The sequence below is a fragment of the Mytilus galloprovincialis genome, chromosome 8 (genome assembly GCF_965363235.1).
Source record: "Mytilus galloprovincialis chromosome 8, xbMytGall1.hap1.1, whole genome shotgun sequence".
NCBI lineage: Eukaryota > Metazoa > Mollusca > Bivalvia > Mytilida > Mytilidae > Mytilus > Mytilus galloprovincialis.
The window spans coordinates 45,022,318-45,126,167 of record NC_134845.1 but is presented as its reverse complement, the minus strand read 5'-3'; the positions used below and the strand labels follow the sequence as shown (position 1 = coordinate 45,126,167).

The 103,850-nt window shown below is 32.6% G+C and overlaps 4 protein-coding genes and 2 long non-coding RNA genes across 8 annotated transcripts; 2 read left to right on the top strand and 4 right to left on the bottom strand.

The window, feature by feature from the left end:
* Window positions 1-19,191: 19,191 nt before the first annotated feature.
* LOC143042031 (uncharacterized) lies at window positions 19,192-47,775 on the top strand. Its single transcript, XM_076214253.1, has 3 exons — window positions 19,192-19,852; window positions 43,683-43,887; window positions 44,983-47,775. Exons 1-3 carry the CDS (start codon window positions 19,260-19,262, stop codon window positions 45,757-45,759), a joined length of 1,575 nt encoding a protein of 524 aa, XP_076070368.1. The 5' UTR covers window positions 19,192-19,259; the 3' UTR covers window positions 45,760-47,775.
* Window positions 47,776-49,688: 1,913 nt separating this feature from the next.
* LOC143043318 (uncharacterized) lies at window positions 49,689-52,407 on the top strand. Its single transcript, XR_012968307.1, has 2 exons — window positions 49,689-50,015; window positions 50,368-52,407. It is a non-coding gene; the product is annotated as an uncharacterized LOC143043318 (long non-coding RNA).
* Window positions 52,408-53,574: 1,167 nt separating this feature from the next.
* On the bottom strand, window positions 53,575-59,930 carry LOC143043317 (uncharacterized). 2 transcript variants are annotated; one of them, XM_076215689.1, is made up of 5 exons: window positions 59,655-59,918; window positions 56,745-56,864; window positions 55,515-55,559; window positions 54,837-54,927; window positions 53,575-53,917 (listed from the first exon to the last, which is right to left on the bottom strand). In XM_076215689.1, the coding sequence occupies exons 1-5, from the start codon at window positions 59,740-59,742 to the stop codon at window positions 53,857-53,859; spliced, it is 405 nt and encodes a 134-aa protein (XP_076071804.1). In that variant the 5' UTR covers window positions 59,743-59,918; the 3' UTR covers window positions 53,575-53,856. The 2 variants fall into 2 exon arrangements, with proteins under 2 accessions (XP_076071804.1, XP_076071805.1); XM_076215690.1 differs by lacking the exon at window positions 55,515-55,559 and having other exon boundaries at window positions 59,655-59,930.
* A 2,653-nt stretch (window positions 59,931-62,583) lies between these two features.
* Window positions 62,584-69,125, bottom strand: LOC143043316 (uncharacterized). The gene is made up of 4 exons (XM_076215688.1): window positions 68,965-69,125; window positions 65,412-65,597; window positions 63,612-63,650; window positions 62,584-62,697 (listed from the first exon to the last, which is right to left on the bottom strand). Exons 1-4 carry the CDS (start codon window positions 69,050-69,052, stop codon window positions 62,603-62,605), a joined length of 408 nt encoding a protein of 135 aa, XP_076071803.1. The 5' UTR covers window positions 69,053-69,125; the 3' UTR covers window positions 62,584-62,602.
* Window positions 69,126-71,617: 2,492 nt separating this feature from the next.
* On the bottom strand, window positions 71,618-92,177 carry LOC143042029 (uncharacterized). Of its 2 annotated transcripts, none has more exons than XM_076214251.1 (4): window positions 91,986-92,161; window positions 91,178-91,225; window positions 82,923-83,013; window positions 71,618-71,950 (listed from the first exon to the last, which is right to left on the bottom strand). In XM_076214251.1, exons 1-4 carry the CDS (start codon window positions 92,038-92,040, stop codon window positions 71,680-71,682), a joined length of 465 nt encoding a protein of 154 aa, XP_076070366.1. In that variant the 5' UTR covers window positions 92,041-92,161; the 3' UTR covers window positions 71,618-71,679. The 2 variants fall into 2 exon arrangements, with proteins under 2 accessions (XP_076070366.1, XP_076070367.1); XM_076214252.1 differs by lacking the exon at window positions 71,618-71,950 and adding an exon at window positions 81,984-82,574 and having other exon boundaries at window positions 91,986-92,177.
* LOC143042030 (uncharacterized) lies at window positions 74,442-79,993 on the bottom strand. Its single transcript, XR_012967864.1, has 5 exons — window positions 79,879-79,993; window positions 77,710-77,763; window positions 76,420-76,507; window positions 75,125-75,429; window positions 74,442-74,648 (listed from the first exon to the last, which is right to left on the bottom strand). It is a non-coding gene; the product is annotated as an uncharacterized LOC143042030 (long non-coding RNA).
* Window positions 92,178-103,850: the final 11,673 nt, after the last annotated feature.

Genomic DNA, 103,850 nt, shown 5'->3' with positions numbered 1-103,850 from the left:
TGAATCTGTGGTCAAGCAGGGAGCCAATCTTTTTCAGTGGAACACAAATGATATTCAGGAGGAATTTTCATCCGGGCGCATATATTGTCAAAGTTGAAACATGATACATTTTATAATAAAATTGAGAATGGAAATGGGGAATGTGTCAAAGAGACAACAACCCGACCAAATAAAAAACAAAAAACAACAGCAGAGGGTCACCAACAGGTCTTCAATGTAGCGAGAAATTCCCGCACCCGGAGGCGTCCTTCAGCTGGCCCCTAAACAAATATATACTAGTCCAGTGATAATGAACGCCATACTAATTTCCAAATTGTACACAAGAAACTAAAATTAAAATAATACAAGACTAACAAAGGCCAGAGGCTCCTGACTTGGGACAGGCGCAAAAATGCGGCGGGGTTAAACATGTTTGTGAGATCTCAACCCTCCCCCTATACCTCTAACCAATGTAGTAAAGTAAACGCATAACAATACGCACATTAAAATTCAGTTCAAGAGAAATCCGAGTCTGATGTCAGAAGATGTAACCAAAGAAAATAAACAAAATGACAATAATACATAAATAACTACAGACTACTAGCAGTTAACTGACATGCCAGCTCCAGACTTCAATTAAACTGACTGAAAGATTATGATTTCATCATATGAACATCAGGCACAATCCTTCCCGTTAGGGGTTTAGTATCATACCATCATAACATATATGAGAAGAACATAACCCGTGTCATGCCAACAACTGTTTTTAGAATAAATGTGTTTAGTTCCGATGCAAAGACCTTATCAGTGACTCAATATTAACGCCAAAATATGCAATCTTTAATGACTTGACAACAGTATTGTAATTATATCCCTTCTTAATAAGTCTATTCAAAGGTTTTGTAAGTTTCTGAGGTGAATACTGACACCTTTGTGCTTTATAAAGAATATTACCATAAAAAATTGGATGTGAAATACCTGAACGTATTAGAAGTCTGCATGTTGAGCTATATTTACGAATGATGTCTTTATACCGATGATAAAATTTAGTAAATGTTTTGACTAGTTTGTGATATCGAAAACCCTGGTGTAATAATTTTTCAGTAATACATAAATTTCTCTCGTTAAAATCTAAAACATTGTTACATACACGTACAAGTTGAGATATATAAACACCGTAAGAAGGTGACAAGGGAACGTCACCATCTAAAACGGATAATTAACGATAGGAAATGAAAAATCATCCCTTTTATCATAAATTTTTGTATTCAGCTTTCCATTAGTGATATAGATATCAAGATCGAGAAAAGGGCAGTGGTCAGTGTTAGTATTAGCTTTATTTAAAGTAAGTTCAACAGGATAAATTTCATTAATATACATACTGAAGTCGTCATTATTGAGAGCCAAAATATCATCCAAATATCTAAAAGTATTATTAAATTTGTTTATCAGATGTTGTTTCGATGGGTCTTTGCTTATTTTTGTCATAAATTGTAACTCATAACAATACAAAAACAGGTCCGCAATAAGTGGTGCACAGTTAGACCCCATATATAAATATACATTAGTGTGTCTTTCTTTTCTCTTCGTTGTTGTAATCATTGATTTAATTGTATTCAAATAATTTTAATCATTTTGTAATAATTGTACCAAATTTAACTTGTGATTATTCTGCCTGTAATTGGCGTCTTTAATTTAATTGACAAAATATATTTGATTTGATTTGATTTATAAGTCATAAGCACAATGATAAATTAATATGTGATATTTGTGGAGGGGAGTTTTCCTATCAGCATACATTGGTGGAACACAAAGAAAGATGCTGCACACGATCACCTCCAAAATTTATCTGTTGTGTAAATGGAAATTGCTCTGCCTTGTACACAACGAGGAGAGCACTTGCATCACACGTGAACAGTCAACACAGAAATTTTTAGTTATAATATTTGTACGTTTGTGAACAGTATTTTCGATTTAAGAGTTTGACTGTCCCTCTGGTATCGTTCGTCCCTCTTTTGTGGACAATCGTTGACATATAAGTCCTCCTATAGGAGACACCTGATGAGGAAACATGACAGTTAGTTTACTCATATATGTTCCAAGTTTTTTGTTTGTTCAAGAAGTGATTTTGTACATACTCTGGGTTACTTATATATTATATTTTGTTTGTTTTAAGTTGTTCGAGAAAAGTCAAATGAAAAGGCCAAAGACACGCATGAAATAATGAAAGTTGGCAGTTTTTCGATTTAATAAGACGTCTATCAACGTCGGACAGGGAACACGCCGCGAAATATTTCAGACTTTGTCTGGTTTCAGAGGAGTTGCAGCTCAATGAAATCGATCTCTTCCTTTAGTAGTATAGATATTTGTCAATGATCAACTTTTCTATAGCATACAATAAAAATTAAATTAAAAAAAAATTAACAAAACGTAATACATTTGTATAACGAAAATAACAAACTCTGAGGAAAGTTCTATTTAAAACAGAAAGTTCCTCAGCATATGACAAAAACCAGTAGCTTAAACACGACAAACGAATGGATAGCAACTGTCATGTTCCTTTTTTTGTACAGACATTTTCGCATTTAGAAAATGATGAATTAAACCAGACATAATAGCTAGTTAAGCTTCTCCATTGTATGACAAACGCAGAAAAGTACCTTATATTAGCAACGATGTGTGAACAAAACAAACCGACATAGAAGGTAAAATTTCAAGACAAGACAAGAATACAAAAAAATATCATAGCACAACACAATGACGGGATGTATAAGTACCGAGCCACGACAAATAAAGTATAACAAAAAATAGATAATGCACGTCAGTACCTTGAATCACTTCAACTTCAATACCATCGTTTATTATTGGTTCAAGTTGTTACGGAATGTTTATCCACAAGGTTTTGAAATTTTGAGGAGAAATTTTTTTTAGGGGTGTTTGAGGGCCTGAAACGCGTTTTCCTGGATTTAAATGTATGATTTGCGATCACAACCTAATGCCATATCGCCATATCGCAACATATCTATATGAGGAAAGTTAGTCTTGATACAACACTGTCTTTTGGGATGACAAGTACTAAATATTAAATAAATAGTGTATTCGTCTCGAAAGTATACTTTTATGCATTGTATGGGATTCTCTTTTCACATGTAAATAATATGACAGTGTACTATTTTTTGCAATTTTAATAAGTTAACACCTGTGTACAAGTACATGTAGTTATCAAATTATCATTAATGTTAGAAATGTAATGGTCCAAGACGACGTTTTTTGGTTTCATCAAATTTTCTCATAATCTTCTCTCTACAAACGGTGATATCTCTATGTATGAAGAGACTAGCCAGTCCAGAAAGTCGGTCTTCGGTCATCGTAGATCTGCTCCAATGTTTTAATCGTCTCATCGCAGAGAAATCCTCTCACAGGGCACGGATCCTACAGGCATTGTGAGCAGCACTCTAAATACTGCATGAACATTGGGATAATAATTGGGGTCTGCAAGTTGAATTGCCGTTTCCAAAGACTGATTACCGGTATCTTTATCTCTGTTTTGGAGTCCGGAACAGAACATTTTCCACCGCTCAAGTTCTCTAACAAACCCTGGAGAGTCTGGCATATCCTCCTCATATCTGACTTGGATATCGGCAATTTCCTCCTCAGTTATGTTCTGAAGGCCACATGGCAGCAACTGAAACGCCAAGAAAGATGGGCGTGTTTGTTCAGGAAATCGTTCATTCAACTCATTCAAACAGTGATCGACAAACGGAAAGTATGCGTTCACTCTATAATAGCCGTGTACCGAATCGTCGGAAAATGCAGCATTAGCCCGATGACGCATTCGCCCAACTGTTCTTGGTTTACCGAGCTCGATGTCTGTGCTCTCGGCGATCGCAGCTGCTTTCATCCATATACATCTGTTGAACACTTTGTCCGACCTTTGAGCAGCAACTACCTTTTTACATGTCTGAGCATCTGTGTAGGCCTTGAACACATCACATTTTGCATTCTGCAATGCAAGACTTAAGGGCTTTGTATAACTTAAAATATGATGGGCAATTACTATTGCAACAACAAAAGTGCTCTTCTCCATCATATGTACATGTATAAATGCAGTGGCTTTTGTGCGAGCATCGGTTGCCGTACTCTCCTTTCTTACATCTTCAAGAGATGCAAGAACTGCCTTGTATTTAGCCAAAATAACGGACAGTGTGTCAACTCTAGCAGACCATCTTGTTTCACACAATTTCGGAAGCAAACTCTTGGAAAAGGCATTTGCAATATTGATGTTACTCTCAACTTTCTCGTCATCGGTATCCCCTACTAAATAATCAACTTGTTTTGCATCGGGCAAGTGTCGCTTAAGAATTGCTGTTCTTTTTGGACTGCCACCAAGGAACCACGTTAATTGATTAACATCATCAAATACGGTTCTTATCATATCAACACTTCTACATGATGACGAAATAACCAAATTTAACGCATGTGCTCTACAATGATGGTATTCTGCACGGGGTTGTAGTTCTTTAATTCGGGCACTTACACCAGATTTTTACCCAGACATCACGCTTGCTCCGTCATATCCCTGACCCCGTAAATTTCGCAAATCTAATTTACAATCCTCCATTATCTTAAGCAAGGCTGTTGATATGGATGCTGCATCTACCTTATCTAGAGGGACAAATCCAATGAAATCTTCATTCACAATACTTTTCACATGAACAAATCTAATGCAGACTGCCATTTGCTCTAGGTTTGCCACGTCTGTACATTCATCTGCCATAATAGAAAACCACTTGGCACATCTAGCTCTTGACAGAATGACTTCTAACACCTCATCTCCAGCGATTGCAATAATTTCATTCTCAATGTCGGGACTCAAATATTTTGCGTTGTATGCTGCTGTAGCTAAATGTTGTTTTAGGACGGGTTTTTCTTCGGCTTTCCAATGGACGAAAAAATCAAAATTCCCATCTTCACGTTTAGCGTCTTTATCCCAATTATGACCTCGAAGTGGTATGTTACGTTGACCCATGACTACGATAACGTCGATAATATTGAGAATTATCTGTTGATTTTTCTTAATATTATCTTCGTAAGCCTTAGAAATACTACACTTGATGTTTTTTCCCCTCCCTCAATGATTTGTAGAAAGTTCGACGATTTGAGCAAAGCGTCCTTGTGGCCACTAGATTCTTGATGTATCAAAAAAGTTCCTCTTTTAGCCCCGACAGCATTTTTCCAGTCTTTCATTCCAGACGAGGAAAATTTGTCTGAATAGCCATTAGAAGACTTACAATCACCAAACGCTATGCAGGGAGCACAGAAAGCAGAATCTGTAGAAGGAGAATACCTTAGCCAATTGAATTTATCTCCCCAGGCTACATTATATCTTCTACCGTGTGTAAGAGGAAATGAAAATTTTCCTTTTTCTGGTGTCCATTTTGAACCAAGAATTGTACTTTTAAGTGTATCATTTAAAGATTTTCCTACAAAACCAACTGGATCAAGAGACTGTGTTTGTGTTTGTGTTTGTGTTTTTGTATTTGGGTTTGTTTCAGAATCTTGAGAGTCGCTACATGAAGCTTCTTCATGGGTTTTGGATATAACTGCAAAAACTAGAGGCTCTAAAGAGCCTGTGTCGCTCACCTTGGTCTATGTGCATATTAAACAAAGGACACAAATGGATTCATGACAAAATTGTATTTTGGTGATGGTGATGTGTTTGAAGTTCTTACTTTACTGAACGATTTTGCTTCTTACAATTATATCTATCATGAACTTTGCCCATTAGTAACAGAGAACTATATTTGGTAAAAATTTACATAAATTTACCAAATTAATGAAAATTGTTAAAAATTGACTATAAAGGGCAATAACTCCTTAAGGGGTCAATTGACCATTTAGGTCATGTTGACTTATTTGTAGATCTTACTTTGTTGAACATTATTGCTGTTTACAGTTTATCTCTAACTATAATAATATTCAAGATAATAACCAAAAACAGCAAAATTTCTTCAAAATTACCAATTCAGGGGCAGCAACCCAACAACCGATTGACCGATTCATCTGAAAATTTCAGGGCAGATAGTTCTTGACCTGATAAACATTTTTATCCCCTGTCAGATTTCCTCAAAATGCTTTGGTTTTTGAGTTATAAGCCAAAAACTGCATTTTACCCCTATGTTCTATTTTTAGCGGTGGCGGCCATCTTGGTTGGTTGACCAGGTCACGCCACACATTTTTTAAACAAGATACCCCAATGATGATTGTGGCCAAGTTTGGTTTGATTTGGCCCAGTAGTTTCAGAGGAGAAGATTTTTGTAAAAGTTAACGACGACGGACGACGACGACGACGACGACGGATACGACGGACGACGACGGACGACGGACGCCAAGTGATGAGAAAAGCTCAATTGGCCCTTCGGGCCAGGTGAGCTAAAAAGTCAGATTGTAAAATAAGTTCATGCAAGTTAATCGTTGACAGTTTTTTTGTTGATCATCATGAACGTCTGATACGACCGTCTTTCCGTAAGAAAATGAAATATTGCCTATCAAAGTGTTGTAAGGACGGACAGACAGACATACATGTTATTAATTTTTAATATTGTACTGTTTGTATATTTGTCTCATGTTTGTGTGTCGGTTTAAAATAGCCCTACAGAGCTAATGTTATTTGTACATGTAGTTACCGACTTTAAAAACAAAAAGGGGGTGTAAATATTTCTACCGATATGTCTCCGACCGCGGACTTTCTCTTTTTTTTTTATTGCGAACACACATTAGTATGTCACAGGGGTGGATCCAGGTTAAGGGAAGGATTGTGCCTGATGTTCATATGATGAAATCATAATCTTTCAGTCAGTTTAGTTGAAGTCTGGAGCTGGCATGTCAGTTAACTGCTAGTAGTCTGTTGTTATTTATGTATTATTGTCATTTTGTTTATTTTCTTTGGTTACATCTTCTGACATCAGACTCGGATTTCTCTTGAACTGAATTTTAATGTGCGTATTGTTATGCGTTTACTTTACTACATTGGTTAGAGGTATAGGGGGAGGGTTGAGATCTCACAAACATGTTTAACCCCGCCGCATTTTTGCGCCTGTCCCAAGTCAGGAGCCTCTGGCCTTTGTTAGTCTTGTATTATTTTAATTTTAGTTTCTTGTGTACAATTTGGAAATTAGTATGGCGTTCATTATCACTGGACTAGTATATATTTGTTTAGGGGCGAGCTGAAGGACGCCTCCGGGTGCGGGAATTTCTCGCTACATTGAAGACCTGTTGGTGACCCTCTGCTGTTGTTTTTTATTTGGGCGGGTTGTTGTCTCTTTGACACATTCCCCATTTCCATTCTCAATTTTATTAAATACTAGGGGGGGGGGCGAAACAATGACAAGTATATGCTAAAAAAAGAGAAAAGTGCATGTTTAGGGGGCGTATGCCGGGTCCGACCCTCCCCCATTTTTTCTTCCATCTGAATCCGCGCCTGTGTCATACACAATTTAAAGATCTACGATCTATACACAATAAATCGGATATAATGCTGTCATGATACTAAAGAACTATTATATATTAATTTACCCGGATCCATATTATCCGTGGATTCTGCAGTGACTGTCTTTCTTTTTTTAATAAGATATTTGTCCATGATCCAATTTTGGATCGTCAACAACTTTTTACAAATTTATAATACCAATGACGGGCGACAATGTATGTTTCCGTAAAAAAGCTTCACAGAAAAAGACGATGATCTAGTATTTTCTTATTTGAAATAAAACTAAGTGTCAAGTACATGAAAATATTTCATATATTTTTTTTTTGCCAAAAAAAACTAGTGAGGCAGTTGCCTCATTGCCTCAATGGAAGCTACGCCACTGACAGATACAGTTAAGTCGGCCTCATATCTTGATTAACATCTCAAAATTGACAATGCGGGTCGATAGAAAACAAAACTTTACGACAAAAGAGATGATTTCAGCTTTCCAATTGTGAACTTTCATTTGTAACGCGTTTGCTGGCGACAAACCCTTAAACCTTGGACAGTTGTGTAAGAGTGCAACGTAAGAACACACGATAAAAGTAAGTTATTGGTCTGGTTGACACATTCTTCGTTTTCATTCTCATTTGTATAAAGGACATAACCCATCAGATCGCTGCAAATCAATAAAGAAACAGACCACAGATCTGCACTTTCTTGCCGTTACGTTATAGTTCAAAGTAAAAATAAACCCAAACAAATGAAAAATTGCATGTATCTATGACTAAATATCAATACGTTCCTATCCAACATTTAGTGGATAAAGTGTAAAAACGTCATTAAATTTTATAGAGAAACATGATAGATAAATTCTAGGACCAATTAATACATATGTATACAACAAAAATATTTAGTTTGATTCTTTTCAATTGAAGAGCTTTGGTACACAAAAAAAAAACAACCCAAAGAATAAATTTCAACCCGGTTGTATAAATTTTGAATGTAGATGATACTTTTAATCTATGAAAGAAGACGTAATGACGAAAATCTCGAAATATTTTCTTTTCAGTAGCCATCTTTGTTTTTATACGTAAATATGATTTCCATATAATTTCATTATGAACTGACCATAATCAATTTGATTTTGCACGCTTTCAATTAATTCTTTATAAAAGTTAAGTACTCCATCTATATTGGCTGAGATTTGTCGATAGATTTAATTGGATGGTGACTTGTAAAAATACCTAAAACAATTATTTGCTGATAATTTTTAACCCGTCATGTAAAACTCTACTTAAAAATTACGCAAATCAATGCAAAATTGATTAAAATTAATGGAATAAGTTTTATTATTGTTTATTTGGATTTTTGTTCAACGTTTTGATACTGGAGGGTTTTAAATTTCCGATTTATTTGGATAACTGTACTTTAAAAAAACTATCACATCAGGAGAATCTTTGAAAGGTAGGCCACTTTATTAATTATGTTTAAGAAAGTACCTTAAGATTCACAACATTTAACAGTGTTGCACCTCTATTTAATAAATTTTACGGACGCCATCACGAGTTGGTTGACCGTTATGGAATAACCGTTTCACAAATGATATCGGATATGTTCCTTACGTCGTAACTGCAATCCCCTTCCCTTTCATGAATATGACCTACCGAATTAGACTATTTACCGGATTTGTAATCACTTAAGCAACACGACGGGTGCCACATGTGGAGCAGGATCTGCTTACCCTTCCGGAGCACCTGAGATCACCCCTAGTTTTTGGTGGGGTTCGTGTTGTTTATTCTTTAGTTTTCTATGTTGTGTCGTGTGTACTATTGTTTTTCTGTTTGTCTTTTTTTATTTTTAGCCATGGCGTTGTCAGTTTGTTTTAGATTTATGAGTTTGACTGTCCCTTTGGTATCTTTCGTCCCTCTTTTATTGGTTGTCAGATTATATTATTATTAAGCTTGATAATAAAACAAATGTTAAATGTTGTCATACTGCATATTTCTAAAACTTCGATAGATTTCAGCAAATTTGGAGCTTTTATCTCGAAATTAATCTTTTTTTGGATAAATTGATGACAAAAATGACAAACGACATTGACATGATAGGGAATATTGACAGAGCCACTGTAGTGATCAGTTAGCATTAATTAGAAGACAAAACACTACTAACTATGCCACATTTTGGGAAAACAATATGTGTTGTCCATTTTCTGGTCAATCTGAACTAAACGAGGTATACTGTTTACAAATGCTCAAGTTTACCATATGTGAAATGACAATTTTATTTGTTCCCGTAAAATACTCACCTAAATTGAACAAAACTTTTTATATGTAATATTTGATGCACCAATCATGGAAATATCTCATATCGTTTGAATTCGGTGAAAAACATAGACCCCAAAAGTATTTCTTGATTCTGAGTGTTCAATATTAACAATTCTCTCTGGCCACTTTGACTTCTTCCACAAATAAATAACTTTACCGCCAGTGAATTGTCAATAGTGATGACAAGGCGCTAACCACTAACATCTATTTAATCAATCATTTAATCAAGTCAGCTGCAAAATAAGACATTTCCACCTTAGATATTATAAATCACAAATTCTACTCACCTTTCAAATGTACATATATACACAATGGTTAAAATCCTGTAAAATACGAGTTTCATGCGAAAGAGGGGACAAACATTTGATATTCTTAGGGGAGGAGGATTTTGATAATCACAAAAATAAATGGTTTGTTCTGACATGTCTGAGGTAGTTTGAAAATAAATTACCTGACTTACAATGTATTGAAAATAAATATCTCAGCAGGTCTAATCAAAAGTATTAGATGGCACCAGATTCTTCATAAATTCATCTTTAAAAAAAAATAATAATCGGGAAACACTTCCCCAATCTTTAAATAATAAAAGTATAAATATTATTTAAATATACTTGAAATGTCCTAAAATTGGTTTCATTCAACCTCAGGTATTTTTTCTCAGGAACACTTACCTCACTTTTATTTAACAGTGCCATAACTACATTGAGGCAAATGCCTTATTTAGAATATTTTAAAACCAAACGCTTGTCTCCATATCAAATTGTGTTCTTGGCGAGTCCTTGCAAGAAGCAAGTTCTTTTCTCCCTTTGACGTAGCCCCTGATTTTTCGGGATCAATGTTTCTTATTTGATTGTCTTTTGTTCATTGATTGCCCTTCTGAATTTTGTTAGTGTGGCATTCCTTTTGTAATTCAGTAATTTTGTTATTAACTTGATCATGGGTTTAAAATAAAAACAGAAGCCATTGGTCTTTTGATGTTGTCCCTAGAAACTTGTCTTACACTGAATCTATCAATTTTGCTTTGAGACCAAAATATTGTCATTTTTTGTTTAAAAAGAATTTGCATTTTCAAATTAAGAAAGGGTCTAGGGGACACCTAGAAAGCATAATTTTGCATCATTTGTTCTATACCTTCTTTAGGTTCAGTGGCTCCAAACAAAACCCTTCGCTCCGCTTAGCAAAACATGTTTGTCAATACTTTTAAAAAAGGCTAGATACAATCAAACTTTAATACTGTGTATGTATGCAATACATGTATATGCAGTTCGAAATATAGAAGATTCATTTCCTCAGAATATGATGATTAATTCTGATTACATGGTACATAATGACTTGACTATACATGTATAATTTATAATAAACAAATAATTTAAAAATTGTATGTTTTCGAATATTATAAATATACGGTTGTGTAAATAAATAATTAGTCCCTTGCTTTAATGAAAATGGAAAATCTTGCTTCAATAGTGCAGAAAATAGAAACCGTTCCTCTTAGTTTACAAAAATAAATAACCGATCCAAAACAAATCCTCCCCCCACCCCCCAGGAATATCAAATAGTCGTCCCCTGAAGTATACAGAATAGGTCAAATTGATAAGGGAAAGATCCTTTTATAATTTTACATTAGTATTAGTAATCTAGATGAGCCATAATACATGGTCTTTGGATGACTCTAGTCTCTGTGATTATTTCGATGATGTTGACTTCAATCGCGCGTTACACTCACCTCATATCGTGGGTTGATGATACCGATATCTATTTATGTGATCAAACCACCTTTTCTACAACACATATTGGTCCTTTTCCTCAATAAAGAAGCCTTTAACTATTTTGGAAGATAAACATTTCTATACGAATTATATACAGAATCCGAGGCCAATAAAGTAGTATGCTGTATACATGATAGTGTATAAAAATAGTGTAGGAAGGAAAAGACTATTATGTTAAAAAGACAAATGAGATGTCAAGCAGGCAATCATACGTAGAAGTCCAATAAAATAGACAATTTCATGGTTAAAAGACGACTTCACAGAAAACAAAAGATGTAGCAAAATTACCCGATGCTAAACAGCAATGTAGTAAGGTGTTTGGGAAGGGAAGCTGCTCTTACTCCATTAGGGACAATCGCCATGTTACCAAATTAAAGTAATCATGCCGTGATCGCGTTCGAAAAACAGGGAAAATCAAAGAAAAGAGGACTGGATTGATGCTACTACAATTAGAACATATCCATGATCATCCGGTACCACAGATATCCCATAACGGTCACACAAATCATTGTGGTGTTCGTAAAACGTTTGAAACAGTAATATTACATAGTAAACAGTAACTCTATATAAAGAAAATTGTTATATTGAAGAAAAACAATCCCTGGAATACCATACCACTTTAGAGATATAAACTCCACGTGAAGACGTTGCTTGAATGGTCCGCTACACAGAAATAGACATTTCACAATGAGAAAAGAAAATTGATTTAGTATCTTTTTCGTGTAGTGAATTTCTGGACCGACCCTCATTTTTCCATTATTATTTTCTGTATACTTGTCAAGATTGAAACAGACACAAGTGTTTCTAAGTATTTGTTTTGTCCTATTTTCATAAGTTCATAGATACTGAAACATAGCCATAATTGTTAATAAAATAATAAGGTTAAATTATTCAGTGAAATAAATCTTGTATATTGCGGAGCGTCTTTTTTGTTTGATATACAATTTACCACTCAATTAGAAAATGTGTACACCATGCTAAGAATGTGATGTTGTTATCAGTTTGTTGTATATTTTTACCAAATGACTTTAAATTTTCAAATATAAATGGTCTCTTTTATTTTCTGTTTTTTAAATGTTATTCCTCATAGTATCAATTCTTAAATATTCACGTTGCAGGTGATACAATACTGTGCATGGTGAATTTAACCTTATGTAATATATATATAATATATGATATCTCCATTATCCTGTAATCATTTCAAAATAACCTGATTTATTTAAATGTCCATGTACTGACGACACAAAACAAAAATGTAAAATACTTTATTCAGAGTTGATTCTCTAGCTTTTAAGTCATTCATTATTGACTCTGCTATGTATCTGGGTTTTATTTACTAAGGAGTTTTAGGACATTTGTATGAACTTCTTTGATGTATAGTAAGTATGCTGATAAGCATGGATTTAATTTAGTGTTCTCCAAAATATTAAATGGAATCGGCTGTCGAAAAGGTAAGTCAAAATTATATAAATTTGGAGTATATATTGAATTAATTATCGAATAAGTTATAAATTGTATATATTTGTCTTCAAGAAAAGTCTCAAAGAAATGAAGAATATAGCTTCTTAATCGAAAGTAAAAGGAACCCTAAACAAGTCCCCTCTAGACCGGTATTAGTATATTAGAGACATTTTTCAATCAAGACAAAGAGGGTGGCCAAGGGGATTGGAAAAACAATAATGTGTTCTATCGATGTAGACATGAATAAATAGAATTGGAGAAACAAAAATCCTTCTGGCATAAGATTAAAACTAAAGAAAAACACATGAATTCAAAAATCATAAGCAGCATGTTGCTCAATTGCAAGTTCTTTATTTTAGGGTTTTGCTGTGTGAGTTATTGACTCAGTTTTTAATACATATTTAAAAAAAACAACAATACCTACTTGTATTTTATTTTTATGCCCCACCTACGATAGTAGAGGGGCATTATGTTTTCTGATCTGTGCCTCCGTTCGTCTGTGCCTCCGTTCGTCTGTGCGTCCGTCCGTCTGTGCGTCCGTCCGTCCGTTCGCCCCACTTCAGGTTAAAGTTTTTGGTCAAGGTAGTTTTTGATGAAGCTGAAGTCCAATCAACTTGAAACTTAGTACACATGTTTCTTATTAGTTGATCTTTTTACTTTCAAAGCCAAATTAGATTTTTATGCCCACCTACGATAGTAGAGGGGCATTATGTTTTCTGGTCTGTGGCTCCGTTCGTTCGTTCGTTCGTTTGTTCGTTCGTCCGTCCGTCCGTCCGTTCGTTCGTCCCGCTTCAGGTTAAAGTTTTTGGTCGAGGTAGTTTTTGATGAAGTTGAAGTCCAATCAACTTGAAACTTAGTATATATGTTCCTTATTATATGATCTTTCTAATTTTAATGTCAAATTAGAGTTCTGACCCCAATTTCACGGTCCACTGAACATAGAAAATGATAGTGCGAGTGGGGCATCCGTGTACTGGGGACACATTCTTGTTTACCCAATTTCACGGTCCATTGCACATGGAAAATGATAATGCGAGTGGGGCATCCGTGTACTTTGGACACATTCTTGTTCACCTTATGACCTTGTATTGTTCATTCTTTTTTATATTTTCGGTTTCTATTTTAGAACTTTTCTAACACGTTACACGTAACATAATATGGTAGTTACCGTTTAATTTGTCTTTAAATATACTATAAATCTGGGTAATTTTGTAATGATTGAATATAAATAATACAAGTAAGTGATACGATGTGTAATGGTTAAATTTAAAATATATAGAAATAGCTTTGTTAGGAATACATCATCAGATAAAAGATATTACACGAAACACCTCAAACGCGTTAAATTTTATGGTTGAGTAAGTTGAAAGGAACATATAAAATAAAATGCGATAACACGATTACATTTTATTTATTCTGTTGTAAAAACAAATCAGACTTTTGTTATATAAATGTCTATGAAGTAAAAATATTTCAATAGAAGTCAAAATTTTATGTTGGTATTGTTTCCATTTTTTTGGTTATCATAACGGCATATATTTTTTTACCGAAACATGCTGAGTTATGTGTTTTAAAATAAATGTCATTAAACAAGCTTCATTTTGATAAAAAAAAAAAAAAATGCGCAGAGTTTTGATTTCACTCATATAACTTTTTTTTAAAATGCGTTTCGAACTGTCACTAGGGTAAACAGTGAATGATGTATAAACCACATCGACTTTAAAATCCAAGAACAATTTGATAAAAAATGATACTGGGCGTGAAGTAATCAACAATAAATCAAAACAAATATATACCAACAAATAACAAATCAACACAGGAACGACTCTTTTTGCTGTGGAAACAGTTTTAAATCTTAAAAGAAAAACACACAAGATAGCTGGTCTATCTTCGTTATCTTCGTTATCATTGTTTCAATTGTACTCTCACTAAAACGGTAAATCCATGAAATAAAAGAACCCCGCACACAACACACTTTTTGTTTACCTAAATAAATAAACAGCATCTTGAACTACGTTTGTTCCGAATTAAATATTTCGGGTGTTGAAAGAAAAATGTCTCAATGATTTAATTTATCGTCAGATTGTACGGGTAAAGTTAATATCAAATGTTGAGGGATTGTGTCAAGTGGTGCTTGTATGAATCGGTCGTGCCGAATTGAAATAGATCTTCACATCGGTAACACTTCAAATATTTACCTAAATATTAAAGTGGATTTGATATCAATTGTCAATATCGACTTTATTAACATTTCCGAGACCAATTAATATAAAATTGAAAAATAAAATGATTTAAATTAGAAAAACCTTGAATTTTGTAAATGTTGAAATAAATTTATGGCATGTTTTCAAATTCCAAATTATATTTCATCTGATAATTGATTTCAATATATATTGTATATTACATATAATATAGGTGTGAGCCTTAACCCTTTGTTAATGGAAACAAAACCATTGTCGAAATAAAGGTTAGTAGGTATACAGATCTATCTTTTACCATCAAATTGCCTATACAAAGTCAAGCTGTGCAAATTCTGTTATTCTTAAGACTTAGTAACCCTTTAAACTATTCGGCCAATAGATATCGTTATCTCAAAATTATAGGCATTTTGATACCAATTTGTAAATCACCTATTAAAACCACTCAAGAAGAACTACCCATATTCAGCAGAGGGAACACCATTAAATTTGTGAATTACCATTACTACAATCTATTTCACAATTCAACGTAAGTGTTAGTGTTAATCAATTCACAATTATATCAATTTTCTTAATTTTTAGACCATTAAATTGTAGCTGATTTATTTTATTGTGTAACTATAATTACAAAGAGTTTTTTGATCGGTTGTAGAGATTAACTTCCTGATTTCTAGCAATATATTCTATACTTTCCAGGAATTTTCCATATAAATCAAATACACATCACATGATTTGCATTACACGCGCATAAGCTACTATCACAGCCAAAAATGCACAGTTACCGTTGTATAAGACAAAACTCATCGACTTGAATATAAGTTTTACATTCTGGTAAGCATCGATTTACTTCCTTCTAATGTCAAAACAAAGTACAATATTAAAACATTCATTGTATTCAAATTGATTTTGCTCTTGTGTAGTATAAACACACTTTAACTGTCAACCCAAATCGTCAAATATGTGACGTGCGCATAGACTCAAGGCCCAGTTACAACATTGAATGTACAAAATTGTAGTTGTGTTATTTATATTCATATGAATGCACATAAGTTTCTATAATAAACAATTTTCTTACGTACTTACTTCAGTCGTCCTGCATGAATATACGTGAAATAATTGTCACTGAACTTTGGACAAAGAGCAATCTATTAATTTCAAGGAACAGTGAATATGAAGGATGTACAAATACGCTGTCACGTCCAGTAGAAATACAGACCGTTAATTCGATACCTCTTATGATGATTGTAATGTTCACTGCATGTTGATAAACATTTGCAAAATCTCTTTGAGAGTCCGTAGATGGCCTGTTGCAAGACATATCTTCTCTCTTAAAAATACTTGTTATTCAAGTGCCAGTAATAATTCGCCATCCTTACCCCGGCCTTCCTACTTTGCCTACCTATGGAGTGCATGAAACATTTGACAATATTAGCAAACAATATTCATTCAGTAAGTCTTTCAATTTCAAACATGTTTTAAGTGACTCTCAAGGAATTTATTATTAAATTGTGTCTATAGTTATCAAAGGTACCAGGATTATAATTTAGTACGCCAGCCGAGCGTTTCGTCTACATAAGACTCATCAGTGACGCTCATATCAAAATATTTAAAGCCAAACAAGTACACAGTTGAAGAGCATTGAGGATCCAAAATTCCGAAAAGTTGTGCCAAATACGGCTAATATAATTGTTCAAGGATATTTTGTACATTTTGAGGGGGTGTTATTTATGTTGCAATCATTAAAAGGTGTTGTATAATGCACTCTACAAGAAGCAAACAGTGCCAATAAAATAATGTTTATGACTTTACTAATCATGTTTTGATTTTTATCATACGAGGTTTCTTCTTGTAAATCCATTTGCCCTTCATAGCCCATTTTATTCAATTTGACCTATGAATCAACGGAATTTTAATTTTATCAAACACCAATGTATTTAAAATTTATGAACATGTCACCTTGATTAACGGTCGTGAATATCAGTTAAAATTTAAATTGATGATTTTTAGTTCAATGATCTTTAATTAAAATGAAGATTTTATTACTCGATAAACCTTGTGAATTGTACTTATTATTCTTACTACATTTCCCGTTAAATTTTATGTAATTCGAGTAAAAATACGGATCTTTTATAGTAACTAAGAAGACCATATTCCTCAGTACAAACATTTAGAGTTAAAATAAATATTTAACAAGTAATTGAACTTTAAAATCTTTAAAATAAACACAACTTAACATGAAAAGTACGTATTAAGTTTAATGAATATGATGATTTTGTTAGGATTTGTAGGGATTTTAGCGACACAATGTGTAAATAAGGAGATAAAGCTCGCCTAGATGGTAAATCACTTAAAAAACTGACATGTCTTAAGGTTGTTTAGTGACTTGAAAATATAACCATAGCACAACACATTTCAATTCATAAAGGTCTAAATAAATGAAACCGAAGTTAATGACTTTTGAATTGACTATGTTAACCTTATATACAAAGTGTTATTTTTCCTTTGTAAATGATACTTTCACGGTTATATCTCTTTATTTTGTAATATTTATTTGACGTGGCTCGGTACTTATGCATCCCGTTATCGTGCTATGGTAAATATTAGTGTTCTTGTCTTTCGTTTTTGCTAATGTGCTTTGTCTTTATGTCATTTTGTTTTTTCTTTGTTCACATATTGGTTGGTTTTTATAGTGATTAAGATTTAAACACTAAGTTGACATTTGTTCCACTATTTTTCACATTTTTACCTATTTCATGTATCATGTCTGTTTGTTTTATTCACACATCGTTGTCAATGTAATGGAATTTTAAGTGACTGTCATATAAGTGAGAGGTTTAGCTTGCTATAAAACCAGGTTTAATCTACCATTTTCTACATTAGAAAATGCATTTACCAAGTCATGACATCACAGTTGTTATCAATTTGCTTAATGGGGTTGAGCTTTTGATTTTGCCATTTGATTACGGAGTTCGGTATTTTAATTATTGTACTTTTTCCATATATATAAGGTGTTATACATATAGAATTTCCATGTACATTGTGTGTTTACTTCAAACAATTTCAAAACTTTATACGGTATATTGTTTTAATCATATATAGACCCATAATAAGGGATATCGTATGATTATTTGATCAGCGTCACCTGAAGACTAAATCATAAAAGCATTATCCGTAAGAGACCAGAATAACAATAAATCTAATGGTATGGTTTGATCGGGATATTTTGCAAAATATCGATTTGCTTCAAGAAAACGGGTACATGTACTACAAACCACAAACAGACCCCAAAGAGTTCTTTCAAAAGGTTCTTAAACATGCAGAGAAAATATATTACTTTAACTGCACGTGGCATCGGTTATAACGTCCTCCCAAGTATGAACTGACGTGGCTGCGTGTACAAAAAATTCCATGGAGCCAAAGGTGTACCATGAGTTTATGTTGATAGATGGACAAAATTACAAGTGACTATAGTACCTATCTCAAAATCAACCTAGGGGTTATAGTGTAATACACAATTGCAAATTTTACACATTTTTATGTATATGTTCTTTATTCGTACACTAGCTAAAATGCTTTGGACATTGAACCAAAGACTGCGGTTAAAGACAAGGACCATGGTTCATTTATAGAAACCCCTCTTCATACTTTATAAGTAATCAACATAATTATCAAGTATTTTTAAAGTTCCATAATAAAGATTTTCCATGTGCCGCCTAAATCCATGTTTTTTGTCTAACGTCTAAGTAGCAAAAAAGTCTTAAGGATGAGCATTAATGATTGCTTTTTCAATCTTTGAACCATATCCTTTAAACGATAGGTTTGAGCCCCAGGCACCCTGTCTCAGAGTTTTATTTTCATATGTCTTAAGTGTTACATAAAGTGTTGTATAAAGGTTTATATGAAGAAGATGTGGTTTGAGCGTACCACATGTATCGATATACTATATTTTTGTAAAATATTACAATTAGTGTGTTTTGTTTTCACAGATCAACAATTTGGAAATAGCACAGAGAGAAGCTGCCATTAAAAGTTATAGGCATATATAAAAACTAAAATGAAAGTAAACGAGACAATGGATGTCCAACAAGAGGAAAATACCAATAAAACATTGGACAATGTGGACGATAATGCTAAGACTGTAAGTGTTAACCCCAATAATGATAAGTCGGACGAAGCTACCAAACAAATGACAATTGATAGCAGTGGTAAATTAGTGACTAAAATAAATATTCCAATGCTTGAGGAAGATTTAGGAATTTATGACGATCCTGGTGAATGTGATGGACTATCTGATACAGAAATGGTCGAATTAGATCGCGTAAATGAGATGGAAAAAGTTCCAAGAAATAAAACACCTCAGGAAGAAAAGTCAGAACCTACTCCAGCTCCAATATTGCGAAAATCTTCTCAACTAGGGAATTATAATAACATACGTAATATGCCATCCGGATACAGAGCGGTAGCTAATACCCCTGCAGCCCATTCAGAATTAGATATTGACCAAAATAGTGTAACATGGTCTGCACATACTAAACAACCAATTGGAGTTTATATTTCTACAAAGCATAGAAAATCTGGAAATAAATTGAAGTTAAGTGCAACTGGAAGCAGTTTGCTTACCCGATCTGATAATGCGGGAGACACAAGGTAATTATTTTTGTCATTATCATCTTCGCCTTCATTTTCCTTTTCATTATATCATTGATAATCATAGAAATTGAGGTATTAGACGTATGGCCCAGTTGTATTATCAGCTCAGTAGTCAGTGATTTACTATTAAAGTCTTCGTTGTTAATTGAGAAATCTTAAAAGAAACTTTCATGTTTGGTGAAGACAACATACGGTAAAGTTGACAATTCCTTTAAGGTTCTGTTTGGTCATATTGCACTGCATGTATTCACGTTTTGATACATCCTTGACTTTCATGCGCTTCCACTTAAATGTTACAGAAGATTTATCAAGAAGAAGAAAAACGCTACGGACCCGCGATATCTATAAAATGTAATATTCAGTTACTTGTATTTAGTTGATAGCACTACTGGCGTAGTAGTTCCTCGTAATATCATCGGCTCAGTATTCAGTCCTTTAGTATTGAGATGCATGATTTATAACATGAAAAAATCTCCGTTGATAAAATAAGAAGTTATTAAGAAACACCCACAAGCAAAATTTGCTTAGGATGAACCTGGGAACAGTATCTGCAATATATGTCAATACATATGTTCCGTGATTAACATATCTATTATTTTTATGTTCCTTTTGATCATATAGTTCCCCAATTTATGCTGCTATTCATAAAATATATCTTTTTTTTATTATCATCTGTTGCTTAATAAATCAATTTGTTCAAATTCTAAGATCTGCTTCTTTAAAAAGTGCCCTGTCCATTTGGCATTGTTTAATCCGACTTTCACCAAATAAAACAGCCGAAGTCCTACAATGGATCTTCAATGCAGCGAAAGACTCCTGCACTCTTGGAGGAGTCCTTCAGCTGGCCCCTACACAATTATGTATACTAGTTCAGTGATAATGGACGTCATACTGAACTCCGAATTATACACAAGAAACTAAAATTAAAAATCATACAAAAAAAAAAGGCCAGAGGCTCCTGACTTGGGACAGGCGCAAAAATGCGGCGGGGTTAAACATGTTTTTTGAGATATCAACCCTCACCTATACATCTAGCCAATGTAGAAAAAGCAAACACACAACAATACGCACAGTAACACTCAGTGTAAGAGAAGTCCGAATCCGATGTCAGAATAGGTAATAAAAGAAACTAAACAAAATATAACAAAAATGACAATAAAACATAAATTAACAAAGCCTACTAGCAGTTACTGACATACCAGCTCCAGACTTCAATTAAACTGATTGAAAAATTAAGTCTTCATCATATGAATATCAAGCACAATTCCTCCCGTTAGGTGTGTAGTATTATACCATGATAAAATATATGGAAAGAACATAACCCGTGCCTGGTTTTAGAATAAATGTGTTTAATTTCGATGCAAAACCCTATAAGTGAATTAATATTAAAGCCAAAATATGCAATCTTTAATGACCTGACAACAGTATCGTAACTATATCCCTTTTTAATAAGTCTGTTTAAAGGTTTTGCAAGCTTTTTGAGGTGAATACTGACATTTTTGTGCTATGTACAGAATATTACCACCAAAGATTTGATGTGAATGTCTGTTTAGTTGCAACGCTTTTTATGTGCTGTTTTATTCTAAATTTCCAGAAAAATCCGTTCTACTTTATTTAGATGAAATGATACTGAAGTGATTTCTAGTTAGGCATGATAAGTTGTTCAAGTCACAGATAAGTGTTCGATAGAGGAAATATATTAGAAATACACTAGAGTTATCTCTCTTTATTCTTTTAACTGAACCGAATGATTACTGTTTGTTGTGATATGGGTTTGTGTAATCGTCTCGGGACATATATTTGATGCATATACAGGAACAATATTGAACAATAAAGAAGTCATGATGGTTTAGCAAAGTGCAATGACTGGAATGAATGTCGAAAAATTAAATTTTGTCGCAGAAAGCTCGACATAGGGATAGTGATCCGGCGGCGGCGGCGTTAGCTAACTTCTTAAAAGCTTAATAATCTAGGAGTTGAAGACCTGGAGGCTTCATACTTTGTATATATATGCCTCATGTTTCAAAATTTCCGTCAGTCACATGACCAATGTCCTTGACCTCATTTTCATGGTTCAGTGACTACTTGAAAAAAAGTTAAGATTTGTTGTAATGTTAAATTCTTTTATTATAAGTAATAGGATAACTATATTTGGTATATGCGTACCTTGCAAGGTCCTCATGCCCGTCAGACAGTTTTCACTTGATCTCGACTTCATATCATGGATCAGTGAACAAGGTTAAGTTTTTATGGTCAAGTCCATAGCTCAGATACTATAAGCAATATGTCTAGTATATTTGGTGTATGGGAGGACTGTAAGGTGTACATGGCCAACTTGCAGGTGTCATCTGACCATGACCTCATTTTCATGGTTCAGTGGTTATAGTTAGCTTTTTGTGTTTTGGTCTGTTTTTTCTTATACTGTATGCAATAGGTCTACTCTATTTGGTGTATGGAATGATTGTAAGGTGTATATGTCTAGCTGGCAGGTTTCATCTGACCTTGACCTCATTTTCATGGTTCAGTGGTCAAAGTTAAGTTTTTGAGTTTTGGTCTTTTTTTTCTAATGCAATATGCAATAGGTCAACTATATTTGGTGTATGGAAATATTTTATGATGTATATGTCAGTCACGTAGGGTTTATTTGACCTTGACCTTATCTTCACGGTTCATTGATCAGTGTTTAGTTTTTGTGTTTTGGTCTGTTTTTCTTAAACAATAGGTCATCTATATTTGTTGTATGGAAGAATTGTTAGCTGTACATGTCTGCCTGGCACGGTTCATCTGACCCTGACCTCATTTGCATGGTTCGTTGGTCAATATTTAGTTTTCTTGGTTAATGTTAAGTTTATGTGACAGTTGTAATAACGCTTTATATTTAGGACTATCAACGAAATATCAAGGATTAGTAAAGAAGGCGAGACATTTCAGCGTGTTCACTCTTGTTTTCTTTCTTAAAAGTGTTTTGAATTCTTGAATGTTTATATAGTAATGGAATGTCATACAACGTAAGAATAAAATCTATTTAGAAAATATTTTGACAGGATAATTATATCCTAGATTATTGTTTGGTTCTTCAACAGTCATGGTTTAGGTACACTGCTTCTTCTTTATTAAATGAAACGCAGACTGTCAGTTCCTTGTTTTTAGAGTTGTAGTTGGTATACTGATAGGGAGTACAATTATAAGAGAAATGAACAATAATGGGAAAAAAATCCACATTAATTACAAAGAAAAAGTATTTTTAAACAAAATAGCAAAAGGTATATGAAAACAAACTTGGGTTTGACATCGTGAACTTTGCATATGGAACATTCCAGGGAATCATCTTAAAAATTAAAGTAAAGAAGTTATACTGTTTAAGTCCTTGAAAAATCATCAAAATATGAAAAATCAAAATGGGATACAAAAAAAAACAAATAAAGTCTGCAAAAAGAAAAGAAAAGGAAGCTGACAGTTAAGTTATGTTTGTTAATTTTGGTAATTGAAATTAATATAACAAAAGACTTGATGTACGATAAAATTGAAACTGCTTACTAAATACAGTAGCCTTTTTGAGAAATAAATGAAGATAAAAAACATACTTTATTCAAATAATTATATATGGTGAGAGTTATAGATATATAGATCGATATTGATTGCAGGTACATGTACATTTGTACAAGGATAGACAATATTTATAAAGGTTGGTGTTAATAATTTATAGTGGGAGTTTTTTTCTCATTTGCTTTTTTCCCGACAAATGAGACTGTAAAAATTGGGGCACCCATAGTTGCTTCCCTGGGCAACTGAGGGTTGATGTAACAGGTGATTGTTAATAAAATATGTTTAATATTAAAAAAAAAAAAAAAAAAAAAAAAAAGTTATGTTTGTTTTTAGATGGACGAAAAGGAGGGAGGGTCATGTGATTTTATTACTAGACGCGTGTGTTCCTGGAAGAACGTTCAATATAGAGATGAGCTTGAAACAGAAGTGTTGAATAGTAACAACAAAATTTGCGTTTGGGGGGGGGGGGGGTATAACAAAAAGAGCCTATATATAATTGTCGAACAGATAAAGCTTATTCTAAATCATTTTTGTCTAATGTATTGGCAACGTTAGCTTTACCATGATTTGAACTAATGGTCTTGAAAATTAAAAGAAGTTTAAACGCTTATTGTATGGATGTTATTTCTGAATACGAAATTGTATTTAGTAAAAAGTAAAATGAATCTTATTTGAAAAGTTTTCATATTTTTTATTCAAATTACACTGAATGCGATCACGTTATCGTTCTTTGTAATTCAAATAACATGGCATACACGTTTTGTATCTGTGGTTATTTATCTTGATAGACCTTTCAATTTTTGTATAAATCGATGAAATACCGGTAGATCCTTGTATAAATTAAAATTCAATTCATAGCATAAATATTTTCAATAGCACCTAATTTGTACGTACATGTGAAAAACACGTCTTTTTAAGTTTTCTTTTTCATAAATCAATACGACATGTTAAAATCGATTACTTTAAAAGCTTATAGGTGTTAGGGTCATCATAGTGTTTGCTTTCCAATAGAATAAAGTGTATAGCGCTGTTTATGTGTACAGCTTCTTTATCAATACCCTATTCTGTTATCTTAAAAAGCTACAGCAAATAATACCAAATGATAAAGTCAATAAGTGTGAATTTTCATTTCATAATCCATGTTTCGAATGCCAATAAATGTATTAAGTTTTATAATTCCTAGATAGCATATAGTATATATTACTATATTTTGATATAATATTCATAAACGTTGTGAATGTTCAGGAAATATCGATATGGGCAAGAGACGGGCATTGCGTAAAGGATCTAAAATTGACATATTGGAGGCGAATGTTACGAAAAGGTACGTTTGCAATATTTTCACAAATAAGTATGATACTTTTTATCTTTTCAATTTAATGTAATAAAGATTATATATAATTGATCTGACCATTTGAAAACAAAATCTATTGGGAAAGGTTCATGAAAAGTCTGTTTAATTCTAATTTCATAAACAGGTCTTTTTGAAACTATTTGAATTGAGGCAGTAGTGGGTTACCAATGTTTCAAGTATCATAAGTCGATTAAAATATTCAAATCAACATAACAAACAAAAGCTGAAGCAATCGTATATCAGACCAGGTTCGAAGGAAGTGTTCGAAGAAAGATATGATTACATAAAATGCAGAATTCTCAACAAAAAACACCAAGTACAGTTTTTTGAAGTTGCGTGGAAAATATTGAAAATAATGTTGATGAATTTAATATAAAAAAAGATATAAAATAAAAATGTTGTGTAAACCACTTGTACACTGAAATATCAAACTATAACTGTATTAATTGTTCATATAACTATACTGGGTCAGTATAACAGAATACTAATGACCCAAATATTAGTACTTATTAAATACTAGCTTCATTTAAATGATAATTTTAAGTTTTTAAAATACGTGTGTGTATTATTATTATAAAACTGTCGAACAAACTCTGACTTTTAAAGGATATTTTGCATTTCTGATTAGTTTTGTTCTATTTGAAGCATTTTATAGTTTAGTGTACATGGCTTCCCAAACCTTTGATCCCAAACATTAGCAATACTATTCCAAAGACCACTGCTTTGTTTTTAGTGAAACCTGTACCATGTGGTTATTATATATGCGATATGAAATACATATACTTCATTCTTACTGTTAATGCAAACCTGTGTATGTGTATTTACCGTAAAGTGCAATTCGGAAAAATCGGGAGATGCTAGGAACATGTTTACGGAACGTATTTTTATTTTCAATTTTTAAACGTTCTTATTAATTTTATTTTTGTATACTACATTTATGACCTCAAGCTCAGAGAAACTTCTTGCAATATAGATTATATTGACTATTGTATATGTAATTGTAAAAAAATGCCAATAAAACCTTGGGTAAACACTTCTGTGAATAGAAACATAATATATTTATTGTTACTTCAGAAAATGAATTTAATATTGAAGCACATTGATCTATCACTATAAGTATTTCATGTACAGCTTTTAGTGCACATAAAACGTGTTTAAGGTACCAACGAGAACAAAAGTTAAACGAAACCAGTAAAATCCTTTGATAGCAGTATTATTATATTATATTATGTTTTGTTTTATTCTTGAGATAGATATTAAAAGATGTAGTATGACTTCCAATGAGATAAATAAATCTCCAACAAAATTACAGTTTGTAAAAGTAAACCATTACAACACGGAGCCATATATTTACTGCTGAAAAGATCATAGGATGTTTCTCGTACTTAAAAGAAGCTAGTAGTTGATAACCTCGATCGATGTGTATGTTATTCAATCCGGAAGTGTCGTCAGTGATTGTCGCTTTTTTCTTTTATTTTCAATGTATTCAAAAATTGAAGTACCATTGTATAAAATTGTCTAACTTTTCTAACTTGAATTAGCTTATACCAAGAGCATGCGAAGCTGCGTTTTGCTCTGATACTTAATAAATCAGTTGTAATTGTAGTTAACATTGATTTATACAACTCAGTGTAATATTTGGTGAAATCTTTGAAATGATTTGATAAAGGATTCGTGATACCTTTTATAATAAATGTACGAAAAAGGCTAAAGTATATAGTAAATTATTGAATTTATAATGGTGATTTGATGCACATGAATGAAAGTTCTTTGTGACATCTTCTAGCTGTGTAACATATATATAATGCCTAATTAGTTCCGTTTTCATAACGATATAATATGTAAGCAAACTGTGAAAGGTATATTTGTATTCACAAATTTAAATCAACGGTAAATAATTATGGACATAAGAGTAAACGAAAATCTTCCCATTCAATATATAATGTAGAATGTATTGTTCTGTGTTTTAAGAAATGTTGCTAAAACACAAAATATTCTGTCTTCTTCAAGGTATACATGTATTTATTGTATTCTTAGATTTACAAAAAATGTATCAAATCCATCAGAAAGTCATTATCAGTGAAGGCAGTTAAGGAAATATCTGTATAGTAAAGAAAGATAGGTGAAAGATATCTAAGGGAAATTCAACATCTTAGGTCGAAATAAACTGAAAACTTCATGGTTAAATAAGAAAAAGGGAAACAGACACACAACATTTCAGCATAGTCATATTTGTATTCACAGATTTAAATCAACGATAATAAACCTTTGATTTGTCAGTTTCTATCCTAACAGTCTTCGTACGAAAGTACTGTTTGAGATTTAAATGTAACAAATGTTTCTTTTTTGGATTTGAATATCATTGAGTATATAATGGAAACAGGGAATATGTACTGTTTTACCAAATATTTTCTATAACAATTCAAATATTCACCTGGACGGGTTCCACATGTAGAACAAGATATGCTTACCCTTCGGAGCACCAGATATCACCCCCTTAGTGTTTGATGGTGTTCTTGCTGCTCAGTCTTTAGTTTTCTAGGTTGTATTTTTTGTAATTTTTGCCATGCTGTTGTTATTTTAATTTCGACTTGTGAGTTCTTTCGCCTCATCTACGGGTACATTCAAATTACGACTGAAATTATTCAATTTTAGAAATACTACACGGTTTCAGTTTTCCACGGATAACCATATTCTCGTATATTTTAGGCGACTGTCTTGTCTAATGTATTCATAAACTATTTTAGTAGCCACAATATTTCCCCATATTTTGCTGTCTCAATAGTAGGTTCAGTTTGTTTGTAACGTTTTTAATGAATGTAATTAGGGGGTACTCATCGAAAGAACATTGAAAATAAATGTAAAAAGACAAAAAAAAACCCGATAAAAATTAACCATATGTGTACATTTTTACATAAAAGCGAATTTTATTTTCAATCATAACTTTCTAGATCAACTTTTTTTTGTATATACTGGGTCATATTTGAAACTTGATACTGAATCATAACGGTACGATTAACAAACCTAAAACACTTATAAAATTTGACCTATTAAAACGATTGTTTTTGTCAATTGTCAAGTTTCTAACAATCATGCACAGATTTTTTAAACCTATCATTATTCAAAATGAAAAGTTCAAAGAAGAAACAGTTCCGAAATTTTAAAGGAATTTGACAATAATTATGTAAATTGCACAAGGTAAGTATATGGTAAATGTTTTTTCTTTTAAATTTATTGATATTTTCATTGTCATTTTCCTAAATGAGTTTTTCTGTTTATAATTTTCTGACACTCTTTGTCAGACATAACAGTTACAAAGCAATTTTGTAAAATAAATTGTTCCTTTCATATTTTATCTGAGGGCCATAGGGATAGTTTTGTTATATGTAAACATTACGAAAATTATACCATTTCCTATATCTGATTGATGTGTTCTTAAAATTTCTGTTATGTAGTATATGACTAATTTAAATGTATCGATATGATGGTAATTACCGTAACAATGCAACTTATATCCAGCATAATTACTTAGCTCTTCAAATTTGATTTGCAACCAGGATACCCTCACATTCCAATTGTTCCAAAAGCATTTATGTTTGCTTCTGAACAAGTTTTTAATACAAGTGAAATCCTGTGGAAGAGTAATATGTATATTTGCTTTGTAAATTGTAATTAAACCACGTGATCTCTTAAACACAGATTTTAGTGGAAAGAAGTGCTTTAGTTAATGTTGCAAATAAATCTTCTATAGTATTAGGAAAAATCGGATAAAAAAATGGCTGCTAGTTCAATGAGTGTACGATTTAGAATTCAAAGTTCGAAATCTCGTCCGTCCAGTTATAAAGTTCCAGGAAATTCTAGACCCTCAAGCTATAGAAGTACAACATCTTTAGGATCAAGGCCTTCTAGCTACAAACGTTGCAACGAAGATAATGATACGGAGACAGAATCACAACAGAGATCGTTCCTCCGACCTTCAAGTTTTAAAATTATTGAAAGTTTATCTAAAATTCCTTTAGAGGAAAGGACGGTAACTCCATCAACAGATGTTTTCATAGGATCTCGGCCTTCAACTGAATATACACATTCTAGGTAATAAGCTTGTTTTACGGTTATATTTGCCAATTCACAGGTATATACTTTAATATATTTTCAACATTTTTTAAGTCACTGATATTGAATAAGTTTTTATCCGTGCTTTCAATAGATAAACATTCTCCTCTGAGCAGAATTTGTTCACATTAAAGTATACAGCTTCGTTAAGTTAATAACTTATAGTAGGTTAGTAGTCTCCCATTTTTAAAGCTTTTTTGTACCGTAAATGAATAGATCACTAACGTCAGTTTACATGGTGAATTGCTTTCATATTTTACCTAGTTTAGGTGCCTTTGTAGTCGTTGTATACTTATGGTGGACAGAAAGGAAAACGTTTTTAATGCAAACAGAATTTATATCGGCGGGATGTCTTAAAAGTGTTATCCGCTGGACTGTCTAAGTCTTCTCATAAGTTTTATTCATGATTCCATGATAATTATGTAAAAAGTACAGCTTTTTAAAAATATAAAGGATGACTGATAGTGGTCGAAATGAGAAAGCAGGTGTTAAGTACTTTTATTCATTGGTTGAAAGAGTGAATTCTTACCGGCCACTGTACTTCAAAACAATATTGTATCAATTAACATAATGCTCATTGCCGATCTTGTAAAGCACTTAAAATACGGATATTTTAATTGAGAATCTGCCCTTGAAGACCTTGTCTTGCTGATTAATTCCTGCTGTTTGTATTATTTGTTTCTATAATATAGACTTTTCGAGATGATAATATAACTAAAGATAACGATAAATGGGTTATAAACACTTTAGTTGTTTTAGCGCAAATCTCGTTCAAGGAGTAAACTAACAGTCAGTAATGTTGACTGATTTCACGATCTCGTTCTGCTCTTCATCATTGATTGTCAAAGTTTCTTTCTATCTATTATAATTTCTAAGAGAACGATCAAAGTACAAAAATGGGCAATAACTCTCATAAGAAAGCAATTTAGAATACTCTCAAATTGTCAATTGGTAATACAACATGTCATTTAAGACCAATAACGAATCACTATTTTGCAGGCTATCCAAATGAATCATCATGGTCAACTTACTAGGAATGGTTTTGTTTCGATTTAATTGTTTTAAAACTTCTTCAAATATGTCTCCAACTATTTTACATATAGACGTGTTTGGTCAGAACTTTTCGAACAACTGGTAGATTTTAAATAAATTCAATATGAAAACGACTTTTAACTCATTTGGTTTGATAAATATTTTAAATCACGAAACTATAGACATTAAAATGTTATAAAACAGTGTGATAGGGAATTGACACTTGAAAAGAGATTTAGTTAAAAACTCAGTTGAATTTGAAAAAAGGCACGAACAAACGCGAAGAATAAACCTCTTAATTTTTTATCTAATTGCATTTCACATTCTTTTAACACGCGAATTCTGTCCAAATACCTGCTATAATTATTTAAACTGTTGTCGTTTTACACATGTTCATTTGTACTCCTTTTCTAACTACATGGCCAAGTTTACTGAGGTCATGTCATGCATTTCATAAATATTTAAATGAAATATAAAAAAAGAATGAGTATTGATTTAAATCGATGCATTTGTCCATTTATAACGTCAACATTTTGAAAGCAATCTTTTAAAATGAAAAATAACAATAGAAATCCGTTAATCGGTAAATCTACCGTGTTAGGATTATCAATATTGTCCCGTATAATTTCTCGACACAATTACTATTTAATCAGCTTTTTGAAAAGCTCTAATTGCTACTCAATGAAAGTTATCAGCTGTAATCGTTTCTGTATTAGAGATTGCTCAAAGATAATAGCATTGCTATTGAATGTTAAAAAACAGATAAAATCTTTGATCAACCCTTTTAGTTTTTAAATGGACATATCCCTATTGCATCAAATCTGTCATTATTTTTTCATGTCAAGTGTCCTTTTAAGCTGAATTAGATGTTTTGAAAATCAGCCAAGCAAAGAAATATATTTAGATTAAAAAGTTTTGTGTTGTAATTTATTTTTAATTTAGATTGAAAGTATTTAATATACAGGTCGTAAATGGTATATTTTCATTTCTCGCCTTTTGTAGTTCTGTGTAGCATGTGAAATGAACAATTTAAAAGCTGATTTGAATTCAAGAGAATCATTTAGTTCAAATATTGACTTTTATATATTTTGGATGGATCAAGTGTATTTCATGTTTGATTTATAACAAGATCCTTACCAACTGTTGACTATTTCTATGTGACAATTTATTTGCTACTTATATGAAAAAGTTTGGACTTGTCGCGAAAAAGTGAGATATTACATATGTCATTTGGGATATAAAAGTCTGGTTGTAAATGTGTTACAAAATAACATTTAATACATTTAAACGTAATGTTACGGTTATCACCGCTGTGATTTTTCCTTAGGTTAAACTCTTTCTTGACCGTTTAAAAAGAGTATTTATCCATCTGTATACAAACTCAGATTTCATTTGACGGATTTTTGGCAACTTCTTAGGTCATCTCCACAGGGAAAACCTATAGGAGATTTATACATTCATTGGATCTATGTAATAAACAAACGTATTTTTAAGATATGTAAGATAATCTTATTTTATCCTCTTTCGTCATGTGTGGCTGACACTTTAGAATCATATTTACAAACGGACATTTTAAAAACAAGGGATAAAATCTTAGTGCACGAGGGCAGATAGTGTTTCGTTGGATTATTGTTTGTTTTTCGTTTATACCATAAACCATGAGTAAACAAGATAGCTGCGTTTTCTGTCGCGTTCCGGAAGTTGAAATTGAAACTGATGACGGGATCGATGACGATTTAGCTTCGATTACATTGTCACAAGTTCAGAAAGCCAACGAAGAGTGGCAAATTAACGATGTTCCCTGGTATGTTGCTAGCCAAGATGAACAAATTCGGTAAGCCAATGTTTCTTCAAAACCTTCATATAAGTATTTTGGTTAATATACATAGACCCTTAATTCCTATTCTTTATTGATAGAAAGAACAAACGCGAGTAATTATTAATTATTATTAATAATTATTAATTAATGATTTTTACCAAGGTCCTTTTATCGCAATATTGGTGTGTAGCGTCGATTTTAAAGTGTTTTTTTCTTCTTTTTATAACATATCTTAAGAAAGAGGTCACCAATCTTCAAACTACTTCTATATTTGTCATTCGGTTAAAATTAACTTGTCTGACAGTCTGATAATGCATAAATTGAAAATCCAGTTCGAATCATAAAGTAAGCCATAATGTGAACTTTCTACTTTTTACTTAGCTAAATGCTGTTTAATTTATTCGAATCGTATACACATGAATTATTTATAGCCGTAAGTAATTAAATCTTGTATTTTCTCTTTTTGGACGTGGTAAAAAAACCAACCCCATATTACCATGATTACAGCAAGAGCTATATGACATCCGCTATTTAATATACCATACCAATCTCACTCATTTCATAATGATTGTTGCGTATCCACAGTACCACAGTTGTTCTTCATACAAACACTGGTAACTATCTGTTTTGTAACCAAAGATTTTAAAAGATATATAGCCATGTATACTGTTGAAACAATTCATTATTGATATGGCTTCTATTTTCAATCTAACAATATTGAACCGTCAGTAAACATTTCCCTGTAAAACGGTTTATGTTTTCTATTAGTTTTAGATAACAAAATATGGTTTCTATTTTCAATCTAAAAATATTGAAGCTTTAGTAAAACTTTCACTGTTAAACAGTTTATCTTTTCTATAAGTTTCAAATAATAAAGTACATAGTTTTGTTGATTTTCTGTTTCACATTTCACATTCGGCTCAACTGAACTTTCCTTACCCTAATTCCTCACTACTATTCCACAACCTTTTTATCTTTTGCCGCTGTTCTGGTTACGTTCCAACTTGTCCATCCTTGTTTGGGCCTTTCTTTCTCTGTTGTTCTTCTCCATGTAGTGTTTGGTCCTCCTCTAGTTCTTTTCCTTTCCGGAGCTGAACTGAACTTTTGTCAATACCAAATGGTGAAACGGTCAAACATAAATACCGACACTATTTTCGTTCAAACTCAGACTGATTCTTTACAAACGGAATCAAAATTTCACATTTGCTTTAATGAGATGTTTTTAAGCCACGTTCTCTGAATGTTGCCGAGTTTTTTTTTTTGCTGAAAAAAGCAACTAAATGTGAATATTTGATTAAAGAAGAAACATTGACATAATTGTTATGCTTTTGTTTGTCTGTTTCGTTATATATATTTTTGATCAACTCGTTCAGCGGCTGTATAAATAGTGTGCCAGCTTGTATGCATGTTGCAATTCGTGCAGTGGCTATATATATAGCGTTTCGCCTTGCATATTTAAGAAAACTATTGCAGACATAAACATCATGATAATTCGTTTTCTGCACAGGCGCTTGATCCCTCCTTTTTAGATATTTGGTTTTATGTTTAAATTTGTTATAGTGGTATTGCTAGAGTGTAAATATGTATACGTGTTTCTCGTTTCTCGTTTTGTTTATATAGATTAGACCGTTGGTTTTCCCGTTTGAATGGTTTTATACTAGTAATATTGGGGCCCTTTATAGCTTGTTGTTCGGTGTGAGCCAAGGCTCCGTGTTGAAGGCCGTACTTTAACCTATAATGGTTTACTTTTTTAAATTGTTATTTGGATGGAGAGTTGTCTCATTGGCACTCACACCACATCTGCCTTTATCTATAAACTACTGTTTTGTAATGTCGTATTTATAACAGCAAAAACCTATTAAACAATCGAAAATAAGTTAAATTATAACAGACTATTTACTAAAGAATAAATAAAAAACAATACACTATATTTAGAAAAAAGGGGGGTCAATTGCCCTAGTGCCTGTTTTGATATGTGAAGGTAACGAAAATGGGAAACTTTACCAAATGATATTTCCATAAATAGTTTCGACGAATAAATCGTGTATATAAACTGGTCTTGGTACTACTTTACCCCAATCCTTTTAAATGGAAACAATGGCTACTAGAAAACATTGAAAATCGATATATTTGTGTGAAAATCCACAGAGAAGATCAATCGATTTGTTTTTGATCAAATATTCGGCCTTTTCTACCACTGAATTGTTTAAAAACATAGATGTACGCCTCTTGGAAAAAACTTAAATAGATGGTGTGTGCAGTTGTTTATTTCCATCAACGAAAAAAAGACATAAATCTTTGCTTATCTAGACTGATAGTCAACTCTGATTGGCAAATTTATACACCAAGTACAATTTGTTTAATTTTGTTATACACGGATCTTATTCTTATCAAGATATTTTGACAGTCAAGATTATGTTCTGCATAGTCTCTAGTTTTGATAACAAAAGATATAGGTACATTTAAAGGGACGTGCATATTGCTAAAAGTTCAACCGTTGATTAAAGATAAAAATAAAAAGTAGGGCCAATTTGCGTGTTTGTGCTTAATTTAAATTGGTCAAACTCTACATGATACTGAAACCTACTCAAATATGAATATTGAAATACATGAAAGATGGTCCAAGTTGTTATGTTTAGTTCCTGTTGCACGGTTTTCATCCTCTTAAATGTTTTATACTTATGTACCAGAAGCCAATTAGAAATTCTCATTTCATTCCGCTGCTTTCCCATCCTTAGATGAAAGAATGCTATCGGCCGTGTTAAGACAAGTATCTCCGAAACATACCCCATGAGTCCAGCAATCAGTATAGTACTTTTCACAGCTAAATTCATTTATCGCAAAATGAAACATTAAAAATATTTGATATCTAAAAAAAACTAATATTAATGCATAACCTTACTTCCGAAAGACGTATTGGTTGGTCAGAAAATACATTGTGTGTGTTAAAATTACTGAATATGTTAAAATCTACCAAAGGATTGTTTGTCCTTGTTTTCTAAAAAAAAGAAGAGAAAGAACCGGAATTAAGACAAAGCCTACGTTTGGTCGCATTCTTGATCAGAGGAACTTGTCTCATAATCACCATAGAAGCGGCCATTCGCATCTTTACATCATCTGTCGAGGTTCGCCGAATGTAGACGAGGCCTTCTCGTCATGCTCTGTCAAAACATTTTGATAGGTTAAGAAAGAAGAGAAACGTTTACTTTGATTAAGCAGAAACATGTATATACTTTCCTAAGGTTTAAGCTTTTTGAATAGAACAAATACTTCCAGTGTAAAAATGTGTGTAAAATTATAAATTAAACACTTATGATTGGGTAAGAAATGTACCATAATGTTGTGAGAAACTAAAAGAACACACATAAGCAGCTTAATTCTATGAATTTTGGTATATATTTCAATACTTTTATCTAATAGCTTTGGTGCGAAATTAATTTAGGGTATATTAGCTTTTCCTTTTTTAACGTTCATATAAAAGATAAAGATATCCGCAAATTTCACTTCACATAATTATCCATCTTACATGATAAAACGTTTAGATCGCTAAAATATTTGAAAAGTATCCCAGTCTGTTTTGATATTCCTTTGTTTCTCTAGACAGATTTTATTACAATCAAGATATTAAAAACAATAAATGTTATGATTAGATCTTTATCCATTGTTTAATAAGACATATTATAATGAATAGTACAATATCTTTAATAATATTAATCCTTGTTAATTAATTTAGTAGTCATTTTATTCTTGTGCCATCATATCAACTTGAGTCGCGGTGTAATTTGACTATGCCAAAGACATTCATCCCACGGATCTTCGTGATCAGGATTCGATGGACACAAAGTTTCTCAAAATATGATTAATATAAAAATACCAAGTATGGAATATTCAGATGATTATATTGATGAAATTTTACACAAACGGTAAGTTACATGATGATTTTTTGGAGGTCTGAACTAATACACATTTTTGTTTAGGAGCCAACTGAAGCACGCCTCCGGGTGCGGGATTTTCTCACTGTGTTAAAGACCCATTGGTGGCTTTCTGCTGTTTGGTCGGGTTGTTGTCTCTTTGACACAATTTCCATTCTCAATTTTATTTTGATTGGCAAAAATTTCCAACGGACGAGTTGACAAAAAGTGTTTTCCCCGAGGGTATCACAAGTCATGTTCTATAAATGAAATAAAAAAGTCCATGCAATTGTACCTTTTAACTTTCAAAGTTCTTACAGAAATGATAACCCTTATTTTTCAATGATAATTACTTCTTATATATACACTGGATATCAAATACTGTTGATTCTTTTTAAATTTTTAAATTAAATAATTGTATATCATTTAATACAAAAAAAATCATGCTTATTCAATTGATTGATAATGGTTTTATAGATTAAAAAATCTTCCACATGTGTAAAAGATTAGCTATATATATTAAATCATAATACTCTTGAGCTCCTCATTATAAGACTGTCTTACCTCCCCGAAGTTTACATTCCTTGGATAGAAGACGAACATCTCTTTAAGTCTGTCATCTTTAACCCCAAATGTTTAGCAATTTATATTTTTACTTTACTCTCTTGTGCTTTGGTAAAAACAAAATGGCCACACACATCTTTTTTTGTCTAAATGGAACATAACTTATGAACAGTGCCTTCCTATCTATACTGATCCAAGGTGTTTGGATGTGTTTTGAATTTATCATTAACTTTGCTGTTCTGTTCGATACCATGATAACGCAGCTGACCAGAGCTAAACATATTTTTCGATTCCCCTTTTGATTTGTTGAGCTGAACAGAACTGAACAAATATATAACAATATTTTCAACTTCGTACTTTATTTGGCCTTTTTAACATCTTTTTTATTCGAGCGTCACTGATGAGTCTAAACGCGCGTCTTGCGTAAATATAAAATTTCAATCCTGGTCTCTATGATGAGTTTATTCACTAACGACTTATAATCTATACAACTGACTCTTCGTAGAAAATCTTGAACTGCTCCATTTTCGAAGAAGCATTGTCTTTGATTTTGTCTTCGCACTTCTTCTACTCATAGCGTGACTCATACACTTCATACGTGTATATAGATATAAGATGATGGGGTATGAGTGCCAATGAGACAACTCTCCATCCAAGTCACAATATATAAAAGTAAACCCTTATAGGTCAAAGAACGGTCTTCAAAACGGAACCTTGGCTCACACCGAATAGCAAGCTATAAAGGGCCCCAACAATTACTAATGTAAAACCAGACATACCTGTATGTATATGTATGTATTTTTCTTTTTTTCTCTTTTCGTTTAGGGGGATATAACTTTTGGTGTTTGACACACGTGAACGTATTTAATCGTTATAAAACGCTCTTAATATACATTTCATAAATTCATACAGTATATAACTTCAATTCATTATAAACGTTGCATGTAGTTATTTCGTGGCGCTGCAGGACAGCGCGGCCGTATGCACTGGTAACTTAAAAGGATAATTTTTGATATCTACAAATATGCCCATAACAAAAATCTAATGGTTAAAACACTGAATTAAAACCGTGAATAAACATAAATCATGTACACGGATGCACTTTAAAGACCTATACATATTGAGAATGTTCAAACAAAATTTCACTCTATTAAAATGTCTTTCTATGTTTTTAATCGAAAATTAATGAAGCCTTTAAAATACCTGTGCGAAATCGGATAATATACTTAATTCTATATGTGGTATATGTATACAAATTATACTACTCAAAAGCTCCATTTATTTTGTATTAATGCTATTTATTTAAATATCGGGTAAACTAACACGGTTACACGAGTACTTATGATCACTTATCAAACATACAAAGTACAATAGATGTTGTCCCTTTACGCCGTTTAACATCTCGTCCTTACTTAAGATAAAACTTATATATATATATATATATGGATCCCAAATAGAGTGCTCTCATACGTGCCTGGTAAAGGTTATTCTACACTTACACCAGTACTAACCGTGTACACTGTCATTAGTATAGGTACGTTTATATTACTAAACGTATACCAATATTTAGAAGTCCAAAGTTACAATATACTCTTGAGATAGATATAAGAAGATGTGGTGTTAGTGCCAATGAGACAACTCTCCATCCAAATAACAATTTATAAAAGTAAACCATTATAGGTCAATGTACGGCCTTCAACACGGAGCCTTGGCTCACATCGAACAATATTGATTATTGAGAGTATTGATTGTTTGATTGATCAATATCTTACAATATGTAAATTGATAACTGATACAATCTACAATGTATTTAATTAGATAAAGGCAGATGTGGTCTGAGTGCCAATGAGACAACTCTCCATCCAAATAACAATTTAAAAAAGTAAACCATTATAGGTTAAAGTACGGCCTTCAACACGGAGCCTTGGCTCACACCGAACAACAAGCTATATAAAGCTATAATTGCACATTTTGATAATTGAGACACAATATTAAAAATGGTTTTGTTCTATAAACAAATAGATATGTATGTCTTAAAAAATGAATTCGAATTCCTTATCAAAATGGAGACAGGTATTATCAAAAATAATCGACTGTATATCAGACCACAGAGACATTTGTTAACAAAGACAACGAACCCGACTTGTCAGAATGCACAACTCAGTCAAAACTCTTACTTATGTATATTTTTAAGTTTAAATCTTAGTTACCGCGTATACTAAGTTTCAAGTTGATGTCGGTAAAAACAAATTTTTGAGTATGGTTTATTATTGGTTTGTTAATTGTTTAAAGTCTAGTGGCAAATAATTCTAGCATATTTAGGACGAGGATAATTTAAAATTAATACAAAAGGTTTGGGCAACGGGAGAAAGGAAGGGATCGATGCTGGACAAAGAACTTATGTCTACATTAGTTTAGACAATTGTGTTTTGTTTCATTTTAGATCTTGTTTTTTTTTATTTTATTTCCTAATTAAGACGTAGATGACGTACTGCTTCGTTCATGGTGGATTTTGTATTTTACCCTATTGTTTTACTTTTGTTAACTTGTGTGTCGACATACTATATTGTGGTTCTATAAGATATTTACACAGGAAGGAAGGGAAATTTCGACTACCACATGGAAAGAGTGCTAGACGCTGGGCAAAGGACATAGGTCGATGTTTTGTTTCGTTGTAAAGCTTGTATTTTATTTATTGCCGAATTGAATCACATAATGTTTTAATCATGGTGGATTTTTTTTCATTACCCTGTTGTTTACTTTTGTAAACTTGTATGTTCAATATACTATATTGTGGTTCTATACAAAATATATGGACAAAAACAAATAAATAAAAGAACGAGCAATTTGCGAGAGTTATATTTTTCATTGAAAAAACAATAGAATGATATTTGTTTCTTTCCAAATGATTGTTATAAAACACCCGGACATACTTACGTTGTTTGAAAATAATACAACTTAAAACTACCAATCTTAAATAAATAAAATAAATTTGTTCAAACAAATACTACAAAAGAAATACCCACTCTCTACTGTTGTATTGGAGATTTATTTAAATCGTAGAATCAGATTTAAACAATATACCCCTTCAAGGTAGTATTCTTTGCTTTTTATGAACCAACCTATCTAATACCTGTACGATTAATTATTTTACTTAGCCCGTTATTTTTGGACAAGAACTAAAGTCCTTTTTATGAGTTATTGTGAAATATATTTATTCCATTTTCAGCTTTAATCTATTATTAAGCTCTCAATAGGGGTAGCTGAGGGATATTGATCACAGTGACATTATATAAAGTATTTAATATTGTCATTTTATATGCGTTTGCAATAAAATTAATACAGGTTTTGAATGTAACGGTTGAACGGCTAAATATATATATTTTATTGGAAAATTTAAAAGCATGTTTATTATTAATTTTAACAGTCTACATTCATAAATCCCCTGCGAACTTTAAAATGTAGTTCTACAAGACGAAAGATTCGGATTGTCACATATTTTATTTTGTGTAATGATGTTCCGAACAATGTAGATATCTTTTGGTAATACTGTTGACACAGCACCCTTCAGAGTTACGGGCGAACGGCATGATTCAATATTATTGAAACAAGAGTTTTCAAATATTTGAAAGAGAAGTACTCGTTGAAAGTGCAAATATATTGGGGGATTATGATTAAACTTTTATTAATGTGATTAGTTTGAAGTTGTACGTCTGTTAGGTAAAATGCCACGCAAGAAAAACATTAAGCAATATTTGACGAATACTATGTTAGATAGGGATGTTGGTGTACCAGTATTTACACCGTATTCTTCGGAAACACATCTTCCGGGCCTCTTTACCGGGTAAGTTCTTTTATTATAATCGGTACATGTATACGATCAAATTAAATAGGATATTCGGGTTGCAGTGACCAAAATGTCATGCAAGTCATTACCCGGGTTTTTTTTTCTACCATGTGACAGAATCAGTGATACATTATGGATCATTTTGATAAATATATGAATATTCCTATATATATTTTGAACCATCTCTGTACCTATATGTCTTTCATGGTTACATGTATGAGAATAAAGATACGGATAACATTTACCCGTACCGTTGTAGAAATATGTCCATGTCTACGATTATAACCAGTTGAACCTTTGTTTTTATTCTGTTCTACAAAACAAATTGCTACCAATGACACCTATGTGTGTTAACTATGGGTAACATTCATTAAAATATGTATTTTTGTCGATTTAAAAAACACTGAGTGTTATTTCTTACTTGTTGCTTTACTTAAAAGAGCTTGAGGATATTATAGAATCGTATCTAATTTTTAAGAGGTATTCATTCATTTTGAGAATATAATCTTTAAAAAGATGTTACAATTGATTAACGGTTTAAAATAATTTGACACCAACTATCAATTTGACACCAATAATATGCCATTGTCCATGTCACGATTGAGAGGTTAAAACTTACTGCATGGTATCAATAGATATATTTCGGATCAAATGTTACAAGGTACCATTTACAAGTTCGTCTAAATAGACCATGTGTTTCCTGTGCATGTTTGTCTTTTTATATTCGACTGTTGGTTTTCAGTGTTGGTTTGTGTCACTTGTTGTACTGTCCAAAATGTTTGACATTTCCTGATATCTTTTTTAAGTTTTCTTTACGCTTTCAAATGGAGCAGACTTGTCAAACGTCCTTTATCCAATTTGTTTATTTTTAACATATGCAAGGAACCCGGCCGAAGGAGGGGACTGGACTAGTTTTTGAGATTTGTTTCTATCTACTGTACGCGCATTCTTAAAATATAATTTTATGGGTAATAAGCGTCAAACTAAAATAATAAAAAAATGTCGTCCTGGCAATATTTATTCCAAGTATATAATATCATACGATAAATGAAAACCAACAAGCACGTACATCCTCCTTTTAGAACATAGGCATCTCTGGCCTTTGTTAGTCTTGTATGATTTTAATTTTATCTCATTTATATGTTTTGGAGTTAAGTATGACGGCCATTATCACTGAACTAGTATATTTATTGTTAGGGGCCAGCTGAAGCACGGTGCGGTATTTTGTCGCTGTGTTGACGATCAAGTGATGGACTAAGACTGCTTTCTGTTCTAAGGACGATTTGTTGTTTCTTTGACGCATTCCAAATTTCTATTATCAATTTTATCTCAAACAATTTGAAAACAAAACAAGGAAGCAGTATGTTATATTGTATACATTATTACTATATGTTATATGAATATACATTGGTTCTGTTGCGAACCAACAAATGTTTAAGCGCAATATTAAGAGATCTTTTGTCTTTTATTACCATCGCGTAGATGAGATGAATAATTTTAAGTTGAAAAATCAATCAATTCACTCTTGAAACTAGGCAAAATTGAAAGTTTAACAATCCTTTTTTGTTCAGTATATTGATTCATTTATCATCATGTGCTTTTCTTCAGAAACCGACCATTTTTTTTGCATTGTTTAGAAAGTTGTGATCGATTTCATGTTAATGAAATGAAGTTGCAGCATCTGAATTAGTAATTTATTGTAATTTCTTTAACTTTCCACAGAACTTTCCATAGAAATCATTTCTATAGGATATGATAAAAAAAACTTGTCGTTAGTCAGGGATTTTCTATATTATTATAGAAAGTCCCTGCGTAAGTTTATTAAAATTAAATTGAACGTATCACTCCACCGCCAAAAACCCACCCCAACTGAACCCTGGTCTTTTAACCAGACACGTAAATACTGACCATATAACTATACCTGACTTATGTTTTGTCACTTATAGTAGCAAATTTTACATAAATACCAACAAATAACTGCTAACAGGACAACCAGACAATCAATTAAAACAAAAACATACAAATCTTGAGAAAACGCGGTTTAATAATTCTTGTAGAATCTGAGTCAACAAATCTGACAGATTTCACCTATCCATCATAGACCTGATAAGCTTTTGTAAATACTAATCCATGTAAAAAGATCTATATTTAATGATTGAAATAATTTTGGAACTACAGTTCTCCTCAACATTGTCAAAACTAGTGAGATTAACTATAGAACGGCCTGGACATTCTGATTAAAACTTTTCATAGTTGTTTACTTATGTATAATGTTTGCAAAGTAATAATTTGATAAATTGTCAAATGAGTCGATTAGTTTTGACATTTATTCTGTAAGACTACATTTAGAGGGACTGATTTATAACTCTGTAGAGAACTAGTGGATAATTTATTACAATAATACATGGAATTATAGTTTGATTCATCAACATGCAAATTCATTCGGAATTTTCGGTTATTTCGGCAAACACTGATAAAAGGTATGTCAAAACATCTGGGATTGTCTTTGAAAAGATTTTTTTAGAAACCTGATGCAACTCAAATCACTTCCGACAGACCTTCATCGTTGAAGTCTATAAATCAGTTTAAAAATTAATCGTTTACTTTTTTATTTTTTTTTATTATTATATAGTGGGCGCACATTTTCATGTTGGTTTATCGAAAGACCTTTGTTGTTATGGAAACCAAATCTACAGAATTTTCATCATTGAAGCTGCAAATATATATGCAGCTCTAATGAAGCTATTATTTGTAATGGAAAAAGTAAATGTGCTAGATATACTAAATTTTTTTTATGTTGCAGGCCGTACGGTGGCCAGCAAGTGGTCAATTCTTTGTCCATTTGTCTTTAGATTGTCTTATTTGGCAATCTTATCCCATTTTATGCTGTATCTTACTTGAATACTCCTAAATATTATATAAACCACACCTGTCAAATAAAACAATTCTTTGTATGGTGCACGTGTTTGGAACTGGAATGTCCATATGTTGGTTATGTGGTTGAACTTGGAATAGAATATGTTTCTTAAAAGTCCGTAAACAGAGAAACTTCGGAATACTGCAAGTAATAAAAAATCATCTTCTTATGTATGTGGTTGTATTATCAATTTCTGAAAATTTAAGTATACATGCAGATATGATTCTAGTTGATACGATCATATGGCGTACACGTGATTAAGGTTGGATTTAATTTCCATATTGGATTTAAGTTACCATTAAAGTATTTTTAAACTATTGTACTGAATAACCATAATTGTGGGAATGCTACGTATACATTGAATGAACACGGCTAACATACTAATCTTCTTTTGTTTCTTTTTAATCTTGTTTATCAAAAACAATATGTATAAGTACAATTGTTTCATATTTGAGATTTCGTAACCTGACACTATAGACCTTGAAATGTTCTAAAGAAAATAATAAAAAAAAATTATAGAAAAAGCAGATGTGCATATATATTTTTGAAACACTGGTTTTAAGTACTTTTCAAAGAACATTTAAAGAAAAGACCCAAAATTGAAGTCACTAAAACATATTACCTGAGTGCAATGTTCCCTGAGAATGTGCCAGGTCGATTTCAACCCAAATTAATATATAATAAATCATTTAATTATTGACTTTTTATTTTTTTGTATTTTCAGAGCTACTTCCAGGGTAGCCTCAGAATCCAGGGAAGCCATGTTCCGAAGAGCAATGGCGCTGTTGTCGGCTCGATGCACTAGCGTGCTCGGGTCACAGACCGTGGAAACTCCATTCGGAACCGTTAAACAACCTACATTCGGAATACAGGTACCACAGTATTTCTACATCAAGCAGGAGAAACCACGACCAATGCCTCCTTTAAAGGTAAGTAAAATTTATATATGCATCAGTTGATCCATAGAAGTACTTTTATAATAGTTTGACTTTTCTACTTTAAGAAATCGATAAAAACTGATACGACCGTTTCAATCTTTATCAATAAATATTAATACTTCATACAAATAATGATTTTACATAATATAACTTAAGAATAGCAAAGTTTGTTTTATAGTTTAGCACGTGGTGAAAATATAGAAATACTAAAAAAAACATTACTTCCAAAATTTATCTTATTTCAGTTGCAAACGACTTCTGATATCAGCCATATTTAGTATGGCATACATGTAACACATATTAAAATGAAAAAAAGCAAATTGTTTTAATTATGATTGGTAACTTATAAAATATATAGATAGTAGTAATAATATTTCTTGTTTATTCCTGTTTACTCAACTTAGTCTCGTTAAACACAAAGATTGAAGATTAATTTGATCAATGAATATTTTGAATATGAATGCGCAGTTTAAACTTCTTGGTGCAAACTATCAACATGGTTTCTGATAAGACTGTTATTTGTTTACCATTGTTTATTCATACTGGCACAACTAAGTCATACGTACATGCATGTATATAAAGCAATCTGCAAATTTATTGATAACTATTGTATTGCAAAGTAAAATTGACATTGAAAGTTCTATTCGGTGCATATACTTTTGCTTGGAGGCTAATCTCTCCATTATTTCAATTTCTGTTAGGGAAGCATTTTTCGCATTTTTATAAATATTAAAGTTCAATCATGCAGAAAAATAAGGAATGATAATTTGGAGTCACGTGTTTCTTTGAGATTTGTCTGGAGACAATCAAAAACAAAATTAAAACGGATAACATAAAAAGATATACACCATCCCTCCCTGAAAAAACAACACTGACAACAACAAAAAAACCGAAAAAAACAAACGACAATAACAAAATACAACTAGAACAACAGGGTTAAACGCATGTGATCTAGTTTTTTTTCTGCTTCTTGAACAATGAATATAGAAAGAAAAAGAAAATCGGTACAATTTTAGACCTATCAATTGAATTGTCAATTCTTATATTTTTTTAAAGCAATTTTAATCTTAATTCTCAATTTTGTAGGCCTGGCAAGGATACAATGGCAACGTTTACTTTGAACCTATATCAATTGCTGGTATGCCAAATGATGTCTTAATGCCAAAGAGTGGCAAATCACGTGGTTCTCACGTGAATGATCAAATAAATAGGATGACACCTGGACCTAAGAGACCAATGACGGAACCTAACAGATCTCCGGATAGTAGCAGCAATAGCAGATCTATTTCGCGCAACACCGGAAAGAGTAATAATTCAAAGAACAGACCATCAACCCGTCAGATGGCGCTATTAGACAAAAGAACTGTTCTGAATAGATTCAACACCTCTTTAGATGACGATATCACGTTGATAGAAACTACCGAAACAACCGGAAGTCTAGCTGTTAGACCGAAAAGTGACAATATAGTTGATTACAAAACCAGACATGATCAGATGTATAATAGAGATAGAATATGCAAAGGATCTGTAGCACATAAACAATATATTGCTAAAATGCAAGGACATAGGCCGACTTTGAAAGTTAGCGGCGGGAAGTATTCAACCCCAGCGGTTACTTCCCCTCTCCTACGCACACAAACACAATATTCCTTAAGTAATAATCGGCTAACGACGAATAGTCCAGATTTATATGCAGCTCAGCTTCCTCCTTTAGAACAGCTAAGAAATTCAGTTCGTCATATGGACAACACTAATGATAAACAAAACTATGGACGAGCTCGGCCAGTAACGAACGATATTAAACCTTTCATCAAATATAGTCCGGATATCAAAATCAAGCAACCAGCTGTTAATTATGTGTAACGTTTCGTTTGGTCATTTCTTAATGCTGTTTTTAAATAGTAATACTCGGATGTATGCGTAAACGTGCAGGACACATGATAATCGAAATAAATCGTTGTTCTTGGATTTAATATCGGACATTACATGCATTTTCAAGCATCGTATGTACATTCAAAAGTGTATGATAAAGGATTTATAAAGGCACCATATATATTAAAGTTCATATAACTTCATAAAAGTGCCAAACTGAAGTTTAAAACGTACATGCTGGACCGCTATTAAAGACAAACAAATATTCATACAACAATTTAAAAAACAACAGAATTTCTGGAAGTTATTCGTGTTTCTATCTTCAATTCTAATTTGGATGTCAGTAGTAAAATCTGTAAACACAGTCCTTTACTCTGTTTCACATCTACATTGTAGTGCTATGGAGCGTTTTTGTTTTCGCTGGTGTTTCGTTATTTCGCATCAAAAATGTTCATCTCTAGTGCAAAAAATAATGTAAAATTCTGTTACATGCCTGAGAATGTTTTTTTTTATCGTGTTACTAGTTTATAGAAGGAATTCTGTAATTGAAAGTTTAAAAGGGCACGAATCTTGCGCCTTTCGATTTGTAACTTGCTACTTTCGATTTGAAACTTGCTACTTTCGATTTGTAACTTGCTACTTTCGATTTGAATCTTCTTTTTTTATATTGTGAAATCTTTAAGGTATTTTCATACGCAAAGTTATATGTGAATAACCGAACCGAGGAGTTCAGAGATTCAAATAACAAATTGTTGAATCATACTTAAAAGATATTTCAAAGACATCAGAGCACCGGAATAGAAAACATTGTATTTCGTTGATTACAAATCTGGTTTCACGATATTGGTCTAACGGAAAAGTAAAGTCTTTATTTCTTAGATCATGAATTACCAAAAACAGGTAAAAAATTTCGTAAGGAAAGATTCATATAGTACAACAATCGTTAGTGGCAAGATATTTTGAAACGAAACACAGGTACTTGTGGATGATAGGAGTAGACGGAGTCTGTACATAAACTCATCATAGATACCATTTTAATGAAGCAAGTGCCTGTGATATATACCATTACATTAATTAGCTACATACTTTTTGCTTTCAAGGTTTCGCAGATTGTTTACTACCATAAGATATCTAACGTCATCCCTGCGCATAGGAAAATACGAGTTGACTTCCATTTACTCAATTGCCTTTTTCCGGTTTCAAAGTTAGCGTCATTTTTCTTTTACTCCATTTGAAGTTTGAATTATTAATCTTAAACAGAGTTGACGTTAGATATGAATATTATAACTTAGGATAGATGTAGCAAACATGTATAGGTTTATTTCCATGAGAATTGTAAAGCTCAAGTATTGGGACCATATTTGTTTTAGATCCTACTTACAATGTAAAATTCGCTATATGTAGTTTGAAATAAGTGGGTAATCCCCTTATGAGGAGGGGCCATTTAAACACAATTGTCGAAGACTGACCGACAATACATATACTTAAAAGAGCACATTTGCTTTAAGAATGACTGTGTCAAATATTTTCATAGCATTGCCAAATATTCCAATAACGGTAAAACATTTATCATGGCAATGCTAATAGTGTTGCATGAATTTAGACTACAATATTTTGTATTTTTTTCAAAATAATGATAATTTTGAAAATAATTTATTACCTTAGTATTGTAAAAATCGGTGATTATCTCCGTTTGTATTTAGTTGGTACAATGCGTTTGATTTGTACTGCCATAGGGTATTATGTTGCCAATAATATTTAAATATTATATACCGGTTAATCACATCTGTCGTGCAACTACAAATCATATATTGAAGGATGCATACCAGCATCTGAAATAGCCTATCTGTGATACTAGTAATTTATGTGTGCTGCATAACAGCATTTTGTGTTTTTGATGTAGCATATCTGTGATATTTACTAGTAATTTATGTGTGTATATTGCAGCTGTTTTCTTATGAAAATTGTAATTATGTATGAAACTAAATTAATAAAAAAATATGTAGACATCTTATCTTTACAAAAGACATACTAGTGATTTTGATTTATTTTACAAAGATACTATACATACAAATATCATAAGCAATCGCAGTTCTTAAAAAAACCAACAAAAAACCCACCATGATAAACATACTTTTAGATGTTGTTTTCTTTTCTTTAATGGCATAGTTTCTATGTAGCAACATTCCAGCAGCGCCTGCATACGGAGTATATATCTCCCAATTGATACGATATTCCCGGGCTTGTATTTCCTATCATGATTTCCTTGATAGAGAAGTGCTGCTCACAAGGAAGCTTTTAAACCAAGAGTTCCAAATGGTGAAGATGAAATCATTCCTTCGTAAATTTTACGGACGCCATCACGAGTTGGTTGACCGTTATGGAATAACCGTTTCACAGATGCTATCGGATATGTTCCTTATGTCGTATCTACAATACCCTTCCCTTTTTACGAATGTGACCTACCGAATTAGACTATTTACCGGAAATGGTATATCATAAGCAACACGACGGGTGCCACATGTAGAGCAGGATCTGCTTACCAGAGCATCTGAGACCACCCAATGTTTTTTGGTGGGGTTCGTGTTGCTTAGTCTTTAGTTTTCTATGTTGTGTCTTCTGTACTATTATTTGTCTGTTTGTCTTTTAAATTCAAGCCATGGCGTTGTCAGTTTATTTTCAATCTATGAGTTTGACTGTTCCTCTGGTATCTTTCGTCCCTCTTTTTTTTGACGTTGTTATTCAAATTATCCCCAACGTCGACATTATCAACTAACAAACAACAACAAAACAACAATAAACAGACAAATCATAATGATGCATGTTGGAAATTGAAGATCAAGCTTGCAAAGACGAAATAAATAGATGATAAAAATAAGAAGATGTGGTATGATTGCTAATGAGACAAATCTCCTCCAGAGACCAAATGGCAGAAGATTTTATTTCATTTCTAAAGCTCTTTTAATTTCTTTTCATTTTATTGTTTCCTCATTCAATGCCGTTTACCAAGTTCGTATTCAATTGGTTTTCGGTCGAGGCAAATGTAAAGGACTGTAGGTCCAGTAAGACCCCTTTTTGGCCCCAAAATATAGCAGTTTTACAAAATTGTTAAAATGTAAACTTTTAGTTATTTATTGGACAGTAGAATGCTTCTGCTACATACATATGGTCTGTTTTGACAATACAATGCACATATATCGGGTACTTGCATCATTAAGCCTGCTAAATTACTGAAATCTTCACAATTCAAGCATTTTAGTTAAATTTTAGACGGTTTTCGTGTAAAACGAAAGTGGTCGCATTCGTGTTCATCCTTAATATTGAAATGTAAGTTGTATTTTATGATAATACATAACATATATAAAGGTTGAGGATGAACACGGATGCGGCCACTTTCATTTTTGACAAAAAACCATCTGAAAAGTGACATTTTTTGGCATATTTGGTAGATTTTTCATATGTGAGCTTGAATCGGATCGTTTTTAATGACTAAATCAGTTAAAATCTTTCACATAAACTAATTGATTTAAATGAAGTAAACACTTAAGTGTTTAAAAAGTGGTCAAAATCTTTTGTCTGATGAACCTGAAATTTGAGGCCAAAATCGGTCCTTACCGGACCTACTCCTTTTAGTTCTTCGTTTTTATAATTAACATATACATTATTAATTTATCGACTTTTTCACGAAACCTTATCATTTATATTGTGCATAAATTATATTTTTACTTCTATTTTAAACATTTGTTTTCGATCCAATGAAAAGTTAGTATTGTTTTTAAAATTACAAATCGAGTGCCACTAGTCAAGTTAAGACCAATCTTCAAAATGGAGCCTAGGTTCACACCGATGTGTTTATTTTGGTGATTGTTATAAATAATGTTACTGTTGTGATCCTCTATACTTTTTTTTAATATTTTGGTTTAAAATTGAATATGAAGGAATCACAAATATTAAGTTTATAAATTAGTTAGAATTGTATTATACGAAACGTCGTTCCACGTGACATATATGATCAAAATTCAATTAGTATGATTATAATATGCCATTTAGTCCAATAAGGTCGAAAGTTTCCTGTGTATTCGATGAAACTTTCCTTTCCGGAGGCAAGTCCAGATGAACAATCATTGAAAATACCATTATAGCTTATTATGACAAATATGATTAATCAAATTCAATAGAATCATCCCCACAGCGCACCATTTATTTCAATGGACTACACAAGTATACTGGGAGACTCTAGTATGGTGGTATGTATCTATGTGCATATGTTTTTGTAAAAGCACCAAATTGCATATCTAAAACCTATTATAAGTGACAAATACAAAAAATCGAAATAATTGTTTAATACAGTTTTCTATAGTTAAGAAGACATTAGTAGAGTTCAGAAACCGAAATGTATAATTTCAATAAATGCAAATATACGTTCACTCACACACACGCTATAAAAATACATAAAAGTAAATAAATAATTTTTACAAATTATTTGAAATTGATTAATTCCTATCTTATTACCATCCATATTTTGCATCTATAATTTCCTTTCAGTTGCTTAAAACCATTATTTAAGCTACAGCATTTCTTAACATGTTCATATTTCAGGTTCAAATAGTGACTTAAATGATACAGCAGGTTCGCCCAGTCATTTTGGTAGTTAGTCAAAACAAATGACTTCAAGACATCATGGCCAAGCTGCCTTTTTCATATTGTTCGATCCGAAAAGCTCATTGTAGCGGACAATCGATAAGATTGGGTGAGGAACATGTTCTTCATAATTTTCCAACGTACTCCTTACTGGATTAATATAGTAGCTGGTCCAGCTATTTCTTACTTGGCAATCTTGATGAACATAATTGTGTTTGTAGCGTTTTTTGACAAGCGAATCAAAACACCTGTTACAATTCTACTGCAAGGTTTAGCCATATCAGATAGCCTTACCGCGTTCTGTACTTACGGGCTTGTGCCTTTGTTTGCTCATCAGTTTAGAGACATTGGGATAGCCAACGCAGATGACAACATTCAAATAGGAACACCTATAGGTTTTGAAATTGGCGCACTTAAAAATTTTACCGTGAGCGATATTACAGATTTGGTTAATATCAAATATCCTTATTGTATAATCCACTATTGTGCTACTCAACTTGCTGACAGTTTCCATCTTGTATCCGTGTTATTGACTGCTTCTCTTGGTTTACAGAAATTCTTAGCCGTAGCTTTTCCAATCCGATTTAGAATAACCATCACCAACAGAAAATCAGTCATTGTTTGTTGGATTTGCTTTCTAACTTCGATGATGATAAATATACCGAGGATTTTTGTTGTTCGTCTAAGGTCCATAGAAAAGGACACATGTTTTGTGTCTAAGCCGAACAAATTACTGGAGAAGTATGTTTTAATGTTTCATCCGTTCTTGTTTCTTTTCTTGCTGACTTCTGCAGTAGTCATGATGACAATTTCGTCATGTTATATAGCGTTCATACTTTGTTACCAGAAAAGAATTCGAAGGAAGGATTCCCTCTCAAAGTGTAAAACGAAAAGGAGATCGAGTATCTTGATTTTGTGTATAGTTGTTGTTTTCTTGTTATCCGAGATACCACGTTTACTTATCAATATTACCGTATTTAATACATACAAGTCTGATATGAATAAGGAAGACATCGTTTGGAAAAAAGTGAAGTACGAGATAAGAGACAAATCTATGAAATGTCTAGACAAACTACAGTTCAGATTCGTACAAAAAGTTAACTCTGATTTAAACTTGAATTTAAGTATGTCTTGCCAATCTGATATTGATTCATCGCACAATTATAGAGTATGGACAAATTATGTAGTTCATACGTTGGTTGGAAATACGTATGCAGATTACACAAAGCAACTTTCTAGTAAGATTGATCCCGAATATGAAGAAATGGTTACAACTATTATCCAAAAGCTGACTGGGATAATGATAAATAATACGGAACAAAGTTTGACAAATCTCATTAACATATTTCTCTGTAACAATATCAGCGAAGTTAATTTTGAAAATATTAAACGCTCATATGAAATGGCCATTTACTCGTGCGACATTAGTAAAATCCCAGCAATACACAAGCACTTTTACTACCTTGTTTTAGGGATCACTCCATACAGTGAACCAATGAACTACATATTGAATATTGTATGGGGGAAATTAGACATCACTTTGGAAAAGTTGAAAATTACCATAGAGATTCTAAAAATATCAACCATTTTCGGATGTATGTCGAATTTCGTCATCTATTTTTTAATGAGCGAAAAACTAAGAAGGGCATTAAAATTTTCAAGAAACTTACCATGCCTTAATTACAAAAAGAGTATTGTGGTATTGGAGTTACAACGATACAAAGAGTTCACGAAATCTATAAGTTCCGATGCTACTGATACTGATACTGAGTTTGTATTGGACTGAAGTTAACATTTAAGAAACATGCTATACATTTATCTTTTTATGTGAGGATGTCGGTATTCTATTTAATTCTGTTAAAATTACTACCACTGGATCGACACTACAACTTGAAGACTATTATTTATTAAGATTATTATTTTGCATATTGTTGATATACATGTATTTGTTCTATAAACATTTCGGTTTTTTTGAAAATAAAGTATTTTCTTCCTTTATTTTTTCCATCATGTTACATCCACTTCGTCTATTCGTCTGTCATTTGTATTATGTGGACACAAAATAATTTATCAATCTCGGGTATGTCTTTGGCGTACATAATTTTTAGCCAGGTTTCTATGATGAGTTTGTCATCTTTTTAAGACAATGTTATTGTACTTTAAAGATATTGGAAGCACAATTTAACTGATAAAGTAATATGAATGTTGATTGGACAGTTCAAAATACCACTTATTTTTTTCATATTGTTTTTACCATTATACGAGTGAAAATGGAACAAAACAAAATAATACTAAAAATTGTAGACAAATCTTATCAGGATTAACTTAGAGATCAAAATATACAAATTTGTTCATTTTTCACTTTCACTAATAAAGGGTTCCCTAAAAAAAAAACCAACACCAACAAACTTCGAGATCTCAAAAGAGACTATTCACTATATGCGGGTTTTCTGTCTGGTTAATGTATTTGTATACCGAGTCAGCATATTTGTTGATAGCATCATAAAATTTATGTACTCTTGTTAAGTCGACATCCATTCTTCTATGTGGAACTAGATTTGCTTGCCCTTCCCGGATCACCTTAATACACCACCCTGATTTTTGTAGTTAATTTTTTGTGTGTGGGTTTGATAATGAGTCTGTAGTTTTCCTTGTTTTGTAGACTCTTGCATTGATTGGGGCGTGTTGCTATTTATATTTTTTTGTTTAACTATATTGATGTGAGTCGTTTTCATTTTTTGTTGCCATTGTGCAATCCGTTTTAACAACTTTTGGTTTTGATTTCTTCCTTTGGTGTCTCGTTTTTTTCTTTTCCTCTACTGTCTAAAATGACACGACATGTACAGATTTCTTTAAAACTAAATTCAGAGGGGTAGTTTTTTGCTGAACACTAGCTACAACTAATTCTGTTGGTCTATTTGAATCGTTCATTTTATAATAACTCTTCACATTAGCACAAATCGACTTGTGCATGTTCAGATTAACTTATTCTTTGTAATCTTTTACCGTTTTATGATTATTTGAAAACACACATCAGACGTATGCATAACGATAGAGCAAATTAGTCATGATGCAACAGTTAATCTAATAGATAACACATAATAAGGGAAGTAATCAAAAGAATGAATGGTTTAGATGAATTAAAACAAAATAAAAAACGCCATATCCGAATTTTTGCTTTATTCATCTTGTTGTTTACTCAAAACAAAACAAAAACAATACATAATAATAAGTTTTAATCAATTTGATACCTATTGGAAATCCTACTGACGTTTATTTATAAATGAATACAAAAAATAAGACACTCAAGTAATTTTAAAAGTATTTGGACACATTATTCTAGTGTGTATACGATTTTGCAGTCGTATATTTAAAAATATGAAGATGAGTCATGATTGGCATTGAGACATTTCTCAAGCTGAGACCAAATGACACAAATGTTAACAACTATAGGTCACCGTACGGTGAATTATGTTCTTTTTCTTGCTTTTCATCTCGCCTTACTCCTCTGAAATTAGTTTTAATTAAGAAAACATTATAATGGTAAAATTTCAAATGTATATAAATATAAATATGAATATAATATTTCTCAAAGCCATGTAAGACATAATAAGTATATCTATAAAAACATTTTTTTTGGTAAGGATTGAACGACTTTATAAAAAAACGCTCCGTTGATGTGAATAAATTCTGGAAGTATTTTCAGAAGGTCTATGGTATAGAGTTACAACATGAAAAATTAAATGAAATTTAGGGGTGGGGCCAAAAATGGCCCTTAAAGCCCCTAGTACTTTTATCCCTCATTATAAATTGTTGTAAAAAGGGCGTTATAAAAGAGTTCAAAAAAGTATGTTTGTCTTCAGAATAAACCAAAGAGAACATTTTTGTTTTGAGTGTTCGTGAATTGATGAAGGTAGTCACAGTAAAGTAAAGTCCCTCCAACAGAGCTTTGTGGATTATATTGACGTCTCAGAGTATATAAAAGTGTAATATTGAAAAAGCCATATCATATGATTATAAAGATGCAAACCCAGGATTGTGGAAAAAATGAGTGGGGAAAACTACGTCAAGGATAGGAGTGAGGTTTGTAAAGTTCGTCATTTCTAGCTCTGCGGTTATGATTGTCTCTTTGGCAATCATACCACATCTCCTCGCTTATATTGAACAACCATATATTAAGCTCTACAGGCTAACTCTGTTCACTATGTATCCAAATGTTGATGCTAACAAAACTTGGGATCCAGTTCAGCAGACATTATCCAGCCTTTATATATTTATTTTTATTTCAAGAACAATAATCAACCGGGAAGTTACCTCTGTAAACATAAAAGAAGCAATACAAATATCTTCAAATGTTACAGAATTAACGCGTGTTAAACAGTTGTGTTAAAGTGTGGTACCTTTTTCAATTTAACTAACAGACTTACCGTATGTAATTAACAACGAACACACCAACTAATGGGAGCAGTAAAGTTAACACCACCACATAAGCTATCCATATATAGTCAGGTCTGTCATCTGAATAAATAAGGGTAACATGACTTCCTACAATGCTTGTCGTAAGGATGTATAGGGACCATTGTACATGATTTTATTGTTCTTATACTTATTGATCTACTGATACTAAATAACTGTTTTGAATTCAAAACAAAAGCTGTATGTGTATTGGTTATTATTTTTCTAAAAGTGTCTTTACTGTTGCTATACAAACTGTAAATGAACAAGTTTTTGATACATATGCGGAAGAGACACTTTTGTCTTGTAACGAAACATCTAAAAAAGCATGACCTCTAGATTTAGTTCGAACGCACAACCGTTGGGTTGGCAGGCTAATGACTGTTGCAGATGAACTACCAAGTCCACATGGCCAATATGCGTCTATTGTTAAATAGTTGTATATTTCTATCTGGATTTCTTATCTGGTATTCAAATATGATGTAGAGTTGTTTTCCAATGCAATCTTATTTTCATCCAAAATTTTACTTTTTCCAAAAGTTAAACTAGGTGGATTGCAAAGTAGTTACATTTTCACTAAATGTGCATAGATTCCTGTTAAGGGCTAACATTTATGGAATTGTATACTATAATCATATAACTGTGCAAACCTTTTAATGTTGGCCTTTTTATAGCACTAGGAACGGTAGTATTTTCTGTAATAAGAACAAGACATGAAGTATTACTTAAAGCTATGCTAAACAATCTTTGTCCGTTCATCGGAGGGTTTGAATGGGTGGACTCTGAACAAATTATTCTTATCGCCATTTACTAAGTAAGTATATGCACCTCTAAGTAAACAATGTACACGATATTCTTATAAATATATATGCCTTTCGTTTTTATTATGAAAGTGTTTTTTTACGAAATCTGATATATTGTAAGCAGTTTTCTGCAAAAACCATTCCCGTCTTACTAAATATAAAATAATTTTCCACAGTAAGTAACAATGGAACAAAACTGTTGAAGAAAACTATGTTTTAGGTTTGAAAAATTCAAAGAAGATGTTAACTTCACTGATTAAAAAAATGCTCGACATCTTCTAATTAAAAAAAAAGGCTTCCAAAAGACAAAGAAGATGGGGATGAAACGCATTTAAAATGTGTGGTAAAAGATAAAAATAAATCCGTCTTACAAAGAAAAAGTGTAGATATTTTGCTTAGGAATAGCAACATTGAAGAAGACATAATCAAACAAGCATATCAAATCGAAACATGAAAATCCATTCTTGTCCATGTCGCTAAAGTATTTTTCAGTATAGTCTGATAGTATTTGTATGACATTTGAATTTGCATTAAAATTTTCATATATATCATGTGTTGTGTTTAAGCACTTATGACCTTTCTTATACTAACAGTTACTCGGTGGTAACGTCGAGTCTGCATTAATGGATTTAAATTGATTTAAATCCAAGATATACCTATTTTTTTCCTTTGTTAATCTTATCAGATAAAACAGACCCATCTCGGGTGTTGTAAGGTTGTAAATTATCGCTTTTTCTGTCCTCGTAAAAATAGAAGTAAAGACGCAGACAAAACGTATTAAATTTACCTATCACAATGGCAAAGCCCTTTAAACATGGTTTTAAGATATGGCTTAAACATTTGAAACAACATTTCAAAATGCAACAACACAGTCGTCATACTCTTCTCATCTGACTTTTAGTTAAATTATTCTAATTACGTGTTTTCATAGTTCACATGTTTGAGCAAATACAGTATTTTGCATATTAACCAATAACCCTGTACATTTTTTACATATCGAAAAGTCAAATATTACAGATGCACCAATCAATAAAGTATAATAAAAACCAATTAAATCACATTTGTAAGATATCATACCTGTTATCTGTTCTTTTGTGGTATCCAGCATTTCTTCAGGTGTTGTGAGTGTTGTTTTATGTGTCGTGAGTGTTGCTTCATGTGTTGTGAGTGTTGTCTCAAGTGTCGTAGACTGAATTACTAAAATGAAATACATTTTGCTGAGTTATTATATGCCCGAAAATGCAAATTTATCTCTCCGTACTAAAAATCGAATATTTTCCATTGAATATGAGAAACTATTTTTAAGAGATGCTTATAAATTTAATTCTTATCAAGTCAGACATTTTTTCATTATATCGGAAAAAAATATAAACGATATTACACTAAAAATTTATAAAATCTAGTAATTTTCGAATTTAAAATAAATCATTCAATGTTTATTCAATTGTTTGTTATAATATACAAAATAGTGTCAACAGAATCATATGGATTTTTATATTAAAGGATACAGACAGACACTGAACCTTGCAGCATTAAACATACGAACTACCACAGGTCTTCGCAAAGGTTCTTCGTATATAATGCATTAGTGTTACTTATCCTTCACGTGACATCGGCTTTCACGTCCTTATTCTGACCATGCGTGGCTGTGTAATTATTATCCAACACAATTAAACAGACGACACACTTTAGCAAAGGTTTGACTGTCAGATTGGTGAATCCGGGACGACCATATTTCTAATTCGTCAAATCTAAGGAATTGGTACGTTGTAATAATTATTAAGAGTTTTGTGTTGCTTTTTTGCTTGCTTTATTATTTATGAATACTCCAAATTTATTGGATTTAAAGTCACTTTCAGCTGCTTCCTATTTCGTGGCGACCAGTTGTTAGGTAGCACTCCACAGTTAGGTGTGTAGTTTCGCATTTTGGCCCCTGTGGATTTTTCAAATATAAGAGCTAGTGTGCAATAAAATTCATTTTTGGATAGCTGAGTATTAAAATAACCTTCGTATTGGGTTTATATGAACATCAAGATCATATTATGTATGTAATATAGGCTGTTTTCTGTATGACAGTCCGTATTTGTATGTCCATACCATACATTGGTCCGGCAATTATTGTAATGTTTTTTTCCAACTTTTTGTCGCACGAACTTTGTAATTAGATTTTACGAAAAAATGAGGCGAAAGACACCCATTTTTTATTTCATTAGGAAGATTTATGAAAACAGTTTCTGAAAAGGTATCACTCAAAGGCATTAAAATTTTATTCTGATCCAAATTTTGGGGGGATATGTGACATGTAATATTTTATGGCAAATAAATGCAGGATCTTGCCATGGATACACATAAAATGAATTATTTTTCACCCTTTTAACTTTAGGAAATCAAAATCTATGGAAGATACTGATTACATATATCTGCACATGTACAACATAAACAGTTAGGTTAATGTATTAGAAATCCAGGAATAGGAGATGATAAAACATTTTGTGGTTCATTTTTAATTTTATTTTCTAACTGTAGAGTGCTACCTTATGGGCGGAAGAGGCTGGAGAGAACCACCGACCGTCGACGTCCGGAACCCGAACTTCCCTCAGCGTTGACCGGATAGTGACACAGAGATTGTAAACGAGTTCATGGACTCCTCTATTCTCTTATAGTTTATGTGGTTCCCTCTGTTGTAGTTTGTAACCCCGATTTATGACTTTCGAACAGTTGTATACAACTGTTGCCTTTATTTAAAACGACATTTTACTTGAACATTACTTGTATCAATTTTTATTCACAAATCACTTTTTTTTTTCAATTCGATAAATATACAGCAAATCAGCCGTTTATTTTACTCCAGAAAAAAATCATATAAAATTACGTCTCAAGAATTGTAACCCAATTTTAGAACATATATATTTAAAGACGATAATTCAATTGCTTTGATAATAATTCACTTGTGTTTATCTTTTCGTAACAAAACCAACAAGAATGTATCCAAAGTACACGTATGCCCCACTCGCACTACCATTTTCCATGTTCAGTGGACCGTTAAATTGAGGTAAAAATTCTAATTTGGCATTAACATTAGAAAGATTATATCATAAGGAACATGTGTATTTAGTTTCAAGTTCATTGGACTTCAACTTTTTCAAAAACTACCTTGACCAAAAACTTAAACCTAAAACTGGCACTATCATTTTCTATGTTCAGTAGACCGTGAAATTGGGGTAAAAAATGGCATCAAAATTAGAAAGATCATATCATAGGGAACATATTTACTAAGTTTCAAGTTGATTGGACTTCAACTTCATCAAAAACTACCTTGACCAATAACTTTAACCTGAAGTGGGACAGACGGACGAACAGACGAACGGATGGACGGACGGACGAACAGACGGACGCACAGACCAGAAAACATATTGCCCCTCTACTATCGTAGATGGGGCATAACAAAAGGTATAGAAATAAGGAGAGTTGTTTTGATTGCCAAAGAAACAGACCAAATGACATGAAAATTAAAAACTATAGGTAACCTTCAACCTTCTCAATACCACATGGTCAGTTATAAATGTATGTCTAAAGGAAAAACATATTTGGGAAACTAAAAATAAATTTGATTTTTAAACGTTTAAAAGTTGAATTTGAGATGAAAATGGAACTTCAATTTGACGAAATATTTTAATTTAACTTGAGTTTGATGTGGATATCGATGAAGCTCAAGTTCGACATCTGGTTGTTTATTGAACTCAAGTTTGACGTTATATTGTTTATTGAATCCAAGTTCGACGTAAGATTGTTTATTGAACTCAAGTTCGACATCTTGTTGTTTATTGAATTCAAGTTTGAGGTAACTTAAAGATTCTTATTTAACTCAAGTTCGACATCAGGTTGTTTATTGAATTCAAGTTGAGGTAAGATTCTTTGTTGAATTCAAGCTCGACGTAAGATTGTTTATTGAAATCAAGTTTGGCGTATGATTAGAATTAAACTTACCTGTTGTATCTCCATAGCAATTTATTATAAATGCAGATGAAAGTACTATTAGGGAGAAAGGAATATAGAATAAATCCATAGTTATCATATTAGAGCCATAGCTGATATAACAAAATCACAACTTCCTTTTTAAATAAATTTGTAGATATATTCTTTCCATTGTTTCTAATAAATGAACTCTTACGGGGAAACACTCCAAAAAATATAATACGATATACAAAACGGTTCAACGTAATGAGCTGGATCGACATGGATCAGATGACAAAACCGTATATTCCATTTGTACATTACAATATTAGTTCGCGATATAATTTAAAAGTGTCTTATTTTGTTCGAACAATGAATTTCCTCAAGCAAAATCAAACTTAATAGAAATGTTAATGTTTTTCATTTATTTTCTATTTACCTACAGCCCTTTAAGGGGATTTTAATTACAAGTTAATATATAGTGGGGACAAAGTTCTGAAAAGATCTCTGCTTGTTTGGCCATTTACATACAGGGTATCAAGTCAACTTGTTTGAATTTTATTTGTTCAAAGTTTTAATCCGCTATTTTTAATAGTTTATTTCAAACTAAAAGAAAACCAGCCTATATGTTATCAGAAACATTAACCTAACTATTTCAAACAAATGTTAGCTTGATGTTGTTTACCGAGCCTGGAAAGATTCCAATAATCTTATCAATCATTTCAATTAACGTTTGTGTCGCATATACGATTACGAAAACGAGAGCAAAACAAAAACTTAATTATAATGGTTATCAAAAGTACCAGGATTATAATTTTATACGCCATGACGCGCTTTTCGTCTACCTAAGACTCATCAGTGACGCTCAGATCAAAATAGTTAAAAAGCCAAATAAATACAAAGTTATAAGACAGTCGACAAAACTATCTAGGTGATTACAAAAATAGACGTCGGACTATATACGGGTTTAATTTCTAGTGTATGTGCTTCCGATTCTACACATATGTATAGCTATACATTGATATACTTATAAGACATGTAACGACAAAATTTCTTAAAATGTCCTGTACCAAGTTATTAAAATGGCAGTTGTTATGCAGTAGTTCGTTTCTATGTGTGTCAGCGTTTGTTTTTGAATCAGTTTAGTGTTTTTGTTAGATCGTTGTTTTCCTTCTATGGGTATTTGCGATTTTGAGATCCGGGTTTGTTTTGGATTAATCGATTTATAAATATTAAATAAAGGTATGGTACTGTTGTCTTAATTTATGTTCGCCTCGCTGTGTTTTTAATTCTAGGTTTCCATACAACTATCATGTCATATACATAATCTAATGAATCTATTTTTTTAGGTATTATTGCGACTTTAAGTGGTTGATAGCTGTACACGTATTTTCTGATTCTTCGTTTTCTTCATTTTATTGCAGGATGTATTAATATTTCCACTTGATCTAACAGAGAGGTCAAAAAGCTGATTCTTTAATATCTTTGTTTCGTTGAATGTTGCCAGTAATTTTTTTGTTTTCTTTTGGCCATCGGCAGTTTCTTTTTACTTTTAAAATATTTGATTGTTCTTCTGACCCTTTTTTGTCATCTGGTTCCCTTTTCTTATTTTGAAAACTTTATTTCAGGAAAACATATCGATCAACGGAATTAAAAATGATAGTTTGGTGTATATATTTCAAAAATTCTTTCTGTATCCGGCGTTTTATGCTGACTGCTCGCATTAACAACAATGAACTTGTGCGTTATCATGTTCAAGAATACCCGTTAAAATTGCCTTTTCCGTTTTATGATTATTTGACAATCACCATCAAACTCATTCAGAGCAAAGGAGCGAATAGATCAGGGTGCAACAGTTGATCTAATAATCTTTTTGATTTTAAGACGAAAACACGCATAGGATATTATAAGGGAAGTAATCAAATTAACTCATATAAAATGTTTAAAAATCAACTGCAAATCAGAATGTTCTTTTATCTATCTTGTTCTTTACTGAAAACAACAACAAATAGCAATGTAAGTTATACATGATAATACATTTTTATAAACATAAATACCTATTTGAAATTTTATAAAAGTTCATTCACAAAAGAATACAAAAAAAAATAAGACACTCAAGTGAATAAATTGTTTTGAATCACATAACACTAGTATGTTTACGCCTTTTCAAGCGTTTCCCTTTCTTGCGTGTCATCACCTCGCCTTACTCTGAAATAGTTGAAGTATTAATATTACATTTATAATGTTGATAATGTTAAAATGTCATAAAAATTTATTCATTTCAAAATGATAGTTCAAGTTATGTAAGGCCTGTTAAAATAAGTATATTTACATGAACTAGGCTATTATAAATTCAGATGCCTTTTCGTCAGAACGTTCTCCACTTGTTTTTGTACAAATACATCCTTGGCGTTCAAACATTTGGTTTTGGACGTTTGTGATGAAGGTGAACAATTTTCGCTCGAACAAAGCTCAGGTGATTATATTAGCGTCTCGGGGTGTAAACGATGTGATATTGAAAACAAGTCATCTGATATTCTGAAGGTGCGAATCCGGGATTTGGGGTGTGTTGCAAAAACAAGGCAGCGTTGGGAGTGAGACTTGTAAAAATTTTGAGATTTAACTGTAGGTTAGTTGTCTAATTAGCAATCAATTGGCACATCTCCTTATTTTTATTCGACGATGATGTAATAAGATCCATAAGCTTTCTCATAATTCCGTGTATGATCTCATACGAGTCATTTTGTGTACCCTTTATAGCTTGTTGTTCGGTGTAAACCATGGCTCTGTGTTGAAAACCGTACTTTGACCTATCATAGTTTACTTTTACAAATTGTGACTTGGATGGAGAGTTGCCTCATCGGCAATCATATCACATCTTCTTCAATTTTATACAACTATCTTGAAATATTACAAAACTGTCGCGTGTAAAACAGCTGAATTTAAAAAGTAGATCCTCTTATACAAATAGACTAACAAACTTACCGTATGCAATTAACAATGGACACAACAACCAATGGGAGCATTAACGATCCCACCACCACATAAGCTATCCATGTATAGTCAGGTCTTCCATCTGAAAAAAAAATGAAAGAGATGTTTCTTTTCTACTATACTTGTCGTAAGGATATCAAGAGCCCACTGAGTTTGTTTTTATTGTTCTTACATCAATTGATCTGCTGTTTTTAAACATTTATTTCGAATTCAAAACCGTTTATGTCACTGTGTTTTTTCAAAGTGTCTTTCCTCTTGCTATACAAACTGTTAATGTAAATGTTATAGCTTTGGATATGCAATAAAAAGACAATTAGTAAGACCTTGTTTGTCTTTTCATTTGTCTCGTTTTTTGCTGTTTCATCGTAATGTATATACCACAAATCTATTTTTATATCTTTGATAGATTCACTCAAATTCTAAAACATAAATTTATAGAAAGTTTCGGGTAAAGCGTCAATTCTTTGTCCAGAATGAGCGGGTTTTATCGTAGTCCTATATATAATATGACCACGGGAACATTATTTTCTATTTCTATTTCTATTCATTTCTAATATATTCTTTTCACTTATTACACTTCTTTTCTTTTATTTATCATATTTTTTACTATCAATGTATACCCCATTTAAAGATGACAATATCAAAATAAAAACGTTAAAAATTGAATAAGAATGTGAAGCTATGTGTTAAAGGACTAAGTTTCGATCGCCCCACTTGTTACTGTTATGTAAACAGGTCAGTGATAGTCGAAAAGAACTATGCAGACAACTCGTCCAAAAAGCGTTTATTGCTATAAGAACTATGTGTTGCTATCTGGATTTCTTGTCTTGTTTTCGAATGCTTTAACAAGTTGCTGCCTCGTGAACTAATATATATTTTTTTTCTACCAAAATTTTACCACTTCAATGTTAAATTATGCAAACGATTTTTTTTTCACTAAATGTACACAATCCCTTTTAATTACTGAGTATTCATGAATTATATAAAGGTGCATACCATTTGACTTGATTGTAGAACTGGAAACGGTAGAATTTTCTGTAATTAGAACAAATTGTAAATTACAATTAAGAAAAACAAACGCGATTAACTTCAAAGTATGATAACAAATCTTTGATAATATATCGGAGGGTCTGGATGAAAGTTCCTCATTTTTGGGTTCTTTAGTTTCTTATGCCATCATTTTCTTTTCTCTCTCTCTATTGTCCATTCTTTTTATTTTAGCAACCTATTATTCTGTATTCTCTTTTTTCTCTCCCGTTTTTCTCTATTCCTCTTTTTTTAATGACTATTAGATATTTTTTTGAACCAACACAACCCCACTTAAACTGAAGAATTTTACAAAAGTCTTTTCAATAGGTAATTACTTGAACTATTTATATTGACGGAAATGTGCAGCCACTTAAAATATATAATTTTCGATTGAACCTAGGTAATCGAAGCGCCAATTTACTAAATAAATATATGCACTGTTACATAATGTTCACGAAAATAGATATATATCTTCAATCTTATTATATCAACTTATATTTGAAGAAATCTGCCATAGTGTATACATCTTTTTGTAACATCCTTTCTCGTCTAATCAAAGAATAACACCATAGTTTAACTATTGTCAGCGGAACGAATCTAGAAAATCTAAGTATTTAAGAAAACTACGGCTTAAGTCTGAAAATTTCCCTAATTATATTTATTTCATCCAGTAAAATAAAACGACCTCTTTTAATTTAAGAAAGATCCAAAAGATGAGTGGTATGCCATGCTTTTGGGATGTAGGAAACTGGATTTAAAAGACGGTGTTGTGGAATAAAGGGTGTAAAATTTTTGGATATGGGATAAAGTGGAATCTGGTAAAAAATGAAGAAGTGAGAAGTCTGAAAAATTACAAGACAAATTGGGAAAATTCAAAATGCAATATGTCATGCTATTGACATGCACTAATAAAAAAGAAAAACATGTAGATGTGTTGGTTACGATTGGAATTTTGAAGTAGACGTCATCAATATACAATGTGTAGGATAAAAAGTTTCTTTCGGTATACTAGTTGTATACATGAACTATGAAATTTTATTAAAAGTTTCGTTCATATCACTTACGACCTTTGTTGGATTCAGAGTAACTCATAGGTCATTTAACTTTGTATTAATTGATTTAAATCTTAGATAACATATGTTTTTCTTTGTTAATTTTATCAGATAAAATAGACCCATCTCTGGTTAAATAAGATCTTCGTATAGTGTAGAAAAATTATCGCTTTTTTCTGTTCTCGTAAAAAAGGAAATATGAATGCAAACAAAAACCTAATTAAAAAAATAATTTCACTAATCACAAAAGAATAAACATTAAATATGGTTAATTGTAACGACTTTATTCATTTGAAATAGCATTTCAAAATGCAATCTCAGAGCCCTAATACTTTTTCACCTCACATAGGAGTAAAATTATTCTAGTTTACATGTATCAGCAAAGAGGGGGGATAAGAGGGGTCTTGATCCCGAAATCCCGGACTTGAAAAAACGAAATCCCGAGGTCCCGAATTTAAATAAAGCAAATCCCGACATCCCGAAATCCGAAAAAAAGGATTCCTGGATTCCGAAAGGGTCAATCCCGAAATCCCGAGCTTAAAAACACCCGATCCCGCAGTTCCGATAAAGGTCCTATTCCCCCTCAGCAAATACAGTATGTATGGTGCATAATAACCTTATAACTATGTAGATTTTCTAGATTTTACTGTAACAGCTGAATCAATCAATAGATTAATATTGAAACCAATAGAATCATATTTGTAGTAAAGCATACCTGTTATCTGTTCTTTGGTTGTATTAAGCGTTACTTCAAGTGTTGTGAGTGTTGCTTCGCGTGTTGTTTTCTGCGTTACTCCCAGTTTTGTGAGGGTTACTTCATGTGTTGTGAGGGTTACTTCAGGTGTTGTGAGAATTACTTCAGTTATATTTAGTGTTGTGTCAGGTATTGTAGAATAAATATCTGAAAAGGAAATAAATGGTTATGAGTAATAGTATGCCTGATAATGCAATTTGATATGCAAATACGAAATTTAATTGCAAGTAATAGACTATTAGTATATGGAATATATGAAAATATTTTTCAGAGATGCTTATCAAGTCTGACACTTTTTTTTTATAATATCGAAAGAATGTAGTTACTCTTTTCTTCTTATATAAACTAGAAACACAAAAATCATTATTTTCCTCATCTTTTTAAGAAAACGATATCAACCTATAAAAATACTATTGAATGGAAATTAACTACACATTGTACTCATTGTACAAAACCTCCATGTGTTTTATAGTTGATTTAGTTTTTAGCAGGTATATACCAGTAAAAAAAGTGTTGTTTTGAGGGATTTTTTTGTATTGATTAGTGATTGTTGTTGGCATAACTTTCAGTGTGAAATGTTTCAGGACTAGTACAACGTAACCATTAGATCAATAGAAAGGTAGATGCAAAGAATTTGTTGAATAGGAACAGCCATTCTACCTTAAAGTATACAATCTACGGACAGCAGGTCAGAAGGTAAATAAACTCATCATAGATACCAAGATTAAGTTTTGTATTTACGCTAGACGCGCGTTTCGTCTACAAGAGACTCATCAGTGTCGCTCGAACCCCCCAAAAAGTTTAAAACGCCTAAGTACGAAGTTGAAGAGCATTGAGGCCCAACATGCCATAATGCTTTGCCAAATACAGCGAAGGTAATCTATTCCTGAGGTAGAAAAGCCTTAGGTTTTTCAAAAGTTTTATAAACAGTTAATTTATAATTATGACCATATCAATGAAAATTCATGTCCGCACAGTTCTGACTACTAAGCAGGTGATGCCCACGGGGAATTTAAACTCCACCAGCAGTAGCATCGACCCAGTGGTTGTAAATAAACTCATCATAGAAACCAGGATTAAATTTTGTATTTACGCAAGACGCGAGTTTCGTCTACGAAAGACTCATTAGTGACGTTCGAATCCCAAAAAGTTAAAAAAAAGTCAATAAAGTACGAAGTTAGAGGGCATTGAGGACCAAAATTCCTTAAAGTTTTGCCAAATACAGCGAAGGTCATCTATTCCTGAAGTAGACAAGCCTTAGGTTTTTCAATAATTTTATAAACAGTTAATTTATAACTATGACCATATCAATGGTAATTCATGTCAGCACAGAAGTACTGACTACTAGGCGGATGATACCCACGGGGAATTAAAACTCCACCAACAGCACCATCGACCCAGTGGTTGTAAATAAACTCATCATAGAAACCAGGATTAAATTTTGTATTTACGCATGACGCGCGTTTCCTCTACAAAATACTCATCAGTGACGCTCGAATTCAAAAGGTTTAGAAGGTAAAACAATTCAAATGAGAAAACTAACGGCCTATTTTATGTACAAAAAAAAATGAACGAAAAACAATTATGTAGCACAAAAACAAGCGGCAACCACTGAGTTACAGGCTCTTGACTCGGGACAGTCACGAACATACAGAATGTGGCGGGGTTTAACATGTATGCAGCATCCCAACCCTCCCCTAACATGGGACAGTGTTATAACAGTACAATGTAAGAACGAGCTATAGAAATCAGTTGAAAAAAGACTTAACCCATCAGAAGGATAAAAATCGTGTACTACAAATACAAGTGAACGTGGCCGGCTACTTGTACATCCCAACAACAAAAAGACACTAATTACAGATATGAGAGTACTCGCATTTACTAACAGCTAGTTCAAAGCCACTAAAACCACTTTCATCATTGATGGCTATTTCGTGGATTGTTTTTTAATATGTGAAGAAAGCCAAAGCAAATGATTTTGCTATGTATCCGTGTATTTTATGTAAAAATATGTTAGTACACACCTTTCTTTTTTATTGACGAAGAATTCGTTTTCCTGGGGACATATGGTTGAAACCACCCTTTGTATCATAGATTGGAATCCACATAGGTTTTTTGAACTTCTGATAAAATTTTGGCTGATGATTGTTTTGAAGTATTAACAAGAAATTGTTGAAATTGATGAAAACTCCCTACATCTCATTTTGTCCCCTAACACTTAATTTGATATTGGATTGGTCATTGTTTTAATGTCTTACTTCACAATTTACCTTTTTACCTGTTCCAATTTGTCCTGTGTGTATTCTGTAAGCACGCAAAATTTTATAACGTAACATTAATTATTGTTGATGAAGATAATGACCAGAAATTAGTTACGGATGGCAACTCTAAATCCGAACTCTTAGTTCATCATAACATTCTAGCATATGTTACCTTATGCACACCCTTAATTTCAATCTGAGTGCAGACAACATTATACACCTGGAAAAGATTGAATGTAATGCATGGCAGGCACTAAATAATAAAATTCCAAATGTATTTTCTGTTTTGTTTAACTTTAAATTTCTCTAGAGTTTTGATATTCACTTTCTTTTTGTTCCCACAGAAAGTGTCAAAATAAACTAAGTTTGAGATGTTCCCCTATGTTAAGTATTGTTGTGATTAATTGGACAATAGCAAACAATAGATATCTGCACACAACAACAATAGGTGATTTTGTAAAATGAGAGGACCATATCCAATTTAAACTCAGTTGTTAGTTTATTTTATCACCTTCTGTAGATTTAAAATAAAAAAAGGAATGTCAATTCCAGGTAGACGTTTAATTTTCTAAATCATGAAGTGCATTCAGATTTTTTCAACCTATTTCCTGCCATTCTTTAAAACCTTTCCAGGTAGTACCGTACACCGGTTAACCTGCACTCTCTTGTTGCGTAATTACTTCTGAGAAACCTTTAGATATATTAGATAAACAGTAAACCAATTTTATTAAATCGTAAAGATTTAAAGAAATAATGACTCCCATATAAGTGTTACACAAATATAGACCATCTGACATGATGTAAACGAATATTTGTTAACATGATTTTTAATACAAATATGACTGTCTGTGTTTATCTTTTATAAATGATAGGTATGTCTTTCCCTAAAGGATTGAAATGTCTAAGAAACTGAAGATCGGATTAAAATCAGAGATTTCTACACCATTTATCTCAAAATGTAGCACAAGTAGAGATATTTTCTTTTACATACTGTATTTGAACTGACTTGTTAAAACATCGTGTACGAAAATCAAAAATCATCGTCAAATAATATTTGTATCATATGCCCTTTGTGGCAGTTAAGTTTGACAATTCATGTTACGGGAATTAGCTTTGACGTAAGATGATAATGGAAGTTAAGTTTGTAATTAGATTTCAATTGAACTTAAAATTTGCAACGTGTTAATCGGACTTTACTTTGACTTAAAGTGTAAATTGTATTTTAACTGAAATAAGATTTTAATTAAACTTACCTGTTGTTACTCCGTAGCAATGTCTTATTAACGTAGATAAAAATAATATAAGAGAAAAAGACAAATAAACTAAATCCATAGTCATCATATTAGAGTCATAACTGGTTCGACAAAAATCATAACTTCTTTATTAAAGAAAATTCTTTTCAATGTGTTTCTAATAAACGAAGTCGTAATACGAGGAAAATTTACAAACAAATTATTAAAATACGAAATACAAAACGGTTTAACGTAATGAATACGGATAAGATGACAAAACTGTATGTGTTACAATATGAATGTACCATAGAATTTAAACATATCTTCTTTTGTCCAAACAGTGCATTATCTAAAAGCACATCAAACTTAATGATAATAATTCTGACTTTTTCATTTGTTTTTTTTTTATTTACCTTTGCCCCTTCAAGTTGATTTTAATAACAAGTGGTGAAAAACTACTAAGAAGAAGTCTGTTTGTTTCAATATCTTTAGATTTAATTGGCTTAGTAGCCTCATTTAAGGTTAAAAAATTTGATTGCAATAAAAGAGGGGCAAAAGATACCAGAAGGATATTCAGACTTATAAATCGAAAATAAACTGACAACACCATGGCTAAAAGGAAAAAGAAAAACATACAAATAATAGTACACAAGAAATAACACAGAAACCAAAAACGAAAAATAGAAAAGTAAAGACTAAGCAACACGAGCCCAACAAAAACTGGGACTGATCTCAGGTGCTCCAGAAGGGTAAGCAGATCCTGTTCCAAGGTGGCACTCGTCGTGTTCCTCATTTTATTCAAAACCTGGTAAAAAATCTATTTCGGTAGGTAACATTCGTGAAATGGGAACAGGATTGTAGTTACGACATAAGGAATAAGGTTTCTACCACGATCAACCAACTCGTGATGTCGTTTACGAAAGCATGATAAAATAAACAGCTGCGCCATGAGCGCATGATACGCTCGTCGTCTTGTGTGGAAGTTTTATGCAATAATCATAAATAGCTTCTGAGAAAGTTTTAAGCAATAACCATATATTGTTTTTGAGATACTGTGGGACATGTGAAAACTAAATATCACTAAAATAAATTTTAGTTTCAAAACCAAAAAGTATACAGATCTTTAGATTAATATAACAAAGAAGTGTGTAAAGTTTTAAGCAATAAACATACATTTTTTAAGATATGGCGTGGCATGTAAAAAAAACCCTCCCCCTTTTTTACAAAATACTCAATAACTCAAAAACAAAATTTTGAATCATCACCAAAAGTAAACAGATCTTTAGATTTATATAACAAAGAATTGTATAAAGCTTTAAGCAATAATTATTTATCGAAATGAGATACGGCGCGACATGTAAAAAAAGCCTCCCCCTTTTTTACAAAGTACTCAATAACTCAAAAATGAAATCTCAAATCACCACCAAAAAGTATACAGATCCTAAGAATAATATAACTAAGAAGTGTGTAAAGTTTTAAGCAATAATCAAAAATCGTTTTTGAGATAACGTGCGACATGTGCAAAAAACACACCCCTGTTTTAGTTACAAAGTGCCGTAACTCAAAAAGTTTAAATCTTATTTCCATCAAAAAGTATACAGTTTATTTGACCATCATAAGAAACAACTATGTTAAGTTTCATGAAATTTGGATAAGTCGTTCTCAAGTTACGGTGCGACATGTTTACGCCGGACAGGCAGACGGGCAGACGGACAGACGGACAGACGGACAGATGGACAGACGGACAGACAGACAGACGGACTGACACCGGACATTTGTATACCATAATACGTTCCGTCAAAATTTTGACGGGCGTATTAAAATTCATCATTTGGAACTCTTGGTTTTAAAGCGTCCTTGTGACTCTATCAAGGAAATCATGATAAGAAATACAAACCCGGGAATATCGTATCGATTGGGAGATATACGCTCCGTATGCAGTCGCTGGTGAATTTTGCTACATAGAAATGGAAAGTTCACAATCGGAAAGCTGAAATTATCTCTTTTGTCGTAAAGTTTTGTTTTCAACCGACCCTGATTACCTTTTTCTAGATGTTAGTCAAGATATGAGGGAGACTTAACTGTATCTGTTGTATCATTTATCTCTAGTTCAATAGGATATATGCTTTCAACATAGTCACTAAGTTTTGAATTATTTAGTGAGAGAAAATTATCTATAATGCGGAAAGTAAAGTTAAAGGATATATATAAAAAAAATTAAAGGATATTGCTAACTTATTTCCTTCCTTTCTAAGAAGTTCTTGTATAAAGTCAGCCTCATAAAGGAACAAATGGCAAGAAGAGGGGCACAATTGGTTCCAATGGGAATGCAAATAGCTTGTGAAAGGTTTGTGTAGGTATCCAATACAGTGATGGAAAATTCAGTTCTACATCTTTGGTTGAAATTCCAAAGGAACATAGAACAAACCTATGATTATGTAGGATTTCCTCTTTGTAAGCTTGGTAAGTGTCGTGGGTAATATGTTTTATAAGCAATTTATGTAATGAGATTTACACACAAAAACGATGTTGTTTGGGGCTTTATCTATGGGGACAACAACATATTTGTAGTGGAGGTAGGACAATTGTTTAGAAATATTTTGGGTCTTAATGATTGACCCATTATCACATACGTTTGCTTGCTTTGAAATTGTTATTACCACTCACGTACGTACCAAATATCGAGTGTTCTGCATAAATCGAACTCTGAAATATGAACTCGGCATGCCCTACAATTCAGATATATCTCTCTGGTTTTAAATGTCTTCCCTTCCGCGTTAATGACGTGTCATCCGAGTACGAATTTATATTACTGAAGATCATTTTTTTACAAATCACATCAATATGAACATTCCGATAAACGTATGCACTATATATGTTTTTCTTTATTTTGAGATCTTTGTTGTTGTCGGATATGAACAACCTCAAGGACGTATGATTTGTTTTTTTGTTTATTTTGACGTCTATGTTGTTGTCGTCATATTTATTTCCAGCTCTCCATCTTCTCCTACAGATATGAAGAAAAGAAACCAACATTAAAACATGTAACATGTGCTTCTCATTTAATATACGGTTAGTTTTTTCATTGTTGAAGGCCGCATGGATGCTCATAATTGCCTACATCTACTTAATTTAACTTGTTTTGATTGCGTCTTTGTCAAGTTTATTATCAAATACAACAACATTTACGTCGTCCCTGCTAGGTTTATTTTTCTAAGTTTGTATGAATTTTAAAGTCAGTTGTGTTGTATGTATTGCTTCCTCCACCTCATTTTCAAATTTAAACTTCGAATTTGACATACACAGTCATCTCAGAACCAGAATCTATAGAAAACTACAGGATTTAAATTTTTGATTATCAATTCCCTCCCCTATCTTAGTAGTAATATACCAACTTCATTTGCATATATGATATACATTTTCCACCTTTTTTGGTATTCAAGAGCTTGCAGCTACTACTTGAACTTTATTAAACATCGTCAGTGTCTGGAGAGAAAGTTGATGAAACAGGGTGATGTCATCAAACGTTTATCGGAAGGTACTAAGACCTTGTTGTTAAATAATCGGGAATAACTTCCCAAATAATACACGATGGTCTTGAAGTAAGGATTCTGACGTTGCTTGTCATCTTAATAACGTGTCAGAGTAAACTTAATAAATAAGTTTTTTTGAATATTACTTATACTGTTTAGTCTGTTTTAGGTGATACCCATTTGAAGTGGCTCGGGAAATGTTTGTATTTGTGTCCTTCATTTTTGTTTAGTGTGCCTTTCCTATTTTCCCTTTTGTGTTTTCTTGTTACATATTTGATTGTGTTTAAGTGGTTAAGATTATAGAACAAAGTTGACTATTGTACTCTTGTTTTGACATATTAACCTATTATGTCTGTTTATTTTGTTAACACATTGTTGTCAATATAATTATTTTTAATGCGCCAGTCCTACAAGTAAGAGGTTAAGCTAGCTATAAAACCCGGTTTAATCCACCATTTTCTACATAAGAAAATACCTGTACCAAGTTAGATTTATCACAGTTGTTATCCATTTGTTTATTTGTTTAATGTGTTTCAGCTTTTGATTTTGCCATTTGATTGCGGACTTTCCGTTTTGAATTTTCCTGGAGTTGCCTATTACGTCTGGTTGGGTTGTTCATCCGATTTTGTCAAAATAACTGTCATTCAATTGGAATGTTTAGCTAGTTTAAAACACAGGTTTAATCCACCATTTTCTGTGGAAAATACCCATATCAAGTCAGGAATATAACAGTTGTTTTCCACTTGTTTCGTTGGTTGAAAACGTTTGATTTGGTCAGTATTTATAGATTTCACCTTTTTGAATTTAACTTGGAGATTTTAATTATTGGACATCAAATCAAGATCATGACCCTTTGATTTGAAGTCTATTAGTTTCCCAACGATTTGATGTGCTTGCCCATTCGGCTTTTGAGCGTAATACATCTTATTATAGTCCTGTTAACTGTTATTTCTTTTACCAGGGAAGTGGCTAAAAAGTAAAATCACAAAAATATTTAACTCCGAGGAAAATTCAAAACAGAAATTCCCTAATCAAATGACAAAATCAAAAGCTCAATCACATCAAATGAATGGACAACAACTGTCATATTCCTGACTTGAAATAGGTATTTTCTTAAGCAGAAAATGGTGGATTAAACCTGGTTTTATAACTTACCTTACTTGGGTCATATGACTGTTATTTTAACGTTTGAAAATTAACCTAGAACATACTGTTTTAGTTTAATTTTTCAAATGACCCTTTGACCTTTACCGATCTTATTATGTTATGTTTAGCTTTGTCTGTCATCTTGTGGGTTTCTAATCTATGATTTTATTATGCTTGGCTTTCTGAACCATAGTGTAATGTCATGACCGTCAATATGAGAGATTTTTAAATAACGGAGTATAACGGAGTGTACACTTTTGGGTAAGCTTATCAATGTTAGTTTTATTATAGAATTAGCTAAATCTGAAATAGCTTGATCTCTCTTTCTTTAGAATCTTTGTAGTTTAGATATGTATCATTGTGTTTTATGAACCAAACATTTTGACAAAGCGTCCTTCCAGCAACTACCTTTAGATTACTATAGCTTATCAAGTAAAGACCCTTTCTTTATTTGATTGAATCCATTTACATTTTAATCCGTTGCATTTTGTCAGAATGAGTGCAAATTTTGTAGTCGGTGCAATTTTGCCCGAGGGAGTTGAAATCTCGCTTTCTTTATAATTTCATACGTCATAACAATATTTTGGAAGACTGGGCATATATAAATGTAGACAAAATGGTTTTAAAAACTATAGAAAGACATCTAAGTTTAGTTATCCACTATAAAGACGGAATATTTTCATCGTCCTTTTTCATGTACATACCAAAGGATAGAATAATGGGTTCTGATTTTCTTAAATTTCATTTTGCTGGATTGGTTTAGCTAAAGGAATCCCAAATTCACTACTTCGGTTGGTTGATAACCATATTATAAGTTGGTTATAATGCTTTTTTATAATTAATTCAAGTATCCCAATGCTGTAAAGACAGACAATATATTACTAAAATTAACAAAAATATTGCAGGGGAAACAATTCCTTTACAGAACACACTGTCTGTGTAAAGAAAATGAAGAAAAAAGCGTAATGTGTTGTGAAAAGTCTGTCCAACCCAGTATGTATCTCTCTAAAATTTTAAATATAAATACTAAAAGAGGGACGAAAGATACCAAAGGGACAGTCAAACTCATAAATCCAAAACAAACTGACAACTCCATGGCTAAAAATGAAAAAGACAAACAGAAAAACAATAGTACACACGACACAACACAGAAAACCAAAGAATAAACAACACGAACCCCACCAAAAACTAGGGGTGATCTCAGGTGCTCCGGAAGGGTAAGCAGATCCTGCTCCACATGTGGCACCCGTCGTGTTGCTTATGTGATTACAAATCCGGTAAATAGTCTAATTCGGTAGGTCATATTCATGAAAGGGAAGGGGATTGTAGTTACGACGTAAGGAACATATCCGATATCATTTGTGAAACGGTTATTCCATAACGGTCAACCAACTCGTGATGGCGTCCGTAAAATTTACGAAGGGATGATTTCAACTTCACTATTTGGAACTCTTGGTTTAATAGCTTCCTTGTGAGCAGCAAACCTCTATCAAGAAAATCACTAAATTGTTTGCTTGTAAATTGACCTTTTGTTCGAACTTATAACTTTTAGTACTGGCACGTGGTTAGCTTAAATGATTAATAAGAATAGAAGAGATTTTAATTTAAAAACAAATCAACAATCGATGAAAGTATTTGTATAGTATCATAATGATATATTAGACTATGAAACTGTGAAACAGTAAACTGCCAATACTTATTGTAAATTTGAATGTTACAACAGTAATTATCTTTTAGATTTCAAATAAAGACTATTTTCTATCCGGTAGGTTATGATGTCACACTCCTCTATGCTGCCCGCCTTCTCCTAGTGATAAAATTATAGAAATTAATATAAATTTGTTCGGTGTGAGTCAAGGCTCCGTGTTGAAGGCCGTACATTGACCTATAATGGTTTACTTTTATAAATTATAATTTGGATGGAGAGTTGTCTCATTGGCACTCACACCACATCTTCCTATATCTATCTACAATGTCCCGTTCGTATCTTTTGGCTCGATTTGGCAATGTATTAATTTACATTATGTTCTCTAATAGATATTAAGCTATATGTTCAAGCAATAATAAAATAAAACTGTAGAGTGATGTAATGGATTTGTTTTATATTGAGTTATTAAAGAACCTGATATCTAGAGTTGGTCTATAGTAACTATCTGTCAAGAATGTTTTTCTTTATTGTTGCATCACACATAAGGCCGTTTGTTTTCTATTTTGAATTGTTTTACATTTTATTATCCCAGTATCTTTTGATAGCTTTCTATACATTGTTGATTTTTGCAGGCCTAGAGGGACATGGAATTGTTCACATTTGTGTCGTTTAGTCTTTAATAGATAGTTTTATAATTTTCGATCATTCCAAATATTCTTATTTTTTGTTTGACTATGTAACGTTTTGGCCAAATGTGAATACAGAAAAGCGCACCATAGTGATTATAGTATCATATAGTTTCCATGCACTCGAGACAATCTTACATTAAATCATATCAGGAGATTCATTGTATTTGACATCTTTTTGCTAAAATACTCTAATAACATAGTCCTCAAATGTTAAACAAGAAAATGCTGTTTGTCAAGCCTCGATGAAAAATATTTGCCTCACAAAATGTGACATGCATTCAATTTATACACTTGTAATCCTATAGTAATCTTATAAACATGACAATCAGTTTTGGTATCTAAAACACGTACTTTCTATCATAGATTAGACTAATGTTGGAAAATGTTATATAACGATCCTTTACCTTATTTTCCTTACCATGGACCCATAGAAAACATAATTCAAGTAATATCAACTCACCTTACAACTAAAGATATACACAAGACAACAACAGTAAGGAATACCATTGCAAAGATGATACCAGCAATTAGCCCTGTGTTTACAGAATCTATACATAAAAATAAACAAATAAGGATTATTATGAAATTAAGAACTCCAACAACTTCTATCTTACCACTTCACCCCCTAAATCAAATGTAGAATGTCCGCCGCTGTGGTAATATCAAGCTGAGTATATATAATAAGTTTTACTACAATGAAAGGTGAAATGCTATAAATTGATTCTCTGTATTCTATTTACAAAAGAGAAGCGAAAGATACCAAAGGGACGTTCAAACTCGAACACAAAATAAAACTGGCAACGCCATGGCAAAAAAAGGTAAAAAAAACAAACAATTAATGAACAACAGTACATAAAACACATCATGGAAAACGAAAGACTGAACAACACAGACCTCATAAAAACTGGAGTGATCTCAGGTGCTACAATGGAGATATAATAAACAGTACAGTGTATTAGTTTAAACATATTTATTTATAGTGGATTGGGAAACAAGTTTTGCAACTTATATTAATCCCTTTCCACTTTGCGGGTGCGAGTGCTGCCTTGTAGCGGCATAAGCCTGCTCTCTTCGAAATCTACAAGGGTGTCTTTAACGTGCAAGAGATATGGCTCTCTCTTAACACGGGTCAACCATTTATCGTCCCCGTCCGACGGACTATCATCGTTTCCTCAAGACCATACTCGCAAATGGTGTCAAGGGAGAGCCGAAAATTCAGTCCCTGAAATTTTCATCCCAGACGGGAATCGAACCAGGAACTTTTGTGTTAGTAGTCCGATGCACTAACCACTACACCACGGCACTCAGTACAGTGTATTCATGATCGTTGTTTTATCTGATTCTTTTATTCGCCGATAGAAAAGTATTCAAAATATGTAAGAGTGGCGGATAAATACATAATTTCAATTTGCTTGAATTATCGAAGGGTAATACCGTATTGTAATTTTGTAAACGAAAAAGATATTTCAAATACATATTCATACTGGACACATACCGGATGAAAACAAAGCTGTAAAATAAATATAACACTTTTTTCTAGTGTTCAAAGTGTATTCTGTAATAGCTTTCAGTAGGAACACTCAAACCCGAAACTTAAAAGTCAATGTTATATATAAACCTAAATACGTGAGGAGCTACACATAAATAGTTATGTCCGAAAGTGTAACTTAAAGCAATAGCCAAATTCGTCTAAGGTCAACTTTACCTGAGAGAGTTTGAACCTTTGTTCCTTAAAAATGAAATTATTTACCTTTAACGTGTGGTGGTTGTAGTGGTAATGTACTGGTTGTGTCAGTAGTAAAAGCTACAATGAAGGCATATATTTAATAACTATTTTGAGACCTTAAAATATAAACATTGATCGAGACAAAAAAAAAACAAAGATCGTAAGAGATGTGCCAGTATTTATTAAATAAAAAATCAGGTCTTTCACATTGTTTCGTTTGTTTATGTGTAAAGGCGCTTTACATTTTGCTTCGTTTAATTTGTGTCTAATGGGATGTTTCACAATTACTTTACTCCGTTAGATTTGTTTCTGTAGCGGTGTGTTTCGCTTTGTTTCGTTTGATTTTTTTCAGGAGGTGTGTTTTACATTGCTCGGTTAGATTCGTATATATCGTCGTGTTTCACATTGCTTTGGCAGATTCGTTTGTAGTGGCTTGTTTTACATTGATCCGGTATAACTGTTTGAAGCGGCGTGTTTCACATTAGCCAGTTAGATTTTTTGTAGCAGGCGTGTTTAGGTTTGCTTCGTTTTGATTTGTTTGAAGAGGCAAGTTTTACATTGCTCGGTTATATTTGTTTAAAGCGGCGTGTTTCACTTTGCTTTGTTTGCTTTGTTTGTAGTGTTGTGTTTCGTATTGCTTGGTTGTGGCCTTATGTTTTGACAGACACGAATAGGATGAGCGCGTGAGTGAGTGTCTCTTTGGCCAATTATATTTGTTTATTGCGGCAATTTATACTTTGCTTCGATTCCTTTATATTGGGGTGTTTCACTCTGCTCAGGTAGATTTGTTGGTAGCTGCTATCTGTTTCCCACTGCTCCGGTAGATTTGTTAGTCGCGGCATGTTCCACATTGGACCAATATAAAATGTGTAGCGGCGTGTTCCACATTACTCCTGTGGATTCAGTTGAAGCGGTATGTTTCTATTTTCTGATTTAACATTTTTGTAGCGTTGTGTTCCACAATTCTACGGTAGATTCGTTTTAGCAGCATGTTCCACAATGCTCTGGTAGTTTCGATTGAAGTGAAGTTTTCCAAATGTTTCTCTTGTAGTGGCGTGTTTCACCTTTAACCGGTAGATTTATTTGAAGCGTGTCCCTAATTGCTCTAGCAGATTCGTTTGTATCGGCGTGTATAACTTTGCTATGTTAAATTTGTTTGTAACGGCGTGTTCTACATTACATTTTTATATCTTTGTTTTTTTTCATTGATATTTAAATCGTTTCTTTCAAAAGTACGTCAGATGAGAGTGTTTCATTTTTGTCCTGAAGAAAAACATGTAATGAAAACTGATGATTGGAAATACCCGAGATGATTTCTACTATTATAATCACGAGGTTGTGTAAAAAACTGTGTGTTCATTTAAAAAGTTAGCACCTCTTAAGATATAACTAAAAAAACTCATCAAAGATACAGAATTGAAATTATGTGCGCCAGACGTGCGTTTCGTTTACGAAAGACTCATCGGTGTTGTTCGAGTAAAAAGAGTTGAAAAAGCCAAATAAAGTACGAAGTCTAAGAGTATTACGGACCCAAAATTCCTACAAATTTTGTAAAATAAAGTTAAGAAAATCTTTTCCTGTGGAAAAAGATCCTTAAAACAGATAATTCATAATAATGATCATCCGTATCAATGATAAGTCTGCGAATACAGAAGTGAGGGCTATTAAAATAGCGATACCATCAGGGGGACTACACCAGCAGTGGCATCGACCAGGTGTTGTAAATAAACTCACCAATGATACTAGGATTGAAATATGGTTTGGCATACGTGCGTTTTGTCTACAAGGAACTCCTCAGTAACGCTCCAATCAAAAGAATATAACCAAATGGTTCAAAATATTTTAGTACAACTTATAGATAAACATTGTACGGCTATGCTTACAGTGTGGTCTGAATACTTAGTATTTAGATATATGCAAATTTATTTTAACATAAATAGACGGGGAAAAACCACAAATCTGAAATAAATCTTCGTCAATTTGGCGACTATTTGAATACATACATATTTATTTGTTAATTTTTACAAAATTTCGCAGATCTCGTTCTGTTAATTCAGTATATAACTGTTCTGTTGCAGGCATACGCTATATCGTAATTTGCCTTGGCGGGCGTCACACATTCAAATCTACTTTAGATAATGAAAAGCTTAATAGTATTTACTAAGATGTAAAAAAAGAAGTTAGAAATCTTACCGTTATTCGCCAGACCACCACTTAGTAGAAATATAAGAAATATCAACAAGTTATAGTACACCGTCATCATGAAATGAAAAAAATGTATTATACGTTTTATCATATTGTTTGTTCAGGAAACCAAAATGACATGTAGGATAAACCTTGTTTATAATTTGTTGTTGCATTTTAAATTGCGTGTTCACAATTAATAATGCAAATTAGCTTCAAGTTAGCCAATATTTATTATTGAAATGTATAACAATAGAATATGGCATATTAACATAGTAATCAAACAAGGGATTCGAAAATAATTTTGGGAAACTTTTATAAATCCGTCAACTGAGATAAAAATCATCTCTTGGATTAAATTGATCACGTATATAGTAGTATATTTATTCAGTTCAAACAATGGCGTTAAAATATTCGTCATATCTTATGAAACGATAACGGTTGAGAAGTTGGTAATTTTCCAATTGCTATCTGATTGAAGTATATTTTGTGTCTACACTTTACTCACGATTATCTGACAACTCTCCGTTCAATACTCTCTGTTTTTGTAACTGATACATCAGCCAATGAAAGGCTGTTTCCAAATTACTAAAGTGGTGTATCATTAACATATAAGCAAAGAAACGTCGCACGCTACTTGTGTTATTTTGGTGAAATCGTGGACAAGACACATTCATGTCATTAATTTATATACATTAAAATTGATATCCCAAAGTGTTATATATCATTTAAAAGCTTTTAAATTCGTCTTTCCGAATATTGCAATTTTGTATATGTAACAGACTATTTTCATTAATTAAAATCAATGAAATCTTCATTTTTGAATATTATTTCCTGGTCCCGCGTTACACTTTAAGTTTTGGGAATTTCTGAATATTGTAAAAAACATATGTAAAATTCCATCAACCGATACAAATGTTTTGTCTAGAACAGCCATGATAATTCTTCGATGATGTAATGTCGGTTTCTTTCCTCGAAAGACTGAATTTTGAAAAAAGGGATAAATATGACACAAATAATGTGTTCCATGCACGAAAAATTGCCGTCATTTTTCTAAATTATCCCATATAAGGGGAAAACAGAGCAATCACCATGCCTTGAGAATGAATCTTATACTAGTATTTTGTACAAAGCTTACCCTTTCACCTCATGTAATAATCAGGTATTTTGAAAATAATTTCTTTTTTTTTCCAGTTGAATAAAATGTTCGAAATTTTGTCCCCTTCAGACCCAGTTGACATAGGGTTATGTTTTTCTGTTTTTTTTCGTGATATTCTTTATACAGTGCTCTACTCGCTACATAAAAAAAGCATAGGGGATGAAAGTACAAAAAAAACTCTCTATTTTGATATATATTTCTCATAAATTTATTTTAAATTACGAGATATCAGATAAATCTATAATGACCGATACACTGTCCCCACATGCGATTTTGACGTAACTGTTCCGGCTGATTCCCTTTACTTGTAATATTTGTGCAACTCAATGACACTTCCATGCTTAATATACCGTAGTCCATTCGCCTCGACATTCTGGATTGTATAAATGAGTGCATTTGTAGTTCGTAGTTTATTAAAAAGGAATATATGATTGTTTTTGTAATGAAAATGTTTATTATTCAAATGATTCAATTCCGTTTACATTTTAATTCTTAATATGTTTTTAAAAAGCTTAGTATCCATTATCTAAGAAAATCATGAATCAAAATTTTTTAAGGTATTTCACTCATAAAATCCGTCAAAATGTATTTTAGAAAGCCATCTTTATTTTTTTTTCATTTTGGCTAACGTCTTCAAGCGTGTAACTTTAGGTGACACCAGTATCGTGCGACGTTTCTAGCATTCCGATAGGTATACCAGAAAGTTAATTGGAGTATTATCAGATCGTTATCGTTTTAAACGGAATTTATACATGGGATTTGTTATTCTATAAAAAAAAGAGTTACTTTCATACTAAAACTATTTGCTTGAAGTAGAGGCCTTTTTGTGAGACTAGACTAGATGCAATGGGGAATGGAATGAGTCGAGAGAGAAGAGAAGAGAAAGAACAGAAAAGAAAAAAGAAAAGAAGTAGAAAAGAAGGGAACAGATCAGAGAAAAATCCCAAAAGACATGTTACCGTTAAACCGTGCTCAATATTTTTATTTGCAAAGTACATGCACATACATCAAACAAGCACTAAGAGAGTCTATCGCCAATTTTCAAACACTAGTCATTTGAGTTTTCCCAAATTGTGTTGCCACGTATTTGTGGGAAGAATATACCCATACAATTGACATAGTACACACATGTATTCATTAAGTACTCTTTTACGGACCTTCAAGTCAAGTTTGTATGGCTGCTTTTAAACTGTCATAAAACCAAACTTATAACATGGTTCTATCTTTGAGTCAAATAGTTGTTGTTGATCCAGATTTTGTTTGTAAACTATCTTCCATTGTACTTGAATTAAACAACAAGATAAAAAAAGGACATTTATCCTCCACCATCTAACTACTAAATTAAAATTTCACATATATTTTCGACATTAAATCCTGATGAAATTATGATTTGTTTGTACTTCAATTTTCTACCACCATCCCCAAATAGTTGAAAATTCATGTATATCTTCTATAGATAATCTTGATGAAAGTATGAAAGATAATGTTTCTTCACTTTGACGTCTTTGTTGTTGTCGTCATATTCTTTCCTGCTCTCCATCTTCTCCTAGACAAAGGGGAAACAAAAACACACAATTAAAATTAGTTTTCTAATTAACGTACATGTATTAGAAATTGTCTTGCAATATTGAATTAAAGCAATAACAGTTTCTCTTTCCTTGTTTTAACGTTCCTGGTGATGGGAACCACACTCGGAAGAGCGCCTGGAACGTATACAATTTGTAGATTTATTTTTATAATATATTCATTTTCAACCATTATAGCATACGGTACAAAATGTACGCTCTACAATACACAAGTGACATTTTACATTAGTTTATATAAGCAACTATGTATGTATTCATGTTTCTTATTAGGTACCTCAATAAATTGCTCAAATACTGAGTTATCTTACCTTCCAAGGCAAATTCCTGTTGGAATGATGATCGCCAATAGAAATACAGCAAGAATAACAACAATTACCCACGATGCATCAGGACTTGAACCTTGAAACAGACAAACGGTACATTCTTTAAAACATTAGAATTTAATTCAATAATAATTAAATTCAGTTATTGTAATTATATAACTTGGTATGCCTATTATTGATTTAAATTGACGGTGTGTTCGATTCATTTTATACTGGTCACTTTAATATGCTAATTAGTTTAGCCCGCGAAATGTTAGTCCGTGCAATTTACCTCATGTGGTTTGGTTATTTGAATTCAAACCTTACACGGAGCTTGACCAAAGCTATAGAATTTAAAACACAGAAGAAAAGATGAGTATTCTTTTTTAGTTTTAGAATTAAGCAACATTTTATAAAAAATAATAGCTCAAGAATTTGAACTGTTAATCTGGTTTTTCTTTCTTAAATAATTTTAACTTTGTTAAATGCTTTAAATAGTCGTGAACTTTTTCTTTGGTGTTATAACTGAATTTAAATTCTATCATTGTGTAAATTGTCAATCTTTTCTTGGATATTATTTTATATTTATATTTGTAAATTGAGTAGATGGTTATACTTATTGTGCGAGTTGTTACATCTAATTGTTTAACTGTCTTAATACGCTAATGAACATTTACCATGTTATTTATTCTTAATCCAAATCCAAATCTTGCAGCGCGAAGTAACCGGTGAGTAAGCCACATACTAATTTCAACATAAATGTATATATAAATTCTTTAAGTCCTAAATATGCATGAAATAGGTGCCACTGGACATAAAGAAAAACAATCTATGAATCTAGGTATGGCAACGAATGCTATTCACATTCAATGCATTTTGAACTTCAGTCCTGAATGAGATTGGTTTACAGATTTCACTGCATAAATATTGTAACTGATATACAGATGAGTTTACTTTACTTTTATACATACAAGAATTTTAATACAGTTATCTGACATAATTATTTGTTTGAAATTTCTGGAATAAGAATATTGTTATATTATTTTCATTGTTTTTCAGTGCAAAAGGTATTTTAGTCCAGTAGAATAATTGTTAAAAGGTTGTTGTTTTATCTTTATTTATAAGCATTCACTATACATGCTATATAAGAATAAGAATATTTCATTAAATGTTAATGAAAAGGGAACATTCTAAAACTATCATGACAGTACAAAGACAGATGACATATTTCAAAACTTTTCTTGTCTCTCATGGTACAACTGATTTTTATAGTTTGTTCTTATGTTGTACTGTCACAGGTCAAAAAAAAGGGGGGGGGTGGATTGGGCGCCTGCTAACATGTTTAACCCCACCATGCACATTCTGTATGTATGTGCCTGTCCAAAGTCAGGAGCCTGTAATTCAGTGGTTTTCGTTTGTAGATGTGTTAAATATTTGTTTTTCGTTCATTTTTTGTACATAAATTAGGCCGTTAGTTTTCTCGTTAGAATTGTTTTACATTTGTCATTTCGGGGCCTTTTATAGCTGACTATGCGGTATGGGCTTTGCCCATTGTTGAAGGCTATACGGTGACCTATAGTTGTTAATTTCTGTATCAGTTGGTCTCTTGTGGAGAGTTGTCTCATTGGCAATCATACCACATCTTTTTTTTATACACACACACAAACATATACATTTGTATATAAAGAGTAATATTTCATATTTTGTTTCTTTACATTCAAATGTTAATAAAGTTTTACTTTACATTTTCAATATACCAACAGATGCTCTGAAAAAAGGAATAAAAAAAAAAAAAATCGTCATGTTCTGTGACTTTGGACGATAGAATTTCATGAGAGTGGTTGACATTTTCATGCTTTAAGCTTCTATTTTGACCAAAAAACTTAATATGGAGGATTGAAATTGACTAACAAGATGTAAAAGAAGCAAAATAAACAAAAGCTATAACCCAAATGATTAAAAAAAAAAAAATATATATATAATGTCTAGCGGGACGGCTGCAGTGCAGGCGATTTGGTGTCACGATATCACAGTAGCATGGGTTCGAATCCCGGCGAGGGAAGAACCAAAAATTTGCGAAAGCAAATTTACAGATCTAACATTGTTGGGTTGATGTTTAGACGAGTTGTATATATATATATATATATTATTAATTTTTAAAGAGGCAACAGTTTTTCCAGAGTAGTAAAAAATTACCATTTTGAAAATTTGCTATTTCTTCGTTGTTATTATGTGTATTGATAAAAGTGAAACTGTTTTGAAAATGTCTGACTTCACAATGCCTTTAAAATGAGGTCAAGTTTTCTTAGATCAGTTGATTTAAAAAAAAAAAAAAAAAAAAAAAAATAAAATCACTTTCCGTACGTAATGAATCATTTCTTTTTGTAAACTTTTGCGAGCCATCAAGGATGTTAGTTGACTATTTAAATATATATACTTTTCGATTTAATTGTTTCATAGTTTTCATGTATTATAGTCGATTATAGGTTAGGAATATTTCTCATTAACGAAGGCCACTTCAATTGATATTCGGTAGATACAATAATTATTTTATTTTATGACTTTCGTTATCAATATGATATTATCATTATGAGTATACTTGAAATATCTGCCACTGGACATTGACAGCCACAATCAAGCATTTGCGGCTTTTTCTACTTTGGTTATTGCCATTGTATCTTAATACTAATTAGTCAATGGAAAAAATTGAAATATTTGTATTTCAATATTGATTGAATTGTTTGATTAAGGGATATAACATTGACAAATGATATAATATTTTACTAATGCATTGACTAACATTGTAATTATTTGTTTAAGCCAGTATGCCGAGAGGAAAAGGGGAGAGGGTGCTGCCAAATCGTGCTGTACGTAGGCAAAATCAAATAAAGCTACCGGTAAACAGAAGGCTTCGCCCAAAGAGAGCTGAAATTGTAAGACAAAATATAACCATTCCACAACAGCCGTTAATACCACCACAACAGCCATTACTGCCACCACAACAGCCATTAATGCCACCACAACAGCCATTAATGCCACCACATCAGTTATTGCCACCACATCAGTTATAACCACAACAGCAGTTATTACCACAACAGCAGTTATTACCACAACAGCCGTTTGTACCACTACAGCCAATTCTACAACCACAACTCATTTGAACTTCAAACTTCCTCTGCAGCCCGCTGAACAACAAGTTCCTGATCAGGGATGTGTACACCCAGGGCAGCCCACAGCTCGTAATTCTGTACAAAACGGTGAGATTTTAGTTATACCTACTAGTAATGATGTTGATGTGTTTGTACCACAAAAAAAAATTATAAACCAAATATGAAATTTAGAATATGTTGATTTGGCACAATTACTTTACAAAAACATTTTGTTTCAAAAATTGATCAACCGAAAAAAGTGCTCGGTTTTGATGAAGATGGAGACATTTTAATTGACAGAAACAAATATTCAAAAGTAAATCATTATCTAACTTAGGTGAGTGGACTGAAGGGTTTTTAAATTATATGAAAATTTTATTGCAAAGATTCCCGGAATTGGCAAATGAATTGATTAGCTACATGACGATTATAAGGGGGTGTACCTTTTGAGAACGTTTATAAATTTGACATGCAATTTCGACTTAGAAAAGCTCGTGATCATATGCGTACATGGGACGGCATTGATGGGCAGCTATGGCTTCAGTTTATTGCAGTAGGCATAAATCATGTTCCACAGACATCTTCTTATACTTCTCACACAGTTATTAGTCCTTGCTACGATTATAATTTTAAGGCCGTTTGTACTCGTATGAATTGTGTATACAGCCATGAATTCAGGTATAAGATGTAGCCAGTTCCATCCTTCGCTGTACTGTACAAATTATTCATATAACAAGAATAATCCTCGAAGTTCTGTAACTTCGGACTATTCTGCTCCTAGGTATTAAAACTACCCTAGGGCACCTGATGCAAACAGTTTTGCACCAAGGTATCAGTCCAGTGCTAGAGCAGTCAAACAGGTTTTTGAATACACACGGAAATTTTAACCCAAATACTCGTTTTTCGATAAATAATTAAAGATTTCCCTGTGAGCAGGCAAATGTTCCACGGATGCAATTTAATCATTTCAAATTTTATAATTTTGTTTACAGCTTGCAATCACCGTATGATATTTGGTATTTTTGGTTGTTCCCCTGTTAATACTACGGTTTAAGGTTCATCATAAGGAATTGAAAAATATGGCCGTGTTTACACCTCCAAAATTACTATGAGTACAGACAAACTGGTACATCCAGGAAAGTTTTAAGGCATGGCAGGAACTAGATATATAAAAGTTATATGAAGTCTACGTTTCAGAAAATTAAAAACTTACCTGGATTTTGATGTTCATTTTTTTCCAGTCTGCAGAAGATAGCAAAATAAACAAACACCCGAGTTTCATTTGATACGGTCCACTCAGTTACACAGTTTAAACCTGTTAAATCACCTATGGTTTACAGGTGTCTATTGTCCATCTATTGTCCATTTAAATCAATACTACTCACAACATTGATTATATGAGGGGAGCTTCTCAATCGTTTTCACTACTTAGTTAATTTTTGCACCTTCTGCAGGAACGAAAAAAAATGGATAGCAAAATCTAGAAAAGTTGATAATTTTCTGAAACATAAAATGCATTTAAAATTTATATATCTAGTTCCTGCCATCCCTTAAAACTGTTGCAGGTGTATAGGTTAGTCTGTACTCAGAGTAAAATTTGGGGTGTAAATACGGCCATTTTAGCAAAAAGGTTATGATGAACCTTAAAGGAATATGTTGACTGACTACCCCGTTAAAATGTTGGCAAATTTATTATATAATGGTTTTAAATATGGTTTTCGAGCACATCATACAAGCAAAATATTAAAGTCTGTTTTACAAGATCCAAATTTAGCTTGGAAAAATCATGAGTGAATTGAAATGGTAGAATTGCGGGGCCTTTTTATTATCGACCTATTTCTAATCTACGTGTTTGGAAAATAATTTTAGAAATTATAATGGCATTTCTTATATTTTGAGTGACAAGTGGTTGTCGAGTTCTGTTTTAAATCTCTTTATCGGTAGTGCAAGAGTTATTCAAATACTTGGCTTACGTATCAAATGGACTAAATTAATTTCAAAACTTTAAACATAAACTAAATCTGTATGACGTATGGCCATGCCCCGTTTCACATTTAGTTAATAGTAGCTGACATGTTTAAAGATGAATTTCTTATTCCACTGGGAATGCGTACCTTTCAGGCATTAGGTTTAATCATAAGATCAATGGTTTATTGGACAACACTCATTCTTTTATTGTTCAAAAGATGCTCAGTGACATAAGCGACACGTCTGTCGTAAGCCTATTACTATTGGTATATTAACTAGACTTTTAGATGCGCTTAATTTAGTTTGTTATTCAGTATATGAAACATGTTTATTCAAAGCTTCATTTTCAGCTAGAATTTTGGGTTTCTTAGTTTTGGAGTAATTGCAAATTCAAATTTTAATGAAAATCTTATTGTAAAACGATCCAAGATATAATTTGATGCTTATTCAGGGTAACTTAAGTTATTATAAAAGTTCCTTCTTAGCAAACAGATCAGCTGGGTAATTCAGTAACGACAATTCTGGAAAAGAATAAACTACTTCAATTTGTCCTGTCCGGTTGATGTCGGACTACATTGCTGAGACACAAAGACGATGGACATTTTCATACACTTTAAAAAAGGTTATGCAAAAGCAAACCTTGCATTGTATAGTTGAAACACTTTATTTCAGGGTACCTGAATGATATTTGGGTAATTGGCTCTTTTATTGTTATAGGAGCTGTCATATTAAGCTTATATGTGCATCGTTTGGATTAGAGATAGTTGGGTGTATTCCTAAATCAGATTCAAGGAGCTCTGAAAATGTTATGTATATATTTTCTTTAAATTTCCTCATTGTTTGGTTTTCCCTTACAATGAATAGCATAGCTTAGATGTTGACAGTATTGCATTTTAGCTGAAGTTTATGTTGATGTTGCCACATGAATATCAATTTAATGAAGTTCAAAGTATTGAATTTAAGTTGATATTGAAGTTTTTGATGTTTGTGTTGAAGTTGATAATAATGTTGTAGTTGATAATAATGTTGTAGTTGATAATAATGTTGTAGTTGATAATATTGAAGTTGATAATAATGTTGAAGTTGATAATATTGAAGTTGATAATATTGAAGTTGATAATAATGTTGTAGTTGATAATAATGTTTTAGTTGATAATAATATTGAAGTTGATAATAATATTGAAGTTGACAATATTGAAGTTGATAATATTGAAGTTGATAATGATGTTGAGTTGATAATGATGTTGAAATTGATTATGATGTTGATAATGACATCGAAGTTGATAATGATGTTGAAGTTGATTGATGTTGATTCTTGCTGTTAAATTTGTCATGCGGTAAATTTTATGGCGGATTACAAGTTGTGCAACTAGTTACTCAACTTGTAATTTTGGCGGAATTTACTTTAAGCTGCTATGGACTACCCAGTGGCTCCTGATATAACTTTGTTACTGCTGGATCGCCCTTCAGTAATTCAATCGTCATCAAGTTTTGATTGACAAGTTGATTGTGTTTCTTTCTTGCAATAAATGCCATGACAAATTTACAGCCAAATAAAACATAATTTCTTTAGTGATTTTGATTTATAGTTTATTCGTTGGATTCATTAATTACATCATGAGGTCAAACAATGAGAATACAGATTTAAACAATACAAGTACACTTACATTTTATCTAGGCCCCCCTTTCAATCTATGTGTGTATATATATATATATACAATAATAGAATTTAATTCAATAATAATTAAATTCAGTTATTGTAATTATATAACTTGGTATGCCTATTATTGATTTAAATTGACGGTGTGTTCGATTCATTTTATACTGGTCACTTTAATATGCTAATTAGTTTAGCCCGCGAAATGTTAGTCCGTGCAATTTACCTCATGTGGTTTGGTTATTTGAATTCAAACCTTACACGGAGCTTGACCAAAGCTATAGAATTTACCCGCCCTCCCTTTTCCCCATTATGAATATTTTCTGCTGCTTTTCATTTATCGTTTCAGTTTTGGAAGAATGATTATAGAACCAGCGTCATGGCATATATAACAGACTGAGTTTGGAGCTTTTTTGTATTGTGAATGGACAGGCGGAATTTACTTTAAGCTGCTATGGACTACCCAGTGGCTCCTGATATAACTTTGTTACTGCTGGATCGCCCTTCAGTAATTCAATCGTCATCAAGTTTTGATTGACAAGTTGATTGTGTTTCTTTCTTGCAATAAATGCCATGACAAATTTACAGCCAAATAAAACATAATTTCTTTAGTGATTTTGATTTATAGTTTATTCGTTGGATTCATTAATTACATCATGAGGTCAAACAATGAGAATACAGATTTAAACAATACAAGTACACTTACATTTTATCTAGGCCCCCCTTTCAATCTATGTGTGTATATATATATATATACAATAACTAGATGGTATCCAGATATATATGTGAAATGAAATAAACGAAAAGTGAGTTATATTATCAAATATATATCTGTTAAAAGATTTTGCTACATGTGTGTTTCTTTAAGAAGGTTACGATCTTTTATATATATTTTAACAAACCAAGTCAGCTAACAAGAGATCACGAATAGCAAATGGATGTTGGGGTAATCATCCATCAAACCGAGAGGGACCAAGACAGCATTTTGATATATATGATGTGAATTGATATTTTCTTTTATAAACTTAGAAATACGTAATTTAAAACTGCCTCAGGGTTTTGAGATTCTCTGCCAAGAATGCAGCATTTAGGAGAAGGAGACTGGTCAGTTGTCAATCATACCACATCTCTTTCTTTTTTATTCTGAGTGTGTAGATGCATCTTTGGTATTTCCTTGTAAACTTAACAATTTCTGTTTTGGTTAAACGAATTAGTTTACTATAAATCACGTATAGCCATTTTAAACTAAAACTTGGCCTGAATGTGCATTGAATATTTGCCACTGGAACGTAAGCAGCTTTCACTCAATACATTAAAAGTCTCTCTTTTAAATATACATTTCGTTGTATATGGTTTTCGCCTTTTGAATATCAGATCACTGAAGAGGAAACTGACATAACAACTTTGTGAGCAATTAAATCATCAATGTGTTTTTTTTGAAAAGGTAACATGTTAGATAAGGATTAAGATAGGAAAAGAACCATTACCTTCAACAGCGGGTGGTGCGAACGTACTTGATATGTTAGAAGTAAACGCTACAATAAAAAAAAGTTTTATTAACAGTTATAACCATATATGAATGAATGACTTTATACATTTTAAGATTTGTTTTATCGGAGAAAAGAAATATGATTTTCGTTGTTTTAATATTGTTGATAACATAAACATATGTGTACTGATTTACAATTTAGTCTAAGATGCATGATTTTATTCTGATTAGTTGTTATTGGTTATAATTGTGAGTACTTTAGATCTGTATTGAGTGCATTTTTGTTGTTGGTGAATACAAGTACCCGTCCTTTTATAGCTGTCTATATAGACGGTATGGTACTACCGGAGCGAAGCAAAAAACAATTTGCACGATTGTATGCAAATATAAAACTTTGTTTTAAAAGGATGCATGTGCTCATACCTAAATGCACCACTGGCAGATCATATTTGTTTTTTGTCACTGACGTGAATTGATAATCATGCTGCTAGCTTGGAATTGTTTTACATTTGTCATGGCGCGGCTATCTATATACGGGTTTTGCTCAGTGTTGAAGGCAGCACGGTGACCTATAGTTGATATATTGTACTTCTAATTTGAGTCTATGGTGGAGAGTTCTCATTGGAAATCATGACACATATTTTTATTTCTAAGTTGAAGGTATAGTTTCGTATTCTTCTTGTACAACACCATTTCGTAATATTATCTTTAGTTCATGTAGGGTTTAGATTTATTTGTTTAAACATGTTACAGAAGTCAACGATATATAATTAAACACATACTTGCCGGTAAATATAAACACAAACCTGTACTTATACACACTAATATATTCCATATAAGAATTAATCCATGATCTTCCATTTTAATCCCTTCATTCTTTTTTTCTTTTCCAATTTCTGTTTTCTCAAGATTTAGATCATTTACGTGATTACATATACAGTTGACCTCTTGCCAGCAAATATCGAATATCAATCAATGAATTTAAAATATATCACTTTTTCTATTTACATTGTATTTTAGCAATGAAACGGAAAATAACTGATTATTTAAACCCATAACTCTTTCGCTATGAGCGTAAATTAGACAATTTACCGATAAAGTGGATACACTATTAATATTTTCACCATTTGTTTGTTATTGTAATGAATTATTAATTTTCCAGCAGAGGTTTAAACACAAATGAACTAAATCGATGAATACATAATCTAATTGCTATTTATATCTCTCTTACAGCAGGTTTAAAGCCAGGATAGATTGCGTCGGTCACATAATTTGCATTCTTATTCTCTGCAAACTATCAGAAAGGGAATGCAATCAAAATCGTAAGTTGAAGGGGCATACAACATCATGGATATAACTGTATTAAAGGAAAGAGAACGATAATAAAAACATGTGTAACATGTCAATTTAATACTTTCGTCTACCTGCTTTCTAGATCCATATAATTTTTATGTTCATGAACTGGAACTAAATCGTACATGCCGTAAATTCAGAAAAGTTTGCGAAGTGTTCATTATTACTGAAATTGCGATGGGAAAGGTATTGCATTTATTTGTAAGCAGAATTTCCCGGAAACGCAATGTTTAATCACACTTTTGCATTCAAAAATGACTCTGATAATTGCTAATAAAAAAAAAAATCTCAATTTTCAATATATCAGACTCAGTGTTCTGTTCATTTTTAAATGAGATACTGATAGGTTTGGTTTTTTTTTTTTTTTTTTTTTTATATTAATTCAAATACGTATTTTACCTACATATACATCTTTATATAAAAAAAAACCCTAATTGAGCATAAAGTATTTTGCCATCAAAAGGTCGAATGATTTGAAGAAACAAATGTTTCGATGACTAGTTCACATTTGTGTTCAGGGGCCAGCTAGATTAGGCTGGAGCACGCCTCCGGGTTCAGGATTTTCTCGCTGTATTGAAGACTCATTGGTGGCCATCGTCTGTTGTCTGCTCTGTGGTCGGAATGTTGTCTCTTTGACACACTCCTCATTTCCATTCTTAATATTATTATTTTGCACATGTATTTTTAAAGTTACAAAACAAAGGGGCGAATCAAATAAAAGTTTGGTGACTAATTGAACGCATTATCGAACTTAATATAAAAGATACAAAGAATAGTTAATACTGCCTCTAATCTCGACTTGCATATAGATATACATGTATATAGAGAGATATTGTCAATGGGGGTCGGTTAACTACAAACCTTTAACCACAAAAAAGATGATTTCCTAATTGGGACATTTTTATTTTTGTGTACATTTTAACAGCGCGTCCTTTAAGAAGTAAATATCTCCCAGTTGATACTATATTCCAGGATATTTCCTGTCATGATGTCCTTGATAGATGATTGCTACTCACAAGGAAGCTATTAAACCACAGGCGGATTTAGGGGACAGGGTGTCTGTCTTTTTTTTTGTGGGAGAAATTTGGTTTATTACTAGTAAATAGGTATATACTGAGGCATGAATCGAGGGGGTCCCCTCTAAGACAGTCAGTGCCCCCAACCCCCACCTATATGTCAAGGTCATTAGGACATATTAGATACAAACATACCTTTAAGTTTCCAAACAACTCTGAAATTTCAGGCTCACTATGACATATTAGATGCAAGCAGACTTGAGGGAACTACACTTAAATATCGATGGCCGACTTCAGACTATAGAGTTCATTGATCGACGCTTTCTGCAAGTTAAAAAACCTTTTATTGCAAGACCTACCTAATATATTTAAAGTTTATGAGTTCTCGTCATGAACATGCATGAAATATTTTTATAGTACGTAAAGCAAGAAACAATCAATCAACTGCATAAATTATTCCATGAACATAGTACACAAAAAAGGGCATGTTTTTAGGGTCTCTCCTGTACATCTCCAAAATGTCTTCTTTGCCGTCGAATATTGCAGATTTTTTTTTATGTTTGATGACATCAATGAAGTTCACGATGATTTGTTATAAAAAATAAGATACGTCAATTCAGTCGGAAAATATGACTGTTACATTGTGCTCTGTTTTGCTATTGCAGTATTTATACAATAAGTGTAAAAACAAAGAAAATCAGTTGGAAGAAATCTTTGTGTTCGTCAGATTTTTACTGTAGGCTTTCCTAACTCAATTTGGGTAAACGAATCCGGCTGAAAGCTCCGATCAATTAATTTTTAGGGATAATTTAAAAGTGTACAAAAAATTGTCAATGTTTGTTTGGTATATGCTCGAAAAGGACAAGGTAACCAAACTGTATTAGTTTTGTTTACAACAGATAACGCAGAGTTCTCAATTTGTTTTGTACCCGATTGTTCTCGAGGAAAATCTGCTGGTCCTAACGCTTTTATCAATCGCAAAAAAAAATCGATAGTCAAAACCTGCGAACCACCACAAGGCATACAAGGTCACGGCGTTTTTCTCAAATACGTGAGTAGACTCCTAGGTAGGAGTGTAAAACTTCCCGGAACTTGTGTGCTATGTACATATGGACTTAATTTAAAAATAATATGACCAAAAAAAAATCGTTAACAATAACATATATACATTATGTACAGTGGCTTTGTAGTTTAATAAGTTGTTGTGGATCCTTTAAATGTTAGAGTGGATATGCCACTTTAGAAGGATTCCAGGGTGTCAGATATACCTATTGCTTCAGGTAGTGAGTTCCAGTCCGAAATTGTGCGATGATAAAATGAAAATTTATAGAAATCTTTATTTGTTGATATTTGCCTAAATTTATGTTTCCCCCTAGTACGTCTATCAGATATTGTTAAATTGTCCCTACGAACTTCAACTAATCCCCAACTTATTTTATACAGCATAGTTAATCTAGCTTTTTTCCTTCTTATTTCTAAATTTTCCCATTCCAATGATTTAATTATGTCACCCGATCGACATTGTCGGGTGACATATTGCTATTCCTCTGTTTCTTTTTCCGTATTATTATGTCACCCGATCGACAATGTCGGGTGACATATTGCTATTCCTCTGTTTCTTTTTCCCTATTATTATTATTTTTCTTCCACCTAATTTTGTCCGCCCGCTTTCTCGGAGCCAAAGGAACCAATCTGAATGATGGTTCACTATAACAAGGAACCCTGACTTTCGAGTTGCAGTGCAACTTTGGAACCAAAAAATGGCTGCCGTTACCATGGAAACGGAACAAATTTGAAAAATTCCTCTTTTTGGTTTTGGTAGATTATTTGGATATGCTTAACATCAGAATCATTATATTTTAATACAATGTAGGTGCCAGCCATATTCTGGTTTTGGATGATTTTGGCAATCATTGGAACTACTTTGTTGCCATGGAAACTACACCAAAAATTTCAAAAATATGGAAATGCTCCAAATTTAACGAAACTTCACAGTGACGATGAGCAACATTGATAGATGTGGAATTTGGCGTTGGAATTTCCAAAATGGCTGCTGTTACCATGGAAACAATGTAAAAATGGTCAAATTGCTCTAAAAACACCTAAAAGTGGCATTTACTTTCTTAAAAGGGTATGTCAAATCCATTGAAACTTTGATGGTATGGTCCCTCCCATGCACCATTGTGGTATATGCCATTAAATTTTGGGAATGGTCTCTGTTGCCATAGGAACCATCACAAATGTCAAAAATTTCAAAAATTTCAAAATGCTCCAAAATTGATGAAACTTAATAGGATTGTTGACTGTCAAGTCTGCATGAGACTTTTGAAGTTGGAATTTCCAAAATGTCAACAGTTGCCATGGAAACTGGAAAAATGTCAAATATTTTCGAAATGCTCCAAACTTAATGAAACTTAATATTATTGTAAACTGTCATGTATAGATGAGACTTTTGACTTTGAAAATTTCAAAATGGCTGTCGTTGCCATGGAAACAGCAAAAATGTCATGTAATGATCTAAATGTACTGAAAATTTACAGAAAAATGTATAGCCATGCAAATATGTGCACTCACTGTTAAAAGTTTTTGAAATGGCTGCCGCTAAATTGCAATGCGGGGGGGGGGGGGGGAGGGTGACATCCGCTATTGCTTGCAATAGCAATTCTAGTTATGGCATATTGTTATTCTACGTTTCTTTTTTATGTCACCCGATCGACAATGTCGGGTGACATATTGCTTTTCCTCTGTTTCTTTTTCTGTATTATTATGGCACCCTCAACGGAGTTGGGGTGACGTATTGTTATTCTACGTTTCTTTTTTTATGGCACCCTCAACGGAGTTGGGGTGACATATTGTTATTCTACGTTTCTTTTTTTTATTATTATGGCACCCTCAACGGAGTTGGGGTGACGTATTGTTATTCTACGTTTCTTTTTTTTATGGCACCCTCAACGGAGTTGGGGTGACATATTGCTTTTCTACGTTTCTTTTTTTCTTATTATTATTTTTTTTCTTCCACTATTTTTGTCCAGCTTATATCTTGGAATTTTATGAACCAATGTTAATAGAACTTAACCATAATGTTAACCAGCATGTGCAGATTTGCAATCGGGGTATGGCATTTTCAAGATGGCCGCCGTTACCATGGAAACAGCAAAAATGTCCAAAAAATCAAATTGCTCCAAAGTTAATGAAACTTCACACAAATATTGACTGGCATATGGAGATGTCCCATTTGACTTTGGAATTTCCAAAATGGCCGCTGTTACCATGGAAACAAGCTAAAATATCAAAAATTCTAACTCTTTCGTTATAAGACCCAACTGGATGAAACTTTATGAAAATGTTACCCAGTATGCTAAGATATCAAGACAATATTTGGATAGTCCAAAATGGCCGCCGTTGTCATGGAAACTGGGAGCAAGTTTTGTATTGACCCTATGGAAAAATGCATAAAATCAGCATTTTTTCAGAGAGTTGTGCATCAAAGTAAATGAAACTGTATTGATATATAACATGACATGTGGCAATGAGATGTACGCTTTTAGAATTTTGGAATTATCTACTGTAACCATGGTTGCAGCACAAATGTTCAAAATTTCCAAAAAAAATTAAAGTGATGCAAACTGGATGAAACTTTACAGGAATAGTGACTGTCATGTGCGGAGTTGTATTTTGAAGTTGGAATTTCCAAAATGGCCGCCGTAACCACGGAAACAGCAAAATACTCCAAAATTTCAAAATGCTCCAAACTTAATGATTTTTTTCAAAAATGATAACATGCAGGTGTAGATGCACTCTTTGACTTTGGAATTTCCAAAATGGCTGCCGCTCGCCTGGCAATTGGGGGGACGAGGGTGCCATCCGTTATTGCTAGCAATTACAAATCTAGTTATTTTTATTTTTATTTTTCTTCCACGCTTTTTGTCCAGGCCATATCTTGGCACTGTATGATCGAATGGTCATGGAACTATACCATAATGTAACCCAGCATATGAAGTTTTGCAAACAGGGTATGGCATCATCAAGATGGCTGCTGTTGCCATGGAAACTGATAAAATGTGAAAAAAAATGCAAATTCTAAATCTTTCATTATAAGACCTAGCTGGATGAAACTTTATGGTAATGTTCCTTGGTATGTCTAGATGTTGTGACAATATTAGGAAATTCCAAAATGGCCGCCATTGTCATGGAAACAGGACGAAAGTTTAACATTGGCCCTATGGGAAAACACATTGAAGATGCATTTCCTGCAAAAATATAAGATTAAACCTTCTACAACTTTATGGATATCTAACATGGCATGTCCAAAAGTGGCACTAGTCTTTGGAATTTTGGAAATGGTACCCGTTACCATGGAAATAGCAAAAATTTCAAAAATTTCAAAATGTTCCAAAATTATGGAAACTTTACAAGAATGTTAATAGACATCTGTAGATGAGCTCTTTGACTTTGGAATTTTCAAAAATGGCTGCTGCTCACCTGGCAATGGGGGAAGGGTGCCATCCGCTATTGCTTGCAATGGCAAATCTAGTTAAGTCACCAAAACGGAGTTTTTGGCGACTTATTGTTTTTGTATCGTTTCTTATTATTATGGCACCCTCAACGGAGTTGGGGTGACATATTGTTATTGTTCGTTTCTTTTTTTCATATTATTATTATTTTTATTCTTCCACACTTTTTTGTCCATTCTATTTCTCGGAATAGGCTTGAACAATATTGATGGAACTATACCATAATGTAGACCACCACATTCTATAGTGCAGTGGGGTATGGCACCATTAAGATGGCTGCCGTTGCCATGGAAACGAAACAAATGTGAAAAATTTCTGTTTTTTGTTTTGGTGAACTGTTTGAATATGCTTAAACTCAGAATCATCATATTTTAATACAATGAAGGTGCCCACTATATATAGCTGTTGGATGATTTTGGCACTCATTGGACCTACTATGTTGCCATGGAAACTAAACCAAAAATTTCAAAAATATCAAAATGCTCCAAACTTTATGAAACTTCACAGTTACGATGAGCAACATTGGAAGATGTGGAATTTGGCGTTGGAATTTCCAAAATATCTGTAGATACCATGGAAACAATGCAAAAAGGGCAAAACTTTGAATTTTCACAGAACATTCTAGAACATCAATGTTAAATGTATTCTAGAGACATTAAATGGTATATGATGGTATATATGATAATGGAGGGCAAAAATTGCAGCGGGGGTTTGACTTTTGAATATTCAAAATGGCCGCCGTTACCATGGGAACAGCAAAAATTTCAAAAATTTCAAAGTTCTCCAAACTTAATGAAACTTTACAAAATTGACAATTGGCATGAGTAGATGCACTCTATGATTTTGGAATTTTCAAAATGGCTGCCGCTCGCCTGGCAATTGGGGAAGGGTGCCATCCGCTATTGCTTGCAATGGCAAATCTAGTTATGGCACCCTCAACGGAGTTGGGGTGACATATTGTTATTCTACGTTTCTTTTTTTTCTTATTATGTCACCCGATCGACAATGTCGGGTGACATATTGCTTTTCCTCTGTTTCTTTTTCCCTATTATTATTATTATTTTTCTTCCACCTAATTTTGTCCGCTCGCTTTCTCAGAGCCAAAGGAACCAATCTGAATGATGGTGCACTATAACAAGGAACCCTGACTTTCCTGTTGCTTTTTAATATTGGCATTAAAAAAATGGCTGCCATCACCATGGAAACGGAAAAATGGTGAAAAAATATAATTTTGGAGTTAGGTAAATTGTTTGAGAATGCTTAATCTTAAAATCTTTAGATTTTAATACAATGTAGGTGCCCACTATATACTGCTTTGGGATGATTTTGGCAATCATTGGAACTGCTATGTTGCCATGGATACTACACCAAAAATTTCAAAAAAATGAAAATGCTCCAAATTTTTAGAAATTCTAGCATAACGATGAGCAACTTTGGTAGATGTGGAATTTGGCGTTGGAATTTTGAAAATGTCTGCCGTTACCATGGAAACAATGCAAAAAGGTCAAAATGCTCCAAAAACTTCAGGGTTTGGTGAATACCTTTGGTATGCTTGAACTTAAAATCATCAAATTTTTATACAATATAGTTGTCCACTATATACAGGTTTTGAATGATTATGACAATCATTGGAACTACTCTGTTACCATGGATACAGGATCAAATATTTCAAAAATTTCAAAATGCTCCAAAATTGATGAAACTTAATATTATTGTTGACTGCCAAGTCTGGATGAGACTTTTGACTTTGGAATTTCCAAAATGGCCACCGTTGCCATGGAAACTGCAAAAAAGTAAAAAATTTCAAAATGCTTTAAACTTAATAAAACTTGATATTATTGTTAACTGACAAGTAATAAAGAGGCTTTTGAATTTGAAATTTTCAAAATGGCTGCCGTTGCCATGGAAACGGCAGAAATGTGAAATTTTTAAAATGCTGTGAATGTACTGAAAATTTACAGAAAGATGTATTGCCATGCATATATGTGCATTCACTGTTAAACGATTCTGAAATGGCTGCCGCTTAGTGGCAATTGGGGGAAGGGTGACATCCGCTATTGCTTGCAATGGCAATTCTAGTTATGTCACCCGATCGACAATGTCGGGTGACATATTGCTTTTCCTCTATTATTATTATTTTTCTTCCACCTAATTTTGTCCGGCAGTTTTCTCAGAGCCAAAGGAACCAATCTGAATGATGGTGCACTGTAACAAGGAACCCTGACTTTCCTGTTGCTTTCCGGTATTGGAACTAAAAAAATGGCTGCCATCACCATGGAAATGGAAAAATGGTGAAAAAATATAATTTTGGAGTTGGGTGAATTGTTTGAGAATGCTTAACCTTAAAATCTTTAGATTTTAATACAATGTAGGTGCCCACAATATACTGCTTTGGGATGATTTTGGCAATCATCGGAACTACTATGTTGCCATAGATACTACACCAAAAATTTCCAAAATATGGAAATGCTCCAAATTTTATAAAACTTCACAGTAACGATGAGCAACATTGGTAGAAGTGGAATTTGGCGTTGGAATTTTGAAAATGTCTGCCGTTACCATGGAAACAATGCAAAACAGGTCAAAAACCTTAAAGTGGCATTTACTTCCTTAAAATGGTAGGTCAAATTTAACGAAACTTTGATGGTATGGTCCCTCCAATGTACCAATGTGGTATATGCCATTAAATTTTGGGAATGGTCTCTGTTGCCATAGGAACCATCACAAATGTCAAAATTTTCAAAAATTTCAAAATGCTCCAAAATTAATGAAACTTAATATGTTTGTAGACTGGCAAGTCTGGATGGGACTTTTGAAGATGGAATTTCCAAAATGGCCACCGTTGCCATGGAAACTGCAAAAAAGTCAAAGATTTATAAAATGCTTTGAACTTTATGAAACTTGATATTATTGTTAACTGGCAAGTACAGATGAGACTTTTGACTTTGAAACTTTCAAAATGGCTGCCGTTGCCATGGAAACAGCAAAAATTAGAAATTTTCTAAAATGCTCTGAATGTACTGAAAATTTACAGAAAGTTGTATTGCCATGCAAATATGTGCATTCACTGTTAAAAGTTTTTGAAATGGCTGCCGCTTAGTGGCAATGGGGGGAAGGGTGACATCCGCTATTGCTTGCAATGGCAATTCTAGTTATGGCACCCTCAACGGAGTTGGGGTGACATCTTGTTATTCTACGTTTCTTTTTTTTCTTTTTATTTTTATTCTTCCACACATTTTGTCCATGCTATTTCTCGGAATTGGCTTGAACAATATTGATGAAACTATGCCATAATGTAGTCCACTATATGAAATTGTGCAAACGGGGTATGGCATCATCAAGATGGCTGACGTTGCCATGGAAACTAAACAAATGTGAAAAAATCCAGTTTTTTGTTTAGGTGAACTATTGGGATATGATTGAACTCAGAACCATTATATTTTAATACAATGTAGGTGCCCACTATATACAGGTGTTGGGTGATTTTGGCACTCATTGGAACTACTATGTTGCCATGGAAACTACTCCAAAAAATTCAAAAATCCCAAAATGTTCCAAACTTCATGAAACTTCACAGTAACGATGAGCAACATTGGAAGATGTGGAATTTGTCGTTGGAATTTTCAAAATATCTGTTATTACCATGGAAACAATGCAAAAAGGTCAAAACTTTGAATTTTCACAGAACATTCCAGAACATCAATGTTAAATTTATTCTAGAGACATATTAAAAGGTATATGATGGTATTTGGTTATGGAGGGAAAAAATTGAAGTGGGGGTTTGACTTTGCAATATTCAAAATGGCCGCCGTTACCATGGAAACAGCAAAAATATGAAAAACTTCAAAATGCTTTAAATTTAATGAAACTTATAATAGATGTTGCAAAGCTTTTGTAGACTTGACTTTTGAGTTAGGAATTTTCAAAATGGCCGCCGTTGCCATGGAAACAGCAAACATTTTCTAAATGGCTGCCGCTGGCCTGGCAATGGGGGAAGGGTGCCATCCGCTATTGCTTGCAATGGCAAATCTAGTTATTTTTATTTTTCTTCCACACATTTTGTCCGCGCGAGTTCTCAGAATTGAACGGACCAATGTTTATGGAACTCAACTATAATGAGGAACCCCATTTGAAGTGGTGCACCTTGCTATGGAATGGTAAAAAATGGCCGCCGTTTCCATGGAAACAGCACAAATGCGAAAAAAATCAAAGTGGTCCAAACTGGAAGAAACTCCACAGGAATGTTAACTGGCATCTGCTGATTTCCAGTTTGACTTTAGAATTTTCAAAATGGCTGCCGTTACCATGGAAACAGCTAAAATATCAAAAATTCTAACTCTTTCGTTATAACATCCAACTGGATGAAACTTTATGAAAATGTTCTCCAGTATGCCAAGATGTCAAGACAATATATGGATAGTTCAAAATGGCCGCCGTTGTCATGGAAACTGGGGCCAAGTTTTGCATTGACCCTATGGAAAAATGCATAAAATCAGCATTTTCTCAGAGAGTAGTGCACCAAAGTCAATGAAACTGTATTGATATATAACATGACATGTGGCAATGAGATGTACGCTTTTAGAATTTTGGAATTATCTACTGTAACCATGGTTGCAGCACAAATGTTCAAAATTTCCAAAAAAAATTAAGTGCTGCAAACTGGATGAAACTTTACAGGAATAGTGACTGACATGTGCGGAGTTGCATTTTGAAGTTGGAATTTCCAAAATGGCCGCCGTAACCATGGAAACAGCAAAATTGTCCAAAATTTCAAAATGCTCCAAACTTAATGAAATTTTGCACAAATGATAACTTGCAGGGGTAGATGCCTTCTTTGACTTTGGAATTTCCAAAATGGCTGCCGCTCGCCTGGCAATGGGGGGACGAGGGTGCCATCCGTTATTGCTAGCAATTACAAATCTAGTTATGTCACCCTGACGGAGGTCGGGTGACATATTGTTATTGTACGATTCTTTTTTTCTTATTATTTTTATTCCACACTTTTTGTCCGGCTTAGTTCTCGGAATTGAATGGACCAATGTTGATGGAACTATAACATAATGTTAATCACCATGTGCAGTTTTGCACCTTACCTTGGAATTAAAGAAATGGCTGCCATTTCCATGGAAACAGCAAAAATGTGAAAAATAGAAATGTGTTCCAATTTATATGAAACTTCTATGATATTAAGAGAGTCATGCACACTTCAACATGGTACAATTTTTTTTCAACTGGGGGGTCTCTAGACATTATTTGAGGGGGGTGAATTTTTCATGGAACATTCCAGAACATAAGTGTTAAAATAGTTCAACAGACATTAAATGTTATATAATAGTATATTCTTAGGGGGAGAACAATATGCAGCAGTAGTTTGACTTTGGAATTTTTAAAATGGCGGCCGTTACCATGGAAACAGCAAAATATGAAAAGCTCCAAAATGCTTCAAATTTAATGAAACTTAAAACAAATGTTGCCTAGCTATTGTAGACTTGACTTTTGAGTTTTTAATTTCCAAAATGGCCGCCGTTGCCATGGAAACGGCACAATTGTTGAAAACAGAAAAACGTACATAAAGCTATGAAAACTGACAGAAAGATCTTTTGTTATGGATATATCTGCATTTACTGATGGAACATTTCGAAATGGCTGCCGTTTAGTGGCAATTGGGGAACCAGGGTGACATCCACTATTGCTTGCAATGGCAATTCTAGTTATTTTTCTTCTTGCAACAAATTTTGTCCAGGTGATTTCTCGAAATCCAATGGACCAATGTTGATGGAACTCTACT

Excerpts from the sequence above, each read along its gene's own strand:
- LOC143042031 (XM_076214253.1), top strand. The coding sequence starts at position 19,260 with ATGAAAGTAAACGAGACAATGGATGTCCAACAAGAGGAAAATACCAAT. Across the intron at positions 19,853-43,682 it reads GATAATGCGGGAGACACAAG|AGCTACTTCCAGGGTAGCCT; the intron begins GTAATTATTTTT and ends TTGTATTTTCAG. Across the intron at positions 43,888-44,982 it reads GACCAATGCCTCCTTTAAAG|GCCTGGCAAGGATACAATGG; the intron begins GTAAGTAAAATT and ends TCAATTTTGTAG.
- LOC143043316 (XM_076215688.1), bottom strand. The coding sequence starts at position 69,052 with ATGATGACTATGGATTTAGTTTATTTGTCTTTTTCTCTTATATTATTT. Across the intron at positions 65,598-68,964 it reads TTGCTACGGAGTAACAACAG|ATATTTATTCTACAATACCT; the intron begins GTAAGTTTAATT and ends TTTCCTTTTCAG. Across the intron at positions 62,698-63,611 it reads TTCTACAATCAAGTCAAATG|ATGGAAGACCTGACTATACA; the intron begins GTATGCACCTTT and ends TTTTTTTTTCAG.
- LOC143043317 (XM_076215689.1), bottom strand. The coding sequence starts at position 59,742 with ATGATAACTATGGATTTATTCTATATTCCTTTCTCCCTAATAGTACTT. Across the intron at positions 55,560-56,744 it reads CACAAAAGAACAGATAACAG|AAAATACTACCGTTCCTAGT; the intron begins GTATGATATCTT and ends TTCTTATTACAG. Across the intron at positions 53,918-54,836 it reads TTCGTTGTTAATTACATACG|AGGAGTAAGGCGAGATGAAA; the intron begins GTAAGTCTGTTA and ends AACTAATTTCAG.
- LOC143042029 (XM_076214251.1), bottom strand. The coding sequence starts at position 92,040 with ATGGAAGATCATGGATTAATTCTTATATGGAATATATTAGTGTGTATA. Across the intron at positions 83,014-91,177 it reads CGCACCACCCGCTGTTGAAG|GTTCAAGTCCTGATGCATCG; the intron begins GTAATGGTTCTT and ends GTCTGTTTCAAG. Across the intron at positions 71,951-82,922 it reads ACAGGAATTTGCCTTGGAAG|GAGAAGATGGAGAGCTGGAA; the intron begins GTAAGATAACTC and ends TCATATCTGTAG.